General features: G+C 55.3%; 1 protein-coding gene across 1 annotated transcript; it reads left to right on the top strand.

Moving 5' to 3' along the window:
- The first annotated feature begins 5,846 nt into the window (after positions 1-5,846).
- Positions 5,847-110,088, top strand: CHST8 (carbohydrate sulfotransferase 8). Its single transcript, XM_053670554.1, has 4 exons — positions 5,847-6,163; positions 54,599-54,814; positions 108,343-108,380; positions 108,924-110,088. The coding sequence occupies exons 2-4, from the start codon at positions 54,685-54,687 to the stop codon at positions 110,022-110,024; spliced, it is 1,269 nt and encodes a 422-aa protein (XP_053526529.1). The 5' UTR covers positions 5,847-6,163; positions 54,599-54,684; the 3' UTR covers positions 110,025-110,088.
- Positions 110,089-121,896: the final 11,808 nt, after the last annotated feature.

Raw genomic sequence — 121,896 nt, 5'->3', positions numbered from 1 at the left:
TGTCTGGCTCTTAGCGACACCCTGGGCATGGACAGGAGGGGGGCTGACAGTAAACTTTAGCATTATCTACTCCCACCTTGGGAAACCTTTGGAGGGTCTGAGAAAGCAAATCCTGTCAGGCATGTCCAGTTTCTCCTTCACAGGGAATCTGCAGGGCAAGGTTTCTCTCTAGGCCAACCTGGGCATGTCCTGTTGAGTGGGTGTCCTTCCACTGAGGCCGTGGGTCAGAGAGGGGCCTGGTGTGGGTGCTGGACTGGAAGCAGGCCCCCCTCATCTGCTTCCTAGGACGTCCCTCTGAGGGGAACGTTGCTGGACAGATGGCTCCTTCTCATCTCGGTTCTGTGGACCCATTGCCCACCAGGCTGTAGTCCTCAGTGCTGGTGGAGAGAGAGACTCAGGCTGCCAAGCATCATGTGGGCTCCTGGCAGGAGGCAAAAGTGCCGCTTGCTCGGGCCCTGAGAAGGGCAGAGCCTGCCACTTTTCTCCTGTCTCCATTGTGGCCGCCATGTGCTTTGCGACACAACTTGCCTTGCTAAAGGGGTCTGAGAAAACCTGGAAACTAATTAACCCCATTTGGGAGACTGTTGGTCTGTCCTTGGCAAGCAACAACCGCTGCTGAGCTTAGTGACCCCTTTGCACTCCAGCTCCGAAGGCTCCAGAATCAGGCCCATCCAGCCTGGCTATGAAGTCGCCACGTGCATGTCCTCTATCTTGGTGTCCTTCCTCCAAGCCCATCTGATTATACACCTCCCAGCTCAGGGAAGTCTTAGGGTGCACATCCTCACCCAATGGCATGCTTCAGTGTCATCTGATATAAGTCTCCGGAGTGTTCCTATAGAAATAGTTTAAGCAACCTTTCATTTCCTTTCAAAATCTCCAAACTCGATTCTTACTACTAAGCATTAAATTTACAACAGCGTTCAAGTTTGCACTTTAAAAAAAATCCTTCCAGCTATCTCAGGAAGTCAGGAGATACTTAAGCCTCACTTTCCTACCACATGACGGAAAGCGATGAACTGATTTATAACCCCTGGTAAGGGTGCAGGCGTTCTGAAAATGCATGCTGGGGGGTGGAGCCGGAGAGACTCCGCTCTCAGAGACCTGACTGTTTGGCTCAGGCCCCACAGCGCCCTTGATGACACTGACGAACCTACGGTCACTCTGCTCTGGGGAGCCACTGACCCACCAGCAGGTACATGAAAGGAGGCTGAGTCATGTGAATCACAGCTAAGCCAGAGGGAGTCCCAGAAAATCAGTAAGCTCTTCCAATTAGGGGGCGTTTAAAAAGAAGTGCCATTTATTTGTGTCATACAGTAATTTCCTCATCTTAATAGTTACCTCAGTTAATGACTAGCAACATATGGTCAAAAAAGGTCAGCCAAGCACATCCGATAGACCAGAGAGAACCATTAGTAATGAACTCACTTCTCTCTGGATGCAGCTAGATGCACGGAAACAGTACGGAGGCAAGAGGAGCCAGATCCCATGTGCTCTCCCAGGTGGGGAGACAGACACGAACCCACAAGCTTGTTTCCTACTGTCTTTGACTGACAGGGAAAGAATAAACTTCAGTCCAGCCCTGCAGGACATGAACGCCGAGTTAGCTTGGTCCAAATTAAATAGCCTTCACTGAGTTGTGACATAGAAATATTCTAGAATTTGACACTCTTTAACCCAAAGTCAAGAGGAAAATCTCTACTGTTTCCGCTCAGGGTCCCCTATGTGGGCAGGTCCCTGGAGGCTGATGGGGTGCAAAGATTTGTGGGAATTCACTGAAGGAGTGGGACTAGCAGCCGACCAGCCCAGAATGATTTTTTTTTTTTTAAATTAAGAAGCACCAAAATGAACTTGAGCTTGGCAAGAACTCAACAGAGAAACCAGGCTGGCTCTGAGCCCAATTTACATGGATGGGCTGGACTTGGACTTCGGCCTGGCTCCTTCCCGGACTCCGGGGTCAGCAAAGGCCCATTTGCAGACCTGCTCATCCTAGGTGGAGGGAGAGGGCGTCCCTCCTGGAGACTCCGATGGTCCTCCACCCTCCTGGATGCTCGGCTTCCCCTCTACCCTGAGAGACCCTCCAGGGTTTTTTGAGGAGTCTCCCCCTTTTTGCTCCAGTTAGCCACAGTCGCCGTCTATTGTGTGTTACCCAGGAACCTGGGTCTGTTCACCAACTCTCGTCTGTACCGAGGACAGACTCTGGTGTCACCTTAGCCTGCCTCGAGACCTGCTCTTGTGCCCTGAGGGATGATGGTGGAATTCCAGAAATTGTAACAAGTAGATGTGATGTGGGGGTGCCTGGAAGCCCCAGCAGCAATGCTAACATAAGGGACTCTCACACAAGCACACTGATGTCAGGAAACCAGGCAACTCAACACAGAAAAAAGCAAAGCGACCCATTTTCTCCAGCTTCTTGGAAACCCAAGGGGCGACAAAAAGGGAGAAGGGTCGTGAGGAGAATAGGCAAAGGGCAGGGAAGGGATGTTCATTCAATAAGTTTCTGGGTGACTCAGGAGAGCCTCAGGGCCTCCTTTCCAGACAAGAAGTTTTTAGGAATCATGGAATCACAACCCAGGCCTGGAGGCGGCCTAAGAGCTACAGTTCCCTCACTGTTCAAGGCGGTGGGGGCGGGTGGGTAGCCGTGGCTACTACCCCACACCAGGGCCACAGCAGAGGCAGCTCTGTCCCGGAGGAAGAGTCTCCCATCTGGACAGTGCTCTGGTCAGCATGTCACAGTGTGTTGAACGGACTTGGGAAACCTTGGGGTCATAACATTTCAGAGCCAGCACAAGGCCAGATGTTTGACACCCACGCTCCGAGGTGGCCGACCTATGACTCAGAGGAGGTGGGGACCTCACTTTTCAATTGCTTTCACACCCTTCACACAGTCTGAGTGCCCCTGCTGCCATGAGCAGGGCAGGGTCTATGGTCCTCGTTTTACAATTAAGGGACGGTTGGGGAGGGCGAGGAGGCACGCTCCAGACTGCCAATCTAGCACCTCGAAGAGCTGAAGCAGACCCTCTGGTTCATCCCATTATTCTCTTTTTTCTCCCGTGGCATACAGAAAGACAGGTGTTTCCAGACCTGCCGCTCCAGATGGCTCCCGTTTCCTCCCAAGGGCCGAGCTCAGGTTCTTCTCACGACAACAGAATAGAAGGTTTAGGACTCAGGCCTCAGTCCTGCACCTGGTTTACCTGCCCTTCATCGAACACAAGGTGCCTCCCCACAGGGCTGTCATCAGTCCCTGCTCAACAGCGGGCAGGAGTCTTTGCTCCAAGAAATGCCCAGGGCTCACGGGCAGAGGAGGAAGCACTTTGCCCGTTGCCCACCTCCAAACCTGGTCAGGGCCCCTCCTCCCAGGCCCCACCCTTTGGCAGCAAACACAATGCCTTCTGAATGTCTCCGTTACCTTTTCAGGGGCTCGGGTTGTGGACTGAAGGGGCCACCCAATGAAAATGTCTTTTCTTCTTAGTTGGGGTGCAAAGGGACAAGTCTGCCACTTATCTTTCAGTGGAAGCACACATATCAAAAACTGCAAGTGGGCAGAGGGGGTTTTTGACTGGGACTTGCAGCATTTTTCCTGCCTGCCTTGCTGCAGAGGCTGGGCCTGACTTTCAAAAAAAGGGCATGCAGCCCTGGGCAGATCCCGAGCTGGAAAACTCGGTGCACAGCAGTGCCATCGTCTTCAAGCCCCCTTTTGGGGATGTGCCCAAGGACCTATCAAAACAAGAAGCAGTCTGAGTGACAAATGAAAAATATAGCGGGTGCCGAAGGAACGCAGCATCGTTGATTCCTAGAGGCATCTGCCTGGATATTAGATGCAAATAACTGCTAATAAGTACAGTTAGAGAAGACGATGGAATAACCGTCCTTCCCAGGAGGATCACTGCATGCAGATGCGAGGGGAAACTGAGACGGCCTGACCAGCCCCACTTGCTGCTGGTGTGGGCTGGGCGAAGTCCGTGCAGACTCACCCTGTGGAAGCAGAGCCTGCGCGGACTTGTCCTGTGGAAGTGCTTGTGGTGCAGAGCCTCCTCCTGGCTTTAGGGCTGGCTCCAGGGACAGGGACCTCCTCTTCTCCCTCTCTCCCCTCTCACTGCCTAGTGAGAGTGTGTGGGTGTGTGCGTATTGGCCCAAGGGAGTGCACGTGGTACTGAAGAGCTTCCCAGCTAACCGGGATCCCGACCCCACCCAGGTGCTGAGAAGGCTGCAGGTGTGGGGACCAAAGGGCCCAGAGGCAGGTACAGGGTCTGCACACTCGGCTCGCAGCTTTCTGCTCACGTTACCGTCACCCCACCTTTGTTCGCAATCTTCTTTCCTCCTGCTCTGCTTTCACAGCTTTTGGATGAGTTGGATAAGGACCACTGTCCTGCTCTTCCTGTCACTCGAGTCCTTCTACCTTATGTTCCCTACAATCTGCACCTGAGGTGGAGTAGCATGATTTCCGCCATATACAGGCCCCATCCCCGCAGCCAATGGAGCGAGGCTGGGCCAGTGCCCTGAGGTAGCCAGAGTGTCCTCCCTCAGAGTCTGTGAGAGGGACCCCAGCACTGCACTTAGGTCACTTTGGAATCAGAGCCCGGTCCTGGCTCTGCATCTCACCTTTCCTGCTCTGTCTCTGAGAACCAGGGGCTTACCTCGGCCTGCAGGTGGCCTCGGGGCTGCCTGGGGCAGACTCTGGGTGCCACCCAGGCCTTCCAGAGCCCTGGTTCTGGAAGTGCCCAACTCTTCCTCAGGAGAGGCTCCGCTCTCTACCAGGGCTGCCCCAGCCCTGCTTTCTCTGGCCCTTCCAGGGCCACGAGTCCGCCCCAGTCCCCAGCTTCATCCTGCACTCTCCGTCAGCTGGGTGGGGTCACAAGGCCAATGAAGCAGCAGATAAAATGGGAGGAGGGTAAGTACCCCTCACCTAATGTACTAAAGGTTTCTCTGAAGGTTTAAAAAAAAATACTGGATGTCCCTGCTAGACTAAAAGGTGACTGATTTACATAGCTTCACCTATTTCCTGTGAGAAGCCTGCCCGGCCTCCTTCCCGGCCCCTGCTCATGCCCCTGCACGGGGTGGGGGTGGGGGGAGCTACCTCTTCTCTAGAAGATCAAGAGCTGGAATCAGAGTCCCATGCCCCTTCCCATCCCTGTTCCGTGCTGGTACTGTGTGGCTGTGGATCTGGCGCATCCCCTTCCCAGCTCAAGGAGGCAGCCCTCAAGGGCGAGCCTGGGTCATGGGGCACTTTTTCGGCTGAATCTATAGCCCTAAGAATTTGGTCATTGCCATGGACAGAGGGCTGAAGCAGCCCAAGACCTTGACGGAATTTCACTAAGGCTGGATTTCTCAGAATCGTTCTCGGAATCAATCCTGTGTGTTTCGCAAGCCCCGTGCTCCCAAACCGTGGGGTCCAGGCCCCCACCACTGCCCAGCTGTGGGCATGGCTCACTCTGGCGACGCCTTGTTGTTTCCCGGAGCGGGCGTGCGACCCACGGGAGCAGTGGCAGCACTCTGACCGCCGCCTGGAGATAAGTGACAGCCAGGAGGCCAGATCTCAGGGAACCCCGCAGCCGCGCGAGGCCCAAGACACGACTCCCCGCCCCCCCCCCCACTCCGGCCGCGCCCAGCGGCGGCTCCTTCCCAGTGCTCAGCCCGTGGGGCCGCGAGAGCGCAGAGTGCGCGTGGGCGCCGCTCGCAGAAGCGGCCGGCAGATCCCAGGAGTGATTCCCTCCGTGCCCGGCCCCCGCGGTAACGGGCACCACGGCGGGGCGGGGCCCAGACCGGGGGCGGGGCGCCGGGCGGGTGCGGCGCTATTTCCAGCCCTGCGGAAGGCTTCGCTGGTACTTCGCTGGGAGCCTACCCGGCGCTCAAGCCGGCTCCGGCGGCGCTGTTGGGAAGAGAAAGGAGAAGGAGACAGCGGGAGGTGGGAGGCGGCAGACGGACTGGGACCCGGGCCGGGGAGGAACACGCCCGCCGTGCCCTCTCCCTCACCTATGCGCTCCGGCCGCCGGCAGCACGCCTCCCGCCTCACCCACCACTGGGAGCGGGAGCAGGCACCCGGCCCTAACGCAGCTGGGGCGGAGGTCCTCCTTGCTTCCCGGGAGCCCCAGAGCCAAGGATTCGCCGCGGAGGACTGCGCCGGGGCTGGAGGCGCCCGCGGCCCCGCGAGTGCGGGCTGCGCCAGGTAAGTGCGCTGCGCCCCCGCACCACCCTGGCCCCGCCCTGTGCAGGGTCACAGCCGCGGCAGCGCGGTGAAGGGTCCTGAGAGGGCACAGGACTGCACTGTGCCGCATCCCTGTGCACCGACGTGGATACGAGTCCGAGGCGGTGGGCGGAGAGGGGTGCGCAGGGTTCTGATCCGGCAGCACTTTGGGGACCGGTTCCAGTAGTGGGAACCCGCTCCTGTAGTGGGAACTTTAATTAGACTTTTGCTTCTTGGATTTCACTTGCCGCGTGTGGGTGAACTGCCGCCCCTCTGGCTCCCTGGATCCCTGCGAATCCTCTGCTCCTCTTCCCAGCTCTGGGTGCTCGGCGCGGGGAGGCAGCAACGGACTTAGAGAGGGCCGGGCTAGAGCGCCCAGGGCTTTCCCGCGCTCTCCGGACTGGGACTCCGGGGCGAGTTGTGGTGGGCAGGGACCAGGGAGGAGTTAGAGGCCGCCTCGGCTTCGTACCGTGCCGTGAAAGGTGCCCTGTCCGTCGCTCCATCGTGCGCGTCCCCACCCAGAGCCTCTCCTGGGCACCGGCCTGTTTCGTACTCGAGGCGAGTGTGTTCGCATCCGTGATTGGTGAAGGTGTGTGCGTGCTGGACTGCGGGAGTCGGAGTCTCGGGCGGCTCCCGTGGGTGGTGAAGAAATCCGCTTTGCCGCGGGACTCAGCCACGCTGCGGTGGCGGCGGCAACCCCGGCTGCTGGTTTCTACTTCTGCGCACCAGTTCTGGTCTCAGCGGAGGTCGGCCGCGCCGGGCGAAGGCGCCGCCTGTGCGGGGTTCGGCAGTGCCTGTGCTGGCGCTTGTTTAGGAGGGGATTTCTCTCCCTTCCCGGGCGCCGGACTGTCCCCGCCCTAACTTCCACGGCGCCGCTGGTCTCCGGGCCCAGCGACCCTCACCCAGAGCTGGTGCGGCAGCTGCACGGCGTTCTCCGCTGTGGGCACCGGTTGTCTGACCTGACCTAGAAGGGCGGGCCCATCTTGGGACTCCCTGTCCCGCAGCAGTCTCTGGTTTCGAGGGGGACCCCGGTTTCTTGGGCCTCCTCCCTCAGCCGAGACTGGCTGTACTAGGGAGAATGGGCATCGGGGCCCTGACTGTGTGCTTGGCCCGAATTTACTCCCGGCGGCAGAGCAGGAGCGAGATGCGGTGGAATGAAAGGGGCCCCAGCCTCTCTGGAGTGGACGGTGGGAGGGACAATGGTAAAGGGGTAAGCGGCAGACCGGCCCCTTCTGAACCTCTGGGTGTTTACAAGGTGCACTTCCAAGCCCTCTCTCTGTGGGTGAGCTGTCACAGCTGAGTTCACCTTGGCCCTGGCCCATGGGGGGGGGTACTTTTCTTAAGTCCTGCCCTTAGTCCTGCCCAAGTCCTGCTCCCACACTCCTGCACACACGCACGCACACACCTCCACCAGTTACACACTCGCCTGGAGTCCTGCTCCAGTATAGCAGAAGCGTCAGAGTCCTCTTAAAAATACCTCGGCTGTCATGGCATCTGCTGCTCACCCTCTCTCCCTGTCCCAAAGGCAAGGCAGGCTGCAGGGAGGTGTGACACTCTGGTCCCTTCAGGAGACCCTGCTTTAATCCATACAGGCCACTGTACACGGCAGGACAAGGTCTGGGGCGTCCTGGGTGGGGCCAGCGGAAGCACATTCTACAGCCTCCATCGGACTTGCCTCTGTGGAATGGCCCACAGGAGAAATATCAGACCTGAAGAGATGGAGCCTTGTAGGATGATCAGTAATTCAACAGCGTTGAACACAGAAAACCTCAAAGTCGGACCCCATCTCGTCGCCTGGCCTGTTCATCCTGGGACGTACAGATGGCACGGCTTTATTGATTTTACTTACCTGGAGTCAGACTCCACAAGAGTGAATTATTTTGCCCAGGTATTGATTGCTAAAAAGACCCCAAATTAAAAAGTCAAGGCTTTCTTAAAGCAAGGTCAAGAATTAATTATTTATAGAGAGACATCAATCAGCCAGTGTTGGGGGCTCATTTGTAAATTGCTTGCGTGGGCGCAAAAGGAGCATCTTCTGACGCTGCTCCAGCTGGGGGAGGGGCGGGCCTGTCTGACCTCCGGGGTCTGGCCGAGCCCCCCTGGACTGCCACCGAGGGGGTCGCCATGTAACTCCGCCCGCTGCCGGGGTTGCCTTTTTAATCTTGTAGCCAGAATGCCACTTGGGAAATTTCAGGCGTATTTGCTGTGTTTCCGTAATGAACATTTACTGATTACAGAATATCAAGGGAATTTCATTTTTTAAACATTTATTCAAAGCTCTGTTTATGGAAGCTAATAAGTCTGGGAAACTTTTTTTTTTTTCCGTATGGTTGTTGGGAACGTATGCCTGGTGGGTTCATCTCAGAGTGTGCTTTCAGTTTGAAAGGAGGAAAGTCAGATTCACCTGATTGAAAACATCATGCTCTTTACTCCCAGTTTGTGCCGGCGTGGGCCCGATGGGCTTTTTGCGGTTTTCAGATTGTAGAGATGGTCACTTAGAGCTTTTTATCATTGTTTGCTGATGCATCTGTGTGGAGGCCCTGGAGGTGAGCTCTGGAGTCTTGGGGGGGCTGGCAGAGAAGGGGTGCTGCCCCACCGCCTGCCTGGCCTGGAGTCTTCCCGGCATCGGCTGTGCTTCCCTGACTCACCAGTGTGTGGCAGCCCTGTGGGAGACGTGTAGAGCAGGGACGGAACCTATGCACAGGAGCATGGACTCGAGTTTATGGCATCTCTTTAATGAGCAACCTTGGCAGTGAGAGTCAGTAAACACTGTGGGAAACACGTGGCTAGCCCTTTAGCCGGAAGACAATGAAGTACAAACCAGAGATTTGTGAAGTGCTGTCCCAGGGAGATCAGTGTGGCCCTGCCGTGGGACACCAAGAAATTAAGACAGGAAAATCGAGGATAGTCCTCTGGGTGTGTTTATGGCAGTGTTGTCCTGGAGCCCCAGGAACTTGCTGGGGAAGGCGGCCTGTGTGGGGACAGTGTGGCCATAGTAGGCTCCCGGACACTGTTTTGGAGTCACAGCCAAGACTGGCCTGATTCCAGGGCAGCTCTGGTCCCTCCCTCCTGGGAAAAGTCTGCTCAAAGGCAGAGGAAACCCTGGGCTGGGACCATCAAGGGCCAGGGCTGTGTTAGCTCCGGTGGGGGGGGACACGGGACACACCATCTCATTCCTTCCTGGCTGGAGGATGCGTGACCCTGCCGTCAGCCCATCACCGTGGCAGAAAACAACACTTGCGAGTTGGTCATGGGATGATGTTGTGACTTTCGCCCCATACCCAACTCCCTGTCATTTGTGGTCTGGACCTCTACCCCGCACCCAAGGCCATAAAGGTGGCCTCGGACACTGACGGCATGGGGAAGCCTGCGTTCGGGTAGGTTGACACCGACCAGCTACCCTGATGTCACCTTGCAGGGAGTCAGAGTGTCTGTGTGCAGGAGGTAAGGTGCTGCGCGTGGCAGGCATGGCTGCACTCCCAGGCCAGTGACCTCCCACCCTGAGTGCCACGCACTGTTGAGCTCAGCACTTCTTGTTGCCCGTGGCTGAGGGCAAGCCACCAGAGCTGGCCCTGGTGGGTGACATTTACTTGAACTAAACGAGAGTTGTCAGTGCTGAAACCTGAAGCCAATGGACCCTCTGTCCCACGCTGTCCGTGTCAGACCCGGTGCCCATCTCCTTTGTTCTGCTGTCAGTGGACACGTGTTGGGCATGTGTTAGGTGTCTGCCATTGTGCCAGGGGACACAAGAGGAGAGAAACAAGCATGGCCATTGCCCTTGTGAGGTTTGTAGTCTTGTGGGACAGGAAGTTCCTCATTGCTCCTTCATCACTCACAGATGCAGGCTCTGCCAGCAACACGATCACTAAACACCTTAACAATCATGTTAAGGATTCGAAGTAACAACAAACACAGGAAGGGCACAGCCAGGGGAGAGTATGAGACCCACAGCAGAGTGATCTGGCCCACACTGAGGGGTCAGGAGGACCCCCTGAGGAGGGGACTCTCAGCTGAGACCCGAAGAAGCTGGCGCTAAACAGGGAGGGGTGGGAGGAAGGGACAGAGAGAGCTTGTGTGGCACCAAATGTGAGTGAACGAGAGGGAGCATCGGGCACTGTTCAGGAGCTGTGACTGAAAGAGGAGAGATGTGGTTGGAGACAGGCGGAGCTCTGGCCCCACGGGGCTTTGACGGTTGGTGGAGGTGGGGGGCCTGGGGACTTGACTCTACCAGCTGCTGCAGAGGAAGGAGTCCAGTGAGGAGAGAGCTGCAGTAACCCTGGAAGAAGGTGACCATGGCCCTAAAGAAGCAGGGCTGGGCATGCATCCACCAGGGCTCGATGCTAGATTAGGTGGGGGAGGAGACGGAGTGGCTGGTTGGGGCTGAGGCTGCTGGGTCAGGGCTGGGAGCTGTTGGTACTCTGAGGCAGGGCTGCCTGGACCAAGTGCCTGTCCACTCTTGTTGAGTTATGTACGTCCTTCAGGGCTGGAGGGGGTCCAGTAGCTGCTCGTGTGACCCTGCCTCTGTGCCCCTGCCCACCTAGCCCATCTTCTAGCTTTCCTCTAAGCTGTTGGGTCTTCTGCTGCCTTTCCCCATGTGGTCACCATTTAGCCCTGGCTCACTGTGAGCACTCAGTAAATGCCAGCCCCGTACCCTGTGCCCAGTGATCTCTCCCAATGACACGCTTCTCCAATGCCCACATTTCTCTTGGCCTGTGTGCCATCCACTTAGCTTCCTCGTGCCCTGGTAAGTCCTTTACCTGCCACCCACTTGCATATGGCCTGGCAGCCAGCTGGCACCTGCCCTTCCCTTATTGCCAGCCCTCTCTCCTTTTCTTTCCTTTTCCACCTGTGGCTGTGAGTCTGCACCTGCTCCCGCCTTCTTCGAGGGTCTCTGCCCAAGGCTCAGAGCTCCCAAATACCCTGGGACGTTGGTGCGCCCCTCTGTGGCTGTCTGTAGCTCAGCTTAGGCCCTGGCATCCCTGTGGACATCACAGGGTCCTTGCAGCTCTGTCTTCCATGGCTGGAGTGGTACAGTAGGTCTGAGTCACCCCGCTTCCCATTGTGCCCACGCTGCTGGCTGAAGGCCCTGATCTGAGTAGCTGCTGAGCTGCAGGCACCAGCCCAGGTCACTGTCACCTTGTCCTCACTCTACCTGGGCCTGAGCCAGGTCCTCCCTGGCTGGGCCAGACTCAGGGACAGGAGGGATGAAAGCCAAAAAGAGGATACTAGGAGGTACAGATCTACTGCTTGGACCCCTGGCCTGTCTGGGCTGATTTCTCCAACCCATGGGCTCATTGCGTGGAAAGTGGACTCATCAGACTGGCCTTCCTCCCTGTTCCAGCCTCCGTGGACCAGTGGACATGCCCAGGTACTCACCAGCAGAAAGGTGACACAGGAGAGCCCCTCTGCCAGCAGCCCCTAGCTGGAGCACAGGTTGACTTGTACTTGGCAGACAAGTGCTCCCCACCTTCAACGTTACCTCTTTGTGGGGGCTGACTCATTTCCCAGGACAAGACCCATCTGCCCAGTGCCGTGAGTTCTGAGACCCTCCTTCAGCCCTGAGATGTGGGGGTTTTGCTTCCTGTGCTCCTGAGGGGAGCATCCAGGCGCCCAGCAGACACCGGCAGGGGTCACTGCATGTGCAGAGCCTCCTGCCAGGCCCAGAGGAGGCCGGGCACACACAGGCAGGTCACCATGCCTGTGGGAATAGTGCCGTCTCTGGCTGTGTTGGCCTTGCTTGATAAGATGGGCATGGAGAAGATTCTCACTGGTTGCTGCCGGCAGGTAGAGTGGGCTGAACTGTGCAGTCTGTCTACCCCGGTGGAGCCAGTGTGCAATGCAGTGTAATGTCTGCACTGGTTGAGTCCAGGGTATGAGCACCTTCCATGTAGCCAGTGCCTGCCCTGCCCGCTGCTGGCGTCTCTGCACGAGGTTCACAGCTCCCAAACTCTGTCTGGCTCGCTGAACTCCCCTGTGTCCGAGCTTAGCCCAGACCCTCACTTCCATTCACACAGGGGCCCCGTGCATGCATCAGGTTCTGTCTCCCAGAGCTGAGGGTGTTGAGTCCAGTGCTCCATGCAGTCTGTCCGCACTGGGCAAGCCAGTGCACAAAGCAGGCACTGTCTACACCGCGTGAGCCTGGTTCTTGCTGCAGGCTGTCTGTTTACACTGGTTGAGCTCAGCACACGATTCAGGCAGCCTCTCTGCACTGGTTGAGTCATGCGTTACACAAGCCTCTGTCTGAGCTGATTGAGCCAGCGGTCAGAGCAGGCACTCTGTCCACTGGTGGGGCTGGGGGGCCATGCGTCCAGCCTGTGGCTGGCGGAGGCCTGTGTTCGAGGCTCCTTCTGCTCCCCACACCAGGAGTACTCGTTTCTCCCCTCCCACATGCACATCTCGGTTCAACTGAAGTCTTGCTTCCAAGGAGCTTTTCTTGGTGTCCCCTCAGCCGTCCTGTGCCTCGCTGCAGCCCCTTCAGCAGAGACCGGCTCAGAGCTGGGAGTGCTGTGCATGTGGGGTGTGGTGAGGGACTGTGGCCTCCCCCACTGGGTGCCCCTCCCCCACTGTGCTTGGGGGCCGCGCCGGCAGCCCCCAAGGGGCACAGAGGCTGCCCGCTGTCCATGGTCACGGCACCTTGCCATCCCTCATCACAGCCATGCACACACCTTTTTCTCAGGATAGCCACCAGGAATGGATCTCTGCCTCTGTGTACATGGTCAACCGCCCCTCTTTATACTGCGTCCATCCTGCCACCTCCCCTCTTAGCTTTTGGGCCTCCAGCTCCATTGCTGTTATTTCCCCTCCTGGGGGTTGGCCTTATCTACAAATTCAATTTCGTGACCATTCATCCCTGTGAAAGCACAATCTTTGCTTATTATTCAAGTCTTCTCAGTTCCCTCTGCCATGAGTTGAAGTGTCAACTGACAACCATGGCAACCAGATCCACCTCACACAACCCCTCACGTAGGGGGTGTGGCCGAAGGCAGCGCCTGGAGTCCAGCTGCCGGGGTTCAGGTCTCAGCTTCACCACACACTCACTGTGTGGGCTGGGGGCTCAGTCTCCTCCTCTGTAAGATGGGGGTAGCAGTAGAAACCCCCTAGGAGCCATGTGCCCAGCAGCCGGCCAGACCCCAGTCAAAGGCGGCTGCCTTCTAGTGTTGTCATTATTAACACTATCATCTCCTGAGTTTGGTCTCTCACCTGAGGCTCAGTCCCTCTCTGTCTCAGGTGCAAGGAAGCATGTCAGTCAGTGACGCTGCCTGGTGATGTGACAAAGGCTTGTGAAAGGGCACGTGACTTCCACTGGCGAGTCCCCATGAGTCCTGCCCTTTCTGAGCAGTTTCCTATCTGTGGCCTTGTCCTGTTATGCATTCAGTACATTGACATTGTTTATTCCGGCCCTGGCTGGTGTGACTCAGTGGCTTGAGCACAGGCCTGTGAACCAGAGGGAAGGCACGTGCCTGGGCTGCGGCCAGGTCCACAGGAGGGGGCACTCGGTGGGCAGCAACACATGGGTGCTTCTCCCCCCTTTTCTCCTTCCCTCCCCTGCTCTCCGAAAATAAGTAAATGAAATCTTTTAAAATTTGTTTTTATTCCAAATACATTCTGCACACCAAAAAGTGCACAGGTTGTGTGTACAATATAGTGAACACCCGCAAACAAAACCGGCCCGTGTGCCAGCACCAGACAAGGAATCGGAACAGGACCAGTGGCCCGGAGGCCCCCACGACTCCTTCCAGGCACCTCCCCTCTCCCACAGCAATTGTTCTCCTCGTAATAACACCGCTCGGTTTTCCTTGAATTTGACATAAGTGAAATCATACATCTGTACACTTTTGTGTCTGGCTTACCATCGTTTGTGAGATTCATCCACATTGCTGTGAGTAGTTGTGGTTTGTTCACTCTTTTTACTGAGATTCCATTGTGTGAATATACCCAACTAATTTATCCATTCTCCTCTGAGTGACACTTGGATTGTTCAGAGTTTTGGGCTCTTAGGGACAGCGCTGCTGTGGGGCACATTCCTGCCCGTGTCCCGTGAGCACACGCACACGTTTGAATAAGTGACCATCTGGAAGGGCGGTGCTGGGTGCCCGCGTCCGTCCTTTGCAGGTGTCGTCAGACGCTGGCCCTTTCACGTGAGCGCTCCGGTCGCCCCAGGCCCTTTCTAACACTTCCTGTCGTTGGCCTTTCACATTTCAGCTGTTCTATGAATATGTAGAGGTATCTCGCTGTGGTTTACTTTTATCTTTCAGATGACTCATACAGTTTTGGTTTTTTTTTTGCCAAAAAATGTTTTGAGATTGAAAGCGTTATTCAACAAATTGGAAAATTCCCTTCTATCTCCAAATTGTAGATGTCTTAAATGGTGGGGGCGCTGGTGATTTGCCCTGCTGGGCAAGGGTGAACCTGGAAGGCAGTGAGTGAAGTGTAGGCAGTGCTTTTCCAGGTGAGGCCGGGAACCCCGCCTCCTGCCCCAAATCACCCGGGGAGCTCACCAGGGCTGCAGATGCTGGGCCCTACCCCAGCCCCGAGTCACCACATGAACCCCTGTGGTCCATCGGTCTCTTCGGGGCTCACTGTTTTTCTTTTCCTTCACGGATTTCATGATCACTGAGACCACCTTGTTTGTCATGCTCACTGCTGTGTCCCAGTGCCTAGAACAGTCCTGACACAGAGTGGGGTCCTGAAAATACCCACTGAATGAAGGTCTAGAGGACCAAGTGCTACCTGTGGGCTTCTGCCCTCTCCCTCCTCAGCCGACTTGACCAGGACTTGTTGGGAGCCTGGGCTGCTGTGGGGAGGGTTCTGGAAGTTGGGCTCTCACACCCTAGAACGGTGTCCTGTTCTGGGGCTCTGTGCCTCCAAATGACCTCCCCCTTCTCCAAAGCCAGCTTCCAGCCAGGCCTGCAGTTCCAGGCCCCGGGCTCTGTGCCGGCGCCCCCGGGGCCGTGCTCATGCCCTGCACTCCAGGCACTGGCTGTCGGGGAGCACCCCCGGGGTGACCTCTTTCCCGAGGGGCTTATCTGTTATTGGGTCCCTCTGGAGAAGCCCCCAAACACTACCCCTGCCCCCAAACAGCATTCCATCCCTCCTCCTTTTAGCCTCCTCAGCTTCTCGTTTTCTTTCTTTTTTTAAAGATTTTATTTATCTATTTTCAGAGACAGGGCAGAGAAGAGAGAGAGGAAAGACACATTGAACGGCTGTCTCTCACATGTCCCCAACTGGCCCACAATCCAGGCATGTGCCCTGACAAGGAATCGAACCAGCGACCTTTTGATTTGCAGGCCTGTGCTCAATCCACTGAGCGCCCCTCAGCTTTTCCACATAACCTTTTTGTGGATGACATGCCCTCTGGTCCAGCGAAGGCCAGGGGCTGTGTCTGTGTCCACCTCATCCACTCCTGCTACATCACGTTTTGATGGGGACCATGACACAGCCTCCTTTCTTTAGCTGTGTCTTGTTCCCTTTCTGCTCACATCTGACATATTTATTTGGAAAGCAGCCTGGCCTGGGGGGTGGGAGCTCTGGGTCAGATCCCTCAGGTTGAAATCCAGGTTCTGCCCAGCCGTTGCCCCTAGGGGAGAGAGGCAGATTCGCAGTCAGCTCTGATGCAACCAGGGGGTGCGGCTGGGGTGGCCGAGGGCTCTGAGGCTGGAGAGTGAGGGCAAAGGTTCTGGCTGGGGCATCTGCTGGGTGCTCCACAGAGGAGGGAGGCCTGGGCTGGTCCTCAGAGATGGGGAGGTGGGAGGTGTGACCTCATGGGCCACTCAGGGCCTCCCTGCCACCCACCAGCATCAGCAGTATGAAGCCTTCGGGGAAGGAGGAGCGCTGAGCTCCCAGGAGACTGGGGTCTAATGGACACAAGCATGAAGGCGCAGAGCAGCGAGCAGAGTTCGCTGGGAAGGTTTCCGGGAGCTCAGGGCCGGGGTAAGAACTTTGACCTGCTGCTGCTGCTAGAAATTCTCTCCCCACTGCCAGATGAGGGAACATGGACAGTGTGGGCCACACGCCAGTTGCTCCAAAACAGGGCGACAGAGAGCGCACAGCACACCTCGTTTATGTGGCACGGAGGCCGGCGTGCCAAGATGGAGGAGGCTAGAAGCAGTTTGGGAAAAACAACACCTTCTTTTGTGGGAAGACAGATTAGAAAGGTTTATGCTCTTCTGTGATAACTAATATGAAAGGTTTATCAAAGTTTTTTTTAAAACCTTGACACTTTCTCCAAAATTGATTTGAAGACTTGGCAGATTTGAGGAATCGTTCGGTAACGTTTTGCGGGTCGATGCTAATTTGATGCAGCAGACCCGCACACCCGCGCCAGTTTACTGCCAAAGCAACATTAAGCACCGACCTTTCGCGAGAGGTTTATAGGCGGATAGCTCATAAAGATGCGTGCTTGACAAGTATTTTGCTTCTCTTAGGATGTGCAGTGGTGTGAAGTGTTTATCAAAAAGCAACTAAATCGCCCCTGCCTTTTACTGGTAAACAGTCTCTGGGGATTCGGGCTTGGATGCCATGCAGCACTGCCCCACTCTGGGTCCTGGTCCTGGGAGCCTGTGTCTCCAAAGCCTTGGCAGAGACAAGTAGAAGGAGCCCTTTGGGGCGGAGGATGCCCTGAAGGACCACTTTGGAACTAACTTGTAACCCAGGACATGCAGGGCCAGAGACACCCGTCTGAAAAGGAGCCAAAGGTTGTGCCTGAAAGAGGGCCATGGCTCTGAGCAGCCCATGCCCTGCGCTCGGTGTGGTCGACGACCAGTGCGGGATCAGTGCAGCTGTCTCTGTTCCTGCCAGTCTGCAGTCAGAACCTCGGGGAGCAGACCTTCAAGCTTCGTTTTGCAAGTCAGAAAGGAGTTAACGATAAAGATGATCAAAACTCCTGTCTTTCTCCACTGAAAGCTCCTATTTTCCACCAAGGAAACGTGTACTAACATGGTATCCATCCCCTTCGCCCAACTCAGTTCGTCCCAGTGTTAATTATCTGGGCTTAATAAAGAAGGTCGCTGGAGGAGGTGCGTGCACAGACGCTGTCAGCACAAAGCCTCCTGGGCTTTCGCCAGGGGGAGTTTGATCTTGGGCAAATGTCAGGGCGTTTTTGAAATCTGTGTTATGATATCAGGTCTTTGCCAGTGTAGGGCTTCATCTGGATTTCATAAATATTGTATGGGGCTCTCTTACAGCCATCTCGGCCAGCTGGAGAACACAACAGCCGCCCCCCCCCATACACACACGCACACACACGCACACACACACACTCACATTCGCAGGCACCCCACTGCAATTGCAATCTATTGCAGAGTTGTCATGAAAAGCCAATTGGTGATATTTCAATCACAATGTTCTTGTAACAAATTCCATTCAAATTCCCTTGGAAAGGGAGTTAAGGTTTCCTCCTGCTGCTAGGAGAATGATATGCTAAATGTAGCTTCCTGGGGCCCTGGCAGCCATCCAGGGCTTTGTAATTCATAGTTCTCCTTCGTGGTTTTCCAAGTGACTTTGGAACCTCCAACCTGGTGGATTCCTTAGGTTCACACGTTGCCCTTCAAGCCTTGGGAGAATAGTCCCCAAGCGTGAGCTCCGAGCACCCTTGAGGCCGGAGCTTGAGAGAAAGGATGTGAGCAGGGGTGCCCAGGGAGCATGTGACAGGTGACCGGAAGGCTGTCTGTTGCTGCTGACCTGTCCTCTGAAGTTTGTCAGCCACCGAACAGTCTGCTCTTGTGTTTAAAGGTGGCCGGCGGGTGACAGGGGCCTCTCCAGCCCCAGCACGGGTCAGGTAATCCTGGCAGAGAAGGGGAGGGACAATCTGCAATTACATTTATCAGCTATCTGGGGTTGGGGAGTAAACGAAATGGCCCGAACGGCTGCTGTTACAGATTCTAGCAGAGGAGTGGCGTGTAGGAAAGATTAATGCACAATTAAAACCCGTGTATGGGTAAATTACAGGGTGACAGCTATCTAGTACAAACACCGCAGCCGTGTAATTAGGAGGAGTTACGGCTCTCACGGATGGATTCGCTGAGGAAAGTGCTAGGAGCTGTCTGAGGAACGGGAAGGGCAGCGTGGGGGTGGGCGGGCGGCAGGGAGGAGCCCCCACGGTGTCTTGGGGCGGTTTGGGGCGTGATGGGAGCCCAGCCCGGTCCCTGGCTCCAGCTGCCTCTCCAGCCTCCAGCCCTTCCTGGAGCCACCCTGCTCCCCCCTCCTCACCTTGGGCTCCGCAGCCATGAGCGCCCATGGATGTCTTCTTTTACGTTCTTAATTTCTCCTGCTTTGTCAGCTTTTTAAGGAATATGTTACATTATTTGGAAATTGGATGCTAACAAGATTTGTATGAATAAATTAGACTCTTAACTTTTTATGTTATTACAAAATTGAAATGGACTCTAATGACAGTCAGAATTAATGTTCTGTTTCAAATAAATGCCGGAATGTGACTGAATTTTCAGTGCGTTCTCCTGACTTTGAATCTCTGGTCTTCCCTGTGGGCCCCGCCTGCGAGGGCCTCTCTCACAGCCCGTCCCCCTCCGGTGAGGAGCCCTCTGTCTCTCACCTGGCACCAAGCCCGGGACGCTTTCCCGCTGACCTTGGGGAGCTCCACCTTCCGTGGGGGCTGCTGGGAAATCAGCTGCTGGTGCTCCCAGTGGCACCTGGAACAAGGACCGTCCTCAGCTTCACAAGGAGGGTGCTCCTTGGCCAAGGCTACGGGACTCCTGCGTCCCGTGACTGGCTGATGGGACACACCCAGACCGGAAGCGCCCTGTCCCCATTTTGAGGCGTGGCAGCCTTCCCCTCCGCCTGTCCCTGCCCTGGCAGAGAAGGCACCCATCCCTTCCCCAGTAAAGCCCGAGTTCCCAGGGAACTCAGCCCACGACAGCAGTTCCTGGGGGTTTCCGGTTTTCCTAACCTAGCTGCCAGGTGACTGTCACGTGCTAGGATCAGAGTTCCTAAGGACCAGGGTTGTTTGTTTCTGTTCTGTGTCACCTTTGTGAGCCCAGGGCTGGGGTGAGGCACCGACCAGGTCTCGGCCTCAGTCCAGGTCCCCTGAGCAGTGTAGGAGCGGCAACAGGGCCAAAGGGCTGCTCTGGGTCCCAGGGGCCACACCATAGGCTCTGGGTGCAGGTGGACTTGCAGGAATTTTCTACAACAGAAATCTCAATGTCCCAAAGGGGCAGGGAAAACAGGGACAGGGCCCTGGGATGCAGGCCTTTGCTCTCACAGCTGACTGTGGTGGGGGACAGGGCCCTGGTAACGTGGGAAGAGAGCGTGAGGCAGCCCAGACCTGAACAGCCCAGGTGGGAAATTCAGTCCCCGGTGCAGCCAGGCAGGGCTGTGGTGCGGCCCAGGGATACCTAGGGGCACTTGCCTCTGTGAAGGGGGCAGTGGAGCTCAGCCAGCCATCATCACAGGAAGGGCAGGGGTTCAGTGTGACCAGATGGTAGATTTCATGTGTAATAGCTTCCCTTCTAAAGTCTGGAGGCACATTCAAAATTTAAAATCGAGGCCCTGCACTGACCAAACAATATGTCTCTGAACTGCATTTGGCTTCTGGGCCAGAGGACTTTGGAGCCTAGGGCTTCACTGGCAAAGTGGATACTTCCCCACCTGGAAAGTGAGGGCCAGAGCCCCTGGGTGGGACCGCAGCTGCTGAGCCTGCAGGCCGTGGATGCCTCTGTCTTGGAACCCCACCCCCATCTGATGAAAGAGCGTTTCACCATGGGGACTGCGCAGCTGAGTGTGGCTGGATACTCACAAGCTCATCCCAGGCCACTTGGGCCACTCGGTTTGAGGCTCAGTGGATGAGGGGGTGGCAAAGGGGCCTGTGCAGACTCCCACCCCACGTCCAGAGGACCTCACCTCAACATTGCTGCTTCCACCTTCATGAGTCTTAGCAATTCCCTGAAGGAATGCTATCACAAGAGTAAAGGTAGGAAAACACACCTCGCCACCCAGCCCCTCTCTGCACCTGGGGTTCCCGCACCTTGTCACAGAGAGCAAGTGTCTAATGTTTAAAGCACTCTGTGTACATAAACTCAGAGGTCATATGCATTTTATGAAAATGCAGTCATTTTTATCCCTACTGTTCGTGGCCTGTTTCGTCACTTCATGTGCCATGGACGCCTCTCCAAGGCTGAGGTCAATTTCCTTCCTCCTTCTGACACCCGCACGGCATTCCTTTGGATGGATTTATCATCATTGATACAAACTGTTCCCCCCTTGTACACCTAGGTGGTTTTCATTTTTGTTTTTCGGTTTGAAAGAACATCGGAGCGACCGTCCTTGCTGCAGTCCTTTGTCATTCGGAATAAATCCCCAGCAATGGAATTGTTGGCACAGATGCGCGTGGTTTGAAGACTGCGTACTTCCAACGAATCGCCTTCCAGAAAGACCCAGCAGTGCATGAGGGTGCCTTTTTGTTCACCAGCAAATCTCTACTTCTTAGATCTTTGTCCATGTGATAGGCTAAAGAGGGGCATGCTTAGTGCTTTTAAAAAAAACAACTATATGTAGTTTAAAAAGCGTAGCTAATACAGGTTTATGGTAAACCCTCCTTCCTCACTGTGCCTCGCCCGGCAGGCCAGCTGCCCAGAGGCAACCCCTAACCGCCCCAGCTGTTTCCCCGCAGGTATTACCACGGCTGCATTTCTGCAGGACATGCGTGTACTGCAGGTGTGAAAGGACCAACTGTCCCAGCATCGTCTAGGAGCACCTACTCTCACCTTCTCCTTTAAAGGGCCAGCTTCATCATCTGCTTCGTTCTCATATTTCCTGGGGCTGCTTTGGGACTCTTTGGGTTCACTCTGTTTATTGTCGTACCAGAACCCACTATTTTAATGACTGTAGCTTACGAACACATTTTTACTATCTTAGAGGGTGAGTCTTCTCTCGTTATTCTTGTGTGCTGTCACATTTTTATTCTTTTATAGGCGCTCTAGAAATACTGGGCCAAGTTTCCAGTAATAGCCAATAGAAAAATGTGTTGGGACTGTAGTTCATTTATTGAGAAATTTAAGATGAATTTTCAGGTAAATTGGTATTTTTACTTTATTATGTTTTACCATAGTGCATCTTCTGATCCCTTCATTCAACAAATATTTGTGGAGAACTAGCTGTGTGGCAGGCGCTGGGGGATAGATGAAGAAACAAGGCAGAGGAATAGCCCGGCCTCCATGGCGCCAACATGGTAGTTGCTCTGAAAAGCCAGCAGGGTAAGGGGGCGTTAGCACTGAGGGCTGGAGGGAGGGTGGACCTCACTGGGGAGTGAGAACTGAGATGTGAGCAAAGACGGTATCTGGGGGAAATGAGGGTGCGGGCCACACAGATGATCTAGATCACTGGCTCTCAACCTGGGGCAGTTGTGCCCCCAGGGGCACCTGGCAATGTCTGGGGGTGCCACTGGCATCCAGTGGGTGCAGGCCAGGGATGCTGCTGAGCATCCTGTGATGCATAGGGCAGCCCTTACAACACAGCATTATCTGGCCCCAAATGTTTACAGTGCTGAGGTCGAGAGGTCCTGAACTAGGCAAAGATTCTCCAGGCAGAGGACACTGTTCTGAAAAGTCCTAAGGCAGGAGTGAGAAACAGCAAAGAGGCAGAGCTGTGTGTTGCCACGGAGGCCACGGAGCTGGGGGTTGCAGGAGCCGCGGGGAGCACGAGCTGGGCCTTGCCAGGCAGGACAAGGACCCTGACTGTACTCCCAGTGAGGTGGGAAGCGACTGCAGGGTGTTGAACAGAAGTGTGTGTGATTGAATCACCTGTTGAGAGGATCCCTCTTGCCACCGAGATGAGAGCCATAGAGAGCGGCCGGCTGTCTCAGTGAGAGGTGATGTGCAGAGAGCGGGTCAGGTTCCAGATATGTGTTGAAGGCAGAGCCAACAGGATTTCCTTTTGGACCAGATGGGGTGTGAGGAAAGAAAGCTTTTGGTCTGGGCCACTAGAGGACGGACTTCCCCACGACCGGGGGCACGGGCGTCAGGTGGTTCAGGTAGTGACACGCTGTGTTCAAGATGTCCTTAACACGTCCAACCCCGGATGCTGGAATCTGGTTGGGTGTGCCAGTCCCCGGTCACAGAGAGGGGTCAGTGCTGGAGGCAGAAGTCTGGGAGCTGTCAACACATGAGTTTTGAAGCTGTAAGACTGACTGAGGTCAGTGAAGGAGTGAGTGCACCTGTGTCAAATTCTGGTGGCAGGTCAGGTAAGGCGAGGACCGAGGATCGCCCTACAGAAGCAGCCCCGTTGGAGGGGGGGAAACACTGTTCTGATCTAAGCGGGCCTGTGGGAAGATGGGAAGAGACTGTAAATCTGAGTAACTCACGTTTTGCTGCAAAGGAGAGCAAAGAAATGGAAAGACAATTGCTGAGGGAAGAGGTGTTGAGGGTTGTAACTTTTGTTTTTGTTTGTAAGATGCAGCCAAGTTCCTAACAAGGTGAGGAGGGGTCGCAGGGGAGGGAGCAGGGGAGGGGTCGGCCCTAGGAGCACAGACATTTCCCCTGCGGTCAGATCTCAGGAGGCAGAATAGTAGGTGCAGAGGCAGTAACTGAAATCTGAAAACTTCTCTCTCTCAGGCACACACCTTTCTTGAGATATAACCACATACGATTCCATTCATCCACTTAAAGTGTACAGTTCAGTGGTTTTCAGTATATTCACAGAGTTGTGAACCATTCACACAGTTGATTCCAAGACATTTTCCCCACTGCCCAGAAGCACCAGCACACAGAGCAGTTGCCCCGTGTATACCTTCCTAGTCCCAGGCAACCGCTAATCTACTTTCTGTCTATCAAATTGCTTATTCTGAATACTTTATATAAACGGAATCATATAATATGTGGTCTTCTTTGGCTTTTTTCACTCAGCATAATGGTTTCTCTGTTTGGCTGCGTTGTGGTACTTCGATCCTATTTATGGCTGAATAGTATTCCCTCGTAATGTATCCACCACATTTGTTATTTTATTCTTTGATCAGTTGATGGGCATTTGGGTCATTTCCACCTTCTGGCTATGGTTCACGAAGCTGCTGTGTACGAAGTTTTTTGTGAACATGCTTTCTTTCCTTTGGGGAGTGGAAATGACCCACATTTGGTAATTCTGGGCTCACTCTTTTCAGCACCCACCAGACTTTTCCAGAAGGGCTGCACCATTCCGCATCCCTGCCCTGAGGGCCGAGCGCTCTGACCTCCGCCTCCTGGCCAGTACTCACTGTCGTCTGACTTTTGGATTACAGCCGTCCTGGGGCGTGTGAAGTGGGATTGGGTTTGTAGTTAGTATTTGACATCACCGTGGCTTTGATTTGCATTTCCCTGAGGATAAAACATGTTTCAGCATCTTCCGATGTGCTTATTGGTCATTTGTACATCTTTGGAAAGTGTCTATTCGGATCCTTTGCCCATAAATTAATTTTCTAAATAATCATAGAAACGTACACCTGAAATCTTTATGATTTTAATAATCAATGTCACCCCAGTTAATTTAAGAAAAAAGAAGAATCAAATAAATAACACAAATAAATAAAAAAAGACAGGAGTAAATCTTCATAACTTGGGTTAGCCAAGGCATTTTTAGATATGATACCTAAAAATGAAATAGGAAGTAATACCTAGACCAAGTAATCGAGTCACAAGAGTTCTTCATGTATCCTGGATAAGAGTTTCTTATCAGACACATGCTCTGCTGGTATTTTATCCTGTTCTGTGGGGTCCTCCTTCTTCCTGACAGTGTCCTTTGCAGCACAAGTTTTTCGTTTTTATGAGGTCCAATGTAGCACTGCTTTCTTTTGTTGCTCGTGCTTTGGTATTATATCTAAAAATGCCTTGCCTAACCCAAGTTATGAAGATTTGCTCCTGTCTTTTTAAATTTATTTGTGTTATTTATTTGATTTTCCTTTTTTCTTAAATTAATTGGGGTGACATTGGTTATTAAAATCATAAAGATTTCAGGTGTGCATTTCTGTGATCCAGGATCTGTATGTTGCATTGTGTGCCTACCACTTGAAGTCAGAGTGTCTTCTGTCCCCCTATAATTAGCTCCCTTTGCCCTTGACTCCCCTCCAGCCCCTTCCCTTGGGTAACCACCGTACTGTTGTCTGTGTCGGAGTCTCCGTTTTATATCCCACATGTGAGTGAATCGTATGGTTCTTAGCTTTTTCTGACTGACTTAGTGAACTTAGCATAATTGTCTCAAGGTCCATCTATGTTGTTGCGAATGCAGTATCTCATCTTTTCTTATGGCTGAGTGGTACATATGGACCACATCTCCTTTATTCACTCCTCTGTTGAAGGACACTGTGGTTGTCTCCATGTGGCCACTGTGAATAATGCTGCAACAAACATAGGGATGCCTATATCTTTGTAAAGAAATGTTTTTGAGTTTTTTGGGTAGATCCCCAGAAGAGGGATTGCTGGGTCGTACGGTAACTCTCTTCTGAATTTTTTGAGGAACCGCCAGACTGTTCTCCATGGTCACTATAGCAGTCTACATTCCCTCCAGCAGTGAATGAGGGTTCTTTTTTCTGTGCAACCTCTCCAACACTTGTTACTACTTGTCTTGTTGATAACAGTCATTCTAACAGGTGTGAGTTGGTATCTCATTGTAGTTTTCTCTTTAAAGATTTTATTTATTTTTAGAGAGAGGAGAGGGAGGGAGAAAGAGAGGGAAACATAGATGTGTGAGAGAAACAGCCACCAGTTGCCTCCTGCACACCCCCAGCTGGAGACCTGGCCCGAAACTCAGGCACGTGCCCTGACTGGGAATCAAACCAGTGACCCTTTGTTTCATAGTCCAGTGCTCAATGCATTGAGCCACACCAGCCAGGGCTGACTATTTTTCCTGTTTAACATTTCAGCTCTCTCTACCAATTTGGAAGGTCTGCATTCTATTTTTTATTCTGTTAGTGATGGCCTTTACATTTTTAATATGCATGTTTGGCTTAATACAGTCTGCATTAAATCAAAATGTCTGCCTTCCTCCAAAACAAAGAAATGATGGTAGAACACTTTAATTCTGATCATATTCCAGTGTCATTTCTTTTGTCTAATTTTAGTACCATATTGTTCATAAACCCCTAATTTTATTTTTTATATATTGTTTAGGTTTTTATTTTTTTTAATATATTATTTATTTATCTTTTGGAGAGGGGACGAGAAGGAGAAAGAGAGGGAGAAAGACATCAGTGTGTGGTTGCCATAACCCAGGCGGGTGCCCTGCCCGAGAATCGAACGTGGCAACCTTTTGGTTCGCAGGCCCACACTCAATCCACTGAGCCGCACCATCCAGGGCAGCAAACCCCTAATTTTAAAAATCATTCTTACTACATACAGTTAATGATTACATAGACTTACAGCTGCTTATCAACCGTTTTGCTCCCCTTTGCCGACGGATGGTCACTCCCTGTCTCCGGGTTCTCTTCCCGGCTGAGTCCCATGGCCCTCCAGGGTTCCCGTGGGGAGGGCCTGTGCGAACCCTCCTGATGGCTGAGGCGCTGTCGGGCTCCAGGAAGGCAGTTGTTTTCCTTTAGCCCTTTGAAGGCCTGCGCCCTGGTGTCGCTGTCTCCACGGCTCCTCAGGGAGGCCCGGGAGGAGTCAGCCAGTCCTGTGGATGATGTCTTTCTCTCCAGTGTTTCCTTCTCTTTGTTTTGATATTTCTCAGCTTCACTCACAACTATCTGGCATATAATTTGATTTTTCTTGCTTGGAAGGTGAAGCACTTATTTATTCAATCTTTCGGCTTTTTTAAGTTCTGAAAAGCCTTCAGTCAACGTCTCTTCAAATGGTTCCTTTCCTTTATTCTCAGCATCAGCCTGTGAATTGCCAGTCACGTGTGTGAGGGACAGAGTGTGTGGTGGTGAGGAAATGAACTCTGCGCACAGCTGCGTGGATTTGACTCCACCTCGGTGCTTAAACCAACAGTTGCGGAGAATTACTTAAACTCTCTGTTTCTCCGTTTTCCTGCCCATAAGTTGGGCATAACAACATTCCATACACTTGGCTTGTTGTGATAATTAAATGCGCTAATACATGTAAAGTGCTTAAAAGAGTCTCCGGCACCCGGTCATCTCTGGGCGAGCCCTAGACATCAGTCAGTGTTCCCTGCAGTGCCCCCGAGACCCCACGCTGGCACTGACGGGTTAGCCCCAGGCCTGTCCTGTCTGTTTACTAGAAGGGTCTGACTTTGCTTTGGTCCCCAGGGATGCACCTCTGCTGGCACCTCCGTGACTGCCAGTGTCAGACTTCCCATCCTGGCCTCCTCCTCGTAACCTCGGTCTCCCGCCCTCACGTGGACACTCTGGGGGGGTATGTCGGATTTATCTCCTGGATCCCCACATCTCCTGGTTTACTAATTAACCTGTTATTAAACTCTTGTATTGTGTTTGTCCTCTGAATTATTATGTTTTTGATTTGTAGCAATTCTATGGCAGTCTTTCAAGTTGATATACGTGTAGTCTCCCATTCTTTCATTATTTTGTCTTCTTCTCACTTAATAATCCAAAACCCAATTATGTTGCCTTTTCAGGTTTGTTCTTATCGCAGATTCATGGAGTACTAGTTCTTTTGTTTGCCTATGGGCTGACTTTCCCTCACTGTGGGCCATTTCCTTGAGTGGATTATAATTTCTAGATGATATTCTAAGGAAGCAAAAACTACCCAAACTAATTTAAGATTGGTGGTTTTTAAATAACAGTAGCCCTGTGCTTCCTGGGTTGTAAAAGTATTGGGATTCTTGCACCCCCACATAGGTAGTGTGAACTTGGATTCCACGGCCATGGCGCAGGCTTGGCATTTCCGTTCTTTCTGGAAATTCCACGCCTCCTAAGATTATTGTATCCCCCAGACGAGTTGAGTTTTCCATCCCCCACTTCCAATGAGGTGGGATGCCTGGCAGAGCCTGAGCTTTATGCAGGAGCTCCGTCCAGCTCCCTGTCCTGGGGAGTGCAAGCTGCATCTCTTGTCGCTCGTGGGCACCAGCGCCCGGTGCTGGCCTCTGCCGTCTGCCAGCGGTTGTTTGGCATCTCTGGGGCACGGGCTGACAGGTGATCGCTAGCTCTCACACCTCTTCATTTTTGGCACCTAAGAATTTCCTTGCTTTTCTTTCCTCTAGCTCACTTATGTATTGAATTATTTTATATTGTATTTTATCCAGCACTTCTGTGCATTTGGAACCAGCGGTGTTGGTGGCAGGGGCTGCCTCTGTCTGCCTCCATCTTTTATTTAGGATTTTTACGTCTAGAGTGACAAGCAAGATTACTCTGTGATTTTATTTTTGTTTCATCTTTGGCAGGTTTTTGTACCAGGGTTATGCGTTATTCATAAAATTAATTAGGAAGTTTTTCTCCTTTATCCTCTGGAACATTTTTAGTAGCGTAGAAAATTTTTGTACCTTGAAGGTTTGAAATTTCGCAGGGAAATGTGCCCGAGGACAACACCTCTGGGGAAGAATAATTGTTTTCCACTTGTTTTCTATTCAGCTTTTCTACTTCTTAAATCAGTTTGTATGACTTCTGCTTCCCTAGGCTATCATGCTTCAATCAAGGTTTTTAAATTTATTAGCATAGAATTCCACATGGTATTCTTATATTTTAATAATTTGCATCTCTGGTTATTCTCTTTCTCATCAGAGTTGCTTCTCTCTCTCTCTCTTTTTTCATGATTAGAGTGTACCAGACAGTTGTATATTTTATTGGCCTTTTCTACCACACTGCTATTGAATTTATTTATTCATCGTACTATTAAACTCTTAAAAATCTATACTTCCTCCTTTCATCTTTAATCCCTTTTTAAGCTTTATTGTCTTGCACTTTTTCTAATGTTTAAGCTGAATGTTCAAGTCATTTATTGTCTGTTTTTTTTTTCTTAAGAATAAAATACTTAAAGCAATACAATTTCCTCTGACTATAGTTCTGGCCACATTCCATAAGTTTTGGTATGCATAAGTTGTCATTATCATAATTTTTCATACTGTAAAATTGCTATATTTATTTCCTTTTTGATATAAGAGAGATGTTCAGGAAGGTATTTTAAAGCTTTTTATATTTTTCTTTTGTTATTAATTTCTAGTCAGATAGTATTGTATCCCATACACTTTTTGAAACTCCCATGTTTTCATGGAACCTAAAATGATGCTGATTGTAATGCACATTGTTATTTTTGTGCCACTAAGAAAGGGGGATAAAACCACGACTAGTTAAACCCTACCATTCTATTTATTGTGAGATGCATCTTGGCTTCAGAGATGATGAGGAAAAAGTGCATCTTGGAATGTATGAAACATGGAGTTTATCATTCATTTGAAATTTAAGTAGACTATGGTGAGAGGAAGTGACCTGTGTTATATGAGTTTCTTGCAATAACAGAGTGTAACCTGGTAGGTGGTCAGTTTTTGTAAGTGTTTTACAAGCTCTTGAACATAATGTGTCTTCTCTATTTGCTGCGTATAGTGATATATATATTCACACCCACACATATTTCTGCACATTCCATATATGCACACACTTACTTGCATATGTAAAATTAGTTTTTTGAAACTGCTCTTCCAATTTTCTATATGCTTGTTAACTTTTTTATCAGTTTGATCTTTCCATTTCTGAGTGAGACCTAAAACTTTCATGGCAGCTTAGTGAATTCTCCTTGTAACTGCCACTTTTTGCTTTATATATTCGGAGGTTCTGTTGTTAGGTGCCCACCAGTCCCTCATTGCTATAAATTTTTTTACTGTTCTTTTTCTCATTATGTTCAGCCACTCCTTAGCCCTATTGATTCCTTTTTGCCTTGAAATCAAGATGATCATGTCCACTATCCTTTGGTTACTATTTACTGGCATTTCTATTGCCTTATTTCTATTACCTTATTTCTAGCTGTTCTGTAGTGTTCTTCAAAGGTCCCCCCCCCCGACCAAGTTTGATGTCCTTCATCTGACAAGCAGTAGGCTCTCTATGTGTGAGATCACATGGATGTGAAGGGGGTAGAGAACGCACTGGGGAACCCACACACTCAGGTCTGAAACCCAGCTCTGCTCTCTGCCAGCTGTGGGCACTGCACACATTCCTTAACCTCCTGGGGCCTCAGTTACCCATCTATAAAATGGGATAATAATGGTACCTGGCTCATGTGCTCGTTTGGGGCGTTAAATAAACTGACACATGTAAAATGCTTAGACCAGGGCCTGGCACATGGCCAGCGTCACTAAGTGTTAGATGGACTTAATCGCTTATTATTTATTGTCCTCACTAATATTCTAGGTTTATTTCCATCACCTCACTTACGGCTTCTGTTTACTCACCTTTATTGTACTCAGTCCAATCAATATATTTTTTCTCTATTGATTTGAAAACTATAGATTTTTTCCCTATCATTTAATTGAGTACCCTTAAAATGTTAACATACGTATTTAACTATAAACTTTTTAGCAAGTCTAACGTTATCTCTGTCGTCCTTCAAAATAATCAAGGATCTTTGCACATGGGACTGCATACCACACACCCTCTCCCTCCATCTTCCTGCTGTTGAATTGTTAGTCAGGGTTGCTGTTTTCTATCTTAATACAAAAAATGCATTATTAATTTGATGAGTCAATAGTTAATTGAATTTGCTGACAAATTTTATCGGTGTTCGTGTCTTTAAAATCCTGCTTGTTCTCTGTGATCACTTTTCTTGCAGAAATGTATCCTTTAATAATTCTTTCATTTTAGGTGTCAAAATGTCTTTGTTTTGCCCACATTCTTGAATAATTGACTAGAAGGGGCTTTATTTTCTGACCTTGCTCACCAAAAAGCGATATCCCTCCACTGTCTTCTGAGCACCTCTTGAAGCTGAGATAGGTGCTGGTAGGTCCAACTGTTGGTAGATAATGCCTTTTCTTCCTGGTAAACTTTACGTTTTTTTTTTTTTGGAGGGGTGGTTTTAGTATTCTAGAGTTTTACCAAGATGGGTGAATTAAAAACATTTTTTTACCCTGCTTAGCACTGTGTGTATGATCTCGGTGTAAGAAATCATGTTTCTTCAATTCTAGAACATTCTTAGCCATATCCCCCCAGTTTATTGGTTTTTCTACTAGTACCCCATTTTTTTGCTTCTGAAACTCTGTATCAGATAAATGGGGCAATTCTTTTTAACAATTACATAGGATTCCAGAGTTTGGATGGACCAGAAATCAAGTAAGCATTCTTCTAATAATGGGAATTTATGTTTTTCCATCTTTCTTCTGTTAAAAACAAGACTTTGGCCAACATTTTAATTGCTCTCCTTTTTTTTTTTTTTGTTAGACTCTGTTTTTATTCCATTCTGGTGAGGTAATGACTTCTACTGAGATTTTTTTCTATAGTCCAATCCAAGCCCGTTTGTCCAAATGGTCTATGAGAGACTGAGAAAACTACTCTGTTTGTGGAGCACAAAGGTGTGACAAGGAGCATCAGATTTTCATGACTGAAATCTTCAATATTCTCACTTAATTTTCTTTGCCTAACTTGTTCATTTAAAATGTGTTAACACCTTTATGACTGGGGATTTGTGAAGTCTTCTTTTTTCCCTAATAGTTTGCTAGGTTGTGAGACATATTGGTGCCTGACTTAGAGGTCCCTCCACAGGGCTGATGCCCAGCATCTCCCCGGAGCCTTCGTGGGCCTCCTCTGTGGGCCCTGGGGCTTTCCCCAGTGGCCTGATCCGTGAGTGGCTGCCCCATCACCCGTCCTGTGTCCCTGCACTGGGCTTGCAGGAATGCCTGCCTGAGCCTGGGTTGCTGCCTCGCCCTGAGCAGTTTCCCTCCATGGATACAGGCTCCACCAGACTCCATTTTTGCATTTGTTCAATTCTTTTGATGGAAATTGGAAGGGAGAGAAATTAGACAAATGGTGCTTGTTGCCATTCTTAATACAGAAGTTTCTCTCCTTCTGACAGCTTCTTTTCCAAGCATGAGAGTTCTTTCCCTTACTCAGGTTGACCCCTTCTCTAGTGCCAGCCTCCCCATGTGTACAAGGTCATGGCAGGAAGGACCCTTTCTAGCACCTCTGGCCCCTTCATGGGGACACGCAAACCCTGTGGGGCTAGCAGCCTGGACTCGATTCCAGGACGGAGGCTCCCCACTTCCCACTCTCTCCGCAGACAGTTGTATGTCAGCTGATCACCATCGATGGGCCCAGCGCTGAATCTGGTACATTACTGTGTGACCTGAGAACTGCTAATGAGGAGGAACTTGAGGTTAAGTGCTGTGGGCGGGGTCATCCAGCTGACCAGCAGCCCAGGGGCATTTCTAACCAGATCCTCCCTCCCTGGTCATCTCCTGAATTTCCTGGAGCGCCTCTCCCTTTCCCCAAGGGAGGGTCTGCAGGGCTCTTTGCACGAGGGTTGGTATGGCTTTCTATGGCTGGACTGTCAGGAGAAAGGCAATGCCCACTGCCCAGCCACCTTCCGCCCCTGCCCCAGCCTCCAGGGGAATCCCTGCTTCTTTGGCCAGATGTTTACCCAGCAGCACTCAGGCCGCCTCTGGGTGGGTGGGGTGGTGGGCAGAACTGCTGCCTCCCACAGATGTGCTCTCCACCGGCAGCCAGAAGAGACTTTTTTAATGCTCTCTTGAGGACGTTTTTTTTTTCATTGCTTTTAAAGAGAGAGGAAGGGAAACAGAGAAACATCAATCGATTGCCTCCTGTATGCCCCTGGACTAGGGATCAGGGATTTAGGATCAAACGCACAACCTACGTATGTGCCCCTACCAGGAATCAGACCGGCAACCTTTTGGTTATGAGACAATACTCCAACCAACTGAGGCACACAGACCAGGGACAGAGTGGGTCATCTTGTTTTATTTTTTATTTTATTTTCAAAAATATTTTACTGTTTATGCTGTTACAGTTGTCCCAGTTTCTCCCCCTTTGATCCTTGCAGGTTGGGTGGAAGGGGGCAGAATGGGTCATATTAAACAGAACATTGCCTGCCTGTCGGAGGGAAAGTTTCTTGACCATCCCACCAGACCCTTGCTGGAGGGCCCTCCCCTCTCCCACCCCCCACCTGCCCCACCCCCCTTCAGCTCTCACCTGCTGTCCCAGGCACAGGGCCTTCCTCTGCCCAGGCCAGGGCCACATACCACAGCCCGTCGCTGAGGGCCTGTCTGCCTCGCTGGGAACCCTGTGTGGGCTGGCACGTGGTGTGTGCAGTGCTCAGGGAGGGTTTGTGGAATGACGGGATGGGGTGAAGGTGGGGGAGGGGCCTGGGGGTGGAGGGGAGCTAAAGAGGTGGGGGTGCTGTGGAGCCCCGCTCCGGGCTCTGCTGTTCTGAACGCCTGCCTTTGCTGGGCTGCTCCCAGCGGGTGCCAGCTCTGAATGCCTGTTTAAGTCACTCCACGAAGCCCAGCTTCCCAATCTGTTTTGTATTTGCCAGGGCCAGATTCATCTTCCTTTTTTAAAAGTCAAGCTTCTGAGACAGTCATTTAAATTCACAATGATTCTTCTCACAAACAGCGTCTCTGAATGGGGCGTTCGGAGCTGTGGATCTTGGGGACTCTGCCAGGGGACCCTGAGGGTCAGGCAAAGACTCCGTGACAGGGGGCTTCTTGTCCACGATGAGGGGCTCCCAGGGTGGGGGCTAGCTTCACTTAAACAGGGTGTATGTCGGGGGTCGGCAGTCAGTCTGTCGGCCGAAGGTCACTGTCTGAGGCAACCTGTGGATCTTGGGTCCCCCTTCCCAGGCGGGAGGGGAGCTGGTTCAGTGGCCACTCCAGATGTTCATCTGCACTGAGACTAGACATCGCAGTATCCGCAGCTTGGAATAGTCTGCACGGTTAGAAAGCCGGAGGTAAATCTGTGTGCGCTGCCTGGAAAACACATCCAAAACGCATTGTTAAGTGAAAATGCAAACTGTGAACGATACATACGTCTACACTGTTTGGGGATAAAAAAACACGTAAGTGGAAAAAAGCCAGAGCTATCTATTCACCATTTACACAGTTACAAGTACATGTCTAGAGAGAAGTCTGGGCTGGGTCGGGTGGCTTTCAAAGGGCACCTTTGACCGCACTGCACGAGGACTTTGCTGAGAGACTGCATTCCTGCGCATGCGTGTGGTTTGGAGCGACGGGTGGAGTCAGGACTGGGGGTCCGCATGACTTACTCTGAACTGCCGGGACTTTCGCTTTTCTTTCCTTGAGAGGTACTGTTGGGTACCTTACCCAGTGTTTACCAGACATGCCACAAACTTTTCTGATTGACATGCTATGAGCAAATCACATTTGTAGTTTAAGTCAGAGGTAGCGAACTTTTCTTTAAAAAACCAGATGGTAAATATTTTAGGTTTTGGGCCCCAAAAAGTCTCTGCTGAAACTGCTCAACTCTGACTTTGTAATATGAAGCAGCCATAGGTAATAGGAGAGTTAGCCGGCAAGTGTTGGTCTGTGGACCATAGTTGGCTGACCCCTGGGTGTTCAGTTGACCCTTAAGGCATGGACAGAGATGAAATAGAGAGAAATGGCAAATGGAAGTATTTCAGGGATTGAATCAGAACTATCAAGTCGAAAGGATTGTTCGAGGACCTGCTAAATTGAAACAATGAAAGCATTGCTTTTCTCAAGCGCTGTCCTGTAGCCTCTTCCAGCTGAACAAGCATGACGCCAGCTGTCAGACCCAGGAGAAAGGCCCCGTGAGGACCATGTCCCCTGCGGCTCTCAGGGGTCAGGCCCTCTGGGAAGTGCCCTGGTGTCTCCCTGCTCCCATGCAAGTCTGTCAGCGGTCAGAGCCTGTGGGTGGTCGGCCCTCAGGATGGCTCGGCGATGGGAATGGGGCTCCGAGGGGCATGCCCCGCCCTGGGAGACAGTGGACAGGGTCGGGCTTGGGGCAGGTGAGTGGCATCCTTTGGCTAAAGAGGAACTAGCGGCATCCTTGTGGCTGTATGCTGAGAGCCTGGCTTCTCCCTCCTGGTGGGTCAGCCTCCACCCTCCTGGCTGGAGTGTCAGAACTACTCTGCCTGACCCCAGTTTCTCAGGGTCGGGGCTGAGGCTAAGCACTATGGGCTGACCCCCTAATGAGGCAGGACCCCCTAATGCCAGCTATGTGGTCCATGTTAATTGGACATGTGGTTGCGGATGGAACACTTGTATCTGGGACTGGGCACCTGATGCCCCATGTTACCCGGAGGGTCAGGGACCCCTGGGGCCTGTGTGCTTTCTCTCCTCCATCCCCCCAACCCCCAGAAAGCAGCCCTCCACACTGACTGAATGGGAATGTGCATGGCAGGGAATCAATCACTGATGGGACCGAGGGCTTCTCCTCCCAGACTCATGGGGAGAATTCTGTCTGCCGGGAAATTCCCCGCCTCTGTGTGGTCAGGATAGTGAGATGAGGTGAGGCAATCCCAGTCCTGGAGGGAAGAGGGGACAGGGTCACCCAGGGAGGAGCAGAGTTACGGCAGCTGAGAAAAGAAGAGAGTAGAAGCTGAGAGGGGCTGGAGGGCCCAGCCCCAAGGCTGGTTCTGGGGGAGGAACAGACTGGGGTGTTTGGGGAGATGGAGGAGGGGCTGGCTGGCTGGCTGGCTGCCATGCACTTGGACAAGACCTTGGATGGTGAAGGAGAGAGGCTCTAACAGGCAGCTGGCTGTGGCCAGTGGGACTCTGTCATCCTAGTGAGTTTCAAGAATAGGTTTAAGTGGGTATTTTCATGAAAGGGACCTCAGGGATGCTGAAGCCAGTCTGGGGCCAGGCCCTGCGCACGCGCGTGTGTGCGGCACACATCTGGGTTTGCACACAGCAAGGCCAGCCCAGACGGTGCCGCTGCATCGTTTCACCTTGAAGAAGGAGGTTCGTAGAAGGAGGGTGGACGGTGTGTTTGTTCTGCTGTGTCCTGGCAGACAGTGGCCAGCCCTGTGTGGATGTCGCCCAGAGACCCTCTGCCTGGGTCTGGGCCTGGCTGTGGAGGGGGCAGTGGGACAGACGACCAAAGAGGCTGCTTTGATGCAGCGCCCCCGAGGAACACACTCCCGGGCTGGGAGGCTGAGCCAGTTCGCACCCTGGCGCAGCGGGAGGCTGGCGCTGGCTCTGTTTGGTAACATCCCAGCAGCCGGCTGCCTCGTCTCTATTTTGGTTCTGGCCACCGCCGCCGCTGCTTTCTGCACCTTTCAAGACGTGTTCCTTCCTTCTGGAAGGCCGTGGTGCTGGCTCCCCCCAGCTCCTTCCCGTTTGGGTAAATTAAGGAACAAATGGTGCCAAATTGTTCTCATCTCTTTCATGAGACTATTCGTCACTGGCTTACTTTCTCCCCCTCCATGGCATGAGTGCATTAAAACTAGAATTCAGCCTGTGCCCGAAGCGCAGACCGTGTTCCCTTCATAATCACATCCTCTTAATTGGCATCTGAGGGCCCAGCTCATTTTAAAGCTTGTTGGGAAATGTCTCGAGCACATCTGATTTTTTTTTTTTTAGGTTTAAAGGTCAACAAGAATATCTTACCTTAATTTGACAAGTGTGCAAGAAATAATGCGAGACTGGTTTATGCTCAGGTAATGCACAAAGAAATCTATAAATCAAGCTGGGGCAATATTAGATGATGCCGTATCGGAACCATCTGCCTTTGTTCTCAGAAGAATCGATACCACAGAGAAAGCGCCGAAGATGTAGTGATTTATGCTCTTGTGTCGGCGAAGAGATATTGGTCATTTTTAAAGTCACTTCATATCATTCTAAAACGGTGGGGCCTGTGGGAGAGAATGAGAGTGGCCATAACCCTGCAGGTGTCTCAGAGCAAATCTGGTACTTGGTTTTGATGGTCTCTGCTCAGAAACGACGGCTCTGAGGTCCTTTGTGCCCACGATCTGCCCCTTCTGCCATCCTGTGCTGAGTATCAGATGCTGAGGTGGTGTGCAAGGGAGCTGGCCTGGCCGCGTGGTTGTTGCCAGGGGATGGAGGCTCGCAGCTCAGGGGCCCAGGTGCTTAAACTATGCCTTCCTCTCCAGAGCTTTCACTGGCTTTCCTCGCCCCTGGGCTGGGAAGACTCGAGGCCTTGGGAAACTCCATCCTTTGCCATGCTGGGTGGCAGAGCTTTTAGACCAAGGATTCTGAAGTGGGAGGAGGTGCTGAGGCCTTGTGAGGAGAGAAGGAACATCTCTGAGCATCGAGAGTTTGGAAAAACAAGTGGCATTGTTTTACCATCTTTTCCAGGGGTGGTCGCCGACGGGCAGCCCCTCCCCAGGGACCTGGGAGGAGGCACAGACAGGGTGAACCCCAGGCAGGTGTGTTAATCTCTAGGGGGGGAGAGGAGGTTTTGTGAGGCTTGCAAAAGAATATTTCATAATTGGAGAGGTTTATTGGGGGGGTCTAAGTTTTTTTCAAATTATGTTTTCATAAGCTGTAGACAGTAAAGCTTCTCACAATTTTCCTGGTTGGGAAATTTGAATGCAAGATCTGAGAATTCGCTGTGTGGCACTTCTATTAGACGCACCTTGGACTGTCATTGAATAGTGATGTTGTCCTATTCACGGCAGTTCCCATTATGTGCCATAAACATAAGTGTCTCCTGTTTTAAGGTGAGGGTGTGCTTTCAGGAAAAGTGTGACTTTTGTGTTCACCCCAGGCTTGCACACAAAAGGGACCAGGGGCCCACTGCATCTCCAGTTTTATCCTTTCCCAGAGTTGAAGGTGGTCCTAACACCACACGCTGGAAATGCACGTGGGAGCATCTCCACCACCACTGGCACAGTGCCCCCCGCTCCTGACTTTTTGTGCTGGACAGACCCGCTCTCACATCCTGCTTCCCCAAGCCTGGGCAGTGCCTGGCCTGCTGCCCCACACTCACTGCCGGCCCTGGAGGTCACACTGCCACCTGCAAACCAAACCCGAGGCTCAGGCCTCTTGGTTTCGCTTCCTCTCCCCCCTTCAGGGGAGCTGCTGATGAGGGCCCACCAAGGGTGGGTGTATGTCCACTGCAAAGATGGGGCGCACCTTCCCTGAGGTGCTGGCAAGGTCAGGGCAGTGATGCCCAACCACCTTTGTACCTGTAATCCTGTTGGATTCAGATCGCATGAGATTCATTCTGAAGCTGGTGGGCTTTATTATTTCTTGAAAAACTCCCTTCTCTGCCTTGCACGAAAGAAGCAACAGCACACATCATCAGGACTGGCTCCCATCCATGCAAAACCTTCCAATCCTGATGGTACAGGTTCTTGCCTTATTGGAAACTCCCATGAAACCGGCACTGAGGGCATCAGACCTCGTGCTGACAAAGACACTGAGAACGCAGCCCAGGGGAATTCATTGGGAAGGCCAAACCAACTGCTTATCAAGGTTGGCAAGCTAAAACTTTGCCAAAGGTAGAATCTATTATTTGGCTGTTAGTTGCAACGAATGGATGATAAAGGAAACCATGCGCAACCAGCCAGGCATGTGCGACACGTGGCTAAAGAGACCATTAGAGAGGAAAGGCTGTTCTCCTGAGCCTTGGAGACCACCAGTGGAATTGACCGTGTCCCTGATCTGGAGTCAAATTTCTTCAAAATATATGAGCCGAATTGAAAATAATATTAGATTTGCATTATGGGTGTCTTGTGATGCCAAATTCAAGACAAGGACTGTGTGTGTGAACACAAGGAAAAACCTCCCAAATATTTTCAGAATATACTCCATCGTTCTCTGCCAGGCTTCAGCTTCTAGCATTTTGCCAATTTTTTTAGAAGACGTCAACTTTGCTAACAATGTAATTAATTATGTAAAAGAAATCCAACCGACCCCAAACACAGCCCAGTGCACTGTATGCAGTGCTGCTTCCCCAGTTCTGTGAGGATCTAAATGCCAGTGAAACCAAGTTGCATGTTGGGCTCCTTTGATCTGGACTGAAATCGTCAAAGGTGCTTGGTGAGTAAATGGGCCGAAGGCAGATGTTACCATATTTTTAATCATCAGGGAAAAGACCAACTGCATTAAACTTTCAAAATCGATCATTCTGATGTGCTTGGCATACTCAACAGGCATGATGGAAATAGTTTTGGAAACACAGAGCTTCAGGAAAAATACCCACCCCGCTTCCTGCCGCAACACACACCCATGGTGGTGGCCCCCGTCCAGCACTGGCTGCGGAATCATAGTGCCCAGAACGGCTGGTTACTTCCCCTTCTTGATGAAGTGAGTGCTCGAGGGCCGGTTTCATGGGAGCCCTTTGCAGGGCCACCACGTTCCCCTGAGGGTCTGCCTTGTCCTGAGTTCCTGAGACCTTGCCTGGTGACCCCTGAGGAAGCTCCGCAGCACCTGTGTCTTGCTGGCATTCAGGTTTTGCTAGATGACAGTCAGCCGAGGGTTGTTCTCCGGCTGCAGGTGCGTGGACTGGCCTGAGAGGGAAGCACTTTGGGGAGCTCTGTAGCGCAGTCAAGCTCGCCTCATGTACCTGGTACTTCTCCTCTCCCACATAGTCCTTACCACAACCTCTCGAGGTAGCCATCACTACACTCATCTTGCTGGTGAGAAAACCAAGCACAGAGAACTGGGGCAGCTCACCCAGAGCCACGTAGTTGGTAAGTGATGGAGCCAGGACATGGACCCAGGGAGCCCGGCAGCTCCAGGGACCTCCTCCCAGTCACCACTGGGTCACCTTGTCCCATTTCTAGTTCGTTCACATCTACCAGGCAGCTGAGTTTCCTGCACTTCTCGAGGGCCAGGCTTAATGTGAAGGTAACGTAGTTCTGCTTTTTAAAGATTTTATATATTTATTTTTAGAGAGAGGGGAAGGGAGGAAGAAAGAGAGGGAGAGAAACAATGATGTGAGATAGACACATGGATCGGTTGCCTCCCGAACTTGACCTGAACCACAACACAGGCAGGTACCCTGTCTAGGAATCAAACTGGTGACCTTTTGCTCTGTGGGATGATGCCCAACCAACTGAGCCACACCGGTCAGGGCAAGAGTTCTATAGTTTTGCAGGATGTAGAATGCACCGGGAAAACTTATGGCCAGCAAGTAACCTAAGACATAATGCTATCAGAGCATCAAAACAAAAACATGTCATTTTCAACATCAGGATAAAGTATCCTCCAAAAGTGTCAATTCCCATGCAAATGGCAGACATGGATCTCCACGTCACAGCTGAAATTTCTCTCGAGGACTTAAGGTGTCCTCTCCCCTGGCCTCACTCCTTCTGCCCTTGCCCGATTGTTTGGCCAGAGGGTTGCTGCTGAAGTCCAAGTCACATAATGTTCTTTCTCCACCCCTCCCACTCGAAGTGAAAGCCAGCGTTCTTTGAATGGCCCACATGACTGGCCCCCCCATTACTTCCCTGACCCTATCTCCTCACTCTTCTTTACGTTTGTTTCTCTCCAGACGCACTGGGTGTCAGGGCTGCCTGCACCCCAGGGTGTCAATGCATGCGGTTCCCTAGACACCCCCATGGGCCAAATGTCGCCTTTCCCGTGAGGCCTCATCCCACATGCTTAGGTCTGGAGAACTTCCCGCAGCAACCAGCCTTCCTGGCCCCCTTACCCTGCCCTGTTTTTCTCTGCTTCGTGGCATTCATCGTCCTCTAATGCTATTTATGATTTTCTAATTTATTCCGTTTCTAGAACTGTCTGAATTCTCCTGGTTGCAGTGGAATTCTATGAGGGCAGGATCTTTGTCTGTTTTGTTCACCAGTGGATCCCAATTACCTAGAACAGTGCCAGGCACATAGTAGGTGCTCATTAAATATTTACTACATGTGTGGTTTCCTCTGGAGGGGAGGGAAGCAGGAGAAAGGAGTACAAAGGAGACTCCAGATATTGGCCATTGTTTTATTCTTTAAGTTGACGGTAAGTGCACTGAAATATTTTATAATGAATTTTAAAGAATCAGACAGGGCCCCGAAGTAAAATGTGTAGCTGGCCAGTATCAGCAGGGCAGTCCCCTCACCCTCCCGACCAAACATCTTGCCTCATCCTTGTGTACCATCCTGTGTCAGCGGCTGCAAGGACAGGTCCTTAGGCAGCTGTGTTTGGAATGGGGTGGATGTGGATGGACAGAAAAGAAATGCTGACCAGGGGCTCTGACCATCAGGGCAGCTGGGCTTGGAGGGGGACCCGAGTGAAGGGAGCTGAGCTGCCCTGCAGGCTGACTGTCGACACATGTTGGAGACCGCCGAGAACCAAGGCAGAGGGTCAGCCAGGCTCTTGTCGGCTCCTGTGAGCAGGATGCCCGGGGCTGGGTGTCTGGCGACCTTGGCAGGAGGGTGTGTTTGTCAGAGGACAGACCGGAAGAGAAATGTTTTCTGCGCCACCTGGAAGGGCTGAGTCACGGACCCGGTCCAGTCCGTTAGACAGAGGGTCGGCCTGCGCAGGTCTGTGACTTTCTGTGCCCCGCCCCAAATGCTCGAAAGAAGAGCCAGTGTCTGAACTTGTTTTAATCACAGTCAGTTCGCGTCTGCGACCCTGACGGAGTGAGAGCCGGCAGTGTGGGTGCTCTGGCCGAGCCAGGGCAGCGGTGTGCGGGCAGGGCGAGCTGGCCAGTGTCCTGGCCCGTGGCTGGGAGGACCTGTCTCCTCCCCCCACGCACCAGGCAGCTTCCGGACCTGATCAATGCCTCTGAGAGCACGAGTCCTTCAGAGGAGCGCCATTGATCAGGCTGGACAGAAAACAAGTGGCAGCGATCAGGGCGAGTGAATATTCATTTGGAAATGTCGGTGAGCGAGTGGGATTATGCCTCCGGTGACTTGCCTGGCAGGATCGATCCTAGATGTGAGGTGACCTGGATGTTTGCAGAGGTGCAGGGCTCAGGCCAGGGACCCGAACAGATAATGTCTGGAGCAGTGAGGGCCGACATTTCCCATCTCCCTGCCATCCCACCCCTCACTGCCCTTGAGGTGCTGATGAAAGCCGGCGCTGACAGTGTGTTTGTGGGGTGTGGGTGGGCATCCTAGCTGGGACCTTTGTCTTCAGGTGGGTCACTCTGCACAGTGGCCACCAGCTCTGGGGCCATCTAGGTGCCTGGGAAGTGTTGAAGAACCTCAGGACACACAATGCTGGTCTCCTGAGCTGGCTTTGGTCTGAGGCCCTCCCTGCCCCCTGCGCACTGGCTGTCCAGCAGCAACAGCCTCCAGTCTCCAGCTGAAACCCTTCTCCCCACCTTTGTCTCAGCTCTGCTCATGTGGGGGCTAGAGCTACGGGAGGCTGTGAGGTTTGGGGACAGTGGTGCCTCCTCACCCTGGGAGGGGCGGATCAGGGGTGGATGTTTGGGTTTGCCTACTTCACCCTGGGAGCCCTGTTCCCTGGCTAGAAGCTTCCTAGACAGATGAGAGTGGTCATCACTGCTGACCTGGGAGGCCAGGGACCCTGTCAGCTCATTGCCAGGTGCACTGTCTCCGAGGTACAGCCATCCTCTCCCCCCAGGCCCAATTAACCGTCTGCAAGAGCTGCCATTGGCATGGGGAGGGACTTGTTCTGCTTCTCTGTGCAGACTGCTCAGCTAATGAGGGGGTTTGTGAAATTTTTAATTATGGCTTCCATGCTTGGCTTAATTATTTGCATATGGCTTTTGCAAGTGAGAAGAGGACGCCTGCACACGGCGCTTCTCCCAGCTCCACGTTTGACTTTAATTAAAGGCAGAACCTGAGGTCTTTCCATCACTAATGATTGTGGAAAATTAGCTTCCAGTTCCCAGGGGTCGCCAGAGCGATGCACCCTGAGGCAGAGAGGGGCTGGAGCAGGGAGTGGAGTGGAGGCACAGATGGCAGATGGCCCCCCTGGGTGGCCACTCCGGAGCCCCCCTCCAGCCCACCCCCCGCCCTGCCTTCCCTCCAGGCCCAGGTGGAGAGGGGAGCGGTGCTCTGCTCTGCCAGGAAGGAGGTCTGACCCGGCTGTGGGGGAGCACCGCGGAGCTGCCCCTGGTCATTCTCTGGGCTGTGGCGAGGCTGCGTTCACTGGGCAGAGGGATGGGAGGCTCTGAAACACCTGCTCATGGGTGCGCATGTCCACTCACACAGGCAGGCAGTACGTGGGCCTCACCGGCTCCCACCCAGGATGGAGTCACAGGGACACGTCTGCATGTGCACACGCATGTGCACACACACAAAGTCACAGAAGCGTTGGCACGCGAGACGAAGGCCCTCTCGCTGTCCCTCGCTGTCCCTCAGGCTCTCGCCAAGGCCAGCGTTCCCTTGGGAGTCAGTGGGCTGGTGCAGTGGGCCGATGTGGCAGAGTGGCCCTGACCACCGCCCTGCTGACCGACACGGGGCTGTGCTGGTCTGTGTCCAGGGTGTGGCTTCCTCAGTCACACAAGGCAGGGTTAATGCTGAGAGCAGGGGAGAGCATGTTCTTTGGAATAAGGCCAGAATTCATATCTGCTTCCACTTATTAGCAGCGGGGCTTTGGGTGGGTTACTGGGTCTCTCCAAGCCTGTCTCCTTATCTGTAAAATGGGGGTATTAATTATTCATGCAGCTTTTGTATGGGGCGAAGGAGAGAATGCGTAGTGGACTCTGGCCAGCTCTGTCCCCTCTCTCCCTTGGAGGGGCTGACCCCATGGCTAGCTCCAGGGAGGGCCATTCCACCCCACTGGTTCTGGTAACCCAGGTCTGCTCCCACCAGAACAGGGTATCCCCCCAGCCTCTGGCACTGGGTCAGAGAGGTGCCTTTGGCTCTGAGCCCAGGAGCTGCTTGGAGGTGGGGCTCCCCCTGTCCTGCTGGATGTGATGAGGATTCCTGCAGGCTGGGCTCTGGCTACAACTGCCATGCAGTCATGAAGCAGCCATTTGAGGACAAAACCTGCCCCAAGGACAGAAGAGCAGAGCCGCAGGAAGGACTTGGGTCCCTGGTGACATCATGGTACTCCCACTGAGCTGGGTTTTCTATTATTCCCCCTGCAAACACATCCTGGTTGTCACAGGCTCCATGTCAAATGCTCAGGCTGACACTGTCTGCACACAGTGGATGGCAGCCAGGGAAGGAGGCAAGGGCTTGTCTCCTGGCAACATGCCAGTTCCCTTCTGAGGATACTGCCCTGCAGGCCAGGGCTGAGCCTTTGGCCACAGGGGCTGTGTCAGGTGCTAGGGCTGCTGGAACAGAGAGCATGGACTGAGGGCTTAAACAACCATCGTTTATTAGAGCCATCAGAAACCAACCATGTTTCTGCATAGGGGCCCACTGACCTGGAGGCTGGAAGTCTGAGGCCACTGAGGCTGCTTTCTTCTGAAGGCGGTGATGGACGGTCTGTCCAGGCCCCGCCCCTACCCTCTGAGGGTCTACGGCCCTCTTGGTGTCCCTTGGCTCGGAGACCTCTGCTTTTATCCTCATACGACAGCCTCTGTGCGCATGTCCCTGTGCACATTTCCCCTTTTTATAAGGACAGCTGTCCTCCTAAGTTAGGGGCCCACTGTATTCCAGCATCACCTCATCTTAACTAGATACCTCTTCAGTGACCCTGTCTCCAACCAAGGTCATGTTCCGAAGGACTGGGTTAGGGCTTCAACACATGAAGTTTTGTACAGGGTTGGGGGTACAGCTCAACACACGACAGGCGCACCTGACGAGAGTGAGTGCACCCGTGGGCACCATGCTGGGTGGGGCTCCCGTGCCGCCGCTCCTGTCCCGCCGCAGCGGCTGTCCTCCTGGCCACAGCCGGCGCCCTGTGCCAGACTCCCACGTTTCTGCTCGGGGGTCACCCAGCTCCTGCCCGGGGAGACCTCTGCGGCCTCTCTCCACACCCGATGATGGCCCACAGGCTTTCTCTCCCCTCAGGTGGTTTTGCACAAAATTCCTTGAGCTGTGGGCAATCTCTGTGATCAGAGGTCAGGTGCTCCCCTCACCCCGGGGCTATGCTGTTGGTGGCAGGGGTGGTGGCAGGTGGACCCCAGGCCAAATTCAGCCTGGGCCTGAGTTTTGATTCACTCCAGTAGGTTTTTAAAATGAGCATTGCTTGCCAGTTAAAGAAACAGGAAATTTCGAGTTAACACGCAGGTTTCCATGTTGGAAGATCCGACTGGAAGTCCGGGTCTGCTACCAAGGGTCATTGGACATGTCGTTCCAAAAACAATTTTCATTATAAAAGTGTCAAACGGTTATTACAGGAAATGGGCTGCTTCAAATAAGTGTTCCCTGAAGACCAGTAATTGGCCACTCTTGGTCTCATCATAAAAATGTGTATTTCCCCCTGTGTCATCCTCTTTTCATCAACCACGTGAGATGTCAGGGCTCGAGTGACCCTTGGATGACACGGCGGCACAGCATGGGCCTCGTGCTCCCCGTCAGCTGCGTGCGCCTACACCCGTGGCCCATTGCTCCCGCCCGATGGACATGCCACTGAGTGCTGTGTCCAGGGGACATAAAAGTTTTGCACCTTTTCCGCGCCCTTAAAGTGGAAAGATGAGAACGTCTGGGGTCCAGAACTGCAGGAAGAGGCTGCAGACTTGAGGACAGAAACACCAGACCCCTTCTCTGTTGTCCAAGATGAGCAAGGAAGTAGGTGAAGCCATTTGGCAAGAGGGGCAGGACTGACAGTGGAGGAGCACGTGCCCTGCCGGGAGAGCACGGGGACCCAGCATCCCCCTCTGCCGCCCTACGCCCTTTCCCCTCCGCTGTGGGACAGCATCTCCCCACAGCAGGGATCTTCACAAACAGTCCCGTGGTGTCAATTTACCAGGACTGACTTACCGGTTGAAAAAACAGAAGCTCAGAGATGTAAAATGATGATGCCCAGAGTCTCCCAGTGAGGAAATGGGATGCTGAGAAGCAGATGCTCTGAGCCCAGTGCTCTTTTCTCTGCACTAGCCTCTGTTAGCTGTGTCGGAGGAAAGCCCAGGGGCTGTGGGGACACAGGGGCTCTGAAAGCCCCAGGAGGGGTATCTCACTTGGCCTGAGGGTGGTCAGGGAGTGATGAGAGATGAGACTGGAGGTGGGAGGTTGGAAAGACTGGCTACCTATGGGCCTTGTGGGACATGCTGAGACAAGCAAACTTGGACCATTGGGCAACTGGAGGCCCTCAGATGGTTTTGAACAGGAGAGTGACCGCAGATGTACTGTATGTACTACAGAGGCTGGTGTGGGTGCAAGGAGCTGTCCAGGCCCCTGGTGCTGAATCAGCTTCACGGAGGGCCTGGAAAAGAGAGACAGGACACGTCTGCAGGAGACAGAGCTCCACTTGGATGTGAGGGAACATGGGAGGGGGGATTAGAGTGGGCCTCCATTTCTGGCTGGTCAGCACCCTGTGGTGAGAGAAAGGAAAGGCACTGGGGGTCGGAGTGGCGGAGGGGACTTGAAGCACCGGAGGTCGGCTGGAGACCTGAGGCAGGGACTCACAGAGAAGACTGGCTCCCGTCTCATGCTTAATCACTCATTAGAACTTCCAGGTCACTCCACAGCCATAGCCCCATCCCGCTAGCCCACAAGAGACCCAATTATCCACAGAGAAACAGGGATGAGGCCAACAGACTTGATTGTTCTGCCACATTCTTAGTCTTTGAGCCTTCAGATTAGAAGAAACCAACTTGTTTTGAGGAGAGCTCCAGGGAAAATCATGCTGAACTATTAAGGATCAAGAATATGATGGTGGGCCAGCTTAGGTAGGCCAGCCTCCTCCCAAAGAGGACAGCTGTGCTTGTGCGTTGTGCAGACGTGCAGGGCACACCTGCTGAACTCCATGTGGCCTCAGTGCTGAGGACCCAGCTGGCCCTCATGGGCAGGCATCCCTTACCCTCCTCACCCCTCTTACTTGCTCTCTCTGTTTCCCACACATTGCCCAAGTACCTACTCTGTGCCAGGCACTATTGGCAGCAGGGTACACAAAGCAAGTCCGCTGGGGCCTCCTGTGCCAGCCACAGGGAAAGGGATTCCCTGGGAGGGAGCCAAACCTTCTTGCTGTTCTCTCCTGCTCTGGAGTCTGTGGATTTCTGTTAGCAGCTGGAGGGAAGTTGCACCCTGTTAGGGACCAGGGCATTCGGGGTTTACTCATACACTCCTTTCTGTTCATATTATACTCCAACTTTCAATTTTAAGAGGTAAATATGCAATTTTTTTTCTTCCCGTAATTTTCCCTGCTATGGCTGTGAATGTCAGAGCAGCTGGAAAATGTGAATAGCTCAGTGTTTTCTAAAAGTAAAAGCAGGCTGCACAGCATCGTGCCTCGTCTGCTGCTCTCAGCCAGATCCCGAGCTCTGCTGCGGGGAGTTGCGCTTCAGGCTGAACTGCCAGGGGAACTTTAACCCAAACGATGTGTTCCCGCCTTCCATTAGCAATGAGATAATTGCCAGGGAGTGGACATGTATGTGCACGCATGCATGTGTGTGCACTGCAGGGGCGTTCTAGAGACAAAGTGCAGGTATCCGCTTACGCAGTCAAACTTTCTGCACTTCCTCTGGAGACTTTCGAAGGTCAGGACAGTCTGGTATCTGCTTTTGTTTGGGAGAAACAAGCCAGACAGATCTGCGTGGCTTCGTTGCTGTGTAACCTTGGCCATGTTTAGTCAGTCATTCCAGGTCTTAGTTTCATCATCTGTGAAACAGAGGGGTGGGCTTGGAGATATGCTGCCCAGGTCCCCTCTCCAGAAGGACTCAGAGATCACCCAGGCAATGTGTGGGCAGCAGCCAGCCCCCAGCTGTCAGCTCCTTTGGGATCTACCTCGGCTGCAACAGACAGCCTCACTGAAGGTCACGCCTCTTCCTGAGCAACCCACACCCAGCTCCTGAGGAAGGGGAGGCTGGGAGGTGCAGCCATGTCTGCCTGTCAGTCGACCTGGGACAAGCTGTGCCAGCCCCAGAGCTCCCCATCCAGGTGTGGGTGGACCTGAGTCCCTGCTCAATTTCTTCTGCCCCCCTCGGCGTCCTCCCTCTTCCCTTCACAGGTATGGATCCTTAATACACACCTGGCACCCCAAGCTCCATCTCGGTATCTCCTACAGAGAACCAGACCTGAGACAGATGAGGACTGTGATCTTCCCGAGATCACTGTGTGAAAGCTGCACAGGATGTGTTCATGTGGCTGGTACAGTGCCCGGAATGTTAACAAAGCATGATAAACACCGACTTCTTTCCCTTTCCTTCCCTAAAAGTGGGGACACTAGGTCCCAGTGCAGGCCTCGAGCAGGTGTTCGCTGCCTGTTTCATCAGTTTGGATAAACCTGGGAGAGGAGAGTGGTCCTGAGAGGCTGTGTTGGCTGCTGAATCCGAAGGCCCAGCCGAGGGCCCTGGAGCCACTCTGGTCCCTGGGAAGCTCACGATGCCTGGGTCACAGCGGCCCTCTTCAAGGCTCCTTGCTGAAAGGAAATTGAGCATGCAAATGTTCTTTTATCATAATCACCACGTGTCCACAAAGTAATTCATAAAAGTGCTGGAAATATATTGGAATTCAATATTGTTTTAGTCCAAATCAATATTAATAATTGTTTGCATTTTTAAAGTGCACTTTGCAATTGAAAAATGCACAAAGATCAACCAGTAGTTGCTAACACATCAAATTTTCCTATTAAAGGCATAGTCCCTTAACTTTAAAATGTTTCTCATACAACAGAGGATGGCACTGATCCATGAAAATGGTTATTTATTATTTACGTGCACGACATTAGAATTTGCTTCCATTATGCAAGAGCTGAAAGGCCAGTAACTTTTATTTTAAGCTCTTGATTTTTAAAAAATGTTTTATCTTGAGATACTTTCGATTCACATACAGTTGTGAGAAATGACACAGAGGAATCGTGTGACCCCTGACCCCACTCCCTTCCGTAGCCACAAGCCACACAGTGTCACCGTGAAGACACCGGGACCGACAGACTGGGGATGGAGCACATTTTCACTACCATAAGGGTTGCCCTTTGAATTATTTAAAACTTAATGCTTTTTAAATGACAAAGGTGACTATAAATTTGGTGGGATCCCCCTCCTTAGCCCTGTTTAGATTTTTGCCTGGAGATGATTTCTACCAATAAGTGAGGCACTGTCCCAGCTGGGCTCAGTGTAAGTGGTCACCTCAGTGGTGGGGGGGACTCACTTCAGCCAGGCAGGCCTCAGGGGAGCACGGCTTTGTGTATCAGAAAGAACCTGAGCAGGCCATTTCCAGTTCAGCGCGGCGTCAGGGACAAGACTGTCTCAAAGGGGGAAGGCATGGCAGCTCTGGTCCACAGGGGCCCAGCAGCAGCCCAGATTTGTGACCACGGTGTGGGCAAGGAAAGTTCTCATCAGAGGGCCACCGGCCCTGCCTGAAAGTGGCCTCATGCACATGAAGTCAACAAGATGCCTTTCTGTTATCCAAGACATTTGTCTCACCCCAGGGTTACAAGGAACTTGGGAACTCACCCACAGTGGATATTTTGGCTGCAGACCGATTCCGAGATTCATTTCTTTTAGTCTGAGGAAAATAAAATCTTGAGGGTCTCATAGGTGATTGGAGGTGCAGCCGGGCCTAGAACCACGGACTGTTAGTCTATGTCCATCCCATGAATGACATCCTGCTGCCTGACCCGGCTTCCTGGGGCCACCAACTCAGCTCCCCAAGTCCTGGTTGTGTTTCACGTGGTCGTGAACTTGACCACTCTGGTCCTCAGCTCCTGGGCCCACACCAGTCACGTGTGGGGTGAGTGAAATTAACAGGTAGAGGGTGATTTCTGCTAGGTATCAACCTTCTGTTTGCTTTCATGGATTTGTTTTATTGTGGTAAATGTATTTGTGAAATTTTCCATTTTAACTGTTTTTAAGTCCAGAGGCACTGAGTACACTCACGTCGCTGTGCAACCATCCATCGCCACGACTTTCCCGCCCTCCCCAGCTGAACCTCTGGGTCCGTTAATTAACGATTCCCCTCCCCCAGCCTTTGCTAACCGCTACTCTCCTCTGCGTCTCTGGGTTTGACTACTTGGAACCACACAGCATTTGTCCCCCTGTGACTGGCTTGTTTGACGTAGCACAGTGTCCTCAAGGGATGCGTGTGCTCCTCCCATTGACTTTCAATCAACATCCTTCAGACTGCAGTTTTGTTTGGGAATTCCCTAACATAATACCATATATTTGGAGATAACCCATTTTCTGACATTTAAATGTCTTGTACATTTGCACATACATTGCATGTGTTAATGCGCATGTAGATAGAGTGAGTCAACATCCACCTCCCCCAGGGTGTGAATTAGTCCTCGAGCCCTGGGAGCTGGCTCCGGGAGGGCTGCCCTGGCAGGGAGCGTACTTCCGGTGTGTGGGAGCCGTCAGGCTCTGTCGGGCTCCGGGCACAGCCCGCTTCCCGGCTTCTTCTTCTCTTGTGAGTTTGGGCCACAGTTCAGACCTGATTCTAACCCAGACCTGATCAAAGCAAACCCGCAGCTCCATGAAACATAAATGACCTTTCCAAAAGTCCAGGTCCGTGGACTGCCTCCCACACATGGCTGGACGCCTCCCTCCATTAAGCCACTCCATTCAGCGTGCCGCAGGGGCTGCCAATCCCCTTGCTGTGCCAGGCACCGTGTGGCAGTGCTGGGAACACAAAAGTGGGCAGGGGCCCCAGCCCTGCTCCCAAGGCTCCGAGAGTGCTCTCCACGCTGCGGAGGAAGGGCTGTAACTGAGGGGCACACATGCACAGGATTTGGGGTACTGAACCCCCTTCCAGACTCTGCCACGGTGGGAGTGGGGAGGTCCTCAGCTTCTCCACTTGCCCCATTGGCATAAAATGCCCTGAAAATAGAGGAAATCCTGGACGGAGGTGGCATTTATGCTGTGTTTCTATTCCTAACAGCTGTCAAGGGCCTTGCAGCCCATGGCGCCCGGGCCAGGCTCTCCGGAGCCCCTTGCCACAGCTGTGTGTTTGCGGGCTTCCCCTCAGGCTCTGTGTGAGCAACTGTGGGAAGCTGGGCAGTGGCTTTCCTGGTGGAGCCAGTGGGGCAAGGCTTGGGGCTGTTGGAGCCCAATTTACGACACCTCAGCCTCTGCCTTAGCATTCTGTTCTCCGCACTGCAGGGAGCGTGGGGGATTAAAGGAAATATCTGCTTTGTAACAGAGAGGTGGATACCGGAGAATTCCCTGCCCCGAGCGTGGGGTACAGCCTTGAGGGCCTGGGTGCGGCGGGGCTGGGCCCTGCGTATTTCAGGACCCAGGTCAGCGCTCCGTGGCCTCGCGGGTAAGGCAAGAGCTGTTCCAACCGGCAGCCCCGCCCTGCAGCCCCAGCCCTGGCAGAACCCATTCCTCACCTTCGCAGAGCATTGCTACTTTGTGCTTGTGCGTAGAAACTGGAGGGGCTCGTCCCAGAGTGCGCCGCTGCCATTAGAGCGGTTCTAATTAGCTGCAGGATTTTAATGATCTGAAATCAAGGAGAACCCCCATCTCAGAAGTAAAGCTGGGGCCACACACATGGAAGAACTTGTCTAACAAAACAGATGGAGGTGGTGTTCTCGGGGGACTGGGCTGTGTGCTCCGTTTCAACACGGGGCAAATGAGTTCCCGAGGCCAGGAGGCTGCGGAGGGAAGCGGCGGTCCGCCCCAGCGCCGCCCCACCAGGGGCAGAGCCAGGTGGGTCCCTCTGCCGCCAGGGCTAACGCTTGGTGCCGGATTCAAGGTGACGGCAGTGCCTGGCTCCATTCTCCTCAAGTTGCCATAGCAGCCTCTCTCTCTCTCAATGAGCAGCTTCTCCTGGAGCCCTCAGCCAGGAGGGAGGGACGTCATTGTTCGTTCCTGCCCCTGTGAGGAGGAGACCTACCGGACAGAGAACTTTCCCAGCCCGGGGCCACACACCAAGTGGGTGCACCCATGAGCACGTGCCTGGATGCCTCCTGCTGTCTCCTCTGGGGGGTGGGGTGGGTCCCTGCAGCCGGAAGGGGCCCTCTGGGTAGCTGGGGGAGCATCCAGGCCTCGGAGCAGCCGCAGCCCAGCCTGCCCTTGGAGCCGTCCGTGCGTGGGCCTGCCGGCCTGTCGCCACTGGAGGTGCGTGTGTTTTGGCTGAATTCCCAAGTCCTTGCTTGTGCCCTGAAGTGAATTTTCCGAAGAGACACATTTGAAAATCAGATCAATAAGGAAATGGGAGGAATCCTTAGCCCTGCCCTGTGTCCCAGGAGGTGTTTACAAGATTAATTGGATTTTTTTCTTACAGTAAAAATTGGTGACGCTGTTCAGGTCTCAGGGAGAGAAGCCACCGGGAGAACTAGGAATTGTGATGAGGGCAGGACCCTCTGGAAACTCAGTGGGCTGTTTATTTTTCTTGCCTTCCCCACCCCACGCTGCCCCAGTTATTTGAGTTTCCTTGTCTGTCAGTCTTGGAAGGGAGGCAGGGAGGCGGAGGAGGGAGTTCTGTTTGTCGCAGGCGTAGAGGGTGATGCAGTGCGTGGTGAGGATGCACCGGTCCCAGGTGGGGGCCGAGGCCTCTGACTGTATTTATGGGGCCCTGGGTCTGCCTGTGACAGTTCCCAGCGTCCACCACCCAGGCAGCAGCCCAACTCCCAGGAGGAGGAGGTAAATAGCCATTGGACCAGCATCTCCCTGTTGCCTTGAAAATAACCTGTGACTTGGAAGACAAGGACCCTCAGGGGAACAATTGATCAGCTGCATACTCTGCAGTGTCTGGTGGTATACTGATGACCTCCCACCTAACCCCCCTTTAAAGAAAGGAGATTCGTACAGACTCTGTGCTGTTGGCCCCCTCCTGAGGCACTGAGACCCAGCAAGATGCCAACCAGGTATCCAGGAGGGGCATGCTAACCTTTTGATTCCTGTTTGCACGGAGCAGGGCTAGCTGGCTAGATGGTCTCTAGTGAGAGCAAACACTGACAGGAGGCTGTGATGCTTTGGGGGCTGGGCAGGGTAAGCCCTAGTTCCTGATCCCTGGGCTTGCAGAAGGTGCTCGTGTTCCCTCGGGGGCCAACAAAGGGAAGGGGCTCTGAAGCTGCTCATGAAATGTCCTGATGTCAGAGGTCGTCTGAGATCAGCTTGGCCTCCTGGCTTCATGTCGGGCATGGAGGCCCTTGGAGCTGCAGAATGTGTCTGTCACCACAGCCTGGGAGACTGGGGCTCCGTGACACTCTCCTTATAGCTGGGGTCTCGCTGTGGACCGTCAGTGGTGAGGGCGTGCAGGTGCTTGCCAGTGTGCACTCAGGCATGTGTGTATATACGTGTTAGTGCGTGTTGCGTGTGTCCTGTCCCCATTGCATCAGTGTGTGTAATGTCATCCCCCTCTTTCAACTCAGGGAATCCCAAGGGGTTAAGCCGATTGCTGGGTAGGAGCAGAGTGAGGGTGGGAGAGAACAGCTCCCCCCCCCCATCAGTGGCTCACACTTCCCTGGGAACTCGGGGCTGGCCCGGTGAGCCCTGTGTGCAGTGCCTGGGGGGCCACATGGCAGTGAGCATGCTGTGGGCAGCACTGAGAGCGACCTTGTCCTTCAACCCAGCCTGAGGCCTGTACTGGCCCCCAGGACAGCTCCATCCAGGGCTGCCACAAAGCCGGAGGCCATGACCCCACATGAAGGGCTTCAGAGTCTGAGCCACGGGGTACGGGGACATGGGGCTGCCCATTTTCATCCACTGAAAGCCCAGGTGGGGGGACGCCAGTGATGGCCGTAAGCAGCAGTCTTTCTCCGAGGTGGGGGCTGTTGCGGTGAGGTTGGGGCAAGCCTGAACCTCCAGAGACAGATCCAGAACAAAACTGAGCCTAGCTCGGCACTACCTCCCCAGCGTAAAAGCTGGGAGGTCATGGGAACCCCCTGTTCAGCACAGCCCAGAGAGCGCCACCTACAGGCACACTCCGCGTGTGTGGAGGCCTGGGGCAGGTTAATTAAAGTTAACTGAGTGAAAAAATAATTACAGAGACTGCAGAGGGGAGAAACCCAAACCTGCCATTTAGTACTCCTCAGCCCCAAAGCTTTCCCGAGTACCGTCCAGTCCTTGGGATTTTTGGTCTGGGCAGGGGAGGGAGGGCTTCCGTTATTACCACTTCCTGCCTCACGCCCTGCAGGCTGGATTCAGAGGAACAGTAGCCGGGACTTCCTGCGCCAGTGTCTGGGTACCAGGTCAGGCACCGGTTGCCTGTAGCTGAGGAGACCTGACAGAGAAACACCCTTGTGCTGAGCAGGCCCCTCTCATCTGGTCTGGGACCCAACCAGCCCCACCTGTGGTCTCAGAGGCTGCCGGGAGCTGCCCACTTGGCTCAGCCTCCCTTGGGCACTGCCCTGTTCCAGGATGGGTGAAGCCAAGTCTCCTCGGGTGGAAAGAGGGAGGTGTGTGCCCTGACTGGTGTGGCTCCGTGGGCTGGGTGTCATACTGCAAACCAAAGTGTCGCTGATTCAGTTCCTGGTCAGAGCACACACCTGGGTTTTGGGCTGGGTGCCCAGTTGGGGACGTGTGGGAGCAACCAGTCGATGTTTCTCTCCCTCTCTTCCCCTTTCTCCAAAAATAAATAAATAAAATGTTTAAAAGGGAAAAAAGAAAGCAGGTGGTGTCCCTGGGCCCAGGCTGGTAAGAACTGGAGAAAGTCGGGGGACAGAGTGATCCCTTTCCAAAGGGGCAGCCCTGGGGCCCCTGCCCGTCTGGCGCAGCCTCCGGTGTGGGCTGCTCTGGAGCACTGCGGCCACCCACTGCAGGAGCTCACATCCTTCCTTTAGGCAAATGGCCTCGGGTTGCCCCATTTTGACCCGTAGCCGGGCCCAGCTGGGGTCACAGGTTGATACTGGGGCACTGGGGATTCCTTCCCCTTTGGGAGGAACCAAGATAAGGGGCAAGTTGCCTGCAAGCCCTGCGTCTGCGGTGGCCCATCCGTAGGAATGTGACGGTGTTGGCGCCAGCCTCTGACCCTGGGATCCGTCAGACTTGGGTCTGGTTGCCCTGCTTCAGCCCCAGGCCTGAGGGCTTCAAGATCGGGGGCAACCATTATCTGGCCAGAGCCTCAGCTCCCATTAGTGTGACTGTGTCCACAATCCCACCAGCCCATCCATCTGTCTGTCAGGGGGCACAGCCCCCGGCTGCTGTGGGCAAATGGCTGAGCAGGGGAGTCCATGGTCCCTGACATCCTCTGGGCCTGGGGGACTCTCAAAGCCGCCTGCTCTGTGGACACCCTTGTCCTGAGCATCTCAGAGAGATGAACCAGGACCGAGGGAGATCCGACGACTTCTCGTTTGCTGGGCCAGTTGCAAAGGGAAAGGACCTGGATTCCTGCCTGTGGCTGGAACCTACCATGGGGCACATGCACACTTGTTTAGAGACTCAGAGTCTGCACAGTGCAGGTGGGTGGCCACTGTCCCTGGCTCTGGGTTTCAGGGCCTTACTCTGGGCTCCCTCGGGCAGAGAGAGGCCAGGGCGTGCCTCTCGCCATGTTTTTTTTTGGGGGGGGGCTGCCAATACAGGAGGCCCCGAAGGAAAGCTGGTGTCCCAGCCACGGGTGGTGAGTGAACTTCCCTCAGCCTTCCTGGGCTTGAAAAGGTGGAGGGGACGCACCTGAGTAAGCTGAAGGGCTGAGGGCTCTCGGGAGTACACTCGGTCACCGGCAGCGACCGGGGCCTCCACCCTCCCGGGAGGCCCTGTGCCTCGGTGATGGACCATCTTTCTCCCCCTCTGCCCTGTAGACCGTGGCCTGATGGACACCTGGTGTAGACAATGAGGGAAGGACTCGCTTCCCACACCCAAGAGGGGACCCCGGAGCAAGGCTCGGATGACCCTGCGTACCGGAACCATGCAGCTGGCCTGCATGTTTTCATCCATCCTGCTGTTCGGGGTTGCAGGCCTCCTCCTCTTCATCAGCCTGCAGGACTCCACGGAGCTCACCCCCCGGCAGGTGCCAGGTGAGTCCTCGCATTCGGCCCTGCCGCCTGCTTGCCCTCCAAGGCTGCCCTGGTGCCCAATCTGTGCCGAGACCCCTGGCAGGAAAAGGAGGGGTCCTGGCCTCCTCCTGGGGGGCACCAGCCTCAATGTGGAAACTGCGTCTCATGCCCGACTACTAACCTTCGGGCTATGGCCTCTGGCCTCTTGACCTCTAGCCCCTGCATTCCTTTTGTGAGTGATGGCCAGGCTGCCCATCTCTCAGCTGGTTGTTGCCTGTGGTGAAACTCAGATTTAAAGAGATTCTGTCATCTCTCAGGGCCTCTTCCACATGATCGGGGGGGACATCAGAAGGTGAATAATTTGCACTTCAACCCATGCCCAGCCATGGAGACCACTTGAATCCAGCCCCTCCAGCCTCAGCCGATGGGTTAGGGGGACCTTCTGGCCTTTTGAGGGTGAGACTGCTCCCGCTGGCACCCAATCTGCTGCCTCCTGTCCCACCTGTCCCCAGTGACCTTCTGGAGGGGCAAACCCTCCTTGACTGGCGGAGGTCTGCTGGGGACAGAGGCGATGGCAGTGAGGGGAGAGCAGGACAGATGGTTCTGGAGCCTTTGACACATAGGGTGTGGACGGGGAGCTTGGGCAAGGTGCCTGCTGGAGGGACACATCTCCTGCCTCAGAGGACACAGCGGGTCAGAGGGCGGCAGGCACAGGGCCAAGGCCCGGGTCGCTCTGCTCCGGAGTGAGAGGAAAGCACCGTTGCCAGGCCCGGAGCACCCGTGTCTCTCAGCAGGGGTCCCTGGGGCCTTGTTAGGGGAAGATCCATGAAGACACCCGTGTATGCCGTGCTCTGGGACACGGACAATATGAAGGAGGCCTGGAGGCCAGGGGCTCAGGCAGAGGGTTCCTGTACCACCTCTGTGGGCCGGACATAGCTCAGGAGGGCGGAGCTTGGCCTGGGGGCACCTGGCCCTCAGGGGCCAGGGAACACAGCGTCCTCCTCCCATTCCCCTCAGCGCTGGCTGGCGCTCACTGTCGGGGTGGAGCGTGTGACAGCAGTCAATAGGCAGGAAGGCAGAAGGAACAAGAGAAGATCAGCGTTAGAGCCCCCGGCTTGGCATCTGCTACCAGAGGCCCTGGGGGGGGGGCAGGGGGTGTCCTGTGGGTGTCCTGTGACGATTCTTTCGTCACAGAGGGTTGGTGGGAGGCGGCTGAGGAAGGCTCTGTGTCCCGGGAGATGGCAGCGAGTCATTGGTGCTGAGTCACACTGGGCCGGACCCTCACAGATGGCAGCTGTCACAAGTGAGTCTGGCTGCTCCCCAGCAGGGACACGTGACCAAGCTGGTTTTTCTGCAGGGGCTTTGCAGCTTGGAGTGAGGCTGACGACTCTGCCAGCAGAGCCGGGCCCTTGGGCAGCGCCGTCAGGGCCGAGTGACCGTTGGCCCCCCGGTTGTGCATTATCTTCGAGGAATCGGGCTCCTGAAAAGGGACCTCACACACAGCTGGGGGTGAATGGCGCCACGCCCCCTTGGTGTGTGTCTTTGTTTTGGCGTGCACACCTGGGCAGGCATGGCTACTGTCTGTGTTCTCCTGTGGGACGAGCCGGGGAGAGCAGGCAGTGTGTCTGTGGGGTGCAGCTGGGGCGGGGCCGTGTGCCGGTCCGTGGTACAGCCCAGAGGCAGGGGCGGTGTCCTGGGTGGGGTGGGGTCTGGCGGCTGGGATCTCCCGGGTGAAGTGGTGAGCTGGGTGGGTGGGGGAGGGTCGCAGAGGCTCAGGCTGGCAGAGTGTGAGGGGTGGAAGGAAGCTGGAGCCAGCGTCCCCTGCAGCCCGGCAGAGGCAGGCAAGGCCCAGCGCGGAACTTGAGCCGAGTTTTTCAGACCGTGAATGGAGCTTGACCACGGCCACGTGCTGGGTGATGGGCAACCTTGACACTCTGCGTAAATCACATCAAACACAGTCATAAAACTTTAAATAATGCTTACGTTACTTTCCCTGAGCAAAGTGTTCCTGACACAGGCTGTTTGTGTTGATTTGTTACTATTCATTTATTCTTTCCCTGTACTTCTCACAGCAGCCTAATTGTGATTCGGTACCAAGAAAGCAATATCAAAGTAATTTTCCACAACATTAGTTACAATTTTCTTCTGATCTTTCAAGTGAAACAATCCCATCCTGTTGGCTTCTCTGAGCATATAAACCTTGATTACATTTATCTGTTGGAAACCAGTGCTTACAAAGTATATGTATCCAGTTGCAGAGGAGAGGTGGGTGGCCCCGAGGGCCCTGGAGGAGCCTCTGGGTGGATTTCTACCCGTGGGAGATGCAGATGCAGGATGCAGATTCAGGAGGCTGCCCCGCGCACTCAGGCAACGTGGGGTGGTTGTGGGGGGAGGGCGGAGGCGGGGCACCTACAGGGGAAACTCCACGCAGGCTGCTCTGTCTTTCACAGGGGCAGAAAGTTCCCTGAGAAGGGAGTCACTGGCCTCTGCTGGTGGCGGCACCGACCAAGGTGGGAGGGGGAGGGTGAAGATAGGGAAACAAGCTTGGGAGGGCGGCTGGGAGCTGTTAGCTACTTGTGGTCCCTTGGGGTTTGGGCATCACAGAGATTTCTTCCATGCAGCTGCCAGGTGTTAACAGCAGCTGGATATCTCAGGGACCAGTCAGCAAGCCTCACGTAGCTTGTGCATTGGACGCAATCCTACGGGATTGCCAACTCTTGTAAATCAAGCTGTATTTTCAAAATGTTTGCTCTATTTAAATCAAACCTTTTGAAATGTGAGTCGCTGTCAGTTAACCTACCTTCATTCTAAGATTAGATTTTCTCGTATCAGAGAATTCACCTGTTCGACTTTTTGTTCTTCAGTACTGCCAGGCCCTGAGGCTCAAGGACCCCATTCCCTGACCCAGGAAACGACACCGCCCCTTCCCTAAGTGGAAGACTCAGACAGCACGTCAGAACCGGGAATGACAGCCCAGCCTGAGGGCCCCGGGGAGGCAGAAGACAGGCTCCGGCTGCACACCCACTGCTGGGCAGCCTGCATTTTCATGAGCTGGCTTTCTTCAGGGACGTTTCGTTATGGAGGGTTGGGGACGTGCAGAAGTAGATTCGAACACGCCGTGAACCCCACGCGCCCGGCACCCAGCGCCCCCGTGTGGTCGGGCCGGCCCCTCCACATCCCTGTGCCCTTCCCTCCTTCCGTACGGTTGTGGGGCACGGACCAGATGGGACGTCAACTCACCCGTAAACATTTCCATATGTTTCTCAGTTTCAAAGACAAGAGCTCTTTTTTTAAATGTTCAAAATTTCTTAATATTATTAAACGTCCAGCCACTGTTCAAATCACTTGTTGTTTCACAAATATTATAAATACTCTTATTTCCAATTTGTTGTGTTCGGTCCCAGATCAGGCCCACACACTGCAGTTGGTGGGTGAGTCTTTCCTCCATCGTAAGGGTCCGTCTTTATTTCTCTCTGGCTGTTCCGTGGGGGAAGCTAACTGGGTCACAAGGCCTGTAGCCTTTCCCACAGCTGGAATTTCTGCTGATTGTGTCCTCCTGCTACAGTTCAATACTGTCTTCTGTTCTCTGTATTCCCTGTAAGTGAATTAGCAGTTTCAATCAGACACAGGCTTAGTTTTCCCTTCTTTCTTTGGCCAGAATCCACACGTGGTACCGAGTTCTTCCTTCAGGAGGCGCACGTCTGCCTGTCTGCCAGTCTGTCTTTTGCCGTGTGGGTTGCCTAGACCCTTCCGTTCATTCCCTGGGGCTGACAATGTGCTGTTTAGTTTGATCATTCCTTCTTCATTCTTTTCAGTGGGATGGATTCCATTTTAATGGGATGAAGCAAGCCGTTGTTAGTGATCCATGAAGCTGACGTGACCAGTGGATTGATTGGTTATTCATTGATACATTTTTAAACATTGACTTTATGGTGCAATTTTGTTGCTAGCCACACTATAAATAGGTGTTATTTTTTAATGTTTAGTTTTGACAGAGTGAGTTTTCGGAAAGCAGGGCCACCCGTGTTTCAGTGACAAAGCCCTGCTGGCCTGAAGCCGTGGGCAGTGCAGCCGGGGACTGGGGCTGGGGCGCCGAGGAAGGCAGGCAGCTCCGTGAGGCCAGGGCCCCCACGAGGGGCCGAGTGCACAGGGAGGCTGGGCAGCTCCGAGGCTGCCTCGGCCCACAGCCTGCCCCAGGGCATTCCTTCTGGGCTCGAGGGCATCCAAGATGATGATAATGAAACCAGCACCAGGCATTCGTCGCACGTCAGGTCTTGTGCTGAGCACTCTACCCGTTTCGATGCCTAGAATTTTTATGAGCAGAGATTATTCCTATTTGCAGACAAGGTGCCAAACACTCCCTGGGGTGGACACGCCGCCGGCAGCACTACTGATCTGAGCACACACGCTCGGGGACCCACCTCGTGGCTGGTACTGTCATGAGCACTTTACATGTACTTGGCTTCATTTGATGCTTTCAAACGGACGACATAAGTGCTGTTACACCATTTACAGAGGTGAGATTTCTGGGGTAAGGGAGGTGAAGAGCTGAGTCCGAGGCCACATACTTTGGGCTCCAGAGCCGCCTTCAGAGCTGGCCGCTGTCCCCTGCACCTACCGCCTTCCCAACCATGGTGACGCTCCTGTTCCCTGGTCTGGGCCTGGCGCAGAGCCTGTGGGGGAGAAGAGTGAGGGCCAAGGTTTGGAAGCACGAGAGAATGTGTCATGGCAAGAACTCCCTCTGTGTCTGGGGCTTGGAGTGTGACCTGTGGATGCAGACTTATGGCTGAAGACACAGCCAGGCTGGAGCCCAGAGCACCCTTGAAGCTTCGCAGGAGAGCAAACCTTTGCTGCGGGCCTTGGGAGGAATTCTGAGGGGGTGGCTATTAAAAAGCCCATTCTAGTGGCTGCATGTTGTGGTGCTGCCGGAAGGAGCAGGGCAGAGGCCAGTCACCGCGAGACCAGCTGGGAGGGGCTGAGTGAGATTAGAAGAGATGGCAAGGCCTGGGGTGGGAGGGGCCGGGGTGGGGTGGACTCAAGGGTCAGGTTCAGAGTTGGGCCACGTGGGTGGGAGGATGAGGAGGGTGAGGAAGGCAGCAGCCTCAGTTCAGGGTGAATTCAGCTTGGGGTTTCTGGCTCTGGCAGCTAGGGGTCAGGGCGCCTCCTCATGAGGCAGACACGGGACGGGACATGGTCCGGGGGAGGGACTGGAGACCACAGGTTCTGTTTTAAGCAGACAGCATCTGAGATGCTTGGCAGAGCTCAAGGAGCTGCCCTATGACCCCTCCACCTGGGGCTCCAGCCTCACAGACCTCAGAACCCGGTGAGAAGCAGGATGCCCCCCCTGGCCCCCACCTGTGTCTTTACTCCTTCCTGCTCACACACCGGAGGGCAGAGTCCTGGCTGCGGGGGCAGGAGGGCTTCCTGGAAGAGGGCAGTTGTTTCTTGGTTGCCTTCAGTACTTCGCCAGGTGACCAGGCACTGACTCCCAGCAGAAGCCGTGAAGTGGGCCTGGATAAGACTCTGGAGCCTGCGGTTTCTCCCCAGGGCACACATCGCTGAGTATCTGGCCCAGCAGCTGACAGCCGGAAACGGACAGAGCCAGGATGCCAGTGCCCACTGGCCTGGCTGGCTCCGGGGCCCTGCTCTGGTCCTGAGAGGAGGTGTGGCCCTCACTCTTGGTGCCACGGGGACCAGAGACACACAACCCTGCCTGAGCCCATGATGAGGGCCATGCTGCAATGTCAGGGGTTTGTCTTGTTCCTGCTGTGACCGGTTTTGTCCAGGCATATCCCACTGGCACTCAGAGAGCGCACCACCAGACCGAAAGCCTGGTGGGCAGGGGCCACAGGCGCACCTGCTGTGAGGCTGCATCAGCTCTGCCATTGCCTGCGTGAGGGTGACGGCAAAAATGGAAGTGTGGTGGCCATCCCTCCTTGGCCCTGTCCAGGGAGGGGCAGCCTGCTGGGTCGGGGGGTCACAGCCCACGCTCCTTCCGGCCGGGGGAGCCAGCCTCTCCAGCTTCCGGGGAGCTATCTGCTTTCCCTGGGCAAGTGGGTTTTATTGGAATCCTCCGGGTCTGTTTCCTGAAACCATTCTCTAACGGCATTGCGGAACATCATATATATTTCCTACAAACCTTGCGAGGCTGACACATCCTTGTTGTGACTGTTAATATCAGAAGTGACATGTAATTGCAGTGATCCATCCTGTTAAGTAGCTGGCAATCTATCATTGCAAAATCAGCAGGGCTGGGACTCTCAGAACCCGGTGCTTCTAACCAATGCACCTGCAGCCTGTCCGAGCTCTTACCGAGCGCCGCTGGGCTCACCAGGGCCGCCCGCCCTGCCTCCCCTGGCCGGCCTGCAGCCACAGCAAAGAATAGTGTACTTCGGGAAAACCGCCACTGACTTTCATTCTCTGGAGTGCCCTGTCCTTGTCACCGCATGTGCCAGGCTCTCAAAATCAGGGCTGGGGGTTGGGATGCTGGTAACAGTGGCCCTTTGGCTTCCTGTCCCCCTTTCTTGTAAACTGCGCAATAGCTTCGTGGGGGTTCTTCTTGGTGCCAGGGCGTGGCCAGTGAACTGGAGCCCTGGTGGGCTCTGTGTGGACAATGTGAGGGCTGGGGATGCAGAAGGGACCGTGGCTGGCTGAGCCCGCCTCGTGGGGTGTGTGCATTGAGGGAGGACCTGCATATTCGGGAGCACCACTCACACTGTGTTCTGTGCTAACTGCAGGGTAGTGTTGACCTAAACTGCACTGTGAAGGGTGCCCCCTGGAGGTGTGCAGAGTGCCGTGCTGATGCAGGGGCAGCCGTGGGGCCTGCATGCGGCTTTTGGTCAGCGAATGCCCAAAAGGGAGGCAGCGTCAGACACGAAACCCTCGGGTGCAGGCACCTGGAGCTCAGTGGCTTTGGGAGTTCCTGGGGGTGCTGGCTTTGGAGCCTTCTCTGATTGTGTTTTGGGGGACAGTGCTTCACGAAGGCTCCTCACTGCTGCCCTCCCTGGGAGGCCCCAACCTGGGGGCATTCATGTGGGCCCCGTCTCTGCATTGGGAGTTGATCTGCCACGACCCTCTCTCACCTGATACTGGGCTGTTCCCAGTGGCGGCACCTGCCCTCAACTCCTGGTGTCTGCTTTCCTGATGTGGTATCAGTTTCCCGGGTGCCTCCAGCCTCCTGCACATGGGGCGGAGCTTCCCTCCTTCCTGCAAGACACCCTGGGGTCTCTAGCCAGAGCCTCTCCTCCTTTGGTGCATTAAAAAATATGCTAAATGAAAAGTAATGAGCATGTAGGAACTAATAACAGGAATCACCTAATTAAATTAAGAAACAGACATCATATTGCTGTAATCTGAAAATTCATATTAATAGAAAATGGTCCCAGAATTGTTATGCTAAAGGTTCCTAGAGGTGGGGAAATTAAAAAAGAGAGCAGAATGGAATATTGGGACAATCATCTCCAATAAGAGCAAGACTTATGTTTTACAGGAATTAAAGTAAAATGCTAAAAATAGAAGACAGGATCCTTGTGTGGCTCTGATGAAGCCGTGGATAAAACGGCTCTGAAAGCCACAGAGCTCCCTACTCAGGCCTGGTGATAATTTTGAAAACAAGACAATGTCATTGGCTTCGGTGCCTGAGACCCAGTCCCAGTCCTTGTTGTCGGCGCCTGTGCCGCCCCCTCCTCCTTCCCGCTGTCAGGGGGCGGTCGTTTCTCTCAACTTCGACTCAGAGAAATGAATCAGATGCCCCCAGTCCTGCAGCCAGAGGGGCCCCAGGCAGGATTCAAACCCAGATTTCCCTGTTGGCAGAGCCTCTGACCGGCGCGCCCCGCCCTCACGGTTGCTACTCCTTAATGCCCCAGTCTGCATTTCCTGTGTCTTCTGTTTTTCTGCCATTTTGTCAAAGGGCACGTCTTGCCCACACTCAGCAGATTTTGGCGGCAGCCCGCCTCCCTGACCCCGGTCCCAAGGCTCTGCTGGTGTCTTGGTTAACAAAGGCCACACGGAGACCCCTTCTGAAATTACAGTCCAACTGGAAAACTGGGTCTCCCATTGTGAGCGGGCCTGAGTGGGGGCCAAGCTGGGCTGGCTGTTCCGATGCTTACACCAGCCTCCGGAAGACCCGGTTTCAGCTGGTGTCTCCACAGTGGTTAATTGTCCCCCCAGGCCCTCTATTCAAGGGGTGAATCGGGCTCTGTTCACCTGAGACGTGAGTCATGACTCAGAGAGCCCAGAGCGGGGCTCCGGTGTGGACTGACCCCTTTCCGGCTCGTAGGGCCCAGAATAAATGGAGGGACCCAGAGAGCAGGAGGAGGGGCCGAGATCTGTGTGTGAGATGCCCAAGAATTACATCGGGCCTGGGACGCTGTGACTGCAGCTGGGCTGGCGTGGAGCCCAATGTCAGGGTGGTGCTGCGGAGGGCATTCCAGATGGGGCGGGGCCAGACCTCCTCTCCCTCTCCTGGGCCGCACACCTCTCCTGCCTCTCCCCCCATTCACCACAGAGGTGTCTTCAGTGGGAGACGCCTGCCTGCCTGCCATCAGAGCCGAGCTCCCACTCAGCCCAGGAGACCTGCCAGGGAGAGCAGGAGGGCAGAACAAGACTGAAGCCCCAGAGAGGCGCAGGGGTTGCAGGGTTGGCCCCTTCAGCCTGGCTTGCCTTCCTGCTCAGCCCTCCTTGGCCTGTGGGCTCAGGGCTGTGAGAGGGGTGAGCTCGGGACACGGTGAATCAGAAGACCCCGCCCACTGCCAGCATAGGGAAGGGTCTGGAGGAGCCCTGCTTCTAGGCCCTGCCAACCTTCCTGACGTCCCAAATTACTAACAAGGGCAGTGGAGAAGTGGTTCTGTGCCAGAACAGCTCCAAGGACAGGGCTGTTGCTATGGTTGTAGGCCTCTCCATGGCCACTGTTTTTAAAACCCTGACAAGGTCACAGTGGTAGTTATGACAGTGCAGGCACCGAAGGGCTGGCTCTGGAGGCTGGTGCACATCCACAGGTCAGTGGGACCCTCGGGGGTGTCCTGGCGGGGGCTGAGGCCCAAAGGCCTCGGCTACCAGCCTCTCCTGTTTATGGCCACAGGTTTCATGTGGCTTTAGGGCCAGGGTGGGTGTTCTCCTTCCCGAAACACTTGCAGGAAGTTGGGAGCTCAAGCAGGTCCTGCCTAGGGCAGGAGCTCACAGTTACGTATCTGCTGCTGTTTTCATTATAAATCTTATTTCCCCAGATGCATGGCTCTGCAGAATTAATCTCAACCACGGTGAAACTCAGTGGACAGTTCTTTCACTCAAAATTTTTACTTATGCTGAAAAACAGCTGAACTTTGATGGGTCCCGCTGCCCCCAACAGCCGCTGCCTGGGGACCCGCCAGCCGGGCCACATCCTTTTCCAGCCCCCAGGAGTCCTGACAGCATCCATAGCATGGGCTGGTCCCCACCTGAGCTCCCCCTTCTCCCCAGCTCGGTTTGTCCCCAGAGCAGGTCAGTGGTCTAGTCCCTGCCGAGTGGCTGTCAGCCCAGGCGCTTCCCAGTCTGGGTTGCACTGAACTTGCCACTTTTTGTTTGTGTATTCAGATGGGCTTTGTCCGGTGAAAGGCAGCCAGGAAGGAGCCTGGGACTCCCCTCCCCGCCACCCAAAGCTACCATTTCTTAATGCACTTGACCTTTGCCCTTGAGTCTGGACCAGCCCTGGAGGGAGGGTAATATGGAAAAGGAAGGGATGATGAGGAGGGTGTCAGTGAAAACAGTCCATTGGAAAATGGATGCTGAGCAGGGCGGGGGAGGGGAAGTGTACAGACAGCTCCCGCTGAGAGTTCTGTGCAGGCCCAAGGTGGCCAGATCCTCCTTTTCACTTTTTTCAAAGAAACTAGGGATCTGTAACATACACGTATGTGAATTCTCCTGATCGTTAAGCGGCAGTTCAAAATTTAGAAGGCGTTTCCAGAGTCCAACAATGTCAGCCTGGCCCCCGCTGTTGGTTGGCTGGACTTACAGGGTCTGCCAGTGTGCCAACCCCCCCGACTCTCCCTGTGCTTCTCTCCCCCGCATCCCAGAGAGGTGGGGGTGCCCTGGTTGGGGAGGGGACTCAGGTCATGCCAGACCCCACGGGGTCGTGGGCAGAGCTTCTCCAGGTGCCTGCTGACCACCGTGGCCTCCTGGGGCACTGAGGAGCTTCTGCGTGGTTCAGAGGGTCAGGAGCCCTGCCACACACCTGTTCACCATGCAGGCCTGAGCCCCGGGGGCCTAGAAGGCAACTGGTCAGCAGAAGTGTGGGGGAGGGGCCAGGACGAGGCGGGAAGCCTGGGAAGGACACCCAGAGAAAACTTCCCTTCGCTGACGCACAATTTCTCCTGCGTAGGTATCTGCACCCCGAGCAGGCTATCGTTTCTGTGAATAAAGGACAAATCATTTCTGGGCAATCCTCCCTGCAAAGGTGGCCCTTCACCAGGGATCTGGGGAGTGAGCTGTGGAGTGTGCTCCGTTTTCAGTGGAAGGTGACTTCCTGCTCCCCACAGTGATGGTGTGTGGCAGGGACAGCTCCAGGGCCTTCTTGCTTCCTCACCCAGGACACTGGCTGCCGCAGTCAAGCCTGTCAAGGGTCCCCCAGGAGAGTGGCCAGGGCTGGCCCAGCAATGGACACTTTGCAGACAATCCTTTCCCGGCTGCCTCTACTTCAGGCCTGGGCCAGGCCCGAGGTAGAGGGATGATGTGGCCTGGCCTTAGGGCCCAGTGAGAGGCGGCCCCCGGCTCCCTGCCTGGACCGCAGACTGTGGGCTGGGAAGAGCCCCGGATGCCCCTTACCCTCTGTCAGAGGCCGGCTGGCAGTGCGGGGTCCCGCAGGCAGTGGCTGTGGGGGGCAATGGGACCCATCCAAGATCAGCCGTTTTTCCCACGTAAGTAAAAATTTTGAATAAAAGAATTATCCACTGAGTTCCACCATCTTCACTGGGGACGTCAGTGCAACCAGAGAGTCTGGACCGACAGCGTCTGGGAGGCGGCCCCTGGGGGTGTGGTCTGACTGTGGCAACGCAGTGAGCGCAGTAGGAATACTGTGTACCAGGCACTGCACTTCACGTGCCTTATGCATGTTCTCCCACTGACGCCTCACAGTACCCTTCTCTGTTTTACAGATGGGGGAGCTGGGGCGCAGAGGGGCAAGTTACTTGCCGAAGATTACACAGCCAGGAAATGTCAGTGCCTAGACTAGAACCCTGGTCTTCAGATCCCAGACACACAGGGGCTCACTGGTGACTCTGACAGTCACTCGGAGCCATGAAACACCACACTGTGAGACACGCGGTGCCGGAGGGCCAGCCTGGGGCTGCAGGGCGTGGCCACAGTGATGTGCGAGGTGTGCTTCATTCCTGTGCACTGCAGATGCGTTCTTACTTGTGCACACGTGTGTGCTGGTGAAGGGACGAGGGCCTCTGGGGAGGTGCCTGCCTGTCTGACTGTCACTCACAATCGTGTGTGTAAAAATGTGTGTGCACAACCATGGGGCGTGCTCATGCCTCGGGCTTACAGCTCACATGGGAAACACTTCCCACCAAAGTTTGGGGCTGGCTGCTCTGGGCGCTCACTGACCTCTGAACCTGCCAGGAGCAGGCGTGGGACACAGTCGTGCCCCGGCTGAGGCTGGTGACTTTGGTGGCCACAGGGGTCCAGAAGTGGGTGAGGAAATGCCATTTAAGCACCAAGTCAGCAAAGCCAGTTACTGTAACCCCTGGCCTGAGACCTGAGCAGACCTAATAATGAAACTATATTCATAATATTTCAGATCAAGTGATCGCTGCTCGAATTAGTTCCTTCCCAGAACCCAGCCAGAAGGAGCAGCAGCAATTAAAGGATTTTCTGGGCTTAAACCAAGTCTGCTCACCAAGCAGGTGCAATATACAAGGGCTTGTAAAATGTGTGTGGGCCTCGTCCCTTCCTGGGGAATAGGAGGGATGACCAGAACAGGAAGACCGCAGGCCAGGAGGAGCCGGGTCCTTACTGCCATGGCACTCTCCCATTTGCACTCAATTATTGCAGAGACCAGGACCATGAGGTCCCCGTTCCAATGGGACTCACGGTGACCAGGGTGATGGGGAATTCCTGGGGTCTGCCCTCACTCCTGCCCAAGCAGGCATCTCAGCGCTGTTCCCTGGAGCTCTTGGTATCTGGAGCCGCCTCCTCCTCCCATTTCTTCAGCTGCAAATTAGGGTCTGAGACCAAGGACGTGCTGGGACTCCCCGCCCACCAATCAGAGAACGAGAAAGGAAGGGCATCGGAGTGGCTTGACTATTTCTGTGTCCTAGACAGGGCGAGGCAGACGGGCCCAGCCGCAGACATCACACCCAAGCTGGGACAGTGCCCCAGTGAGCCTGCTTTTCTTTTCTACCATTTGCTCTGTTTGAGGGGAACCCATGGCCCTTCTCAGGGAGCAGAAAATGCCAGAATGTCCATTTCAAATGCCTCTCAGTGGTGTGGCCTGACTGAGCTGCTGTGCCCACCTGGCCTGAGTAAAAGGGAACCTAAAACTTTCTAAAAACTCAGGAAGGAGAAATCCCAGGAGCCAGAAAAAGAGAGAGGGGGTTTGGAGGGAAGTGGTGAACTCCAGGGAATGCCTGCTAAGGGGCTGGGGGCTAGGGCCTTCTAAAAAAAGCTTTATTCAGGTAAAATTTACATGCCATACATTCACCTATTTTACATGTACATTTCAATGATGTCTCACAAGTTTTCAGAGCTATGCACCCATGACCACCAGCCAATTTTAGGGCATTTTCTCTGCCCCACAGATCTCCCATGCCCGTTTTGGCCCCTCCTGCAGCCACTGCCTACTTGCCGTGTTTACTGGTTTGCTTTTTTTGACACTGCACACACATGTAATCATACAGCATGCAGTCTTTTACCAGCAGCTTCTTTAGCTTAGTGTAACGTTTGGAAATCAGTCACATTGTAGATCGTACTGGTAGTTTGCTCCTCTGTCTTGCTGAGTCGTGTTCCATTGTATGGATGTTTGGGGTATTCATTCAGTCGTTGATGGCCCTGTGGGTTGTTTATACTTTTTGGCTGTTATGACTAATACTGCTACTAACATTCACATGCAAGTCTTCGTGTGAACGTATGTTTTCAGTTCTCTTGGGGAGATATTTAGGTTGCATAGTAAATTTATGTTGACTTTTTAAAGAAACTGCCAAACTGTTGCCAAAGTGGCTGTGTCGTTAACGATCTCACCGATAACATGTGAGGACTCCAGTGTCTCCACAGTCGCATCAACACATGCTGTTGTCTGTCTTTTTAGGTACAGCCATTCTAGTGGGTGTGAAGTGGTATCTCATTGTGGTTTTCGCTTGCATTTCTCTAATGACTAATGATATTGAGCTTATTTTCATGTGCTTATTAGCCATTCAAATACCTTCTTTAGTGAAGTATTCTAGTCAAATCTTTGGCCCATGTTTTAAATTGTTACTTGTCTTTTTATTGAGTTGTTATTCTTTATTTTCTAGATACGAGAACTTATTAGATTTGCAAATAATTTCTCTCCCATCTGTGGTTTGTTTTCCTGTTCTTAATGGTGTCTTCAAAGTGCAAAACTTTTGAAACTTGGAGAAGTACAGTTCATTAATTTTTTTCTTTTATGGATCATGCTCTTGGTGTTGTATTTAAGAAATTTCTGCCTAACTTAAGGTCATAAAGATTTTCTCCTCTGTTCTTCTCTGAGTTTTTATAGTTTTAGCTCTTCCATCTATGTCTGCGATCTACTGCGAGTTGATGTTTGTGCTTTGTGTGAGAGACTGTTCTTTCTCCATCTTCCTGAGTGGCCACCCCTCCCAGCCGCACCTACTGAAGACCATCTCTTCCTCCCCATTGAACTGCTTTGGCACTTTGGTCAAAAATAAATTGGCCATAAATATATGAGATTTTATTTTGGTGTCTCAGTTCTATTGCATTGATTGGTATGTCAATCCTTACTCCAGTAGCGGAGTGTCTTAATTATTATGAGTTTACAAAGAGGATCATACACCATGAAATCAGAAAGTATAAGTCTTCCGGGTTCTTTTTCAAGATCATTTTGGCTCTCTAGGCCTTTGTAAAACCCTGTAAATTTCCATGTAAACTTTAGGATCAGTCAATATCTGCCAACAAAAAGCCTGCTGGAATTTTGATCAGCATTGCAGCAAATCCAACAATACATTTGGGAGGAAGTATTTTCCTAACAATATTGAGTCTTCCAATCCATGAACATGGAATGACTCCATTTATTTAGGTCTCTGTTAGTTCCTCTTAGCAATAGTTTATAGCTTTCAGTTTATAACTCTCACCCTTCTTTTGTTAAATTGATTCCTAAGTATTTTTATTATTTTGATGCTTGTAAACTTTATTTCTGGGTCGTTTATTGCTTCCTTTTTTAAAAGATTTTATTTATTTATAGAGAGAGGGGAAGGGAGGGGGGGGGAAGTAACATGGGCCAGTTGCCTCTCTTGTCCTGACCAGGAATTGAACTGGTGACCTTTCCCTTTGCAACACGCCGCCCAACCAAGTGAGCCATGCCAGTCAGGGGGCAATGGATTTTTCTGTATTGATCTTGTACTTTTCAACTTGTTTGTCAATTCTAGTAGTTCTTTTTGTGAACTCCCTAGGATTTTTAAAATACAGGGTCATGTTGTCTGCAAGTAAAGAGAGTTTTATGCCCTGACCAGCACTGCTCAGTTGGTTGGCATCATCCCACCCAGGGATGGATGGCCAGTTTGATTCCTGGTCGGGGCACATGACTGGGCTGTGGGCCAGTCTCGGTTGGGGCGTGGGCGAGAGGCAGCCGATAGATAATCTGCTTTCACACATCATGTTTCTCTCCCTCTTATTCCCTCTTCCTTTCCCCTCTCTAAAAATAAATAAAATTTGTTAAGAGAGAGAGAGGGTTTTACTTTCCTTTCCAAACTGAATGCGTTATTTTTTTTCTTTGCTGACTACATGGGCTAGCACAGTATGGAGTACAAGTGGCATGTTCTGACCTCAGTGGGAGGGCACCCCCGCTCTCACCAGTGAGCATGACGGCATCTGCAGGGCGGTCAAGGGTGTCCTGCAACAGTCTGAGGAAGTTTCCTTCTACTGATACTTTGTTGGAAAAAATTTTTTTTGACCACGAGTAGGTGGTAGATTTTGTCAACTGCTTGTTCTGCATCTACTGAGATGTGTAGGTGGTTTTATCCTTTATTCTATAAATATGGTGTGTAACATTATTACGTCAATCTTGGATTCTTGAGATAAACCCCACTTGGTCTTGACGTATGATCCTTTTTATATGTTTTGGCTTTAGTTTGCTAGGATTATTCTGTAGGATATTTTGAGAGATAGCTATCTGTAGTTTTCTGTTCTTGAGATGTGTTTGTATGGCTTTGGTATTGGATTAATATAGATCTTAGAATGAGTTTGGAAGTATTCACTCCTCCTCCCTACTGCAAAGGATTTCAATGGTTTGCAAAGGATTGGCATTATTTCTTCTTTAACTGTTTGGTAGAACTCTACAGTGAAGATATCTGGAGCTAGATTTTTCACTTATTTGTTTACTTTTTATGGAAAGATTTTTTGAATGACTAATTCAATTTCTTTACTATAGGTCTATTCAGATTTTCTATTTCCTCTTGAGTCAGCTTCAGTAGTTTATGTCTTAGTAGGGCTTTTCCCATTCCATTTAAATTATCTCATTTGTTGCAATAAAAATGTTGATAGTATTCTCTTATACTTATTAATGATGTTCCCTCTTTCACTCCCAATTTTAGTCATTCGTGTATCTCTTTTTTCTTTCTTAAGTCTAGCCAAAAGTTTGTCAATTTTGTTGGTTTTCTTCAAAGAATTATCTTTTAGTTTTATTGCTTTTGTCTTTTATTGTTTTCTGTTTCACTGATTTCTACTCTAATTTTTATTATTTCCTTTTTTTAAAGTTTCTGAAGGTAGAAGCTTAGGTTATTGATTTGAGATTACCTTCTCTTCTAAAAATGACATCACGGCTTCAAATTTCCCTTCCCGACCTGCTTCGCCTGTTGTCTGCTTCAGTCACCTCACTTCCCAGATCTCCCTTCAGAGTTCTCCCTGAAGTCAGCACCACAGACCCAGGCTGGATGAGACTTTAGAATTGTGATTTTCAACAACACACCTGGGCGTGGCCTGCCCTCCTGTGTTAGGTCGGCGGCCATCACGGACGGCACTGGGTGGGGATGATGGAAGAAGCCCCGGGCTGAAATGCCTCGAGCTGGGTTCAGTAGATTTTCTGGGAAAAAAATTGCTTCTTCATATGTTGTAAACCTTTGGTCAATTTCCAGAGTTCTTCAGTTGCTTACTTTTCTTTTTTATCTTTTTTTCCTGTTCTGTCAGTTCTTTGGGGAAAGGAATCTGTCCAATCCTCACCCAGCCATTCCAGAGGCCCTCCCTGCAGGCCCGGGGCCCTGTGTCTGCACAGACAGGGCATGAGGTCTCTGGCCTGGCCAGGTGCTGAACTAGAGGGCAGCCTCTTTGTGAACATCGCCCTCAGAAGCCCTCAGACCTCTGCCTGTTGGCCCAGCCTGTCTGGGGCAGTCCGAGTTTACTCTGTGTCAAGGTGTAAGTGTTATCAGTACCCCCTCACTCTCAGAAGTGACTTTATTTTATGACAGATCACTGTATAGATGTATGTCTGTAAGTAGAAAAACTTAACCGGAAAGGATGGGGTGGAGATGAAGACAGTCCACCAGTGTGGGCCCTCACCCCCTGGACAGCAGCCAGGCCTCGGTGACGCAGCCCTGAGCTCACCTGGGGTCTCTGGCACTTGTACCCCTGGCCTGCACAGGAAACCCCGCCTTACCTGGCAGAGGCCCCTTCATCTCTGACCCACTGCTGCATTTCAATAACCAGTGTAGTTCAGTGGTGGGTGCAGTGAGGTTCCACTTGCCACTTGCAGCTTCTTTTGGCTCACGGGGGTCTGTGGAGGTGCCCCATCTTCCAGTGTCCACTTTCCCAGTGGAGCAATGAGAACTGGCCACCCCTGGTGGGCACTGGCACTTGGCACACAAGGTCCACAGCAGCGGAGTGACAGGCCCCTCCTCAGTGGAGTTTGATGCACGGGCACTTGTGTTGGCGACACAGCGGCCTCCCCTCTCTTCCCTCCCTGGGGTCTCTATTCCTCAAGGCCTGGCCACCAGGCAGAGGCGTGAGGCAGGGCCAGGCATTTCAAGCTGTCGCCGGAGAGGCTGGGACTGGGGTTTTGGGCCTGTCCTTCTTTTGAGCTACAGAGCCTGGCTGAGGTGTGTAGGGCGGGGTGACAGTAGCCACACAAGTACAAGTGCAATGCCAAGGCTTCCATCTACGTGGCACTAGGAAGGGCAGCTTCTACTTAGAACAACTGTTCTCTACCTGGGCAGCTGGTTAGAATTGCCAGCATAGGTGTGAAAAGCCTGATGTTCCAGCTGCATCCTAGACTGATCGAATCCACACCTTTAGGGGACGGACTCAGGCACCAGTTTTCAAAGTTCCCCAGGCAACTCTACTGGGTGAACAACTTTGAAAGCCATTGGTTCAGAACAGTGCTTCTCAGACTTGACATAACCAGCCACTTGGACCACCTGTTAAATACAGGTAATGATCCAGTGGTGTGGGTGGAGCCCAAGGTTCTGCATGTCCAACAGCAAGGGTTTATGTTTCGTAGAGTGTGACTGTGGACCACCAGCACCGGCAACAGGTGGGAGCTCCCTAAAAATGCAGACTCTCAGGATGGACCCCAGATGGACCCCCTCTGCCCTGAGCCTCACACTGCCCCGAGCCTCTGAATTCCACTCAGGCTACAGCCTACAGACTACAGAGTGCTCTCTGTAGCATGGCTTCCGCACTCCCCCCACCCTGAGAGACCCAGCCAGCCCCTCCCTCCACCGCCCCGGGGTACCATCCAGGATGCTTGCTCTGCGCCCTTTTCATGTTTGTTCCGTTGGCCTCTGAGCTGCCCCCCTTCTCCAGCCAGTAAAGAGCTCCAGCCCTGCCCTTAACAGTTGCTCCCTCACACCCTGCACCTGCTCTTCCCCTTCCCCATGTACCAGGGGCTGCCGTGTGATCAAGGCCATGGGTGTGCTGTGATCCAAAGCTCCCAACCCATGGTGTGGCTGTGCTATCCCCTGCCTTGTCCCTGGTGCCAGCTGAGCCCTGCAGGAGCTTGGACCCAGGCTGCTGTGCCTAGAGCTGGATAATGTAGGGATCTTGGCTGGGCTGTCGCAGCTTTTCCTGACAGCTGGGGTCAGGGAGAGGAAGGAGACACAGAGGAACGGTTTCCACACTGACGGCGACAGGCCTTGAGGGAGCACTGATAGAACCGTGATTCAGGAAATGGAAGACAGGACTTCCCTGGGACTGTCGGCTCTGCATCCCATCACACTTCTGGTTGCCTTGGCAACTCAACAGGTTCAACTTCTTTTCTGGGCATTGTGTCTGTTCTGCCAGGAAGTGACAGGGCCCAGGGAAGTGCGCAGATCTTCAGGGGGCAGGCGCTCAGTGTGCACAGAATGGCTTTCACCTCCTTGCTGGGCTAGCTGCCCTGGCCGTCATCTAGCGCCCTGCCTGATCATGTGATCCTGTCCACCCATCTGTCCGTCCATCCATCTTTTCCTCCAGTAAGCAGTCAGTGAACACCTGCTGTGTGCCTCTCCTCGTGCTGGCTTCCTCAGACGCTCAGCTCCTATCTCTTCACTCCAGACTGGGGTTCCTCTGTGGGTCCTGAGGTGTCTGAGTGAGCAGAAAGTTCAGAAAGTCCATGGCAATTTCGTTTAACCTGGCGCACCTGTGAGCCCGTGTAGACGCTATTCTCAGCTTCTCAACACATCCCCACAGCAAGCCTGGCTACCACCTTCCACCAAACCCTTCTTATCTCCCCGCCATTTGCACAAGCACAGTCACCCGCCTGGTACCGTCATCTGCCTTCCTTTACCCGATGCTGCGTGGTGGCCCCTTTCCACACCGACTCACGTGGCGTGTGAACGGGCGAGCCCCTTCCAGCAGCGTTCGCACACACGTGCCTCTGGCTCAGTGAACCAGCTCCCTCCGGATTTACGTCTGAGTGGTTTGCCGTTTTTGGCTAGTTCATAGATTATTTTTGTTTCCTCTGGGGTCACCTTTTTCTATTTCTTTTGGTCTTTCTTATGTTGGAGTGACCACGTGCCCAGTGACCTTTAGTTATCCATACATAGCAAGAGTGGGACAGCGACCGCCCGGCTGATGTAAACGGGACAACGGGACTTCCTTCGCAGAGTGGCGAGGAGTCAGTGTCCTGCTGGAGCTCTCCAAGGAAGAGAGGGTCAGTGGCCCGGGGCGGCCACACACCGGCACAGAGTGGGGGCTTGAACAACGGGAAGAGTCTCTCAGTCCCGGAGGCTGGAAGGCCAAGGCCGAGGTGTTAGCAGGACCAGTTTCCTCTGAGGCCTCTCCCCTTGACTTAGAGGTGCTCTTCCCTGAGTCTGTTTGAATTTCCTCTCTGTGTTAGTACACCAGTCATGCTAGATTAGGGCTCACCCTAACGACTCATTTTAACTTAATTACCTCTTTAAAGACTCTATCTTAAGTCGCATTCTGAAGTCCTGTGGGGTTAAGACTAACACGGATTTGGGGAGGACACCACTCAGCCTGTAACTGAGAGGCTTGCAATCTCCAGCTGTGTGTGTGGAGGGGACCCCTGGTGTGTGGGGGCCAGACAGGGAACCTGGGGCACTGGCATCCGTCCCTCTGAAGCCTGCCAGTTACTCCTCTTGTTTCGGAGCTGCCCTGCTCTTCTCCCAGCCTGAAGGCAGGGTCCTTTGTCCTTGCCGGTCCAGCATATGGGCATCTCTTGTCTCCTGCTGAGAGGGGGCTGGTGGGGGGCAGCAGATGGGCACTTCAGCCTCCAATTCAGGGGGGCGGGTCAGTGCTCCACACAAGCCCCTTCACCTGGGGAATCTGATATCACCCTCCACCCACTTCCTGGTGTCCAGAAACTTGGAATCCATTGCCTACTGCTGCCCCTCTCCAGGTCTCTTTCTTCATGTGGTGCTGAATTTCAATCCCTGCTGTCATTACACTGGGATGTTGAGAGGAAGATGAGGTAAACGTACATGTTCAGCCCCCTGTGTCCTGCAGGGCAGCAGCTGGGGTGCAACAGGAGCGCTCAGACCTGGTGGGTCCGGTGCGAGGGGCCACAGCGACCTGGGCTTGGGAGCACCGAGGCTGCGGCTGCAGCTGGGGCCTTCCTGTCTGCCCTTTGAATGCTCAGGGAGGAAGAGAGGCTCCCAGGTCTTGCTCTGCCTGGGGCAGGTGGGGTGGGCTGGGGACCCCAGGCTTGGAACCTGCCTTGCCCACCAGCCTTCTCTCCCCTGGTGATGTCATAGGTGTGACTCTCTAGAGCCAGAGACAAGGTGGGCGTCTGACACCTCCAAAATAATACTGTTGCTGAAGCTGTTAACATGTTTTGTTTTGTTTCAGTTTTTTTAAACATTTGCACTTCCCTTGATATAAGGCAAACACCTACAGTGCTGGGTGCGGGTCAGCTGGGGGAAGCTGGGACTGAAGAAGCAGGATCGGAGTGTCTCTGGGGTTTTAAATCACCTGCCTCGGGCGTATGGGGAGGCAACGGGGACACCAGGCCTGGGGGAGGGCCCTGTGTCTGTACACACTCACTACACCCAAACACACACTGCACACGCATCACACCCTACATACACACACTGTACCCACACCACACACACACTACACTTACCACATACACATATACCAAAACACACATGCACCACACTTACCACACATGCACCACACTCACCACACACCTGCACCACACTCACTATGCTCCTGCACCACACTCACCACACACATACAGCACAAGCACCACACACATGCACCACACTCACCACACACCCGCAGCACACTCACCACACACCTGCACCACACTCACCATGCACATACAGCACACTCACCACACACATGCACCACACTCACCACACACATGTACCATACTTACTACATACACATACACACACCACGCTCTATCCTATTGTTCACCAGCCAAAGTCCCATTCAGCCTAAGTGCTTCTGCCAACTTGAGAACTACTCACTACAGAGGGGGCAGCACTGTTCCCTGCTTTAGCCCCCTAGGCCTCCCACGGTGGTCTTAGTATCTCACAGTGATGAGAGATAGGTAAGTTCACTCCAGAGCCATGAGGACACAGAGGGCAGGGAGCTGGTGCGCAGTGCAGGAGCTTCCAGAAGCAAGACCCTGCTTGCCCATCCAAATGCCACCCCTTGGTCCCTCTCTGCCTGCAGGGGTCAGCCTAGCCTGGGAGCTGGGGCCAGGAGTGGGGAATCCCCCTCAAGGATGGCTGTGTTCATCGCTGCTAAAAGCACTAGCAGCCAGCACCATGCTCCAGCCCAACCTGGATGCAGAGAGGAATGGTGGTCAGACCCTGCATGAGCCAGGGTGGCCAAAGCTTGCTCTGACCAAAGATGCCCTGCCTGTCCCCGCCCTGCCCCTGTCCCCGCCCTGCCCCTGTCCCCATGCCCAGGCTCAAGGCCATTTGTCCCAGATATGCCGGGTCTGTGGCAACAGGAAACCCAAAGTCCACATAGCCACAAATGAAACCTTTGTGGGAGGTGACAGGGCCTGACGGGAAGGCTGATGTTCTCTGGGGACCCTTATTTAGACCCCCATGGCCACTCCTGGAATCCCAATTCCAAGGTCTCTAGAGCCAGTGTTGGCTTCAGAGGTGTGCATTTGCTACGCCACCAGCAGAGGGCGCCCTGAGCCAGCTCATGGAGTACTTACTCATCTGCCCTCTGTCTTCTGTCCTGGTGTTCTGAGACTGGGCACCCCCAAGGACAGCACCCAGACATGCTCCTGGTCTCTTTACCTCCAGCCACCTTCCCACTGCCCATAAGCATAATGGATGCCAGGATTAAGCGCTACCAGGTGCTTAATAAATGTCTGTTTAGTGGAAGGCAGGGAGGGAGGGATGGGTAGATGGTTGGATGGATGGGATAGATGGACAGGTGGGTGGGTGGGTAGATGAAGGGTGTGTGCATGGATGGGTGGATGGACAGATGGATGGATGGATGGACAATGTATGAGTAGGCAAATAGGCTATAAGAAAGGGAGATCAGTAAATGTTTATTGATAGACTAAAGCCATAGTCCCTGCTGTGGCCTGAATTTCATCAGGAAACAGAGGGAAAGCTTAATGCCACGTCCAAGAGCCCACATGCTCCTTATTTTCTCGGTGGCTCCCATGAGCAGTGCTTTTGTGGTCTTGTCATGAGCCTTCCCTCCATCCTCCCTGTTCCCTGGTGATGACCTTTCCCCTTCCGGCCTGGCTGGGCATTCAGGACCAGGAACCAAACCCGGAAGGGGTGTGGCTGCATAGATGGGGTTTCCGAGCAGAAACAACTGTCCCCAGCACCTACCCTCCCCGGCCACGGCCCTTCCCTGCCCTGCTGCTCAAGTTCTTCAGCTGGCCCTGGCTCCAGCTCTGAGGTTGCCAGACCCAAGGCACTAAGTCGATCACTAACATGTCAGCCCTTTGCCGAGAGCAAACCACGTCAATCAAGGGCTGACTGACAGCTAATCATTTTCAGCTGGTGTTTGCCCTTCCAGAGATTCTCAGGCTGTGCTCCGGAGCCTGCTGGAGACCAAGAGGCAGGACCAGACTCTGCTCCCACCCTTGCAGGCCCGGGGTGCACCCCCTGGCTGTGTCTCAACTCCAGACACGCAGGAGGGTGTGGTTTAGTGGGAACATCTGCATGGCCTGGGCTCATGAGAATGTGTGTGCCTGTGAGTGTGAGCGTGCTGCAGGGTGAAAGCCTCACCTATGGGGCGTGCCTGAGGGCTCATCTGCAAGTGTGTGCGTATGCCTGTATTTGTCTGACAGTGTGAATGTCTGTGTGTGTGTGTGTGTGTGGCCACGTGCATATCCGTGTGTGTCTCTAGGCATCCATGTGAGTGTGAACACACAGGTGTGTAGGAGCATGTCTTTGTGAACACACGCCTGTGTGCATTGCGTGTGCCTACATGAAGGTGTGTGCTAGGGGCCTGTGTCTGTCATCAGGGTGTTGCCCCCAAGCCAGAGGCCACAGCCCCCTCCTGGGGGGAGAGGACTGAGATGCTCCTGGGTCCTCTCTGGGGCGGGTGAGATGCCACAGGACGCCCTGACCTGGGCCATCTCACTGTCCCTGCCCTTGGCCAGTGCCTGGGAGAAGGGAGTGGTGGCTGAGCCCTGTCTTCACCCATTGTCCCCTTTCTGAGAGAGGGTCCTGGGTGGACAGGAACGGTTCCCCTGACAGATGGCACCAGGTGGGGCCACTTTCAGGAGCCGTCCCGGCGTCATCAGGACTGAGCTTCTCCATTCCTCGCCTCCACTTCCCCCCACGGGCTTCACTCCCAGGCAGCTTGCCCTCCAGCGGTGCCTGGCATTGCCAGCCCTCCCTTGTCAGCCTGGCTTTGTCACCCGAGTCCCCCTGAGCCAACTCGTAGGGCTGGGGGGTGGTTCAGCTGAGTCCCTTGCCCCTCCTGGAGTTTGTGGTGTCACCTCCTCCGAAGCACAGGGGCTGAGAGTGGGGAGGGGAGAGCAGGTGCTGGTGGGGAATGTGGAGTTGGGCGTGCAGAAGCAGGCTGTTGCAAAGCGCTGCCTGACACTGGGTCTCGTGTCCCAGGCACTAACAGGTGCATCCTAGTGAGTGCCGGGCCTGCCTCCTCCGCATCCTTAGCCTCACATGGGGCCCACAACAGTCACTGTGCAGGCCCTGGGTGAGGCCGGCTGCTCTCCATGGCTTCAGGCTTTCCATGACCCTGGTCTCTGACCACGTGCGCTTGACCAGACTCTACGGCTTACCAGCCACCCAGGCTCTGAGTTGGTTCTGGCCCCTCAAACCCAAACCCTATCCCAGATTTCCTGGCCAGGCCTTACCTTTGTCTCCACGGCCAGACCTGACTGTACCCGGGGCTTGGGGCCCCAGTCCTGTGAATTCTCCCAGAAGAAGGGGAAGGTGCTGGGCCAGGCCCCCACCCATGGAGTCAGGTACAGTGGCAGGGGGCTCGCCTTCCCCAGTGGTCCTCCCATCCAAGATGAAAACACACATGACCCCCCTAGGGCTCCGCCAGAGGGGCCCCAGGCAGCCTTCTGCAAAGTGTGGCTGCAGGGCTGCCCTGGGCAGTCATGAAGCTCTTCCAAGTCCCCATGAATAATTGAAGACACTTTAAAATGTGCGCCTGCAGCCCAGAGGATGCCCCTCCCCCTCTGTGTGCAGGAGCAAGCCCAGACAATGCCCCCGGTGGGGGGGCATCTGCCAGGGGCTACTCTGGAGGAGGGGGGAGGCCAGGCCCAGGCCGGCCCATCCTGGGCTTGTCTCCCTCCCCTCCCCTCCCCCTCTGTTTGACCCTGTCTCCTTCCCCACCACCCTCGGAGCCTCCAGGTCATGAGAGCCTCAGCCTGGAGGGTGGCCCAGCAAGCTCTCCTAAGGGCTCCTGGGCCCTGTCGCAGAGCCCAGCTTCGGGAAGGGCAGTGGTGGGGCTGGGGAGGACTGACTTGGCGTCATTCCTGCCAACCCTTCCTCTCTACAGCCATTCCAGGGGCCCAGGGGGGCAGACCACCCTGCTTAGATGCCCATGAGGCGCCGGGCTGGAGCACAGCCAGCCTGCAGCTGCTTTGCGGCAGATCCCTGGAGGAGGACCCCAGCGAGTGATGGGGAGACAGGGCCGGAATTCTAGGGGCCAGAGTTCTAGGGGGCTGTTGAACTTGGTTGTGTGCACGTGTGGGCAGGCTGGGGCGAGGGTTGTCACAGGGCCACGAGTGTGCGTGTGCAGGTGTGTCACACCGTGTGAGTGCATAGGGAGCTGTGTGGCCGTGTAAATGACTGAGGGCACACACTGGGTCCCCATGTCTGTGGCCCTGCACATTGCAGAGACCTGCTGGGGGTGAGGGGGGTCCCGGGCCAGGAAGGGCATTTCCTTTGGCCACAGTTTGACCCCTCACACAGCCCCAGAGCACCCCCAGGGCATCTTGTACCTGATGTGTCTGCCTGCTGCCATCAGGGTTCCAACCAGACCTTCACTTTGAGAGCTGAGCCTCAAGTCCTAATCCTTCAAGCCTGAAATTCCTGGTAATGAAATTTGCAAAAGGTGAAAATTAAACACCAGCTGCCCCTGCAGTTTGTCACTCTGCCAACCTGGGCTCCCCGCTGGGCCCTGCAGGAGCTCTTGGAGGTGGGACCTGCTCTTCTCCCAATAGCTCTACTCTCTCGATAGCTCTGCTCTCCCAGCGGAACCTCGGTCTGCTCGGTGGTAGACAGGGGCCGCTCTTCATCCATCCTGAAGGCCGTGGGAGTGGGAGGTAGGTTTCTCCCTGGCCTCTCCTGCCCACCCGGGGCTTCAGGGTTCTCAGGAGAGGAGCCTGAAGGGGTTGGGGCGTGAGGGGACCTGGAAGAGTTGGCCTGGGGCATTCAGCTGTGGGTGACCCCTCACCTCTGGCCCCGCATTCCCTGTCCCTTTGTGTCCCCTCATCCAGTCGTGGTAGATGCTTTAGGAGGCTCAGGTCGGAGTGGCTGGGCTCAGCTGGCTGGACCTGCTGACTGAGGACACTTAGAATGGGGCCACTTAGGGCAGGTCTGGGTGTACTTTTTCTGACTGTCACAGAGGAGGGAGCTCCCCTAGCAGGGGCGAGGGAGCCTTGGGCCGAGGGCTGTGAGCAAGGGGAGCAGGAGGGAAGTGTGGCAGCCGGCCTGGCATCCCAGCCCCCACGTGCCTGGCCCCAGGGCTGCAGCTCCCAGAGCCCACCAGCACCCCAGCCGTGGTCCCTGACTGCTCCTCACCTGACAGGCCACCTCCCAACACACAGGTTCCGTGATGATGGCCTCACTCAGGATCACTCAGGAGCTGTTAATGGCCCTGTGCCCAGCTCCCCCAGTGGCCCCACAAGCCCCAGTCCTCTCACACTATCGCCCTTTCTCCAGAACCACGTGTTTTCTTGCTCTGAGGGTGAGCCTCTCTTCCTGCCGGGGAACAACCTGGTTCGGGAAGCATCCCCCCTGCCCCTCCCCGGAAGTCTCCATCTGTAGAGGGAGGGATGGAGAGGCAGCACCGAACCACCGCCTCGTGCTAACTGGAGGGTTGGCCAGGCTCCTGTTCAGCACCGCCCGGTGGGGTCCGGGACTGGGGGGCAGGACTGAGACGATTCCGTGTGGACACGTCCCTCCATGCACGTGAGTGTCTGTACTGCACATCCCACAGAGTCCAGGGTGCACCTCCGGGGAGCAGGGCGTCTGTGCCTGGTGGGTCCCCTGCTCCCAGCAGTGGAGCGGCACCGGCAGTGCCAGGGCTGGGGCTGCCGCCAGCTGGGGCTGGCTTCTTTATTAATCCGTTTTGTGAGCTGACTCAGGAGTTCATGTTGTGAATCTGGCCATTTGCTCCCATTTCCTCTGTGCCCCCTGGGAGGAGGGACACATGTTAAATATTTGCGGTGGTGCTGAGTTGGGTTTTAAAGTTCAGCAGTAATTACCGTGACCAGGTGCCACGTGCAGCTGCTCCCTGGGGAGGCCTCCCTGTGCAGCAGACCGGCGGCTGCATTCCAGACCAGCGGGTGCCCGCCGTTTGCACAGGCCTGCGTGCCTTCCCTTCCGGAGCCGGGCTCTCCCGGGCCCCCACTGCCTGGCTGAGCCAGGAACGCAGCTCAGCCACACTGCCTGCGGCGGGGGCACCGTGGATGCCCTGCAGGGTCCTCCCCACAGCGTGCCACCGGGGACTGCTGTGAGCAGAGACTGGGGGCTCCAGCGGGCCCCTTAGCCCCATGACGGGCTCTCAGCCACACCTGTGGCAGTCCGCACAGATTCTGGCCTCACACGCAGAACTGTCCTCATTTCCAGAAGAGATCATAATCGTCTTCTAGACCTCCAGCCTGCCTGTGACACTGCTTCGCTGCTCTTTCAGGCAAAGTCCGTCCAACCCTTGACTCCTGGACAAAGTCAGGATGATGACACCTCTCCATGCAGTGCGGCATTCTCTCCGGGCGCAGGCCTGGCCAAGGGGTGGCCTCCCTGGCCTCCATCTGGCTGCAGGGGCTGCTGCTTTGGGGCAGCTCCTGTGGAAGGGCGGAGCCCTTTGCTTTCTAGGTACCAACTGCTTCTCCCCTTGGCCTTTCTCAGGGCTACACGTCATACCCCTCAGCAAAGGGTATCCTGCAGGGTAGCTGCCAGCTCCAAAGAAGGGGCACATTTGTCCTAAACCTGCCATCACCACACCCCATGACTTCAGGCAGTCCTGGAGAGAGTTCCTAGCCCCTGACACTTGGGTTTGGCTTGATCGGCGTCCCAGCCGCCCCTCTGTGGCCTCCGAGCTGGCCGTGCGCTCTCAGATGTGCTCTGGGGCTCACAGCTCACTGGGAAGAGGAATGTAGGGGAGCCCAGTGAGATGGGGGGCAGACCTCACACCTTCTAGCTCTCTGGGAAACTGTGAATGGGGTCAAGAGGACCTGGGCACCAGCGGGAGAGAATGCACCATACGGCAGTCTGGCCCAGCGAGGGAGCCGTGAGCCTCAGGGTGGAGGCAAGCTCACACGCTCATGCCATTACCTGTTCTAGTCCAAACCCTGCCCCACCCTCTATGGACCTCATCTGAGTCCTGTGGGGGGGCTAGAGACAGCAGAGCGTCTAACCAAGTGCTGGCAAAGCCTTCTGGCACAGGGAGCTGCTCAGCTGGCATCTAGCAGGGGTGGGACACAGGGAAGACGGGCCCACCCCATGTTCTACCAGAAGGCCCTGCCATCTGGGCCACTCCAGGAGCTCCAGGCCTGGTTGCCAGAGGGGCTTAGTGGGAGGCCCAGAGAAGCTCAGAGGGACAGGCCACTACCATCTGAAGGTTTGATGGGGGACAGAAGTGTCTCCAAGCTCAGCAGGTGGCTTTGGCAGGACTCATCCCTCTCGGGCTGTCAGCCAGGGCCCTCCCCCCGGCCCTGCCGCACGGTCTTTCCCACGGGACAGCTTGCAGCCTGGGAGCTGGTGTCCTCCAGTGCGAGTGTGAGAGGGCGGACAGTGGCGGCGTCCCAGAGCCTCTGAGACTCACCCTCAGAAGTGACCCTGTCATGTTAGCTGTGTTCTCTGCGTGGAAAGCTGGTCTCTAGGTTCAGGCCGTACTGAGGGGGTTACGAGGGCAAGTTACCAGGCTGCAGGGCCGCTGGGGCCACCTTCAGCCTGCCTACCACAGGCGAGATGTGTCTGAGGTGCTTCCTGGGGACATTTACCGTGTAAAAGCAGCACTCTGGCTGCCGTGGAGAAACTGGGAAACTTGCAGTGCGGGTGGGGAAAGGATGAAGCGGGGAGACCTTTTGGGAGAAACTTTGCTGGGACTGGTTGGGTGGGTGAAAAGTTAATAATAGAGCCTTCCTCAGAGGGCAGCACAGCACGTGGGCTGGGAAGACATGTGGTCTTTCTCCTTTGGACACACCATCGCCCACCCCACCCGACCCCCAGGGTCTGGCATTTGCTCCACCCCCTTAGTTCATTGGGTGTGTCTTTGTGTGCCCACGTGTGTGTGTAAACAATGATGGAAGATGAAGTTTACCTTCTTCCTGTGGAGCTCCGGGCCGTGTGCAGAGGGGGTGGGGGGTGTGCGGCCAGGACAGCCCAGTTCTCTGGTCTGCCCAAGAAGAACCTGGGCAGAGGGCTGGTGTAAGGTCACCCCATCCTCCCTGTGGGCCACCTGAGACCCCATTTCTACCCGAAGCAGCTCACAGCCTCGGGCAAACAGAGAGCCATCGTAGTCCCTCAGTCACATGGCAAAGACTAAGGCACAGAGGTAGAAAGCTCCTTATCCCCGTGCTGGGACAGCTGAGCTCGAACTTCAACCCCCCCCAGGCCTGCCTCCACACTGAGCGTGGCTCTGCCTTCCGCCCTCTCTCTTTAGAGGGTCTGGAATACAGGCCCCAGACACAGAGCTCTTCTGAGCACATGTCCAGGGTCTCCTTGCAGGGGTCAGTTTGTGGGCATGTTCAGTTGACGGTGGCGGAGCTGAGCCACCAGCTCCTGTCCCCTCCTCAGTCAGGCCCGAGGGTTCCAGCCCTCTGATGGGGTGGTGACCTTTCTGGTGACCAGCCCCCATCCTGACACTGTCTTGGGGCACCACCAAGACTCAGTCATTAGCACGACGAAGACACCACTCACTCAGGAAATTGCGAGGCTTTTGAAGCTCCGCCCCAGGAACTTGAGGACTGTAAACATTTCATCACACCCGGGGCCCATTTGCAAGTGAACCTGTGAGTCCATGGCTGTGAAGCCCACTTTCAGCCTTACTTCTGACGGGGAACCCATCCACGGCCCCTACTTGTGTCCTTTCTTCTGTCACTTTTAATCTGTGCCATTATTCTTGTGTGCCACCCTGAAGCCTCTGCGTTAGATGGACTGGACTCTGCAGAGTTTAGTATTGTCACTGGCTCTGGCTTCAGCACCAAAAGACCATGTGACACAGGCTTGGGAGCTTCCCGTGTCTGTCACGTCGACTTCTTGGAGCACTGCTCTCAAGGCCCCCCTCTGCACCTGCTGCGGAGGCCTCAGGGGCCGACCTTGTGGATTCTCCTAGTCAGGTTGTTGCTCTGTGAGCAGACAGTGACAGGGACCCACGGGGCACGCAGGACAGGGGTGGGGCGGAGACGAAGGGAGGCGATAAAGCCAGGCCAGAGCCCTCTAACTTCCCGGAGCATGCCCTTCCACGGTCCACCCAGGGGCAGGAGCTCAGCGAGGGGAGAAGAAGGGAGGGCACCCAGTGTCCGGGCCAAGAGGGACACTAGCAGCAGAGTCTGCCAGGACCCCCTTTCCTGTTCCCAGGGCTGTCCCAAGCTTGGCCCCTTCTGCCCCTGCCACTGTGCCCGACATACTACACTGGGAGCTGGGCTTATCTTCGATAACCTTCCTCCAGGAGCAGGGATGGAGGTGGGGCTGGGCTGAGCCAAGACCCTGCAGGGTGATGTCCCGTTGCCAACCGCGAAACCTTCCCAGTTGGTCCCCGAAACAGCTGAGCAGAGGGTGAACGGGCTCTGTCTCAGGGTCCTCCACACCACGGCCCAGCAAGGCCAGAGGCCATAGCAAATGTCAGGCAGGGAAATCCGCAGCCCAGGGGAGAAGGAGGCGGCCCTGAAAGGCACGTGCTTGCTGGCAGGCAGCAGTGCCAGGCCTGGCTTTTGATCAGAAAATCTCAGCTGTTGGCAGAGACAGATAATCCCCGAAACAGCCTGGCTGGGCAAAGATGGAAGAGAGAGTGTGCACGGCTCTAGGCCCCTCCCCTCCTGGCCCCAGCCTCCCGCCAGGGTGGCCAACCTTGCTGCTCAGTGGGGGGCGAAGGGGCGCATCCAGACAGGCTTCAGGCGCCTCGCCCACAGTGAAAGCAACCGACCTGGAGAAGAGAAGTCGCAGACTGACAGGCCGCAGGTGTGCCAGCCTCCAGCAAGGGCTCCCCTCCTCCTGACCCACTCCCCAGCCCACAGGCAGCCAGAGGGTCTGTTCCAGTGCATTCTCTCTCAATCTCTCTCTCTCAATCTCTCTCTCTCTCACACACACGGAGCTGTCTACAGCAGTCAGGAGGTCATACTCTGCGTTCTTCCAAAAGGACTGCTCACACCTGTGAGCGGACGGCACGCCCCCTTCACCTGTTTCTAGCTGAGGATACATGTTTTCAAAGGTATCGTCCCACCGCCTGCAAAGAAAGACTGTTTCCTGTTAAGGGGCCACAGTGGCCTCAGCCCAACAAAGCCAAGAATTTGGTGACTGAGATAGACACCAGGGGTGGCTGGTATTCCAGCCCCAGACCTCTCTTGTGAGGTCTCACTCCTGTCATAGGCTCTCAATCGAGGGACAGTCTTGGAGGTCGTCTGGGTGGAGGCAGCCTATGGAATTCCTGCCAGAGCCTGTGCTCCGCTGTGTTTGGGGAGCCTAGCAGCACCCCAGGCTTCCCCGAGGCTGAACGATTGGCTTTCATTCTTGTCCCTATCAACTGCGCCCTCTGAACTGGGAGTTGGGCCCCAGGAGGGGAAGGAAGGAGGCTGGGGGACCAGCAGAGCCGGAGCTGCAAGCCCTGGTGGGTTCGGAAGTTGGGAGTGAAGAGCTGGCCGGGAACTCTGTACTGACCTGGGCCTTGCCTGCCTCCTCCTTCTCCAGTGCCTCCTGGGTACCATCTCCCCCCTGCCCCCCTGCCCCCAGCTCCTAGGGCCCCTGCCTTGCTGGGGTGGGGGTGCTTTGTCTAACCAGGCTCCCCCAGACCCTCCTAATCAGAATGGGGCGGGGGCTTCCCAAGGCCATTTAGAGAGGCTCCCCAGGGAGTTTGGTCCAGCCCAGCCTGCTTCCCCTCCCCCTCCCTCAGCTACGTTTGTGCCTGTTTGCACCAACCTGTAGGCCTGCCGTCCGCAGAGAGCAGGGCCTCACGGTCACACAGCGAGGTGCTTGGGTGACTTTGCTTGAGCTCAGACTGGCTGCAGAGTCCAGCACCTGCTGAAACCAGCTGGGTGAACACTTACCTGGCAGGTGGCTGGGGGCAGCTCTGGGGACCTCGGGCACTGCAGTGGGGTCTCATGTCCTTGCATCTGTGGAAAATGCGCTGTCCAGGCTCCCTTCCTGTTCTAGAAAAGCTACACTGGCACCAGCGGACACTCTGGCCACCGCCCCAGCTTCCCACCTCACTGCAAAGAGGTCAGGGAACTGTGGCTGTGTAGGTGAGAGCCCACAGCCCGGTCCCCAGCACACACGGACGAAAGACTGTATGGCACGTCGTTGTTGTCCCACACCTGAGTGCAGGGCCCGCGGGACGTGCACCGGGCGCTGTCCCCAGCCGTGGGAACGGCTGCCTGGCGACCAGAAATAAGGGTTCATCGTGGCTCTGATTAGAGCCGAGACAAACGGGGGAGAGAGCTCACCGCCCCACACTGTGATGTTGAACAGTCAGCTTTTCAAAATCCAGAAAAAGTCCACAGGACAGAACTCCAAGAGGGACGTGTCCCCAGGAAGGACCTGGGCTTGTCACTCCAGCCCTCCGAAGGGCGGTCGGAGGACAGTTGTCTCAGCCAGCTCTCCCCTCGGGCTCCCCCAGGGCCTTCTCCAGTTTGTTCTCAGCCCCGCTGAGTCCTCCCGCTGAATCTGGGCTCCTCGCTCCCCCCGAGCCCTCGTCCTGTGGCCTCTGTGTTTGGCAGCCCCGTGCCTGGCCCCCAGGCCCCCAGGCCATGACAGCATTTATCTCCAAGTCCTGAAGCCTTTTCTCCTGTCATCCTCTGCAACAAGTGGTTGCAGTTTTCATTCTGAGACTGAAAAAAAAATTGTAGCTGAGAAAAGAGATGTGCTTTCCACCCTACACTCGGGACATCGTGACATTTAAATCCAATTATCCTTTTCCCATTCTTGATGAGGATATGACATGCAGCTAGAGAACATTCTGCTGGATAAATACATCATCCCCTCTGACTGCTCAAAACTCCCCAGGGCCGGTTTGAGGGTTCTGGGCCCCCCAGGCACCATCGACCTGCGTGAGGGGATCGGGTCATGGTCTGGCCACATGAAAAGGCCCTGCAAATGCATGTTTGGAACATTTTTGCAGCATTTGATCTCTGCCCTTCCCCTAGTCATCAGCTGGGGAAACAGAACAGCAGCAGAAGCAAGAGAGAATCCTTGTCAACCTTTGCAAAGGATCTCTGGTCACTCCGCGCTCCCAGCCCTGGGCTTTCAGCAAAGTGCCACAAACCAGTCGGCCGTAGAAGAGCATGATTAGTTCAACACATTCCCTTATTAATTCAAAACTGCAGTGTCTCGGCAGCAAAGCGTGGTGGACTCCAAGTGAGTCAGGAAGCTAGTGAGGAGCGTTTGTGCTATTGTTCTGAGGTAAATACCGGTTCTCTTTGGCATCTCAAGGGATGGAGTGCAAGTTATTTAGCAAGAGGCACTGTCTGTTCCCTGGGTGGAGAAGGAGACAGTGGGAGGAGAAGAAATTGTTGGGATTAATTAGGGCTGTGATATCCTGCCTCTGCCTTGTAGAAGGGCTCCTGGGCCCGGCCAGTATCCAAGGAGACCAGCCTGGCTCCCCACTCCCACCCGGACCCTTTGCAGAAATCCCCCAACCACTTAAAGTTACAGGGTTGGCCGTGCCTCTGCCCGCTCCATTTCCATCTGCGGGGAGAGAGAGAGGTCAAGGAAAACGTAAGTTCATGGAGATTTAGAGTCTCATTTTAACTTGGTTCCAGCCACCTAATCTCTTCCCTGGCTCCCTCCCGGGCATGACTACTACCAGCCCGAACTGACTCTTCTCCCCACTCCCATGAGATGGAGCGGATGGGGTGTGAACGAGCCGGGAAAGGGTAATCCCACCCCACAAGCCGAGGAAGCAGAAAGGCCTTTGTTTCTCCTTCGCCTCCGGAGCCCTCCCACGAAGCATAGCCACATGGTGGGTTTCCGGCCTTTCAGAATCTTTCCGGCACAGGCACCTCCGTGGGCCTCCACAGTGTGCACACAGTCCCGTCTGCTCTGTTTAACCCGGGGTCCTCACCGCACCGTGAAGTATCCCAGGAGAACTCGAGCCCTCACCCGAACCCTCTTCCGCTCTGTGTTCTGCTTTCTGAGCCAGAACCCCCAAGTCAAGGTCTATGCACTCTCCTGGATTCCGCCAGCGCCGGTTTCTAGGTCGTTCACCTCTTGGGGGATAGCCCCTCCTCTTCGAGGCGTCAATCCCGGTGTCCTCGTCCCATTTCTCAGGGCCCTGCTCCTTCTCAGTCTGGTACCTGACATGGCTGAGAATTAACGTTTTGCAGCTGGGACTGGGCCCCTTGCTGCGGAAGACAGGAGTCTCTGTGTAGGCTGCGGTTCCATCGCCACCAAATTACTCCCTGCCCCGTATTTCCCAGCTCTCTGAGGTGTGCTTGTACATGCCGGACCGTTTTCTCCCACCACTAGGTCACCGCCAGGAAAAATGTTAACAGGTGCAGGACGGTGTCTCACCAGGGTTTATCCGCATCCCATCTGCCACCATCGCTGGGGGCCCCGTTGCTGGTCGGTCACCTGGTGATTCCACACTAGCATTTTGGCTTAGCATCTCCTTTCTCAGACCACTGGCACCACCTGTCAGCTTCCTGGGAAGGACAAGCTGAGACAGGGTGGGCAGTGTTTGGGGGAAGGGAAGGAAGCAAGAGTGGCCGGAGTGCGGGGTCGGGCTCGGTGCAGTTAGCTGGTCCCACATGGAGCTCTGGCGCCGGGAGGGCCTGCGAAGCGGTCCAGGGTCAATGCAGGGGCCCAAACCTTCGTGCCCCATGTCAGCTGCTGGGTGTAGGCAGCCCCTGGAAACAAGATGTGACCTTGGGTGAGGCGACTCTCTGAAGCCAACAGTGATGTCTTGAGGGGAACTCAACTGTGAGCGTGTCACTGTAGTTCCGCAGCAGCCGCTGCACCCCATTGTCCCCACAATCTCATCTGACCCCCCTCGCTGCTGCCTTCGCCTCTGGCTCCAGCCCCCATTCACTGCCCCTCATCCCGTGCCTGACGAGGAGCGCCTGGCGCTTACCTTGTGTGGGGGACAGGTTTTCCACAGTGCTTAGCTTACTCAAGGATCATGGAAAATTGACTGTAGCTGATATTATTGAATTCCCTTTTTTTGGGGGGGGTCAGTTTTATGAAAGCCTTTGCCTTCCAGGTATTGCCATTTCATTTCTGAGATATAAGCAAGATCTCGGCAAAACTGAAATGGAATGTTTTTTAACATGACACTTTAGAGTCACCCAGTAGGTTCACACAATGTTTTATCAGTCTAATTGAGGTATAATTTATACATAGGAAAACACACTCATTGTGAGTTTGGACAAATGTACACCATCACCCCAATCCAGATGCACAGCATTCCCCTCACCGAGAACCTTCCCTTGTCTCCCTGCTCGCTCCGCCCCCTCCGCCACAGCCCCGGGCAGCCCCGGGACGCGTCCTGTGGCCGGAGGCTAGTTCTGTGTGTCGACCTGACTTGTGAGGCCTGCAGCAGGCACAGTGTGGCTCATTCTGCTCCGCTAACCTTCTCAAGCTTCGTCCGTGTTGCCGTGTGTGTTGGTCGTTCGTCTCTTTATGGCGAGTAGCATCCCGTTGCACGGCACGGGTTTATCCAGTCACCTGTCGGTGGGCGTGTCATCTGAGTGTGTCCAGCACATGTGGACACAGGCTTGGTCCTCAGCGACATTCGTGAAGGAGGTGCAACCTGTCCACAGCTGTGCAGCCAGCGGTGCTGGGAGGGGACTCCGTGGGTCAGGAGGCCGGACTCCCTCCAGCCCCACTTAACTACAGAGCCCTAGAAACAGTGATCTGGCCAAGTAACATGTATTTTTCCAGAAAGTACTCTAGGCATGTTTTTTTGGATGCTCCTAGAGTTAGCATCCTGCCCAGCAGAATCAATTCTCCTTTTCTAATTCAATTCGGGGCAACGGCAATGGCAGGGCAGGCTTGCAGAGCAACCTGTAGGCACACGCGTGTGGCACGGACTATACGTCATGACATCAGACATTCCGAGAAAATTGCTTTTCCTCCTTGAATGCCAAGTCATAAATAATTTCGGGCTGGGAAGAGCTTAGGTAAGTGTGTGCTTGACTTCAGGGAGTGGCCTGTAAATCCTGTGGGCCACAGAGCAAAAAAAATGAGGGGACCAATTGGTAGGGTCATTTCTAGTCTGGCCCTTGCTCTGAGTCACCGAAGTAGGTGCTGTGGGTGCTCTGCGCAGATCTGCTTTCCTGGTCGGTGCACCCACCCCCACCTCTGGGAGTGTGGGCTGTTCACCGCTCACAGCTGCACCCTCAGTCAGAGACCTGACCTCTTCTGCAAGGTGCTGCCTTCCCCGCGAAGGGTGCTGGTAGTGCCTTGGGATGAGACAAACCAACAAAGCCCTGGCTTGTAGCATTTGCCAGTTTCTGTGGTGTAAATACTCCCACGGTGGCCGATTCCAAGCTACCTCGCAAAAATAAATAAGTTGCTTACAGGTGTAAGTGCATGCAAAAAAATTTTAAAGGACAAAGGAGTGATAAACACAGAATTCGGTGTCACGGTCCTCCCTGACCAGGGTGGGGCGGGTGTCTGAGGGGCAGAGGGAACTCAATAATGCTGATAAAACCCTGTTTCTCAAACTCGGTGCCGAACACCAGAGGGTGTGTGCTCTTATTCTTTATACTGTATATATCATTACCTATTTTCTTTTACATGTATGGAAATTTCACAACAAAATTCTAAGGACGCCTTTTAAGCTTTGAACTTGCTTTCACCTGCGCACGAGGGTCACGGCTTTCAGTGGATGCAAGGTGAGCAGCTTGAAAGCTGGTCTAGGGGCCCCCGCCCTTCAGGCACACCCGCAAAGGTCACTGGACAGAACTGCCCTGTCCAGTGTCCCCTCCAGTGAGGACCAAGGGCCATGCCACCCCCACTCGCCCAGTGAAGCTCTTCTTTGGACCTCGTGGGCTGTTTGAGCCAGGCTGTCCCACTGCCTGATACTCAGCATTTGGGCCTTGGACGTCCAAGTGTGCCCAGGCTCTTAGCAGCAGCAGATCTTCTGCCTCCCGCCTCCCGTGGATGAGCTCGTGTAGCCCTCTCCACAGTCCCCCTTCATCCCTACCTTCCCTGTGAGGAGAAGCAGGGCCAGAGCAGCTCTGGAACTGGCCAGGGCCCCACGGCTGGCAGGAAGTGGAGTCACGACTTCCACAGGACGGATTGCTCCTGCAGCCACTCGGCGCCCCCGCGGCCTGGTGCCCGCGCCACTGAGCGGCTGCGGCACTGTCCCCGCCGCAGCCCAGGTTCCCCTTCCCCAGAGCATTACTTCCCCAGCTCCTGCTCCTGCTCCTGCTCCTGCTCCTGCTCCTGCTCACAGCCTATCCCGGGGCTCCAGGCAGAAAGCAGGAGAGAGAGGGTCTGGCCCTGACCCGGGCACCTGGGGGCTCTTACCATCTGAGCACACACTGGGGTGCCTGGACGCTGCCTCACCAAGCCTGCAGGCCAGGCTGTTCACATTGTCCTTTCCTCCCAGAGACGCATTCATCTTTGCACGCAAAGCCAGCGATTTCCCGTTACAGAGACTGCGAGGCCAGGGCTGCAGGCCCCTCGGGGATCTCATGGCTCAGCCCACGGTGCTCAGGCCGCATTGCCCAACCTGGAAGCCTGGGCGGCGAGGCAGGAGGGCCCCAGCTCAGGGAAGGCGGCCAGGGCTGCAGGCAGCAGGCCGAGCAGGGACTGAAGAAGGAAATGAGAGTGGGCAGCTGACGCCCCACAGGCGCACAGACACCTGAGGGCATCAGAGAAGTTCCAGAAGCCGTTTCAGATGAGGCCTGGGCTGGACCTGGAGGCAGGCAGCCAGGAGAGTCTCCTTCCCGAGTAGGCCCCAGAGAGGCCGGGTGGGGCGGTGGGAGGTTCAGGGCTGAGGAGAGGAGGCAGGGGCAGCTGGACCCAGGGGGCCCCTGCAGGACCCACCTGCAGCCACAAGCAAAACTCCATGGGAAAGCAGCAGATGGAGAGGAGAACAGACCCTGGGGCCAAGGACAACCAGGTTCAAGTCCCAGCTCAGCCACTGGCCTGCTGCGTACCCTCGTGTAGCTCAACATGTGGGCATCTTCATTTCTTCATGTGCTAATAAGTTGGGTAGGCTTCTTGGGAGGGTCCAGGGCTGCAAGGCTAGTGGGAACCGAGAATCAATCAGTATCCTCACTGATGAGGACAGCAGGTCAGTGCAAGAGTGGGCCTGGTGGGGGTCTTCCCTGGGTGGCCCCTGCAGGCGGTCTCTGAGTGCCAAGTGGGGTACACCACTCTGAGCCCCCAGGCTGCTGAGGTGAGAGACCCAGTCTTGCAGGCCAGGATCAGACCCTAGGGAAGGGAGGCTGGAGGCCGTGGAGGGGAAAGGCCCTGTGCCAGCAGGCTCACAGATGGCAGCTTCATGGAAGGAGTGGGGTCAGTGGACGTATCAGGCAAGGGGGCCCCCAGCAGGCCCACTGGGTCTCCGGGTGGTTCTTGCCCTCCATCTGTGCACAGGCTGATCAAATGAGTGCTGCAGGGCCCAAGGGCCTCTGTGAAGCCTGGTGCCTGGGCTAGGGGTGGCCCCAGGCAGCGGACGGGAGTGGCTGCAGCACCCAGACACAGACTGGAGGGGTCAGGGTCGGAGTGGGACGCAGGCCCTGCTCCAGAGTGCTCTGTACCAGGCCTGCCTGGGTCCCTGGAGGACTGGGAACATGAGGGAGAAAGGGGGCCTGGGGCGGGTGACAGCATGGGGTCATTTAGGAGATGGGGTCAGTGAAGGGGGCCTGACGGGTCACCAAGGGTGTGACTAGAGGAGGGTTACTAAGCAGAGTCAGGCAGGGTCACAGCTGAATTCAGTATTTTTAGCTGCGTGCAGAGCTGGGTGCCCCGGCGGGGGGCTCTGGTCACCAACAAGGATGCACATAGGGACAGACACCCCCACCCCCAGAGTCTCTCGTTCATCCCTCTCTGGGCTGCCTGGCCCTGCAGTCCTGTTGCCGAGGAAAAGCCCAGAGTTAGTACCTCCTTGGGCCAGCCCTGTCTCCGCGCCACCAGCCTCAGCCTTGGGCCAGGCCGTTCCGTCAGCAGAGACTGGCAGGAGAGAGAGCCACATGCCCGCTCTGCCAGCTGCCGGGCTTGGGGCGCCCCCTTCGCAGTCTCCCTAAGCCTAACCCCACAACTACTGGCTGGCTCTTCACTGGTTGCCCACAGGGGGCCAACAGGAAAAAATAGGCGAGGCAAAATAAAACATTCTTTTTAGTTTTCCACAAGTGTGGACACCCAAGTTTCCTGGTTCTCACATGAGACCCTGGACACCAGACCCTCAGGCCGTTGGACCGAGCCCCCCCTCTGGGACAGCACAGCTCCCGGAGCAGCAGGTAGATGTGCCCTGCCAGCCCTGCGGCTCCCCGCCGTGCCGAGCAAGGCCTGAGTGTTTCATTATGAGCTCAGATTTTTATCAAGTACAAGAGGGAATGAAGGGGACATGATAAGCTCTCCTTTTAATAATGAAGCCCATTTCCTCTTGCAGTTGGTTTTCTTGCAACAGATGCTGTTGCAGAAAATGAAACAAAATGGAAAAGATAAAAAGGCGACTAATTAACTCGGCCCCAAAGCCTTCCCAGCAGATGTCAGGGACGGTGAGGCAGGGTGCCCGGGGCCCGCCCACCACACTGGCCAGCGCCTCTGCCCGCTGCGGTGCGGAGGCGCATATGTTTGTGGGATTCTCAGCCCGCCCGTTGTTTGGTAACTGATGACCATTTTTCTGCAATTAAACTGAAATTGAAAGATCTTCAGACTAGACACGCAGGTAAAATAATTAGTGCTTCAAACGTTAATTGTGCTCAGATGCGCCTGTGGAGGTCTCCCGAAAGTGAGCATGTAGAAAGCTAATCCTCCGTGGAGGGACCTGCTGCCTCCCCGCCTGCCCCAGTGGGGACAGCCCCAGGCCGAGACCGTGTGACATTACTGTGACCCCCTGCACGGCCAGCCCCCTGGTCCCAGACACCCACAGGCAGTGAGTGTAATGGTTAGAACAAGGGCACGGGGTCACACGAGTGTGGCCTAGACCCCCCTGCACCCCACCCTTGCTCTGATGACCCTGGGCCTGCCGTGTGACTCACCGCTCCAGACAAAACACTGAGTAAAAGTAGTCCTGCTGAAGACTCGAGAGCCTGGGGCATCGCTTTCCCCACCCGATGTCCTTGGAGCCCACGGGCCCCATTTGGGTCCTTCCAGAAGGGCAGACTCAGTGTGTTCTCTCCTCGTGGGCAGTCAGGGGCCGGTGTGTGCAGCCTGCTTGCCCTGGGCAAGGCTCTGCAGCTACCGCCTGAGCCCTGAGAGGAAGGAGCGTGGGGGCTGCCTGCACCCCTCATCCTGCTCACAAACAGGGACACCCCCGTCCCTGGGGAGGAATGCACCTCCTATGGCTTCTCCTGCCGCCACTTTGTCCACACACGCACCCCAGCTCCGCTCTCTGCAGAGACGACAAGCCTAAGAGGCTTAGGCTCCCTGGTGCCGTGCGTCCCAAGGAAATCCACTTAAGATATTCTGTGTTCCCTGATCTGCCACATAATACGATTCCTTTATCTCTGGTTGTCCTGGGAAGTATGTACTAACTGATTAATATTAATGTGTTGGCCGATTAATATTAATACCTGAACCGATTCCTACTTCACAAGGCAATGACACTGATGAGCGCCGCAGAGCCCCGGCTGCTGCGGGGTCCTGGCAGCCCCCGGGGAGACGGCAGAGGCCGCCGCTGACCCCCGCCGCACCCCCTGACGGACGCCGCGTCCTGGCCCAGAGGCTGTCAGAGCTGGTAGGGCGGCGCGTTCGGACTCTGATTGTGGCAATTAAAACCCTCGCCATCCAAGACAGCATATTTGATCATTTAAACAACATTTTACATTCTCCTAACATATTTTCCCAGTAACGTTGTTAAATTGGGTGATAAAGGTTGAAATATATCCCCCTTATTCCTTATCTGCCTGGAATTAGAAAGGTTTCAGTAATACATATTCTAAAGGTTTCATTATCAAAATTCGCCAGACTTTATAAAACAAACATTTTTTTGCCCTTGTTTTAATGAAAGATGGACAGAAGTGTTGCCTTCTGCAGTGGGGGTCACTTTCAGCACCGGTAGGAGGGGAGGCACCATGTTTCGCAGCAGCCGGGATGCACCCTCAGGTCTCAGGGGGTCAGTGGGGCCCCGGCTGACCTTTGATTTGGAGATGCCACTGTCACCTGTGCTGCCTCCAGCATCAGGAAAGCCAGCACAGTCAGGGATGCCCCAGCGTGCTGTCCCTCCTGCCCACAGGGTGCACTTCTGGCTCATGGAGCTGGTCTGCAGCCTGCCTATGGCTGTGCGGCACCCCAGACCCTCTGTCCCCTCCAGCGACCTGCCCGTCTGGCCCCGCACCTTGACTGGCCCCCATCTCAAATCTTTTCCTCTCAACCTTGAACCCTCAACACCCCCATCCACCTACCAGCGCCCACCAACTACTATGTACTCACCCACTGTCATCCGCCCCCCCCCATACCGTCCTCTATCCCAGCCTCAGTCAGTGTGCCGTCCACCTGCCCTGCCCCCATCACCTGTGCTCCATCACGTGTGGCACAGAAGACACCCCTCATGCAGCACATGCACCTCTCCCCACCCCAGTTCCCCTACCCACACCTCCCAGTAAATGTGCCACAAACAGTGGCCAGGGCCATGTACCTGGTGATGGGTCGCTTCCCCCCAGCACCCAGCATCCCCAAGTCACCCTGTGTCATGACCCCTTACGTTGCATATTAGGCCATCGGTCCTTAGGTGAACACATCTCTGCCTCAGGAAGAGAGCACCTGGGCCTGACTGTGTTCCCCTGGGATGAGGGGACCTTCCCCAAAATTCAACCCTGGCCCCTGGCCCTCTGTTCAGATGCCAGGGGCAGCATTAAATTGACCAGTGAGGTGGCCCCTGCTCTCAGACTTCTGGCCAGAACTGAGCTTTGGCTGGGCTGGTGGGAGCGGTCTAGGTTGCTCCATGGCGGCTCATCAAGTGTTCTCCCACCCTGCCCGCCCCCTCCCACCTGCGCCGCCTGTGAGGACAGGCAGTCCCAGATGTCGGGGGCATGGGTGACAGCATCTCCGACAGAAGACCTCCACCAAGGACAAGGGCAGGAGAGCTGGGGAAGCAGGGTTGCCAGTTTCTTCCTGAGCCAAGGCTGGGTCTCACCTAAACCTGTTGTGGAGGTGAACCTTGACCTTGACTTCAGATGACCTTGAGCCCTTCTCTGTAGGGCGAGGTCTCCATGGAAAGGGATGACTCTCTGCTCATCACTGAGTGAGAGAGGCCAGCTCAGGGGCAGCTGTATGCAGCCTGTTTGGTCCTCTTTGTTGCAAGGAGCTCAACTCTGCAGAGCCATTCTAGCCTGGCCCCACGTGGGGCTCCCCCCGCCCGGGACAGAGCTCAGCCTGGGAGATGGCCCCTGTGTGCTCCAGAAGCTGTCCCGAGCCTCAGGAGCCATGTGTGGGTGGGGCTCCAGACCACAGCTGGCTCAGGCTGCAGCAGGGCAGAGGGGAGCAAAACGGTGGAAGAGATTCTCAGGACGCCGCGCGCCTGCACGCGGCGCCCCCAGCGCCCAGGAGAGTGCCCTCCTGCGGATTTCCAGCTCTGCCCGAATCCCTGCCGTCTCCGAGCACAAGCTCTCACCGAAGCCTCAGGCGTTCAAAGCTGATGCCCCTTGTTCAAGCTCCCAGGGCCCGACACCGTGTGTGTCCTGTGCCCTCCCTGCCCTGCGTGTGCCTGACACAGCAGCCCCTCCCATCCGCCATCCCCGCCCTACACACCGAGACACGCCGGTCGGCATTGTGAGCATCCCCAGTGTGATTTATTGCCATCATCACAATATTTTGTTTGGAGCTGTAAACCTCCAGACATAAATCAAGTCATTAGAAGAAATGACGTGTAATCCTGCAGACGATGCCACGGTGGGCCAAGCGGCCCTCACCCAGCTGTGGATTCATTAATTTCGGAGAGGATGGCCCCACACGCACCTCCACGGCAGCTCCTCATCTCTGCCACACACGGCGAGCAAGGCCAAGGGCACAAGCTGGGCAGCTTCGTGTCTCGGAACAGCACGTTCATGACTGCAGAGAGGGGCCCAAAGCACACGCTGGCCTGGTCGTTGAGACTGGAGCCTCCCTTCCACAGGGAGCGCACAGCCCAGGGCGGGGGGGGCACCTCCGCAGGGAAAGGGCTCTCTTGTCCTGAGAGCCGCCAGACTTCAAAGGCAGCAGGAAAACAGTTCTGAAGCTCTTTCACTCTTCTCTCACAGTGGCCCTGCCAACCTTCAGGCAGCCATTATGCAGGGAGCACATTCTGTTTGCAAAGGCACAGGTCTAATTCCCAGGCTTTGCTGTGGATGTGCAGACCACAGCTGAGCCTGGAGGGGAGTTTGGGGACCTCAGACGGGTCCCCCCTGGAACCATAGCCCCCACCCCACCAGGAGAATACCGATACCGCACACGGTTCCCTGCGGGTGAGGCCTCTCCTCTTTCAGGAGACATGCTGGAGAGGGGACGGGACTGGGCGTCTCCACGGAGGGGTCGCCTTAGTCTTTGGCAATTCTGAGTCCACATGACAACTGTGAAAATTCTGGTTGACATTTCTAGCGTTTGGTTCTGCTTCTTACTCTTATGCGCAGTTAATGAGGGTGCTCTTTTGCAGTGCGGGTCAGGGATGCTGGAAGTCACGGGGCCGGGCTGCATGGTTTGTAGCTGCACACTGTTCTTCTCCACACTCGGTCAGCACTGCTTCCAGCTGCAAGCTTCGACCTGCAGGTCTGCGTCTCTGGTTCCCACGGCCAAACCCAGCACAAAAGCTTCTCCCCATCGGCTCCTCCCTCCCCCAGACCCCCCTCAGACAGCCTGCGGGTGGGGGGCAGACGTTCCCTCACCTCACCCCGATGCACTTCTGAGTCCATAAGCCCCCCAGCCCTGCATGGGATGGTTCTCCAGGATCTGCCCTCCTCCTCCTCTCCCTGCACTCCCTGAGTTCGGGCCCACCCTTCCTCACCCACCTCAGGGCGTAAGCACCCTCACGTGTTTGCCCCTTCCTCCAGGCCTTACTCTTCTCCAGGCCACCTGCCAGTCAGGTCCAGAAAGACCTCTGAGTGTGCAGCCTGCAGGCCCCTCGCCTCTGCCCCCCTTTCTCAGCCGTGTAGAAGACACCCCCGGACGGGCCACCATTCATGGGCCGTGGGCTGGGTGCACAGTGCCTGCCTGGGCAAGGAAGTGAGTCTTGGCTAGGTGTTTGGGGAAGGCGGTGTCCCCACAACCGGCCCCTGCAAAGGCCAGGATGAATGTCTGTGCCCTGGGCCTTACCCCTCAGAGAAGCTGGGCAAATCCTCAGGCCAGAGCCTTTCTTTCTGAGCTGCTGGTGGCCCAGTTCTTGGCCAACTCCAGGTTCAAGGCCTTGCCTTCAGAGTGTCAGCTCTCTTCTCAGATGTGAGTTGCAGCTGCCCGGACCCACAGCGCAGAACCAGACTGACTGCCAGGGCTCCCGGGTGCGGCAGACACCTCCAGCTTTGCCGTTTCCACCCAGGAGTCGTTGGAGGCCCAGCTCTGCTTGGTGGCGGCACACAGGAAGGTCCCTGCAGCGCAGCCGCTCACCCGTGGTGCCTGAGTAGCGCTGGGGTGCTCTGCTGCCCGGCACTGGGATATGATCGGTGGACAGTGGTGACCACTGGGGCACAGCCAATTGGGGCTGTTTTATGAGGATTAGTGCATCCATCCCTGAGCCCCTAGGTGGCCCTTAACAGAAACCTGAATCCCCCAGGGGCCTGGGGTGACTTCCCAGGAGAGAGGAGCCCCCACAGCAGGTTGGGGGTGCAGGCACTTTAAGGAAGCATCAGCCCGAGTGGATTTGCTTTTGTGGCTCTTCAGAGTGTCTCAGGCAACAGCGTGACCGTGCCGACAGCCACAGGCCAGCTCAGTAATTGGCGCCACAGCCAGAAAGACTCATCCAGCCAGCTGGAGCTGGGCTGATCTCTATCTCGGGGCTGGGCCACCTCAGTGATGAGGCTGTCCCGCTGGTGGCCTCCGACAGCCAGACTCTGTTCCAAGAAAGAAGTGCCTGTCATGGGGCCGGGCCGGGCGGTGCTGCTGGCAGGACTTCTGAAAACGGGCAGCCCTTTGGTGGGGCCGCCGCTGCCTCCAGCTCCAGTGTGACTCACGCATTTTTATTCTCAGGGACCCCCGCCGGGAATTCACCAACGTTTAAACCAAATTAGACCACTTCCTGCATAGCTGGCCGGAGAGTGGTCCCTAGGTGCCCTGAGAGTCAAACAGGAGGAGTCGTTATGTCCGTCCCCTTTGACCGGCCTCCGTTACTCAGAGCTGACGCCAGGTCTCCCCGTGGTTCTGGAGAGAGGCAAGACTCAGGCCGGGCCTGCTGCCGGGGCCTCAGGTAATTGGCGGCCTCAGTTCTGCATTCTCTCCGGTGACGAATGCTGGTCCCACACTCTCCCTGGGCCCTGCAGGGCCTCAGGCAGTTCCTGGGCAGGTATGTTTGCCCCCATCCTCAGGGCGCCTATATTTGGGGGACCCACAGGCATCTCAAACTTAAGGACAAGCTGCCCTGCTTTGCAGGAAATGGCACCGGTGTCCACGCACAGTTCAAGTCAGAAACCAGAACCTCCCTTGTCCTGCTCACCGGCAGCCCGGCTCCTACCGACACATGACGTGTGGGGCAGGAGCGGCTCCGACCAGCCCACGGGGCCCAACTCCATGTTCCCATGCGCAGCTTGGAACCCGCCAAGCTGGTGTGTGATGGGCGCACGCCACAGAAATCGGCACACCCTCCAAATTAGGCTGCTCCCCGTCACCCAGGGAGCCAGCTGCTACACCTCTGCCAGCACAACACCCCGCTGAGTATTCCTCCTAAAATGTGCTTGGTGCCTTCCTCCACTTTCTGCCCTCAGCCCTAGTCCTGGCCCGGGCAGCTGCCACCTGGACAACAGCAACAGCTGCTGAGCAGCCGCCCTGCTTCTGTCTCCAGCTCTTCATCTCAGAAAGGTGCTTAAATCCAAAACATAACTTCCAGCTGGAAGTCCTTCTAGCTCCCCTTGGACCATAGGAGATAGGATCCAGGGCCTCTGCCAGGACCACAAGGCTCTTCGCAGGCCGGCCCTGGACAGCGGCCATGGTCCTGCCATTCCTCGACACCCTCCAGTCTCTGCATGCCTTTGTCCCAGGAGCCCTGCACTGGAGGCGTGAGGCCACCAAGTCATCATCCCAGGGAGCCCTCACGGGCTGCCCTCGGCTTGCTGACGTTTCCCCAGCCTGTGCCGCCTGCCCTGTCCTCCTTTGCTGCCGTCCAGAGCCTCCCTTCTTTGCTAGACTGGAAACTCCATGAGTGCAGGGACCACAGCTGTCTCGTGGGTGGCCAAGACACTGTCGTGTGTGCCTAAGGCACACTGCCCAGTGCCTGCAGGTGCTCAGGAGTGAAGGGGCAACTGGCATTGGGCAGTGTGATTTCTGCGGCCTGATGTCCTTGCTGCCAGCGGACTGGGGGAGGCAGCAATGGGGCCGGGGGGCTGTGGCCTTCCTGGTGGGTTCTTCCCCATCTGAAGCGGCCTTCGCTAGCTCCCGCTTATGCTGCCGGCCCACATGTGCTGAGAGGATCCCCAAAGGGCGTAAAAGGCATGTGCTCGCAGGAACCACACACTGACATGCACATACACGCTCCCTACCTGGCCCGTCCACAGCACGGCACGGAGAGTGGCGTGCACAGTGGAACCCAGGGCAAGATGTCACCAAGTCGTGTTCCATGCAGCGCGCACCAGTGAGTGTGCAGTGCAGTGCACAGCACGAGTGTGCCGAGGTCGCACACGCACTGACCACTGGGGCCGTCACCCCAGGCTCTCACCGGGTAACTTTGAAGCGGGAGCTGAGGCCCCCTCTTTGTGGACAGGGAGGCACATGGAGGATGCTCAGGGACACCCCCACACCCACCAGATGACAGGCTGACGAGTGGGTGGGGAGGGCAGGACGGCTGCTGGGCGTGACAAGCAGCTAACTGGCTGGCTGGCTGGTTGACTGACAGGCAGCTGCAGTGCAGCACTCTGACAGCTCCAAGGGAATTCGCAGCCAAGGCTGAGCCGACAGGGAACTACCCGGCTGAATCGCGAATCCTAATCACGGGAGCGAGGGAATGGAACTGCTAAACAAAACAAGTAGCGGCCAGAGCTGTCAGGTGCCTGTCAGCCCGAGACAGGAAATTCCCGTGCCCCGCCCCCCCAATGCAGATGGGTCCTGGAGCCCCTGCACTCTGCAGGAGGTGGCAGGTGGCAGGTGGCAGGAGCACCAGAGGTGCAGCTGCCATCCTGTCCCCTGGGCTCTCTGTGCCTGGAACTGGGTGGGCATTGCTTCATCTGCACATTTGCAGACCTGCAAAATGGGTATTTTTTTGTCCTGTTTTACAGATGAGGCAACTAGATTCAGTGAAGTTAAGGGCTTGTCCAAGGTCTATCTGTCTCTCTTCCCTTTCTTTAAAACTATGTTAACCCCTTGTTAAAAGCTATGACTCAGAGTGAAGTCTTCAGGGGAAGGGATCAGGGGTCACTGTGTGACCCCACTGTGGGTTTGGTTTTCTCGGAGCAACTGGAAGCAGTCAACCCATGGGCTGAGACAGGAGGAGAGGGCCCTGCAGCGCCACCTGCTGCCCTGCCCAGGAGCACGTCTGGCCTGACGCCCCCCTGCCCCCCAGGTCCACAGGGCTGCCTCTGTGCTCCAGGAGCAGCCAGTACCTCTGTCCAGGGCAGCCCCGCTGCCTGGGGCAGCAGGGTGGGCACCGCTGTGACGGAGGCTGGTCTCCGGCCTGTGGCGGAGGCCCCAGCAAAGAGACGAATGAGTCGGACTTTCCCGTGAACACAAGGGAGAATTTAAGGCCCTTTGGTAAGGCTTCTTCCATTTGAATTCTGTGCCTTGAGCCCAGGCTGCCCTCTAACTGCTGAGTGTGTTTAAAGTTTAGTTTTGCATCTAATCTGCATAAATTAACAATCTGCCCAGGAGAAAGGAGAAGCTCCCAGTGAGGCAGTCAGTGAGAGGCAGGTGTCGGGAAGTGTCCCTCTGAAGGGCACACCCCGAACGGCTGAGAGAAGAGCCACTGGGGGTGTGGCCACCATGCGGCTCCACACCCAGCAGCAGGCTCTGACCTCTGCCTCACGGGTGGCGTGGGAGGCAGCCAGGTGGGTGTGCTGTCGTTCTGACCACACAGCCAGGCTCGAGTGGACAGACCTTTAGCTGGGGCAGCTCCTGCCTGCATCCAGCCCTTGCCAGGCAGCTGCCACCTAGACATGCAGGCCCTTCCCGGCCTGCCAGTCCAAGGCAGAGAAGTCACTGCCGGGTTGGTGGACTCCAGCCAGAACCCTGGGCCTGCCTTCTGCAGGAGGAGCCAGTGCCCTCCAGGGCCAGCCCTCGGTCCCTGCAGCGCCAGTTTTTCTACGGGCATTTATGGGGTCCCTGCCGTGTGCCAGCCTCTGTGTGGACACAGGCAGGCTGACACCATCACCCCCCAAGAACGTGAGAACTAACACAGTCTCGCACCACTACTGAGGCCGACCAGCCCCGCGGGGCGATACATTCTCACTTTCTCCAGGCTGCGGCCGCCCTGCCTCCAGAGTGCTCTTAAAGGCCCCTGAAGTCACATGGCCCCCTGTTCCGAGTTGAACTGTGTCCCCCCAAATACGCTGAAGTCCCAACCCTGGTACCTGGGAATGTGACTTTGTAGGGTCTTGGCAGATGTGATGGAGTTAAGATGAGGTCATTTGGGAAGACAACCACGTGAAGACAGGGGCAGACATGGGACTTAAATTGCCACACGCCAAGGAACACCTGGGGCTGCCAGAAGCTAGAAGAGGCTTCAGAGAGAAAGAGAAGCTCCGGTGGCATCTGGACTTCAGACAGCGGGCCTCCAGAGAGAATACATCTCTGCTGCTGTAAGCTGCCAGATTTGTGGTCGTTTGTCTCGGCGGCCCTAGGAAACTAATGCTCCTCTGTGATGCTTAACTTTTGTGTTAAACAGGCCGTGGCACCCAGATGTTTGGTCAAACACCGGTATAAATGCTGCTGTGTGGAGGCGTTTTTAAAGATGTGATTGACATTTAAGTGGGTAGACTTTGAGTAAAACAGATTGCCTTCTGTAACGGGGTGAGCCTCACCCAGTCAGCTGGGAGGGGAGACTGAGGTCACCGAGGAAGGAGGGCTCTGCCCCAGGTTCAGGCCGCAGCATCGGCGCCCCCCTGGGTCTCCAGCTTGGCCCTCCCTGCAGATTTTGGACTTGCCGGCCCTGCAATTACATGAACCAATTTCTGAAAATAAATCCACCCCCCACGGTTGCACGTACGCATCCTATTGATTGTTTCTCTGGAAAACCCTAACTCATAACAGGCTGTCATTCAGAAGCCCCCCATACTCCTGTGGATGGGCCTGGCAGTTCCCTCAGGGCTGTCTCCCCTGACCCCCGAGGGCAGCGCACCCGCCCGGGCTGTGCTTTCTCCTGCCAGCACCCGGACACCACACCCTGTGGCTCATCACCACTGTGTGAGCCCCACGCACGGATCAGCTGGGCGCCCCCTGCAGGAGGCCTGTTGCGCGGCACACACGTTGGTCAGGAGCTGCTTCTTTCTAACTGGGATGTGGAAGGCGCAGGGCAGCTTTTGTCCCAACAACTGGCAGGAAGTCTGGGGTGGGAGCGGAGCTCGGACTCAGGCCAGCCCGAAACCCCTGGAAGACCCCTGCCCCGAGAAACCGCCTCACTGGGCGTGTGGGTGGATGGCGCGGGGGATGTGGTCACACAGGCCGAGCCCTGGGGGGATGGAGGGCACAGGAAAGGCAGCTTGGTTCTGGCAGCTCCAGGGATCCAAGAACCGTGAGTCTGAAAGTCCACACAGCGCAAGGACTTTACACTTACACCCGCGCTTGGTGGCTTCTCCTGGCCCCTCAGTTGCCTCCCATCTCTGTTCTTCTTTGTGGGTCTGATCCCTTCGGCATGGCTTCGCCTTCCCCCAACCCAGTGTTCAGAGAGGCAGGACCCTCTCCCCACAGCCTGCCAAGGCCTGGAGCTGGGGTTTGAGCAACCAGAACAGAGTTGCTCACCTTGAACACGACCAACCAAGGGCTCTGGAGGCGCTTCCAGCCCTTCCTGGGCATGTGGGTCCTGGTTTGAGCCATGCCAGTTTCACTTGTTTATGCCAACAGACTAAAAGGCTGCTGATCCTCAGCCCCCATCACCAGTGGGTTCTGGGCATCAAAGATTTGGGGATTTCGAGTCAAACCCAGCAGGCCTCCTTCCTGTGACTCAAATAGGAGTGGGCAAGGGACCCTCCTCTCCAACAGCTCCCACTGCCGGTGAAGCCCTCTCCTTAGCTCTTGCCTCCTGTGGCAGGTAACCAGGAAGCTTTTCACCCAAACTGCAGAGAAAACCTATGAAGAGTTCGCAGTGCAGAACACAGTTGGCAGTCCCAGTACTTCACACTTTGTTTATCCCCACCGATGCCTACGTTCAGTGTGTTGTGTGTGTTCCAGCCACTCTCTGGGTGTCATCTGTCCAGGAAGGTGAAGTGGTTGCTTATTTTTACCAAAGTGCAAAGGGGTGGAGCTCCCTTAAAGACTGTGAACATTATGTTGAAAGGAGGGAGCAGCGCTGGCCAGGTGGCTCACTTCGTTGGAGCATTGTCCCGTACACCAAAAGGTTGTAGGTTTGATCCTTGGTCATGGCACATGCCCAGTTTGTGGCTTCAGTCCCCAGCTGGAGCACATATGGGAGGCAACCGATTGATGGTTTCTTTCTCACATCAATGTTTCTCTCCCTGTCTCTATGAAATCTATTAAAAAAAATATCCTTGGGTGAGGATTAGGAGGAAGGAAAAGAAAGGAGGGGACAGGTAATTCAGACACTGAAAGTGGCATGTGTGTGACTGGCCTTGGGGTTCCCAGTCCCAGGGTGAAGGTGGGCAAGATGGGGTATGCACGGCGGTGACGGCGGCATTGGCGGCATTGGATGGAAGAGGAGGCTGGGGGTCATGGCTTGTGTTGCTCAGGAAGCCCCCTATTTTACCTACATTATATCTTTTGGGGGGGGCTGGCTGTGGTTGTATTGAGGCCCGGTGCTGCCGTAAGTCCCTCATGGCACCAGTTCTGGTGGCTTTTGGTGACAACACCTTCCTCTGCACTGGGGCACTTAGCTGCTTTGCCCAGCTCTTCATAGAGCTGTCCGTGGTCCTGAAGTTCAGCCCACTGCAGGACGCACAGACCCCAGCCTCAAGACACCCAAGGCGCTGGCCTTCCCTTGTTCAGAGCTGGGGTATCTCTGCTTCAGCCTTTATGCAAGCAGTGTGTGGAAGAGCAGCGTCCTCCACGGACGAAGGAGGTCCTCCACTGGGCCTCTGGTGAGGGGAAGAGCCCAGGACATTCCCTTTGTTAAAATTCTGTCCGTGTTCCAAAGTGGCCATGTGGGTCGGGGGCAGTCATTGCCCAACAGGCTGCCATAAGGTTAAGGGCTGGGAACATGCAGCTTGTGACAAATTCAGTCTTCCCATATGACAACTTTTCTTTCCAATGCAGCCAGCTTGGCTGTGTTAAACAAGAGTGACCAAAAGGTCAGGAGACTCACCCAGGGCTGGGCTGGGTCCAGCTAGAACTTTTTCTTCAGTGCATGCCCGGGGCTCTGGGCCTACCAGCCTTCACACGGACCAGCCTTGGAAACTCGTGTCCGGTCTGCACAGATCAGGTGGGACTGACCCCCCGGCCCGCCACCCTCCGGGCTGTGGGGCCAGTGCAGGTGGCCAGTCACAGCCATAGGGGCTGTGGCCCCAATAAACACATCGTCACCCGACTGCACCCACTGGCAGGAGGCCTTTTGTAAGTGGCTCCCCAGCCCCACCGTTGGCCGAGTCTGGCACGACTCATTTGCTCCAGAAAATGAATATAAATAAGCACCACTGCACCTTGACAAGTTGACAGGATTGACAAGCAGAGTAAATTCCCGCGTCTGAAATCCTGAGGAGAGGTGATCTAGCAGAGCCAGCTGCCACCACCAGAAGAAAATAATTAAGGAAACCCAGCAGTGTGGAGGAAAACTGAGTGTGTGGCAGGTCCCTTCTGGAAAAGGGACCTGTGATCATTGTCTGCGGAGGAAGCTGCACATGCCAGAAAAAATGAGCTCAAGGAGCTCCTACTGAGAGTGGCTGCCGTGAAGAGGATGTGGGTGGGGAGGGGGGCGCTGGCAGAAGCAGGCTCCTGGCTGAGAAGGGAACCCTGGAGGGGGCTTCATCCTAAAAGGCCCCTCCTAGCGGCCGGGCAGGCTCGGCACACATCCCACACCCTCGGGTGGGACCGGTTCAGCGCGGAGCTTCCCCTCAGCCTGCATGGAAAGTTCCAGGACTGTTTCCTAGTCCACCCACCACACACACATATGCACACGACCTTGGGCGTGCTCAGGAAGGGGTGCACACTCTGTCCTCTGCCCATGGAAGGGCGCGCCCCTGTTTCAAGCCCAAAAGGACCAAAGAATAACACTGCAGCTGTGGAAAGATGTGGTGTGCTTGAGTTCCACCTTCATTCCCCCTCCCTTGAGACTTGAGAAAGGCCCAGCAGGCTCAGGACCCTTAGGCTTTCCAGCCCAGGGTAACCTCAGGAGCCCCCCGGTCAACTGCTGGTGAATGAAGGAGGTATGTGGGCACATCTTCAGAGTGACCAGGAGTAGGCCAGGGCCATAGCAGTGGCTGAATTTATGCAACTGGACTTCACAGAGAAACCACTGGAGTTCCTGGGTCAAGGGCAGAGGACCTGGATGTCCCCTCACCAGTCGGGCTCCAGCCACTGGACCTCTGCCAAGTACACAGAGACAGCAGGGGAAGGCAGGGCCTCCAGAGCAGCCCACCCCAGGCAGCCGCCAGAACTCAGTCAGGTGCCATCAGACACCAGGCCCCACCATGTCGGCTGGGAGCTCCAGCTCCCCGCTTGTTTAGAGGGTGGCTGGTTCAGACTGTGACTGGCTTTTGGCAAAACCTCAGAGAAGGCAGCCAGTCATGTGGCACAGGAGCAGGCAGAGCCCCTGGTGCCTCAATGGCCAGGCAGGGATGGGGGAAGGAGGTCCAGACCCCTGAACAAATTCCAGAAAGGAATCCCCTTGTCCTCCCAGGACATTTCCCAAAACAGAGCAAACCAGGTGTGAGGCAGAATCGTGTCTTCTGCCAAAGGTTTGCCTCCCTGGTGCTTGTTATCCTGGGTGAGCCCAGCCCCAGGCCAGGCAAAGGGCCACCCTGGGGGCAGAGGAACACTCTGGAGTGTAGCCAGTGATGTGCTGATCTCTCTCCACCTTCCCCCAGTCACCAGTAAATGCTCCCTGGACCCTCTGCCTGGGCTCTGCTCAGCCCTTTGGAGGAGAGCAGGATGTGGTCAGCTCACCCCCAGAGCTCCAGCACCAGCTGAGAGGACACAATCACCAAGTGGCTGGCTAAGTTAGAATACTTCACGGAGTGAGCCGGGAGGCCCCAGTTCAAGGGGAATGAGTGGGTCCCGATCCCAGGCCTGGTGTGCGCCAAGGTATGGGTGCCAGTGTGTGGTTTTTCGGTACAGCAGGTCCACACCAACTGCAGCCAGGGCAGGGCCGAGAGGGCGTTGAGGGAGTGTAGACAAAACGTCCCAGTGACCTCTCCCCGATGGTTTGATGACCCTGCGAGGTGGGGAGTGGGCTGCAGGCTCCTGGCTGCTCCACTGCGCAGGTGCGGGGCACACTGGAGCAGGGCACTTTCCAGGCCTCCCAGGCCACGCCAGGAGCTGAGACGCCAAGTAACGCGCATCAGCGGGCAGGCAGGGGCCGGCATTCCTGCACCGCCATTTTCTATGTGGGGAGGGGAGGGCACGTATACTGAGCCATGCCTCCCCCCCCCCACTGCCTTTCTGCAGAGCCTACCCCAGGGGCCCTCCCCATGGGGCACCCAGTCAAGCGGCCATAAGCAGGTCCCTGGGAACCACGTGGTCCTTCCGCTGCTAATACTGTCTTCTCTGTTTTCTTTTCAGGTGTGAAGTTCGACATCAGGCTACAGCAGCCCCACAATGTGAGTTCTAAGAGTCAGATAAATCTCAGCACAGGCAGCCTGGGGAAAGTCGGTGAGGGCAGGGAAGAAAATTTGGAGCTCACATTAAACCCATTCTTGGAAAGAAAAATGTGTCCGGTCCTTCCCACCAGCCTTGGGAACAAAGATCGAGGCTGTGGACCCGTGAATTTCCTGTTTGGAGTGTGCTAATTGACTCAGTAAATCTGAGCCAGCCTCCCCCAGGCCACCAGCGACCCACCCCCCCTCCCTCCTCGCCGGGTCCCGCCCAGGTTCCTGGGAGGCCTACGCCATCTAGTGGCCAAAATGACATTTGCACCACAGACGTGGCCAGCTGAGAGGAGGGGGACTGCAGGGGCTGGGCTAGGGTGGGGCCAGGGAGGTCACATCCTGCAGGGTCAGCCTGTCTCCCTCTCCCTCGCCTAGGAAAAACTCGGGTCACAGAGGGGGCAGTGACCTGGGCCATGGCGAGGGCCTTGCCTGTGTGACCCTCAGGACCCAGCTGACCTGTCCACCCCGGTATAACCATTTCTCTTCTTGCTCCAGTACTTCCCACCAGGCAGTTCCCAGGATGGTGACTTTCAGGCACCCACAGACAGGGTCATCCGAGACTTGTCCAGCCGGGCACCGAGAGGCCTCGACCTGCTGGTGCCTGACCAACCTCAAGCACTCCTGGGGGCCCGTCTGCGACCGCGACAGCGCCGCCGCCGGCTGCTTATTAAGAAGATGCCAGCTGCGGCCGCCCGCGCGGCCAACAGCTCAGCCGGTGCCTTTGTCCGGACAGTACCCCGGGCCCTGGACGGCCGCTGGGTCAGCCTGCACCAGAGGCAGCAGGAGCGCAAGCGGGTGATGTGGGAGGCGTGCGCCAAGTACCGCTCAAGCAGCAGCCGCAGGGCGGTCACGCCCCGCCACGTGTCCCGCATCTTCGTGGAGGACCGCCACCGCGTGCTGTACTGCGAGGTGCCCAAGGCGGGCTGCTCCAACTGGAAGCGGGTGCTCATGGTGCTGGCCGGGCTGGCTTCGTCCACCGCCGACATCCAGCACCACACCGTCCACTACAGCAGCGCCCTTAAGCGGCTGGACACCTTCGACCGCCAGGGCATCCTGCACCGCCTCAGCACCTACACCAAGATGCTCTTCGTCCGCGAGCCCTTCGAGAGGCTGGTCTCCGCCTTCCGCGACAAGTTCGAGCACCCGAATAGCTACTATCACCCCGTCTTCGGCAAGGCCATCCTGGCCCGGTACCGGGCCAACGCCTCTCGGGAAGCCCTGCGGACGGGCTCCGGCGTGCGCTTCCCCGAGTTCGTCCAGTACCTGCTGGACGTGCACCGGCCGGTGGGCATGGACATCCACTGGGACCACGTCAGCCGGCTCTGCAGCCCCTGTCTCATCGACTATGACTTTGTGGGCAAGTTCGAGAGCATGGAGGATGATGCCAACTTCTTCCTGAGCCTTGTCCACGCGCCGCGGAACCTGACCTTCCCGCAGTTCAAGGACCGGCACTCGCAGGAGGCGCGGACTACGGCCCGGATCACCCGCCAGTACTTCGAGCAGCTCTCAGCCCCGCAGCGGCAGCGCGCCTACGACTTCTACTACATGGACTACCTGATGTTCAACTACTCCAAGCCCTTCGCCGACCTGCACTGAGGGCCGGCGTGGACGCCCTGCCCGCCCACTCTCTTGTCCCCAGCGCCTGGTGCCTCAGCCAGGAGCCCAGATGCACCCAGAGCAACTGGGCTCCGAGGACGCGAGGCGCAGTGGCTGGTGCAGGCCTTTGGTGGGGGACAGAGGCCCAGGTCTTGGTTGGGGACCCTGGCCTGAGTTTCACAGCTACTTCCTCGCTCCTCCGCTGAAGAAGTTTAGGGGAGGGGGTGTGTGAGCTGGATACCCCAGCAGTCCCAGCTGCCCACACACAGCTCAGCCAAGAGTCAGGATGACCAGGGAAACCTGAGGCCCAGTGGACAAGGGCCCAGCAGTAAGGGATTTCCTGCAGTCCCTTAGCCATTGCCTTGTACCAAACCAAATGGTTTGCAGCTTTTCTATGACCCAGGAGGAGTTTCCCTTGGAATGAGGTTCCAAATAAAGCACATGGTTTCCAGAGCAGCAGTGTCTACACTCTGTGTGTTGGTGTGGGAATACCCGGCCTCTTCCTGCCGCTGTCTGGGGCTCTTCCTCCCTCCCCAGAGCAGCCAGAGCCAGGCTCCTGTAGGCTGGGCTGCCCAGAAGTCCAGGGCAGGAGTGGCCAGTGCATCACCGGAGCAGCGGGCCCAGTGGCTTCCCTTCGGGGCCTCTGAGGCCAGGATTCAGGTAACTGGGTCCTCCTGTCTCAGTACCAGCACCCTCATCCTGTCCCCATGGAGACCCCAAGTGGGCCCCTTCTTGTCAGTGCACTTTGTGGGGGCCCTCTGAGGTCTGCCAGAGTAGTGACAAGCTCTTCAGGCAAGCTGCCACTTGGGGCTGTCACTGGGCTCCCAGCGGGTGTGGCACTGTCAGGCAGGGAGTGATGCCATCCCTGGTTTGCTGAACTTCAGGGCTGAGCAGGGCTCTGGACCAAAGCTGTCCTCTGCACATCCTCTGACCCTGCCCTCAATCCCTGGCTCCACCCACCTGGCAAAGCCAGCCTTAAGTTGTCAGGATTGTCCGCCCCTGGGTGAACCAGGTCTGGGAGTGGGGTTGGGGGGGGGGATGCAGAGGAAACTGCTCCAAAAGCCAGTGTGGTTCCAGAAAGGTCTTGTAGGAAGTTTCTGTTGGAGCTTTGAGTGCGGGTGTGACAGTGGCTGTTTGGGGGTCTGGTTTGTAACGGGAAGTGCTGCCTGACCATTTCTAGGGCTCTCTCCCTGTCTGCCTGCCCTCCTACTTGCTGGTCTCATTCCTCTGTTAGCCTGTGTCTCCCAGGAGCCTGCTGCGCACCCTCCCGGGTCCTCCTGTTGTCTGTCTGCGGGTCTCTCTCAGGGGCTGCTCTCCATGTGGGCCCACTTGCTGGCGAACGTGCAGTGGACCCTGAGAAGGAGACATTGGTCCCCGAAGTGGGACATGCTGTCAGGTCCCAGCCAAGCCTGCACTGGCGTGAGCAGCTCCATCTCCCTTTTCACTCTACCATGGGCTCTGGGAACTTGTAAATGTGGAGCAAGCAGTTGAGGCTGCCACCTGTCTGTCTGGGCCACGTGCGACCCTGAGCACGGTGAGGCCTCCCCTCAGGTTCTGGCTGCAGCGGCCTGGGCCACCTGACAGAGGCACCCCGAGCAGCAGGAGGAGCCTGTGACCAGAGCCTGAGGGGCTGGCAGGTGTGCACAGTGGGGTGGCAGGTGCGAGCAGCTCAGAGGACCATGGCCAGGGCCCCTCAGGAGCAGGCAGGGAGGGCCGGGGACACAGCTGCCTCCAGCTGTGGGCTCACAGGGTGAGAGGGAGCGCACAGTGCAGACGGTGTCTCTGGTCCCGGATGCATTCGGTGGAGCCTGAGGCAGGGTCCGTGGTCATCTGCTCAGCAAGGGGGACACCTGGAAGCCCAGCTGGGGTAGCCTGCAGCTCGGACACAATCAGGGTTGCCCTGGGACTGTCCTCCCGAAGTATGAGCGTGGATGTGAGTGTGCGTGTGTGTCGGGGGCAGTCTCTCAGAGACAACCAGACCTGGGTTGGGCAGGGGGACATGCACAACACGTCCGTCACAGAGAGGGTTTTCCTTCTGAGTGGTAATGGCAGGTGACACAGTCCAGGCAATGACCGTGACCACTCACGTGTCCCCTGGCATGACCTCCAGAGGCCCAGTGCTGAGACCTCACACTGCCTGAGTCCACTGAGGTGGTTTTAGCTCAGCTCCAGTCCCAACCTTTTATGACACTAGGGCTTGGGGACAGTGGGCCAAACTGCCACCCAGGAAAGTGCGTGCGTGTGTGTGTGTGTGTGTTTCTGGGCAGGTGGGTAAGCGTGTGAGTCTGTACAGGTGGGTGTCTGCAAGAGCGGCGTGTCTGTGCGTGTGCATCTGAGTGTGTGTGTGTGTGTGTGTGTGTGTGTGTGTGTGAGAGGTGTAACTGGGTATCTGTGTCTGCGGAGAGGTGGTGTGTGCATGTGTGAGCCTGCAGACTGTGTCAGGGTAGGGGGGACTGTGGACGGTCCCCCAACTCTCTGTGACCACCTCGTGCTGTCTGTCCTGGCCCCATTTTATCTGCTCCGTACTTTGTGGGTATAGTCTGGAGGGAGGAGCTTTCCGGGTCAGGGACCCCAAAAGGGGCCACAGGGTCCTCCCAGAGGTCAGACAGGCCCATCAAGTTGGGGAAATAACCACTGACCCCAAGTGGCCTTCCCCAGCTCCATCCTCCAAATGGGGGCTCTGGGGCGGCCCACGTGAAGCCCCTGCCAGGCCTGTGCGCTCAGAGCAGCTCAGCCCTCCCCGGATGCCAGCCTTGCTCCCTGATGGGTGGAGAGAATGGGCCCAGGGTCCTCCCGGAGGCCTGCGAGCCCCAGGAGGCCTGAAGTCCTCTGGGAAGATGACTTGTGGTTCAGCCAGGTGGTCAGATATGAGCTTCAGGCACCTCTGGCCCCCAAGACACAGCCAAACCCTCCTCCTCCCCACTGTCCCCACTGTCCCCACTCCCACACATAGGCCCAGGAACGAGGTGGGCAGGCAGCGGATGGAGGAACAGTCAGTCCTTCAGCACCCTTTCCCCTCCCATTCGCCAATTTCATCCTCCCCGTTGTCCCGCCCCCTTGGTGGGGGTGGGGCACGGGAGCCACAGGCGAGCCCTGGCCCCGGCAGGGGGACTCCCCTCCCTCTCCCCATCTCCTCTGAGTTCATCCTCTTTGGGGAGCACCCATGGCTCACCAAGGGAATTTCCTCCCGGCATCTCCTCCCCACTCCACCCACGTGCAGCAAACCCAGGGCTGGGCAACGGGAGGCAGGGATCAGGTTTCCATTGGCGTAGGCACTGCTTCGCCACCAGGGGATGCTAAGTCCTCGCTCCTGAGCAGCGGCCTGGGTATTCCCGACCCGGCCACGAGGTGGCAGCAACACCCCGACTGTGTAGCTCCATGTTGGGCGGAGCATCCCCGGACCCACAGGACACCGCGGCCCCCGCGGCCCACTTCAGTTGGCGGTCTTCTACCCTATCTCTCGGCCATAGGTTCACCGGAGCCCTGCCGCTCCACCTGTCTCCGGGCAGATCCTAGAGGTCATTCGGAAACCCACCAGCCCCAGAGGACCCACCCGCCCTAACACCAATCCCCCAAATATTCTCAGCAGACCTCACCCCTCACATGCGCCCAGGGAGAGCTCCAACATCCCAGAAATGCCTTGCAAGCACAGACTGGTTAGCAAGGAGAACACAGTGGGTGGAAGGGCCAAGTGTCACCAGGGCTGTGTGGGGAGCCGCCATCGCACAGCTGTCCTCTTAGCCTGGGGGGTGCAACCCGACCTGGCTTTCCACCTTGGGGACTGCCCTCTCCGTCCCAGTCCCCTGGCCAGCCCCAACCTGCCAACCCCTCCAGCCGGCTTCCTGTGCTGCAGGGGGCGCGGGCTCGCTGGGCTTTTCTCCAACTCATGACCCACGCCTCACAGAGCCACCAGGAGCCTGCCGGCACTTGTCTGCCACCCTGCTGGAGGGTGCTTGCAGGCCTTCTGTGACCGCAGCCACAACTCGCACACTCCAGATGCACACTGACACAGGCACGGGCCCACTAGCCATGCCCACACACAAACACTCGAGACACACCCATTCTCACAAACACACATCCAGACCCAGAGGCGCGTCCAGGGGCGCACAGCACAAACACACCTGCCAGCACGCATACACTTGTGACACACGCACACAGCCCTAGATGCACGTGGACAAAGAGAGACACACCACACTCTCACACAGATGTCCCAGAAAGGTGCACAGCTAATGGTGTCATTCTGACCGCAGTGAAATAAAAGGGAAGGGCCAGAAAGCCCCTCACTGTCTATGTCAGAATTACGCTCCTTCTGTCTGCACTGCCCCTGTGCACCATCTCTCCCCAGTGCCCTTCACCGGTCAGCCCTCCACTTCCTCTTGGAGCCCCAGCCCGACGCCTCCTCCTCCAGAACCTCACTCACTTGCTGCTGGGTCATTACCTCTCCCATCAGGGCCCATCTTCAAACTACAGAAAGCTTCAGCCTCACATCCCCTCCATCTCTTGCCCTATTCTTGCTCATGTCATTCTCTCTACCTCTAACAGAAACCTTTTCTTCTTCTTCAGGGCCTATGTCTTTTGTTTTTAAAGATTCTGTGTACTTATTTTTAGAGAGAGGGAAAGGGAGAGAGAAAGAGAGAGGGGGAAACATTGATAAGAGATTGGTTGCTTCTTGCATACCCCCAAACTGGGGGCGCGAACCTGTAACCCAGGCATGTGCCCTGACCAGGAATCAAACCGGGTACCTTTGGGTCTGTGGGACGATGCCCAACCCACTGAGCCACAGCAGTCAGGGCACCAGTTCCTACATCTCAACCCAACCACTTTGTCTCCTGCCTGGGTGCCTAAAGCAATAAGAATCGTGGTATTTACTGGTGTATCGGGTACTGTCGAAGCATTTTGCGTATATTATCTTATGCAATACTCATCGCACTCCTATAAAATAGATACAATTATATCCTCCCCATTTTGTACAGATGAGGAAACTGAGACACAGAGAGGTGAAGCGATTTGCCCAAACTCACACAGCTATTAGGAGGATGTTCCAAGATTCAAACCCTGACAGTTTGGCCCTGGTGCTTCCAGTGTGCCCTCCTGCTTCTCCAGCAGCCCAGAGGCCAGAGCTGGGCTCCGCCTATGCATGTGTGGGAAAAGGAGGGAGGGGACAGGAAAACGGTGGCCCGTGGGATCTAGGCCGACAAGGAGGGGCATGAGCACAGGAAGGGCTGATGGGCAGAGGGAAGGTGGGAGTTGGGAATCCGGGGTCTTGGACAGGGGGTGGCTTCCTGTGGCGACAAGGGCAGACTGTCATGGAGGAGGGGAGGGTGGCCAGGACGGACAGAGGAAAAGGTCGCTGGACTCAGAAGACCTCAGTTCCAGACCTTGTAGACAGGTCGTGTCCCATGGACACATTCTCTTCAGACTGCTCTTGGATCCGAAGACGCCGTCCTCCTGCACCTGTGTCCGAACCCGGCCCCACCAGACCATGCCTGCAGCCCGCCCACTCACCTGCCTGGGAGTGGGCACAGCCCAGCTGTGCTCTGTGACTCTTGCATCTGCCTGTGTCTGGGTCAGCCTGACAGCCTGGGGAGGTGATGGTTGCCAGGGCTACAAGCCAGGCCTCTCCTTGGGGTGCAGAGGTTGGAGCAGGAGTGTGGGGGTGGAGCCCTGGACTACTGAGGCCTGGAACCTGCTCCTGGGGAAACAGACCCCAGTGCACAAAGGGCAATTCCCACAGACTCAGGGAAGAGAACTCAGCTGGGCAGGATTGGGCGGAGCAGGAGAACGCAGGCCAGGAGCAAAAGCTGCATTCTTACTCTCCAAGCTGAGGTGCTGAATTTTACTTTTCCTTTTATTTATTTCTTCTTCTTAAATCCTGTTTCTCTCCCTGAGGCATCTAATCTATTATTTAACATTGGATTGTACGATTGAAACTCCCAGGCAAATTGAAAATTATTTGTGTTTGAGGGTTCAGGCACGAGGCCGAGGCTCCGGTTCCGGGAGACCCAGGGAGCCTGGGCGAAGGTGCAGCACCCGCAGTCCTGCCCCGAGCAGGGGCCGGGAGGGGCGGGCTGGGCAGCGGGGGGCTCAGCCCCACAGCCCCGGCCCTGCCTCGCTCAGGCCTTTCGCACCCAGCGCCCCCAGCTCAGGGCCATTAATCTCCATGCGGCATTGCAGCAGGGAAGTGCCGTCCAAGGCTCCCACTGGCCAACGCAGTGGGAAGCAGGTGCAATCAGTCACCCTGGCCCTGTGGCCACCCTGGGGAAAGGTCTCAGTCACAAGAGGATTAATGACATGGGACAAGGGCCTGCCATCATTTTTCAGGTGTTGGGAGCTCCATGGGATTGCAGTCAGGGTTGCTGCCTAGTTGGGTCTTAACCTAACCAAGAGGGATGGTAACCGAGGTGGGGCACAGGGTGGGGCTGTGGGCAACTGGGCCCTGCGGACCGAAGACCTAAGGGCATGCGACCTTATAGGGCTGGCTCCAAGGACATGCCGCAGGGCCACCCCCACGGTGGAGCCAGCCGGAGCCCAGGGTGTGCACAGACACAGAGTGGACGCCTGCCACACAGTGTGCAGGGTGCAGGGACGAACGGTGCCAGGTCCAGGAGGACCTTGTAGGCAATAATAAGGAGATCGGATCTAGTGCTGAAAGCAATGGAAGCCACTGAAGGGGCGGAGGGATACTTCCCATATCAAAAAAGGGTCCATAATGAGGCAAGGAGGCCAGAGCTTGCCACCGTTTCACATTTCCTGAGTGGTCATGGGTGTCAGGCACTGGGCTAGGCAATGAGGACATGGGGGGCATGGCAGTGCATTCTCCCGGCCTGGAACCAGGGCTCCTCGTCCGGGAGGACACTGGCGTTGAGGGAAGAGCATGTACAAATGTCCTGGGGTAAAAGAAATTGTGGCCAGGCGAGGGGTGGAGGAAGGCTGCTGGGTCAGAGCAGCGGGAATGTGGTGGGTGCCACGTGCCACCCAGGCCCCTTCGGGAAGGAAGGGCGGCCAAGAACTGCGGGCGGCCAAGAACTGCGTCCTTAAGGGACTGCCCACGTTGCTCACTCAGGGTCTGCCACGCCCAGTGACTCACCCACGTGGAAGGAGAAGAGCCCAGTGTCCTCTCCCAACAATTCTGGAGGGCAGCCCAGCTTCAGAGCTACACGTGGCAGAAAGAACAACAACCCTCTAAAGATGCCCGGGCCTTAATCCCCAGAATTTGTGGATATGTTAGTTTATGTGTCGAGGGGGATTTTTCGGATACGATTAGGGACCCTGAGGTGCAGTGGTTATCCGGGGTTATCCAGGCGGGCACAATGCAGTCACAAGGGTCCTCGTAGAGAAGGGCAGTGGGTCAGGGCCAGAGAGCAGACGGCCCAACGAAAGCAGAGGCCGGAGCGAAGGTAGAAAGAAGCCGCAGACCAAGAAAAGAGGGAACCCCTGGAAACGAGAAAAGGCAAGGAAACACGTTCTTCCCGGAGCCTCCAGGGGGAACTCAGCCCATTGCAGATTTCTGAGCTCCGGAAAAGTGAGGTAAGAAATTCGACTTGTTTTAAAGAACTTCAGTTTGTGGTAATGTGTTGTAGCAGCAGCAGAAAACTGATACAGCCTCGGAGCCCGGCTTCTTCTTCTGCCTAATCCTGCTTTCTTCCCCTCCATTCCACAAGTGCGGGCGGGGCCTGGGAGCTGACGAGTGCTCCCCAGGGGGGCCCAACCCTTGGCAGGCAGTGAGTGGGGGGGCGCCTGAGGAGGCAGATGCAGGGCCCAGACTGTGAAGCAAGTTCATCCACCCCATCTGCTCAGCCGCAGTTGCAGGGGCGCGCAGGTAGCCCCTGTTACAGGTTGACCATGAATTGTTCAGACTTCCCGCTTTGGCGAGGGATGGCTGCCTGTACAAGGGAATGCAGTGCTGAGAGCAATGTATTCAGGTATCGGAGAAACGTCAGGGAAAAGCAAAGCCGCAGAATCAGGTGGCCACCACTAAAATTGACCGGCACTTTGAGAAAAGGTACCAAAGACCGAGAGCAGTGAAGGGCTGCGGGTGAGGGCCGCAAGGCCCGCGGCGGCACCAAGGGGGGGTCCTCAGGTGCTGTAGCTGGAGGACCTCAGAGCCACCAAGTTCCAAAGAAGGTTCAACTTGGCCTAAGCAGGCCTGCTATGCAAAGGGCACGGTCTGGTTGGTACAAAATGACACCCTGACATTTCCGGTGGGACGCCTGAGTTGGTGCACCCCAAGGTGTAAATCCCCAGAGCGCCTTCGACCCTCTGAGCCTGCAGACGCGGCCCACTCTTCCCTACTAAGGGTTAATGCTCCCCATTCCTTGAAGAAATGTGAGGTCTCTGCCCTGCAAGGCAGGGTGCAGCCCTTCTGGGATATGCCCTCACCTCAGCTTCTCCCACTAGACCTGTGATTAGGGGTCACACCACAACATGACGGGGCCGAGGAAGCGCCGCCTCTGGTAGGAAAGGCAAGAGCTGCAGCCCAAGGAGCTACATCACCCAGGCCCACAGGCAGGGGCAAGGCCAGGAGAGCGCCGGCGGGACTGGATTCTGAAGGTGCTGGGTCCGAAGCTGGCCGGGGCGGGCTGGGTAGGCCCATAAAGGTTGAAATGGGCGGGTGAGCCTATCAATAGGAGAGCATTTTCCTGGGACGCGTGTTCAGTGTCCTGGCAAGGCCCGTGGGGTGGTGCACAAACACTGCTGGGACGGGTCCTAGAAGTGTGGGGGGCGCAGTGGCCTGTGCTTTGAGAAATGCCAGGATTTCCACATGAAGTGGTGGCAGAAGGCTCTGCAAAGTGGGCGTGCTGCACGGAATGGGCTATGTAAGGCCCCCCAAAAGTGGGAGAGGACAGTGTTCTTCGGGAGAGCCCCGCGGACACACCACTTACCACACCCAGGGGCAGGCACGAAGAGGGCCACATCGCCTCACGTCTGCGGTCAGGACTGAGGTGGAAGAGGCTCTCGTGGCACGTGGGTCCCTGACAGCCTCAAGGGCAAGAGAACCCCCAAACCACAGAGGTCTGGTGGGGGCATTTACTCATCAGAAGTGAGGCAGATACAGTCCCAGTAAAGAGTGTGACCTGGCTGCAGTGAGGCATGAAGCCAGCGATAGCACAAGGTGTTCCCGGGGGCGAAAAGGCGGTAGCTGCCGCGTGCCCTGCTGGATCTGTACAAAGAGGCCTAGAGCAGACAATCAGGAGCCTGAGTGCCGTCCTTCCAATAAAAAAAGAAAAATGTAGCTCCTTGCCCAGTGTCTGAACTGGAGCCCGTTTTCGGACCAGGAACCCGGTGGCTGCGAGAGAGAGAGGTGAGCTCCCAAAACGAACCTGTCACACAGAGCACCTGTATCCAGTGATCACACCCGTGGACCCCCTGCAGAAGGGCCCTGGGCAAGGAGGCTCCCACGCAAATGTGGGGCCGTGGGACAGGATCGGACTTGAGACAGACACGCTGGGGTCTGGTGAGCCGTCCTGGTCGTCCATCAGAGTAGGGGCGTGAGGGGCTGGTGATACACGGAGTGCTGGCCTCGGCCTGGCTCTCCGTGGGTCCGCCAGGTGCTTCGAGGCCCCACGCCGCGCTGTGTAATTCAGATAGGCTTGCTTGGTAGCCATCACATGTCCCCCAAGGACTCCTCGGCCTGTAGGGTAAGAGCTTTTGCAGTGGGACCGGCAAAGAGGAACCTCTGGCACTGCCTTCTGTCCCCTTCCAAAACAGGAAATGAAAAAACAATACAGCTTCCTGGGGTGAGGGGTCGTGGGGAGGGTGGGGGCAGCTATTGGAGCTGCCTCCTAAAACCTAAAGGTCCCGCAGGCAGCGGTCCTCGTCACAGCTCCACTGAACTGACGGTTTAGCGCCTGTAAAGACAAGACAGACCCCGGGGGCTGGCAGTGAGCCACCGCAAGCCCAGCCACACAGCGGTCAGACCGCAGCTGCTGTGCCAACTGGTGCCCTTGCCAGTGTGGGGTGCCACGACCTCAGGGCACAGTGTTTGTCCACTGACCTGGCAAATGTGTTACTTTGCATCTTTATAAAAAAGGTGATCAAAACCAGTCTGCAGCCCTGGCTGCTGTGGCTCAGTGGATTGAGTGCCAACCTTCAACCCAAAGGGTCACTGGTTCGATTCCCAGTCAGGGTACATGCCTGCATTGTGGGCCAGATCCCTGTTTGGGGGTGCTCAAGAGGCAACCACACATTGATGTTTCTCTTCCTTTCTTTATCCCTCCATTCCCATCTCTAAAAGTAAATAAAGAAAATCTTAAACAAATAAATAAACAAGTTGCAGCCCTGGCTGGGTAGCTCAGTCTGTTAGAGCATCGTCGTGGTGTGCCAGGGTTGCGGGTTCAGTCCTTGGTCAGGGCACATACAAGAACCAACCAATAAATGCATAGATAAGTGGAACAACGAATCAGTGTTTCTCTCTCTCCCTTCCTTCATTTCTCTAAAAATAATCAATCAATAAAATTTAAAAAATTTTTAAAAACCAGTTTGCATTCAGTTGGAATGGAATGCAGTTTGCATTCAGAATTAAATTGAAATGTATACATTTATGTAGCCTTGCCGCAGAAATATGTTAACTCTCCAGTGCTCTGTCCAAATACAGACCAAGAACACCTGGATTGGCTGGATATCCTGTGGAATATCATATTGGTCATATATCAACAGCCTCACGCTAATCAAGATTGAATGAGCAGGGCGGCCGGGATGCTGCGGGCCTTCAGAAGACCCACGCACTGCAGAGGTGGGAGGACAAGCCCAGAGCAGTTTCGGGGGCCTGTCATGTCAGAAAAACTTTTAGGGGCTGCGGCGGGCTGGGGCACATTAAGACAACCTAAGAAAAGGGCAGATCACGCCATCCTGCACCGCCCACCTTGAAGAAGGAAGCGCAGTGTCTGCTAGGCCTCTTCGCCTTCCAGAGGCGCGGTCCTCGCGGATGAATAGTCCACACCACTTACCGGGAGCCGGGGAAGGCTTCCGGCCCTGAGTCAGTTCCGGGAGGGAGAGGGCCCCGCAGCAGGTGCGTGCTGCGGAGCTCGAGGCGCGGACCTGGGCTGTGCGCCCCAGCGGACCCTAAGGTGCTGGAGCTACCAGCGTTGGGAAAAGACGCCGTGTGGAGTTTCTGGGAAGCCCCCAGAAGGGAATTGCAATGCAGGCTTTTAAAGTTCTGTCACAAGGCCCTACCACGTGGAGAATTACAAATCTTTTGAAAAGCAGCCCCTGGCGTGCTGTGAGCCCCGGCATGGACGGCGTGCCTGACTATGACCACAGGACACCAAGGGAAAATGCGGCCGTAACTGCCTGTCCTCGTCCGTCCTGGCTGCTCTAACCAAATTCCATGATATTCCATGATATTGTTGTAAGTTTATTAACAACAGATATTCATTGTGGACTTTTCGCAGCTTTCAGCAAGACCACGGTGCCGGCACAGGCAGGGAGGCCCCTGCCGGCTCACAGCCTGCGCCTCCTCACTGCGTCCTGGCAAGAAGGAGGAAGCTGGGGGTCTCTCCGGGGCCCCTTTTATAAGGCGCCCATCTCACTCATAGGGGCTTATCCTTAATGACCTAAGCACCCCTCAAAGGCCCCACTTCCTAACAACACTATCTTAGGGGTCAGGATTTCCACATATAAACTGGGGGCACGGGGGGACGCACACACCCAGATCACTGCACCTGGCATCTGAGCTTGGTCCTGTCACTCAGAGCCACCATGTCGGAGGGACCAACGGGCCCAGAAGTGCCCACCCACAGGATGGAATGTCCATCCAGGACCCCGTGCGAGCAGGAGGAGGGGCCACAAACCAGCTGTGAGAGCAGGTGGCCCAGACCCCCTGTCGTGCACCACTGCCACACCCAGTCCTCCCCCCCCAACCCCTCCACTCCTG

The sequence above is a fragment of the Artibeus jamaicensis genome, unplaced genomic scaffold (assembly GCF_021234435.1).
Source record: "Artibeus jamaicensis isolate MK-2021 breed Jamaican fruit bat unplaced genomic scaffold, CSHL_Jam_final contig_589, whole genome shotgun sequence".
NCBI classification, from domain to species: Eukaryota; Metazoa; Chordata; class Mammalia; order Chiroptera; family Phyllostomidae; genus Artibeus; species Artibeus jamaicensis.
The sequence above is the reverse complement of the archived record's forward strand: the minus strand, read 5'-3'. Positions and strand labels throughout refer to the sequence as shown.

What these genes read in the sequence shown, in the direction of transcription:
- CHST8 (XM_053670554.1), top strand. Translation starts at nt 54,685, where the DNA reads ATGACCCTGCGTACCGGAACCATGCAGCTGGCCTGCATGTTTTCATCC. An exon ending in CACCCCCCGGCAGGTGCCAG is followed by an intron (nt 54,815 to 108,342) that starts GTGAGTCCTCGC and finishes TTTTCTTTTCAG; the next exon opens with GTGTGAAGTTCGACATCAGG. An exon ending in GGCTACAGCAGCCCCACAAT is followed by an intron (nt 108,381 to 108,923) that starts GTGAGTTCTAAG and finishes TTCTTGCTCCAG; the next exon opens with TACTTCCCACCAGGCAGTTC.